This window comes from Centropristis striata, chromosome 9 (genome assembly GCF_030273125.1).
Source record: "Centropristis striata isolate RG_2023a ecotype Rhode Island chromosome 9, C.striata_1.0, whole genome shotgun sequence".
Classification (NCBI taxonomy): domain Eukaryota; kingdom Metazoa; phylum Chordata; class Actinopteri; order Perciformes; family Serranidae; genus Centropristis; species Centropristis striata.
In genome coordinates, this window is record NC_081525.1 from 6103882 (window position 1) to 6228952 (window position 125071).

A 125071-nucleotide genomic window follows, 5' to 3' on the forward strand; every position below is an offset into this window, starting at 1 on the left:
GATATTAGGTAATTCATGTGGGTGTGTGAAGCCATTTGTCATTGCTGATAGTGTTATAATGTGAATGCCAACTGGAGACATTGTTGCCCACTCTGACAGGAAAAACTAGCAGCCAACAGTTTAGTCACCGGGGAGGGGACGGGAGGGGGATACATACTGTGCTGCAATATTTCCACGAACTGGCTTTCCACCCCCCTTCGCTGGGAGATCTCTTATCAGCTGATGATAGGAAAGTAATAAATACATGCTGAGGCTCGGCCAAATGAGCAGTGTCAATCAAAAAAGCGGCCTAACCCGAAGCCTGGAATAACTGCTGTGAGATCCGCTGTGCGTGTTTCTATGAAGTATCGGCCATCGGCACGCTGAGCATGCCTCATGTATGACCTATGATAATGATCCATCTATGCCTCACCTCCGACCCCACAAAACTAAACCAGGTGCGTGCGGTGTGAGCGCGAAAAGGGGGGGAGGCATGAGTGTGTTTGTGTGCACGGAGGACCCCTGCCAATGCTGAGTGACAGGTCTGAACTGTTCCTGGTACCACAGGGCTGACAGGGGAGTCTCTCTTATAGTTTTCTCTTCTTTCCTTCAGCAGGACACGTGTCTGTCCCAGGTGGCAACCTCCGGGTCTGAGCAGGGAGGCAAACCACAAAGTGCCTTAAGCTGCATGCTACCGAAAATTCCAGCAGGGGGCGCTAAGTTTGGCTGCAAAAACATTTCTGTCCGTTCATTTCAATGCAAAATGAGAAAACTTCTCACTTGATTTATTACCTCAGAATTAACACTATAATCTCAATCGCTAATAAAAAAATCTTCTTCAAGACAATTTGATGTTAATAGTTCAAATAATGGCCCCATTTAGAAGAAAATATAAGAAAAAGAATCAAATGATTTGGGGCGTGGTTACCTTTGATTGACAGGTGGCTAACAAGGCGAGCATCATCAGGAGAGAAGCAGAACAATGCGTATCCCCAGCAACGTGTCAATTAAGTTATATATAACGTTATATAGATATAAAAAATGACGTTAACTTTGACCCTTTCACACTGTATGTATGTGTGAAAGGGTCAAAGTCACATAATGTTTTGTTCAGCAAAAATATCTTGTTCAGCCTTTGGTTGGACTAACAGACACTCCAAGGAGTCGCTGCTCATTTTTCTGAGGTAAGTAACATACATTTAGTTTTGTTTTTTGCTAGCCAAAACTAACATCCCAGTTAATGCTCCAGTTAATGCTAACATGAGTTAGCAGTGACTTCTCTCAGTCAGGTTGAGGTGTAGAGAGGCTGTCCACAAACCAATGGGTGACGTCACAGTGACTACGTCTATTATTTATACAGTCTATGGTCTGTCCATGTATTTACCATCCACACCTTACCCAGAACACTGACAAGCATTACTGAACAGTGCAAAGAAGACAGCATAGAGGAAATTACAGTAGCACAGACAGTACGGACACCGACAGTACAGTCCATCATCTGTGTCATGTCCTGGTGGCTGTGGAGCAGAGACAAACAGAAGCCAGGTGGCCTGCCCAGGGTGATTACTGCCAGGGGTCAGGTGCTGGTCTCACACCCCTCGGACACACAGCGCGCCAGGTAAACAACCTGCTGACAGGAAATCCTGTCCGTCAAACACCAATAAGTCAGTGACGTTAGAGTCCTGACCCTGGAGTCAGCATCCCCACCCCTCTGCACCAAACCACTGCATGACAGAGGATAGACATGTCCACACACACACACACACACACACACACACACACACAAAGCCATTTATAATGCAATGCAACTTGCAGCAAAAATAAATAAATCTAAATCTCACTGACATTTGAATTTTGTTCATTATAAAGCCTCATAAATAAACAACCCCTAATACGTAGTGGGGCTCTGAAATTATTTTTATTCCCTCTTTTCATTCCATATGCCATAACAAAATGAAACATATATAATAATAAATAATAAATAAATGAATATACTTAAATTTGAAAATAAAAATACACAAAAACAAATACAAATACGATTAAGCATAGCAAAACAGAATAGCTGTCAAATTTCAGTTTCATATAACTCCAAAAAATCTACAGGTTTCTTACTATAGTTTCAGTCCGTCGGTAATATATCTTCCTGTCTAACATCAACACCAGCCGATAAGCTAATAATCTTTTAAACAAACTTCTTTTCTTCTGGTATTTACAGTGACTGATGCCTTTGGATGTTGTGGTGGTCTGTCGCTCATTTCTGAGCTGCAGACCTCGCACACCACTGTTCTCTTATAACATCATCGACAATTGACTTATTATTTTTGGACTAGCCCTCTCCATGACAGCTGCCATGAGCACTGGCCTCTGCTGGTCTGCCGTATCCTGGTGGGTTGCCAGTTTTGAAAGAAGAAAAAGAAATTACCCAGTCATCTTTGAACTTTTCAATGTTTAGAAAAATGAAAAAAAAGAAGTAATTTTCAGTTATCTGTCTCAAATCATTAAGTCAAGTATTTTATTAGTGTTAGTCAAGCAAGTCTCAAGTCCTCAAATGTACAGCCCTAGTCCTCCACCTATATTTGAGTGTTTAATGGTATGTTTACATTGTTTCTTATAAAACACATTTTTTTCATAACTTTTTTAGATAGTTTCAAATTTTTTGGGGGGGGTTTTCAAACCATCAGATCATCATCAGCTCAATTCCTGGCTGGGTCTATAAACTGAAACCACCTGTCAAGCTGGATAACAAGTGATTTTTGGTGAATTGACCCCACAAAATGACTCAGATCCCAGAGGAATTAACACACACATACCCCAGGATGATGCATAAACACACCAACAGATTCCTGCAAGTTCACCTCCTACAAAGCATTTACGAGCAAACACTCCCCTACCAAACCAGGGGCCTTTTCCCCCTACGTCCGCCACACTCACTGACCTGGAATCCTCTCCTCCAGGACTGCCTCATAACATGGGCAGCATCTGGGCTGTTGTGCTCAAAATTCAAATGAAATAGGATTCCTAAATGTCTTTCTAGATGCTGTTGCATGTGGCACAACTGTGGACATAAAGTTTCTAGCAGAAGGAGTCTACTGGTTTTGTTCCTCCCTTTTAAAAGTACAATGACTTACAGAACCTGGCAAACATTATGAAAGAGTGAGAAAAGGCCGTTAACGCATGTTTCTGTTGTTAAGTCATTAGTCAGCCTTTTGTTGGCCAAGAATGATCAAAGCCCAGGGGCCCTGTGTATTTATGAGGGTTGGGGGGTATGGTAGCCAGTTGCGAGCTTTATGTGTGCGTGTGTTTATGTGCAAATATGTTGTGTGTCTTTTTGTGTTGGTCTGGGTTCAGGCCCAGTGTTATCACACTGCTGTGGATGGATGGACTCGACTCAATGCTCCCGCAGGATGCTGTTTTTTCCAAAGAGTTGTGTTAGTGCTGCAGCACTGATGTCCTCTGATCCACAGCCAGCCACACAAACAAGATAGAGAGAGAGTGTGTGTGTGTGTGTGTGTGTGTGTGTGTGTGTGTGTGTGTGTGTGTGAGAGGTGTGTGACAGCGCATGTGTGTGTGTGTGCAGGCTCCTTCTTTTGAAATGTGTTTAGTTTGGACTGAGGTGTAAAGCAGCAGATTGCCAGGGAATAAAACAGTCCAATCTGGCTTGAAGAGGCCTAGTGGGGGTCTCAAGTAACTGATCTGGGTTCAGTGGGTGGTAGTAAATGGTTTGATCAAGGGGTCAGTTTGCTGGTCACCGCTCCTTGGGGCTCCAACCGTGAGATTCAGTATTTTATTTAAATGCCAAGTGCAGCAAAGCCTCAACGATGTGTCAAATTGTCTTTCAAACAGATCTTCAAACAACAAACTCTTTTATCTGCGCTCCAAAACCCCCCAAGGAGTCTCCACCTCACAAAGACTCCACACAGCTTTTCGCCCTTTAGTCCTTCTTTCACTTCCCCTTCATTTTCAGCTTCCTTCTCCTCTTCCTCTCCTACTGTCTCCGTCCCTCCTCCTTCCTCACATCTCCTACTTCTGAGCATATGGAAATCTCATTCTGGATTCTGTGTGATAGTCGTCTGAGCGGCTGTCGTTCCGCAACGAGGTGGACATCCGCGTGAGAGCGGAGAGTCTGGTGCCTCCCTGGCTCCTGGCGCTCTCTTTGACGGAGCTATTTCCGAACTGTGATACCGGAAAACACACACACTCACAGGCCTGTAAATAGAGCGATGGGCTATGATGCCCTTTAAGAAGCTGAGTGGGGAAGCTGCTCTGTGGGGATAAAGTTTCCGGATGGTATCCAAGACAGGATCCCCTGTTGAGTGAATGGAAAGGACTTGATGAAGCGGTAGAGGAAGGGGACAGCAGAAGGACTAGCAGTGATGACAGTGGAGACACAATTTTACAATATCTTTATTAATAGAATAAACTTTTGATGATTGCCACTGGTGAGAAGAGACTGTCCTCACCAGGGAAACGCTTTTGTTTGTGCAAATACAGAAAGCACTAGGAAAGGAGTCCAGATAACTTCATTGAGGTGTACAAAGTGTAGACTTGGAGACTGTGAGTCTCCTACCAACTCTCAACATTGGTTTCTATTGACCGAGTCCATTATCCAGAGTAATTCTATCCACATTCACAACCAACATGCAGTGCTCATGCAGGAAGTAGCATGCTCTTTATGTATTGATGAGAAAGTCATGATGTGAAGGTGCAGTCAGTGAATTAGCTTGCAGAATATCTGAGTTTTATCCTGGACATCAGAGGATGTCCTGTAATAAAAGTTGCAGGTGTCATAACCCGGCTCCTAGGTTATGACAAATACAGCAAAGGACATAATAGATGTGTAGAAATGAATTAATTAATTAAATTAACTTAAGGGAGAGCAGCGTTGACACCGGGTTTTATCCTTTTAGAAGCGCCTGAACCAGGTGCCCCAAATCTGCACTCTGCTGATGGTACCTTCAAGGACACATAGGAAAAACAATAACTGGTCAACCACATCAGCACATCAACACTAGACAGGGACCGTCACACTGGTTTTTAGCCATTTTAGCAGCATGGACCTATGGATGGAGGGTCGGTCTGTTGCTCCGTCAACCACTTTGGTCCCAGTGGTGCAAAAAGTGGTTTGTAATTATTCTACTACTACTAGTAGTAAAACGACAGGTTACTGTTGTCTTGCAACTGTGTATTGATCAGTATTTACAATATAACCAGGGTTTCCGGCGGAGTCTCATGTGCTGTGCTAACGTCACATTTCAAGCAACTGAAATTATATTTACACTATTCATAATATAAAGTTATTTTGCGTTGTGTTGCCATTGCTCAGCAGAGTTTCTTTCACCCGAGTCAGTCAAAACCCCGACCCACCTCTCTGTCCTCCTCTGAGACATGCGCGCGCATTCACTCACTGAATATACCAAGCTGCCCTCCCCACTTCTCCGCTTCACAACAATTCCAGCATGATAGAGACACGTGCCTACCTGTCTGTATCAGTCCCGCCCTGGTCTCGCCTCTACTACAAGCAACAAAACACACTGCTGCATAGACCATTCGGTAGTCACGTGCTAACATTAGCTAACAATTAAAGTTGTTTTAATCACAAAAAGCTAATCTGTGAAGAATTACTTCCTGTTGCTAAAAACGTGCAAAAAAGAGCACAGTGTGTTAACAGAATCCAACACAGAATTTACAAGAAGACTGTCAAAATAAAATGCCTTAAACATACAAGAACCCTTATTCTCCTTTGAAATAATTTATTAAGATATGTGATCATTAAGATCAGTGTATATGATGGAATAGTGGCATTAGAATGTGTGAGAGGCCACCAAATTTGGGCTTTTATTTTTACTAATACTCAAACAAATTCTTACTCCCAACTGGTCAGATAATGATGCTTCAGTTTCAGTGGCATTTCAAAATCAGAGGTTAGCTTCATTACCTTACTTAAGTAGACATTCTGGGTATCTATACTTTACTGGAGTAGTTATTTTTCAGCTGACTTTTAACTTCTACTTCTTACCCTAGTATCTATACTTCTACTTGAGTAATGAATATGAATACTTTTTACACCTCTGTTCAAAATAAACATCAGTGTTCACAGGAAACATACAGTTAAGTTAAGGCACCAAAGCTGTTTGTGGTGTCATACGGGAAACGATCACCAGACTCCTGGGTCGCCCTCTGGAGTTTGTTTGACCCCTCCACTGCCCCTCTCGGCCGCCCTAAAAGGAGTGTTGCATTCTTTATATTACATCAGTTGCTCTAAGCATTCAGTAATAATGCAGATTTGGTTACATTACAGTTATTGGAAAGCTGAATCCCTCTTACACAGATCTGACACTGAGGGGCACTGAGCAAGCTAAAGAGTTGGGAGTGAAAATGGCCTGAATATTCATGATCTCCAGAGGATTTATTCTTCTGACTATGGTGATTACTTTTGTGATGACTACTTTTCCTCTGTCACCACCTGCAGGGCAAAGTTCCCCCTTACCCTGTGAAATATTACAACAGTTACTACATGGCTTGGCAAACACTTTTGGAAGGCATTCATGTTTCTCAGGCAATGTGTTCTGGCTTTGCAGATTTATTGACTGTACTTTTTGGTTAAAACTTTGTATAAACTTTATACTCAGCAAACCTCAGCATGCTAAGACACTAAACTAAGATGTAAGACATGGTAAATATTACACCTGCTCTGTGTCACCAAGTATTGTCTTTGCAAGCAGAGTGCAGCCTAATTTTAGTATTTAGTATATAGTTTCCCTTAACTAAATCGAAGGTTTGATTTAGTCTATTATAGTTTTTGTAGGTATGGCCTTTTAAACACACATGCCTCATTTATTATGTGATTTATGTGAAAGAGTTGTTGTCAGTTCCTTTTTAGATATCTAGATATCTAGATATCTTTCAGTGGCCAAACCCTAAACATACCATAACCATATTTTATTTGCCATAACCACAATATTTCCCTTAAAGGAGACACATTACGACACTTTTTCAGTGCTTGTGCACATAAATTTGTGCATTTGGAAAGCCATCCTGCAATTTGTGAATGAGTATGAACTCTCCCTGAGTCTCTGAACAATAGCTATATATAGAGAATAGGTTACTAACAAACTTTACACATCCACATGCACATACAGCTACACACAACACACAACCAGTCTGTTTTTATAATCATCACTGTCCTCTCCCATTCATGGTTGCCGTCCCAGAAGCAGGGCAGGGCGTGGTCCGGTCCCCTGAGGTCAGCTTATCAGCTCTCCCGCCTGGTGCATCCTATACCTCTGCCTTTGAATAGACACTACAGGTTCTTATTGTTGTACCGCAAGAGCGAGGAAAGCAAGTGGAAGTGTTGGAAGTCTGGAAGTGACTTATTTACCTGGACAAACGCCACTTTCCACGGAAGAGAAAAGCATGTGTGCTTCCCTTGGACTTCAAATAAATGTGGAGGCTTTTGTGTGTACTTTGCGTATCTGTACATGGAGGACATCATGGCACTATTACACTGTGTTCTTGCTGCAACACCTTAATATAGTCACAGTGACCTAGAGAGAGCGTTACATCATGGCTGTCAGATTATTATAATTGGCGGTTCCTTATGAGCCTCAGGAGATGGTTTGTGTCCCAATGACACTGTGGTCTGGACCAGAGGTTACTCTGTGCAGAGGTGAAGCCTACAGTACAGCATGGGAGGTACAATATGTTTCAGAGTGTGTCTGTCACTCCAAATAAAGTGTGCGGTGACATGCAGGTCTCCAACCATCTGCACCTCACCACATCCAGAGCAAGTTATGAAACAGGATCCTTGACTGTATATAGGTACAAACCGGAGAGGAAAATACACACCCTTCAGCATCCTCATGTGCATCCTAACAGTTCCTGTTGTTGGGGCCAACTATATAGGGTGTCACTAATGTACAAACACACTCCGACGCTTACACTCACACACACACGCAGCGCTGCCCAGCAAAGGAGGAAGGAGGGCTGTTGAGAACCTTTAAACAAAAGACATTTTTAGAAAGGTCCTCTTGAGCGGGGAAACAAAGGGGGGAAGTGACATGACGTCGCACAGGAGGGAATCTGAGGGTCACCGGTGGCCTGACGGACACGCCTATGGAACAGTCTCACACATACACATTCACCAGTTCATTTCACACACACACACACACACACACACACACACGTTTAATAAACACAGTCAAGGTCCTTTTGCGCTGCACTCAAAATAGCCGTTTCCTCGTCTCCCTACTTATTTGCTGATATTAGAATCATAAGGATGTTTTGTGTCCACAATCTCTTTTCTTCAGCAGAAACCGCAACAAATCCACTGTTTTATCAAGGGATGTTTTCATTATCTGTCCTGATCCACATATAAACCTGGGATAAACTGTGATGTAACATGGAGGGAACATGGCGTAATTTTTCCTCACAGCAGACGAGCCTCACACGGCCACATAATGTGGTGTTACTGGTTTTATTATTGGCAGATATTAACCTGGAAATGGTTAGAATGCCTTTGGTTGTAGTCTGGTCGCTCACATGAGACGCACATTTAATACAACATGTTTTACTCCAAATGGGATTCTGTTGTGTTTACAGGAAGTGTTTACCAAACAACCAGCCCACTTCCTTTTCATATAAACATAGCCCTTGACTAAAAGAATGGCATAGAATAGAATAGAATAGAATAGAATAGAATAGAATAGAGCAATTAACCCCAAGAGGCCGACATTTAGAGTGGTTTCTGAACAGTTAGGGGGGTTAGCTTTTCTATTAATTGTGCAATTTTTGAAGTAGTGTTTAATTATGTGAGGACTTTTTCTGATTTAGCTGTGTTTGACTCTAAACAGGTGCATTTTAATTGTGCTGTGCAGGAGCAAGGACATTTCAAGGCTGCAGCATTTCCTCTCACTGTCTCGCTGGAATCCAGTACGATTGCGGGGACAGTTCACATTTCACTGACATGATTTCGTTTGCCTTTTCAGCCCTAGAGAGTTTCAAGGCTGGCTGCTTAACAAATCTGCGGCAACACACAGCCAGAGAAGTTTGACCACATGGGCTCTCTAGTATACCTAAAATTAGGAAAAAGTTTAAGTAATGCTATCTACCAGGGGCGAAGGGATTTTTGAACTGGGGGGGACGAAGCTCACCGAATGATTTCAACTTAATGCCACTCCTTGCCTAAACCAAAATATGTTTTATTTAAGCATTTTTAAATTAACTGCAGTGTAATCAACAATCAACATATTTACATAAAAGAAGTTTGTACATTAAATTCCCAGTGCAGCCAAACAAATTGTTTGTTTGTTGTTTGTTGTCTTGTTTTTCAGGATTTTCTGAGACTATGATGGGGGGACCCAAACAAAGTGCCCTAAAAGCCTAAATTTGGTGCCTCTAGCACACTCTAATGCCACTATTCCATCTTAATCATTGTATATTTTTTATGAATTATTGTAAAGGATAATAATGGTTCTTCTATGTTTTATTTAAGGCATCATATTTTGACAGTCTTTTTGCAAATTCTGTGGTGGACTCTGCTAACACATCCATGTGCTCTTATTTTGAAAGCTATATGTGTTTGCTTTTATTGTGAATGCGGGTCTAACACATTCTTACCTTAACGCCTTATGGTGTGTTATATTAACACTGAAAGTCTGAACTTGGAGCTCGGAACAATGACGAAAATTCTGACATTCGTGTAGACCTTGAATGCACCATGCGCTGCAAAAAAAAAAAATCTAACTAACGGAACATTAATCCTCTGTTTTACCGGCGATGTTGTCCCTTGCCAGTGATTATCATTACTGCCCGGTAACTTGCTGAGTAACAAAGCTACTGTAACAAAAATGACATCACTTGCCACTGACAACATAACTAGATAAAAGTGAGCATAATAGCCTACATATGGTTAACTTGCCGCAGATCTTGTATGTAGTTTGTCCGCTTTGAATGAAGATAAAAGGCCAGTAGATTGGGAATCAGCAATGACAGGTATTATCCAAACAAAGTGACAGGAAGCAGCGGTCCTGGCTGCTCAAACATAAATCCAGCATGCTGTCTTTGTTTCTTTTGACGGCATCTTTGTGAGTTTTGTGCATTGGTTGAATGTTGCAGATTTAAATTTCTCTCCTAGTAATTTCCACGTCTCCTTTTTCTTTTATCTTCCTCTTGTATTCCGTCCATCCCTTTCCAACTGTCAGCCACTCTTGCCTTAGACCATCCAGTAAATAATAATCCAATCATAATCATCCATTTTATAATGGAATAGAACACAGCTGTCTGTAATGATGACTTTGCAGTTAGTTATTATTGAACATATTAGCTACACTGTATGTGCAGTGATGTAACTGACCTCTATAGGCCTTCTATACCATTGCTATTCATTGCAGATGACTTTTGATTGATGCTTGATCTGGATATGAGGACAGGATTGTGGAGGCCACTCTCTTTCTTTCATGCATGCACAGACACATAAAAACACACATACACACCTCTCACATCTGGTGCACGTTACATCTGTTACGGAGTGTATGAATCTCAAAACCAGAGGGGGTAAAGCCATCAATCATGACTCCCCCTCTCTGTTTTTTCTCTGTCCTCATGACGCTTGAGGCTACTGGGGCCATACATATTATTCGTGTTTAGTGTAACAGTAAAGGTAAAGTCCAAGCCTTTTTCCTGTTTCTACTTAAAATAGAACAAACAGGAGAGCTGCATGCTGGTTTGTGGTACACAAAGTTCTTCATCACAGTGAGGGACCGTCATCCTCAACAGGGTAACTGGAGGTAATCAGGCTAAGCTGGACTGCAGTCTGAAGGGTAAATATGGAGATTTAGTTACATATGATTTGCAGATGGCAATATAACTGCTTCTGGGTAAAACGTGTAGTTGCTGCAACTCACACAGAGCTAACAGCATTTTCTCATTGATCCAGATGTAAGGCCATACTTGTCCTAATTCAATATGTGGACAGTTCCACTATGTAACAGTAGACTTAGCTTTGATAGGATAATGAGGGTTTGGAGACAGGCAGGGAGGATGGGTGTGAAATGTAATAAACAACTACACACTGCAGGAGAGAGTGATCACTCTTCAGTGGACGTAAGAACTCACAGTTGGGTTCTTTGACATTTAAACTCATGATCAAATGAAACAGCATGCTCAGTAATGTCAAAGCCATGTCTTTACTTATTAAATTAAGCCATGTGCTTGGTGACGTTAACTGTCAACCATGTCCTTTGTTTGAAACAGACTGTCTTCACCAAAGAAATCCAGCCGTATAAGCCTTCCATGCAAGCTTATTACCACTTATATTTACATTTATTGTTAGGCGGTGACCTCTAGTGGCCATAGTAATTATGACAGGAGAAACAGAGGAAATAAGTTGATGTGGTATAAAGAGTGATAAAGTCCACACAGGGAGGAGCTCAAGGTGGATGATTGGATCAAACACAAGAATTTGACCCAGGAGACTGTTGTTCATGTCCCTTGTAAAACAAAATTCAATGTTGAGTAATTTTAAACTTGCGTATACAAGTTAATTTATAGTTATTTTTAACCATAGCCATTAAAGTTTTGTTGCCTGAACCTAAAAAAATAATTCAGTTTTACAACTTCAACCATGTGTCTAATTTACAACTGTTTCACATTGTTAACAGAACGGTCAGATGTTTAAAACTGCCATTGATTTACAACATTTTAAAGAACTGTCGCCTATGCCGTTTTGGGAGACTTTGGCAAACAACCTGTTCAGTTGTTTAGGTATGAGGACGTGTTGGTCTGATGGTAAGGCTGCTTTGATGACTTGAACACTCCATGAGCCTTGTCTATGAAGAGTTTTGTCATTAAGCACAGATGATGGCTGGACAACTGAGCAGGCCATGTTTTAGTGGTTGAATGTTCTGCTTGATTCATTTGTGACTTCTCAGAGAAGTCCAGTGAGCCAACTCAAATTTGGGTATAAAAAGGTTAATTCAGCTTTTGAAAGATTTCGAAAATATGTATGTTTTGTTTATGACAGGTGGTCTTATACATTTGTTAAGGACTGTATATATATATATATATATACATATACAGTGTATTATATGTGAAGTATATGTTAAGATGCCTATAATAATTATACTATAGGCTACAGAGACGATAAATGACTGAAAAGAGTCAGACGAAGAAGGTGGGTTTGTGCCTGGAGCTCTGTAGCTTGATACTTCTCCAGCTATTGGCACATTTATCCATGCGTGCTGAGAACTACATTGAATTTCTGACATCTGAATCCACATCTCACCACATCATCTGGATTCAAAGTGAGAATGACTCAAATGCTGGTTCACACTTGGTATGACAATGAGTCACATGCAGAAAGACTGTTTTTGTTTTTTTGGTCTTGTTCACCCGCTACGCCCACTGGCACTTGATGTTCAATATGAAAAGAGTTTTCAAATCATTAAAAATACATTGAGAAAGTTAGTGTTGGAGCTCAAAAAGAGACAAAAGCACCTGATATTATTGGCAGCCTGAGCCTGACCCCGTCATGACCCGAGCTCATGGTTACTGTAGCACCACCAGCTAAAGACGACAGACTAACACACACAGCAGAACTGAGCAGGTAGCCCAGCTCAGCCAGGTGCAGTTATGTTTATGTTATCTTGGCAATTATGGCAAATATTATTGCAGCCTGCTGCCCCTGAATCTGCTCTGCTGGTGCACTTAGCTTGGACAACTGGCCAAAGCTCATTCACACAGAGTGGGACCAGTTGAGAAAGAGGGAGATCACAGCGGCTCCAGATGCTCTGCTTCAGATCATTTAAACACAGAATAGGACAAAACATTCAATGTACTTAGCTGCTCACTTGATTCAATTATTCAATCTAAGGTACTGTACATATTTTCTAAGCCGCTCCTCATTAATCCCTGTATCTTTGTACAGTTTGTCCTTTGGCTGTGTGCCACCCTTACTATGCCCATAAGCAGAGGGAAATAAAAGCATGTCTAATTCAATGTTCTGTTGAATTTCTCTCACACACTGCTGACATGCACTCAGCGGTAACAGAAAGCAGAACATTTTCATGTCCTCAGTTGTCTCGGTTCAGAGAGACATGGATAGCTTTGGACTGGTAGCATTACTAGTAAATAAGAAGAGTTCACAAGCAAAAACAGATATTATTTTTTTCTAAATCATGTTTTTTGGGTGCAAGACAGGGAATATTAGTTGAATTTGTGCTGGGTTGTTTGAATAAGATAGCTTTGTTTTTATGCCTTTGTGCCGTCAAGACATTATGTGGCCTTATTGTCTGTTCTGTTCTTGTAAACATGGTTTCTCAAGAATGCATAGAGGGAATTGTTTCAAATGTGGCAGAAATGTCTGCTTTGACTCAAGGATGAACAGATTCGATTTTGGATGTCAAAGGTTGAAGTCACTGTGACTTTACATCCATGTTATCTCAGGATCACGTTGAGGGAATTTCTCCGATTTTATCACAAACATCTACTTTAACTTACTGATGAACTGATTTTGGTCAAGGTCAGTGTACTGTTACCCTGTGTTTGACCCATTCTTGTGAATGTCTCAGGAATGCCTTTAGGGAATTTCTTAATTTTCACATAAATGTCTATTTGGACTAACAGATTAACTGCACTGCAAAAAAGCCAATTTGTATTTTCTGCCTAAAACAGTGATTGGTAAAACTTGGAAATATAAATTATTGACATTTCGGGCAATAATGTAAGTTAGCACAACAAAGGAAGCCAGTTGTCTGCTCAAAAACAAGTTAGTGAGTTGTTTTTACTTATATCTTTAAGTTGGGGTTCACAACAAGGGACAATAGTTCTGCTAACTCTTATTTCTTTGTTGTGAAATGCGGGAAAGTGGTGAAATTCGGTCATTAGCGAAAGCTAGCGGCTAACTGATGCTAGCGGCTAACTGATTCTAGCGGTGCTGCTTGTTACAGCTACAGGAGTAGCCATTAGCGTATCAATGCTAACTCAAAATTGTGGTCGCAACATTAGCTGACATTTCATAGCGGCGTTACAATCGTGCCAATTCAGCACATTGCAGAAGTTAGCAGAAGTAAGGATTAAAAGTTATTACAATGTAAAATTATAAGTTCAAAAATCTGAATTCAGAGTTGAGCAAACTCAAAAACAAAACTTAAAATATTTAGTTTAATTGTCCAACTTAAAATTTTATCGAAGTTTGTTGCCTTGAAATTTTGAGTTCACCCAACTTTTCTTTTTTTGCTGTGTGATTAAATTTTTGGAGGTCAGAAGTCGAGGTCACTGGGACCTCATGCATGTTCTTGTGAACACAATATCTCAGGAACACCTTAAGGGAATTTCTTCAAATTTGGTACAGATGTCCACTTGGACGAATGGATGAACTTATTTGATTTTGGAGATCAAAGGTCAAGGTCAATGCACTGTAACGTTTTGTTTGTCCCACTCTAATGGATGTGATATCTCAGGAACACCTTGAGGGAATTTCTTAAAATTTTGTAAAAACATTCACTTGGACTTATGGATGAAATAATTAGATTTTGGAGGTCAACGTTCAACTTCACTGTGACATCATATTGTTTTGCAAAAACACTTTTCTGACCTCTATATAATGCAATAACTCAGGAACAGAATGGAAAACATTTGTTTGGATTCTGAATTGGTGACACTAGTCTTGGGTGTCCACTTTAAAACTGTGGTGTTTGTATCGAAACTGTGGTGTTTGGGTTGAAGATGTGTGAAGCATCCAAATTTTTAGAATTTGAAGCTTCTTTGAAGCAACATTCAAACTTGAAGCACAGTCTACTGTCATGGTTATATGTGAGTCTTGACAGAGATGCATCTAAACTGCAACTTGGCTGTTTGGCGGAGGCAACTAAACGTAGGATAGGACCATTTAAATGACAGAATGAACAGCAGTACCAATAATTGTTTTATAAATTAATGGTTTAATTTAGTGAGAAGAGGATAGTCTGCACTTTCAGACAATGGGAAACATAAAGGTGTGATGGTAGATATTATGTCAGTAATTTTATGGACAAAAATATAATAATCTTTTGCAAACTTGGAACAGGTACAAGACGGGGATCTGTCATGTCTGGGAAAAAAAAGTATTTTTTAAATTAGCGATCGGTTCAAAGGAATAAATAGCTCATGTGGCCTTAGCTCTGTGGTTGTAAGCTCTGTCAGAAATATCTGTGTCCAATGGCCTTTCTTTTGTCTGGATCTATCTGATCAACTACAGTGTGCATGCTATTTGTTATGCACGAAGAAAGAGAGCCATGGAAATGAAACAGACAGTACAATGGACATCAAAGAAAAAAAATATTATTCAGAGGTTGTCGTAGGTTCACTGTTCACTAAATCAGTAAATCATGCTAAATATTAAAGAAAGAAGTGCATCATTTTATTGTGTGCCTTGTGCTCGACAGAAAGAATATATTTGTGTGCTTCATTCCTAAGAACCAAGCTAAGATGGTGTTTAAGTAATCCTCTGGTTCTGAATGCTTGTCTCATTCTGGGACAGCCTATGGGGACCTCATACCAAGATGAGTCAGCTCTGTCTTTTATGGCTTCCGGACACTTATTACTCATTTGGATGAGCTAATGCACACATGCTGAAAGGAAAACACAAGCATGCACGGATGCACAAACACACATGGCATGCATCACACAAAAGCCCTTTTAGAGAAAATTTTAAATTGCCAGTCTCACTATGAACTACTGACATTTAAGTCCTGATAAACAGGATGTGACTTGTTAAAAAACGTCACTGTCCCTGCCAGAAACTGCCCTTTATTGCTCAAACATGGTGGTCTTAAATGTCTCAATCAAAATAAAAATGTAATGGCTGTTATATTGTATATGACATGTTTGGGATTATTTGACATTCTTATCAGAGGTAAATTAAAATGAGTGTCACCGTCTTGTTACAAGGAATAACTTCTTATACAAAGACCTTTGAAGCATCAATAATAGCGTCAATTGTCTCGTCTCTTGAGGCAGAGAAACGAGCTGAAAAACATTGATATGTGTGTGTGTGTGTGTGCGTGCGCGCGTTTGAAGCATGTGTATGCATGTGTGAGGAGTGTGAACGCTTACGCGCATGTGTGTGTGTGGGTATCTGTAACTGTAATCACATCAAAGATCAAAGGCAAAACTGCAAAACTGTTCAAAAAGATCCAGAATGATGACAAAAAAAATTTAATGAATGAGACATTAAAATAACCACATACAATAAATGAAGACTTTGTGTGCTCGCAGGTTTGGAAGAAGTTTGTCTATAAACTGTTTCTTCTTCTTTTTTTTTTTAAAGGTTTTTTTTATACCTCTGAACTTATTTTTTAAATAAAATGTTGTCAACATGATATATTGTCTGTGCCTTGTTCAAAAGTAATAATCTCGAAGAATTTTTTTTATTGAAATAAATGTTTGTTAAGTCTCTTTTGGCTGATGAAGTGCTGTGGTTTTATATGGGCTGAAATATGTGCCACCAGAAACTGAATTTGAATTATTTATATTTGAATTTGAATTGCTTAACTTGAATAATTGAATTAAAAAAACTGAATTTGAATCACAGAATTTGAATTTGTACTGTTCAATTTGAATCATTGCATTGAAAAACTGAATCTGAATTGTAATTGTAATTTAATGTATTAGTTTGGAACTGAACATTCAGTTCTCACAATTCAAATTCAGTTCGCAAAATTCAATTTCGAAGAGGCGCCATGGCAACCAGGTGGCAACATATGTAACAAAAGAAAACGGAGGTGCTGACTGGCCGAAGAGGCGCCATGGCAACGGGGTGGCAACAAATATGGTTTGTCCGCCACAGGACGGATTATTAATTTCACTAAATTATACAAGGAACCAATAAAAACAGACCTGTTTTTTAAAACGCAGATCTTCGAGATTGTAACTTTAAGAAATGGTTTATACGTGAAAAAATAATGTGAATCCCTTTTTGGTGTTAATTTCCGACTAATGTTTCCATAATTTCTGCATTGAAAAACTGAATCTGAATAGTAATTTGAAATTTGATTTATTAGTTTGGAACTGAACATTCAGTTCAATAATTCAAATTCAGTTCACAAGATTCAATTTAAATTTTCTGCGACGAACATCCGGGTAGTTGAGGCAGGAAACGGAGGTGCTGATTGGCCGAAGAGTCGCCATGGCAACCGGGTGGCAACAATTGTTACAAAAGAAAACGGAGGTTCTGATTGGCTGAAGAGGCGCCATGGCAACCGGGTGGCAACAAATATGGTTTGTCACCCACAGGACGGATTATGAATTCCACTAATTTATACAAGAAACCAATAAAAACAGACTCTTCAGCTGTTTTTAAAACACAGATCTTTAAGAAATGGTTTATATGTGAAAAAATAATGTGAATCCCTTTTTGGTGTTAATTTCCGACCCATGTTTCCATAATTTCTGCACATTTCTGCATCTATTCGGCTGCAAAACTTCACATTCACAATCAACAAAAACAGACACATTTTTAATAATTTTTCATCTGAACCTTGTCTCATATTTAAACGGTTTATAAACAGTTTAAACACGATCTTTGATGGAAAATATATTGTCCCAAAGATGATAAAAGGCCTGTTTTCTCATGAAAAGTTATCTATTTTTCTCTGCAGAATAAGTACTTTTACTATACTTTATTCAGATAATACTCACATTTGTTTTTACTAATGTAAGGATTTTGAAAACAGGACTTTAATTTTACCATGTGGTATTTCTACTGTTTGTATTAAAACATCTGAATACTTCTTTCACAACTGACAATAATGAGACGTGGTTGGTTAGTGAATTTTTCATAGACTGTGTATAAAGATGGAGGAAACCTTAAAACACAGATCTTCCAGATTGTAACTTTAAGAAATGGTTTATACGTGAAAAAATAATGTGAATCCCTTTTTGGTGTTAATTTCCGACTAATGTTTCCATAATTTCTGCACATTTCTGCATCTAATCGGCTGCAAAACTTCACAATCAACAAAAACACAGGCACATTTTTAATGTACATTTTTTTAGTTATTATTTTGTTAGTAAAGAATAAAGATACTTTTCTTTTGACATACTGTGGATTTGAATTATTATTATTTCTGCGCCAAAGGACAAACATTGAAATTTCAAAATTTCAGCATTTCATAAATCCAGGTAGCCTATAGGTAGGTAGACCTTCTGTAAACTAGAATACTTTGGTTTTTGAAGTAAAACACAATCCACGCTAGCTAGCACACTAGCCGTTAGCTGCTATATGTTTAGCATTGAGGTGATACTTGAGGCTGGATGTGCTGCGGTGATATGTGAATCCATGTGCTTTTAGCACAAAGTTAATAAAATAGAAGCCTTTTTGAAGACAAGGTAAGTTTATTTGTATAGCACAATTCAACACAAGGTAATTCAAAGCGCTTTACATAAACATTAAAAACAGCAAGACACAATTGAAAACAGTAAAAACAGTCAATTAAAACAGGGAAATAGAAATAAAAATACAAATACGATAAAATAAGATACAGCAGGATAAGAAAAGAGATAAAATAATAAAAAGCACAAGTCAAACATTGCATAGTTAAAAAGTAAGGGCAGTAGAGCAGATAAGTGTTAAAGTTAAGAGTACGCTGCAGTAAACAATAGTGTTTTTAGTCCTTTGATACTTTATATCAACTTTATATGAATTACGACCGACGGAGTCGTCATTATTTACCATTCGCTTTTCATTTAACTGTTCCACCTGTTATTTCCTGTCACTACCTTACAAAATTAAAGCATCCGTTTCACACTGGACGGCACCTTTTCAAAATAAAAGCATCACAACATCCGACTCATTTCGATGGAACGCGTCACATATAGCCTATTCAGCCATATAAAAGGTGGTTTTATTATTTATTTTATACACTGTGAATCAGGTTCATGATAGTTCAATTTCCAAAAACAAACAACAATACAAGAATATATAGCCACAAAACACATACAATCAATATAGTATTGACAATATAGTAATATAGTAATATATATATATATATATATATCTGGGGGCATTGGACATTCCAGAAAACGCTATGATCTCACCGCTCTGATGACATCATACCCTGGTGACATCATCACGGAACATTGAGATTCCAGAGATGCTTTGATCTTAATACTTTGATCTCACTTGGATGGTGACATCATCACGTTGTCACGGAACATTGTGACGTCACCACATGACATCACATATCTCCTTTCAGAGTTTGCCTTTAGACTTGGGAACTGAAGGAGAGACACTTTCTCATTCCTGTAGGGCCGAGAGGAGCACTTGAAGGGACGACACAGCACAAACTACGAGACGACTTAGGATCATCCATTGTAATTTATTTAATACCGAAATGGATACAGCAGGACCTTCCGAGGCACAGATAATGGCTACAATTAAAGTTGATGACATCCGTCCACTGATTGAGTCGTTTCTGGAAAGGATTACAGAGGAACAGTGGGCCAAGATCACGATTGGTGAGGCTGATTATGCCACGAAAATTTTGTTGGCAGAGTTAGTGCTAGATTTGATTACATTTGTGTCAAAATCAGTAAAGGCAACTCTTGGCCGTAATGCAGCTGGCCTTACTGACAGATTTGTTATGTCCAGTCTGGGTGACTCAGTTGCTCAGGCCTTTGCTCAGGTTCTGAATGTAACTTATGTCGACTCTCACATCTCAAAGTCCTTAACAGAATACATTTCTCAGGAGGCTGTAAACGGTGGAAATAGTCAGATGGAGAGTATGGGCATGTACGAGATTGTGGCTCCTGACCGCATACCTTTAGCAGGCAGACTTGAGGGTATGGTCCTTCATGTCTGCTCCATGTTAAAAGTATCCAGGGCAAAGGTCAATGCTTTCTGCACAATTCGACCATGGACACGAAAAAGACAGGACACTGAAAAACTAGCAGAGGCAGATGAGATTGCGGACATTGGAGATCTCTGCCAGACAGCCATGGGGTCTGTCAAGTCATCCACCCCTGAGAAGCTTGTGTCAGAATCAGTGGACAGCTTTATAAGTCAAACAACTAAAGCTGTCCAGGACATAATTACGAAAGAGGTCAGTGCGATGGCAGAACCTCTTTTGCATGATGTGGCAGATCATGAGTGTGCAGTGCTTGATTCTGACACCTCCTTAAAGATTGAAAATGTCTCCTGTATTATTGCTGAGAGCATTGTTGAGGCGCTTAGAGGGTCATCCTTACAGCAGCTTAGTCCAAGTCCAGATTTTAAGAAGACAAGTGGCAGCCCCCTACCAAGAGAGGGAGGCTTCTTGAAAGAAGTGGGGGACAAGGTAAAGACCTTTTTCGCCACATGGTTTACAAAATTGTCTATCAATAGAATCCGGACACAACTGAAGAACATGTTCTGTCCCAACTCCAAAGTTCAAAACAGGGAGTCACTGCAGTCTTTCTTTGACAGTATTGACACACTGTTTGAAACAGAGAATGGTGACGAACTTGGTGGAAATGAGCATGCTGTGTTCAGTAAATTACGGCGCATATCAGAGGGACAAGACTCAGCCTTCACACAAAAACTTGGTGATGTTCTTCACAGTCACCTTTCAGAGGAGGTGAGTTCTCAAGCTGACTCAAAACAGCCATCACGTGAGACCCTTTATGCAGCCATAGCCGGCAAAGTGTGGCGTTTGCTGGGAATGATGCGCTGGTGGGTGAAGACTAAGGCTTCTGAACACAGTCTTAAAGTAGTATTTGATTTGATGGACTCTGAGGTACTATCACCATCACCCACAGTTTTAGTGTCTGTGAACAAATCACAGACACCCTCAGTGACACAATCAGAAAATGCTTCACCAACACCCAGTGTGGCAGTGTCTAAGAGCACATCGCCAGCACCCAAAGTGAGAGCGTCTGAAAGCACATCGCCAACACTTACAGTGACACTGCCAGTAACCCAAGCTTCTGGACACAGTTATAAAGTAGCATTGGATTTGATGGACTCTGAGGTACTATCGCCATCACCCACTGTTTTAGTGTCTGAGAAGAAATCACGGACACCCTCAGTGACAAAGGCTTCACCAACACCCAGGGGGGCAGTGTCTAAGAGCGCATCGCCAGAACCCGATGTGAGTGCGTCTGAAAGCTCAGACAACACATGTCCATCAGCCGAATGGAGAGTACTTAGAAACTCTCCATTACCAACACCACTCAAAGTGATACTACCAAAAAACTCTCTATCACCAGTACCTAAAGTGATAGTACATAGAACGGTTCTATCACCAATAACTGAGGAGGACATCCAACAGCTCAACTCAAAAACAGTTTCTCAGGTCAGTCAATCATCAACACATGCTGCTACAAGAGAACAGACAGTGAAGTACACACAACTCAGTGTACTTGTTATTAAGGTGGTTTCTCGCATCTACAGCAAAGCCAAGATAACCCATCCAGCTGAATCACCAGAAACTTTTATTAGGAGGGTGATTGAAAAGACATGGGCCGGACTTGAGGGACAAGATTTTACAATCACCCCGGAAACATACAAAAGCCTGGACAAAACCATTGTCGAAAACATGTGCAGGAAATGGGGCTGTGTAGAGGATGTGTTGGTGGCAATGGCACTTGAAGGAGAAGTAGTTGAGAACTACATTGCCTGCTCTGTCAAATACTTACTTTTGACACCACCAAAGAACAAGATGAGCAAGTTCTTTGGCTCATTCGGCAAAGCCTTCAAATCCATCACTGGTATTTTTAAACGGTCTTGATGTCGTGAAGACATCAAATGTCTGTCAGAGACCAGTTAGTGGCCTCTGTCCAAGTTTCTTATAGAGATTCATGGGGTTTCCTCCGGGTGTCTCCGGTTTCCTCCCGCTTGACGTTATCATAGAAAAAATTTTTAATTAAAGGCCACCTTAAGGTTTCATCCCACATACCATCACTACAATAATATAATTAGTTTAATTAATGGCCATTTAGGGTTTACAGGTTGCTCTGGTTTTCTCCCGCTCTACATCAACACCATAAGAAAAAAATTTAATTAAAGGCCACTTTAAGGTTTCATCCCTTGTACCATCACCACAATAATATAATTAGTTTAATTAATGGCCATTTAGGGTTTACAGGTTGCTCTGGTTTTCTCCCGCTCTACATCAACACCATAAGAAAAAAATTTAATTAAAGGCCACTTTAAGGTTTCATCCCTCGTACCATCACCACAATAATAGAATTAGTTTAATTAATGGCCATTTAGGGTTTACAGGTTGCTCTGGTTTCCTCCCGCTTTATGTCAACACTATAGAAAAAAATTTAATTAAAGGCCACCATAGAGTTCCCTCTTACCAACACCAAAATAATAGAAATACATTATTAATGGCCATTAAGGATTTACTCAGGGTTGCTCTGAGCCATAGTTACTCAAAATAGAGGCTTTGAACATGGCCCACGTAGACCCCATGTCCCCAACCACACCCGGAATGCAGGACAAATTGTCCTGGAGGTGGGAGTTGAAGAACCAGCAGACAGGGGTGTCCGCTCGACGTTCCCAGTTCACCCTCACTCCAAGTTTGGGTTTGCCAGGTCTGTCAAGTAGCCTCCCTGCCACCTAATCCAACTCACCAGCAGGTGGTGATATGTTGACAGCTCTGCTCCTTTCTTCAACCGAGTGTCTAAGATGGCTACAGATCTGATGATGCGATAACAAAATCGATCACCAACCTTTGGCCTAGAGTTGTCTGATATCAAGTACACTTAAGAGCAACTCTGTGCTCGAGCATAGAGTTGCTCATAAGTGTACTTGGTATCAGAGCACTCAAAACCAAAGATCAATAATCGATTCGGTTATTACATCATCAGATCTGCAGCCATCTTGGACACTCAGGTGTGAAGAGGAGCAGAGCTATCAAATGATCACCATCTGGTGGTGGGTTCAGGTGGTGGGGGAGGCTGCTGGACAGACCTTACAAACCCAAACATGTAGTGAGGGTAAACTAGGAACATCTAGCGGAGGCCCCTATCTGCATGTTCTTCAACTCCCACCTCCAGGAGAATTTATCTTGCATTTGGGATGTGATTGGGGACATGGAAATCGAGTGGGCCATGTTCCAAGCCTCTATTGTGGACGTGGCTTGCAGGAGCTGTGGTCGGGAGGTCGTCTGTGCCTGTTGCAGCGGCAACGTAAGGAGGGAGGGAGGCCGTAAAGCTTAAGAAGGATGCCTTTCGGGCTTGACGGGCCCAGGGGTCTCTGGAGGCAGCAGATGGGTACAGTTCGGCCAGAAGGGCTGCAGCACTCGCTGAAGTAAAGACTCAAGTGTGGGAGGAATTCGGGGAGGCTATGGAGGAGGAATTTCGGTTGACCTCAAGGAAGGTCCGACAACTGTCAAGACAACTCAGGAAGGGAAAGCAGGGCTTGGCTCAAGCTGTGTTCAGCGGGGGAGGAGACTTGCTGAGCCGGCCTGGAGATATGGTTGGGCAAATTGTCCTGGAGGTGGGAGTTGAAGAACATGCAGATAGGGGCCTCCGCTCGACGTTCCCAGTTCACCCTCACTCCACGTTCGGGTTTGCCAGGTCTGTCAAGTAGCCTCCCTGCCACCTAATCCAACTCACCAGCAGGTGGTGATATGTTGACAGCTCTGCTCCTCTCTTCAACCGAGTGTTTAAGATGGCTACAGATCTGATGATGCGATAACAAAATCGATCACCAACCTTTGGCCTAGAGTTGTCTGATATCAAGTACACTTAAGAGCAACTCTGTGCTCGAGCATAGAGTTGCTCATAAGTGTACTTGGTATCAGAGCACTCAAAACCAAAGATCGATAATCGATTCGGTTATTACATCATCAGATCTGCAGCCATCTTGGACACTCAGGTGTGAAGAGGAGCAGAGCTATCGACTGATCACCATCTGGTGGTGGGTTCAGGTGGTGGGGGAGGCTGCTGGACAGACCTTGCAAAGCCAAACATGTAGTGAGGGTAAACTAGGAACATCTAGCGGAGGCCCCTATCTGCATGTTCTTCAACTCCCACCTCCAGGAGAATTTATCCTGCATTTGGGATGTGATTGGGGACATGGAAATCGAGTGGGCCATGTTCCAAGCCTCTATTGTGGACGTGGCTTGCAGGAGCTGTGGTCGGGAGGTCGTCTGTGCCTGTTGCAGCGGCAACCTAAGGAGGGAGGGAGGGAGGCCGTAAAGCTTAAGAAGGATGCCTTTCAGGCTTGACGGGCCCAGGGGTCTCTGGAGGCAGCAGATGGGTACAGTCCGGCCAGAATGGCTGCAGCTGCAGCACTCGCTGAAGTAAAAACTCAAGTGTGGGAGGAATTCGGGGAGACTATGGAGGAGGACTCAATCGGCCTCAAGGAGGATCTGGAAAACTGTCAAAACGGCTCAGGAAAGGAAAACAGGGCCTGGCTGAAGCTGTGTGTAGCAGGGGAGGAGACCTGCTGAGCCGGCCTGGAGATATAGTTGGGCAGTGGAAAGACCACTTTGAAGAACTCTTTCATCAATCTTAGTGGAAAACTCATCAATATCCCAGGCAGAAGTCACCGAGGTAGTCAAGAAGCGGCCTGATGGCAAGGCGCCAGGGTTAGATGAGATTCGCCCTAACATGCTGAAGGCTCTGGACACTGTTGGGCTGTCATGGTTGACACGTCTGTTCAGTGTTGTGTGGAGGTCAGATTATTTTTGTTTGACTGTTCACATTAATTTTTAAATGTAAAAAAATAAAAACAATAACGACAACACAGCACTCTGTGTATGGAGGGTACTGAAGTCACTATTACGCTGGAAGCCAGCAAAGTTATGAGCACTTGATGACAAGAAGAAGGCTGAGGGGAAAGAGAGCAAATCTAGTGCATAGAGTTAGTTAAAGAGCAGTTAAATAATGCAGTCGTAGAAGTAATCAGGTCAATTATAGTTGAATTTCCCAAAGCAAACAAGGATACTTAGCCACAAAATGCATATAATCATTGAAAAGGAGACAGTGTGGGCTACCACATGACCACACAGCCACCATGCCATACACACCCAGGTCTGATCAGCTTGGGGTGGGCCCACCTTGACTGAAGGTGTCTTGTGATAAAAAGCCGAAACACCAAAATAAGTCGGGGTACACAACTGAAGATGTGTTGTACTGGTGGAAACATCACTAAGCGGTCATCACTGAACCTAACCCAACCCAAAATGACATCTCCAACTCCACATAAGACAAGTGTTGTGCTAAATCTTCAGGGATTGTAAAACCTAGTCCTATGAAGCAACCTGAAGTTATTCAACTGTAGTGTACATTCTGTTACAGCATTTAAACCCAGCAGCCACAAAGTCCTGCTCTGCATCAAGATATATGATGCAGGTATAAATATATCCTATTTATACTTTACTGTAAAATGTAAAATCCAATTATCTGTAAACACTCACAAGTCATGTGAGCAAGACAGCCAATCAGCTGCTGACTAGGAGAGTAGTCCACAAATAAACATCAGCAATAATAGATTTGCTCAAAGCCACTCTTGAGCCTAGTGTTTTTTCCTGGCTGTAAGGAGAGAAACAAGATTTACAGATCACAAAGGCTCTATGACACAGCTACTGGCTGATTAGGGAACCAAATAAAATGCTGTGTTCATACCTCCATTGACAAAGAATTCAGCCATATAAAAGCTGGTTTTATTATTTATTTTATATAATGTAAATCAGGTTAATTATAGTTGAATTTCCAAAAACACTATTGTTATACTGTGTTTTTTTTCTTCTTCCTCTTCTGGACGCAATTTCGTCCCGCTACTAGTCCGACAACTCGGAAGAGTTGCAGGACAAACTAGAAAATTTCCTCTGGGGAAATTTTGAAAGGGCCACGGGGGCTACTGCCGGTGTACACTATGATGAGACTCTTTAGAGATTTCAAACTATGCCCTTTATCCTCAATGTGTGTGTGTGTGTGTGTGTGTGTGTGTAGCGAAAATCGCATAAAGTTACGTGTGTGTGTGTGTGTGTGTGTGTGTGTGTGTAGCGAAAATCGCATAAAGTTACCTGTGTGTGTGTGTGTGTGTGTTTGTCTGTGTCTGTGTAATTAAAATCACATAAAGTTACCTGTGTGTGTGTGTGTGTGTGTGTGTGTATGTGTGTGTGTCTAGGGCATATCTCTCTGACCTAAGATTTCGTATGTGGCTTGTGCATGGCACTAAGGTGTGCATCCTCGATTTTGAAGATTTTTTAATTCATTTTTCAAAATATCATCATTGAGATCATAAACATAGGAACATTTCTGCTGAGCTAATAAACCAAGTTTGTAGTAAGGTCATTTTCTCATAGACTTTTATAGAATCTGGCTTCTTTTTGTAACCAGTGTTGTCGCCATCTGCTGGTCACGTGAAAGAATGAAGCTTTAAAAGATTAAAACAACACTAAAAACACTCCGTAGAGCTGAGAGGAAATGAGTCTGGTTTTAATTCTCTGTGGGTTCAACACTATGACAGAATATGTAGTTATCTTATAAATTGTTAATATAAACATTTTTGATGAGTGCAACTTTATAGGCATCTGCAAAAGTGCAATAATGTTTTCACTAAAGTAGGCTAAGCATGTGTTGTAAAGTTTTACCAGAAGAGCTTATATCTGCATGTTTTTCACTAATGTTAGCGAAGGGACATGATGTTTAAATTTTATTTTATTGCCGAGATCTCAAGTGTTTTGTATATGAAATGTCCTCCCTGGTCAGTGTCACTGAGTCTGTTACACAACCATGCAGGGACAGACACATACACTGACAGCCCCGGTGCCAGAGAGTCTGAGTGAGGTCCAAGAGATGCTGAGTGCATTTAGACATGGTGCTGGACAAAGTCGCACATGAAAGCAAGAAAGTCAAAATGGGAACATAAACAACAGCAGCACACAGGGAGAGAGACACACCGGGACTAAACTAATATCACATCTGAACAAGGAATACACAGGACAGTTCTCAGGTGTTGCTGGTTACGACTTCCTGCAGAGCAAGGATCATCGGTCCCCTTTCTAACCCCAGGAGCAGAGCTGGATCTGAGGCTTGGAGCTCAAGTCTGACACCCAGACTGGACTCTCCTACGTGCTGAGAACAGCTGGGCTCTGTCTCACATCCAAAATAACGCTGCACCTACGGTTTTGTGCCACAATCCCATCTGGTCTCATTTAATATTTGTAATAATGGAGTGACGGCGTGGACATTTGGGTATAATCAAAATAGATTGCATTCATCTAGCGTTGGTCAAAGTGTTCCAAGGACTACATACCTGATGGATGCTGGCTTTTTGGTTCGAGTTTCAAAGGGGGTCACATGTGACATACATGTAGGTTTCTTTCCTGCATCCTCACATGTGTGTAGAATATGATGAAGGTGTGAGCAGCAGAGTGAAGTGAATGATTGTGGTGCCAAACGTTGACCTCATGTGGCTTTTCATGCCCTTCTCGTAGAAGGTATTTGAAGTTTGACGCAGTCCCTCAGATCTCACATGTGGCTTGTATTTGCACTGAAATACCTCCCAGAGCTATTGGCTGCTTTGAAATGGATGTAAACATGAAGCTCTTTAACATTTATCTCAGGCCATTTGGCTTGGCTGGTGTCACTGCTTCACTGGGGCATGGGAGGGTATTAAAACATGGCTGTTTCTCTCATCATCACGGTCTGTGTGTGTGAAAGTGAGTGAGAGACAAAAGGCTAAAGAGAAATTTCACAATCCTGCTAAATTTGTTGACATTGCCCAATTAAGTGAAATGCTAACTTTGAGCAAGGCCAAAAAACAGAACAAATGTGGTTTGAAAATGACTTTTAAAGTGTTCTTGTCCACTCTCATTCATGAACAGAGAAATTATCCCAAACTTCGTGCTTGCTTGTCAGTTACACAACACTGCGGTGTGGCACGCTGCCCTGTTATTGTTAACTGGCTCAGTCTCCACTTCAGACTTATGGAGAAAACAGCTCCTCTGCTGAAGCTGATGACGGACATGTGTTTGATACTTTCGCAGTCACATTTCTGGGAATCTCCTGAGGTCTGTCAGACCAAATCAAATTGAAGCAGTATCAATTCAAAAGATCTGAATTGGAATAATGTCTTTGTTGAATTAGGCCTATTTGGTCCATTTTGCGTAATCTGTGTTTTAAGTTGATTATAAGTTGAAGCCACAGTGTATGTAATTCAATCAGAATTACTCCTATGTAACCGATATATAACCTGGCATTGTAGGGAATGTGTGTTAAGATGTATGCATTGTCTCTGCTTTTGTCTACAGTAGTAGATGCTGGAAAGGAGATTAGGTTTGTACAATCATTTTTAGAGCAGATTTGCAGAGAAGTCATTGTCTACATAAAGTCCCCTGCTGTTTGTGGTGTATTTCAATCCTGGGAATCAGCATTGACATTGTTGATAGGGATCAGAAAAGTAAAAGAGAGACGTGTTTTCTGAAGGACAGAAAGAGAAGCATGTGTTTTCTTGTTATTACAGTAATCAGCTGAAAACATCAGCTTGTTGGTCACTGAGTGCAGCTGGAAGAGACTCATCCTGAACTTTTATAGCGTCTGTAAAGTCTGACAAAACTTTTCTCACTGGAACACTCCACCATGAGAATACATGAGAAAAGACTTGACTGAAAGTTTATTTTCATGCCCATAAGCAATCATTAAAGTAATAGTTTGTAGGAAATGTTTTGCTATCTTGCCATAGTTTAATAAAAAGATTGATACCACTTTCAGGTGTATACTAAATATGGGAGACTGTGCTTGCCCAGATTTTTGTTAAAGCAGCTGATTACAACCTACAGTATATGTATGTTCATTGTTAGGCAGCGCCTAACACACTGCAAAAAAAAAAGAAAAGTTGGGTGAACTCAAAATTTCAAGGCAACAAACCGATAAAATTTTAAGTTGGACAATTAAACTAAATATTTTAAGTTTTGTTTTTGAGTTTGCTCAACTCTAAATTTCTCTAAACTGTCTTCACCATGAGATTCAATAGTAGGAGATGTCAGAAAGAGAACAAGATATATCGTGTTCATTGGTAGCTTTAGATGTGCTCAGTTTCCAGTCTTGATGCTAAGCAGACACTAGCTGTAGCCTCATTGCATGGAAAGGAATGTTTAACAAGAAAGCAAAAACACATTTTCATCTATTCTTTAAGTGCTTACTAACTGTATGTAGCCTTCTCACCACCAGGTTAATTCACTACTAAGCAGTGGCGGGCGGTGCATTTCACACTTAGGCCTTCAGTGATGTCCAACTTAGTCAATAAATACCTTTCATTATGCCAGCATTTATAACACCAGGACTGGAGAGTAGTTAGAAACACACTTAAGCACTACTAGGCATTGCATCACCTCAGTTGTGTACAAAATGGGCTATTATCCGGCGCATCAGCAATTAAAACATATCATGGTATGCTACTGTCAAAACTTAAAAATAAAAGGGTCTTTAAAATGATCTTTCCAAAAAGTTTTATTAAATGAGTCCACAAAGAATATGCAAGCTTTAACAAGATTGTACAATACATTGCAAAATCGCAGTTTAATATCAGAAAGACACTAACAAGACGGCCATACTTTGGCGACAGCAACACAATAAACGAGTCTCTTTGTGAAAAAACTTTTTCATGTCAAAACGGGACGTATCGCGACTTTCTGTGACCTGTTGCTTTGAGTACAACCACACAGCTGCGCCAATGCGCCAGATTATTTACACACCGTTAACAGTCCCGGGTGTGACGCTGTTGATCTGCATAGCACTGCCGTGGCTCAAACTTGTAAGTATCCATATCCAATCACAGGACGCGTAAATGTCACGTTCAACGTGACGCCAGCTAGAGGGCCTTACTGACACAACTTGTGATCTGATTGGCTATCGCAACTATCTATCAACTGTATGTGCCCGTTCACTTACAGTGCACAGACGCCCGCATTGTTGATTCTGAAGGCCCGGGCAGATTTCATACAGCCTGGCAATATAAGATAGCTGAATTCTGATTGGATATAAACTCTAACCTAAAAACAACAGCACTGGAAGGAGCATAATATGACATGAAGAGAATATGAATACTTTTAGATATTTAGGGAAAGAAAATTAAAAATTAAATTAACCTTTATCATAATTATGATCATGATTTCTGGTTATGTTAGGCCAGCAGAGAAGGCCTTGCTGGCCCTGACGGCCCACCACTGCTACTAAGCTACAATACTCACACGGCATGAAACCACACACAGAGATACAGTGTACAGACGTACATGCAAATAATCACAATCACTGGAAACCATTTTCAGTTAGTACCATGAAATTATTGCCCATCTGCTCACTTGTTCTCAGCGTGTGTGCATGGCGCTTTTATGTTCAGTCTCTGTGTGCGTACACATGGGAACACTTTCCTTATTAAGTCTCAACTGGAAATAAATGGAGAAGAAGATAAACGCTGAGGACAATCGTTATTGTAGAGATTACTAATGACTGCATCAAGTCAAGTGGTTACGTCATTTATTACGTTTATCTTTTGTTTCTCTGCTTCCTTTTCTGTAGAGGCAACACCCAAGAATAACACCACTTTCTTTTGAAAAATGAATAATTTAAGACAGAGAGATTGTGGGTTGTAAAAGGGTGATACTTACCTGATTATGCCCTTTCTTCTTGACATCACAGTTCGATTAATCAGTTGAGTTATATCTAGTCTAGGCTTTACTTTGAAGGGGACATATTTCCATTTTAAGGTTCATACTTTGTGTTTGGGTTTTTTACTGCTTTAACATTAAGAAAAAAATATTATTTTCCCCACACTGTCTGTGTGAAAATACCTTCATTAAACCTTTGTCTATGTTTTAGCGCCCGTTTCTTTCAGGCCCCCTCCTAAAAAAAGCCCAGTCTTCTCTGATTGGTCAGCATTTCTGGGTCTTCCACATCTGCATTTTCTGCATGTCTGCACCATCATTGCAGCCGGGGAATGACTGTGACAACACTGTAGCAGCAGACATTGTTGCAGCTCGTTTAAAGGCAGCTTTGGAATACAGGCTGTGTGCATTCGTGTGTGTGGTTTGATACATAACAGTATTTATATTGTATTTAGACCCACTTTATGATTTAAAAAATGCATGCAAATTTCACTTTTGACTAAATAAGACCTTGAAATCTGTACCCTATACCAATTATTGCATGTGTACTTTACATCCATTCAGTCTAAAAACCATTGATACACATTTTGTTCAGATTAAATGGAGTTTCCACACCCAAATTATGTTGCAACAGTATGGCCTTGATTTGTGGTACCTCTGAAACTGAAAGACATAAAAAAGAGGTTTACCTATGATTGCTATGTTACCTTCTCCTCCATGCTTCACTGCCTCCTGGCACTCACATTTAGCTTTCAGAAAACAACCCCAAAATCATTTAATAGACCTGATTTGAGAGCCTTTGGGAGGGGAGCTGAATTTATGCCCCAGGGCTCTGGAAAAAGGCAGGGAAGGAGAGAGATGGAAGGATCACAGTGCAACAGTAAATAATGTTACAGTATGAATAATGAGCTCCCTCTGTGCCGGGGCCTCAACTGGACTAATGACAGAGACCTGTTTTAGATTAGGTCCTGCACAAACATATACACACGAGTACATGTGCATGACACACAAACCCACACACTCTCAGGAGGGAGGTCCTGTCAGTTTAGATAATCTGTTGCCCAAAGCGAAAAAAGGGCTCTGGGTTCTGCTCTGGGACAGCTAATATAAAGAAGGAAACAAAGGAGGCAGAGGGCATCACACACATCTTTAGTCACCCATTCACCCTTCCCTTTGAATTGTCAAGTATACATCATTTGTTTCCCTCAGTTGGTCTCATTCTTCCCGGAGTTATTCTTCTTCTGAGAAGGCTGAAACTCAAATCTCCTTCAGCAGTGGATCAGTTTTTCCAGAGCTACATAATATTTCACTGTCCATCAGTTTGAGTACCTGTGGTGGTGCAGGTCTGCCATCTGCTGTCAGCAATAGGTTCAGTTTAAGGGAACAGTCATCCAATAATGTGTAATTTTTATTTTTTAAATCACCACACCAGGTGTCAAAATATTTTTTATTTTAAATTGCAAACTTGAAACTCAACCTACAGAAAGAGTGATTTGTAGCTGATGGCTACACATGAACACTTTTTGTAGCAGACTTTGAATCCAAATGTCCAGACAAATAAACCTGCATTCATTATGAATGTGTAATAAAACAATCACTGCATTTAATCATTGCTTAATAAAATATGCCAGAAATAATATTCAACCATACCATGACAAAAAAACATGTAGAAGTATATGCTCTGCAAGTAATCAAAATGCTTTTTTTATTGCAGCCTGCGCTGTAAAAGCTGTTCAGTGTAATGTCAAATATATTAAAGGCGAAGAAAACTGACAAAAAAAAGAATGTCCTCCAATGTAAGTAATACACACTTTATTGAGTCAGTCTGGTCCTTATTTACAAACAGTTCTGTATTTGGTTGCACATTCGGCAATGTATGAATAGCACTCTCTTCACTCACAAATGTATAAAGGGGATTTGTATCTAGTGTAGATGATCGTTGTGCTCGAGTGTCTCTGCAGCAAGAGCAGAAATAAAACAGACTGTCTATCAGCATCTTGCTGTCTCAGGTCCTTGAGGGCTCAGTCTGCAAGTCTGGAGGGTGAACATTTGGATTTAGCGTTGAAGTTAACCAGTTTGCAGCCAGGATTAATAAATATGTAATCATAAAGAATCCAAATATACATGTCAGGCCACTTTTACTTAGTTAATATCTGTCAGGATATTGGCTGCCTGAAGTGGTCAGAACAAGAAAGCTGGGACTTCATTTAAAAACACATCTAAAATCATGCTTCATTATGTAAATAGCTACATTATCTTTATCTAGAGGTGCAAGTCTCTGCCAATCTGCTGTGTTTAGTAGTAAATTAGTAAATTCTGATTCCACCACTTAATTAAGATATGCTAGTAATTAGGCAGACATATTCCTGTGGGTGCAGACCACACACTCTTGTTGATGTTGGCTGCACGACCGCTGCCAAAATCAGTGACACTAGAGTTAAATCTAAGCCAAGCACTGCAGGACTAATTCATGTGCTTTCAGCTGCTTCCTCATGGGCCCATTCTAGGTGTCAGTGTGGCTCTGACTGTTTGTTGTTTCAGTCTCAGTTCACATCCTCCCCGCAGCCCCTGGCTCCGCTGGCAGGGAGAGGAGAAGGCGAGGCAGGGTTAAGAAGGTGAGAAGGCACCGTTGACTCTCCAGTCTGCCTCTTCTACATCCTCATCGCTTCTCCAGTTTTTTGAATCTGGCCTCTGTGAAGAAGAAACACAGAGATGTGATCACTCTGTAGGGGATGCATGCTCAAGTCCAACATGATGTGGTAATGTTTGGCTGGCTTTGTGAGCTGTATTGTAGAAATAATTGAGGTGAGGAAATGTGTGTGGTGTCACAGCACCATCTGCTGGTGGACTTTATATTGCTTTGCAATAGGGCTGGGCGATATGGCCCTAAAAGATTATCACAATATTTTAGGGTATTTTTGCGATAACGATATTCTTGACGATATTTCAAAATAGTGAAAAATATATAGACTATATGATTTTTTTAGTCTGTATAAGGGTAATTGACAAATAAGGATTGGCAAGATGTCAAATGGTGCAACCACAAAAAAAGAATACATATTAAATACTTCATCCACCTACATTGTATTTTATATTAATTTTATATATTAGTGGGCTTATACATATAATTACTTCATTTTAAAAAACATCAAATGTTTTTATTTTTTTACCATTCCTACATTTACATATTGTCGTCAATATTGAGCAGAACATATTCTAAATACAACCATTTTTTTCTAAAGTTTTGACAAATTATGTAAAATTTGTTATATACCATAGTGTTGCGATGTAAACGTGGATTGTATTTTTTTTTCTCATTTTAGTTCACATTTATTTTCCTTTATATAAATCAGATTTTTATGGGAAGAAAATGACTGGTTATACCAACTGACACTGGGTTAGATCACGTCATTGACCCATAAATAAATAAAACTAAAAATGATAATATTGACTTTTAAGTATTATGAAATAATAAAACATTACCATCTAAGTGGTCCAAGGGAATGCCCCACCAGGAAAAAAATGTGTACATTTTTAAGTACAATGCATCAATGTTGTCCACTTTGGGAATTTAAAAGTGAGCAAACACCTCACATAACATTTTTCATAGTCAACATACTTTCCACTCGGACATGGAATAGCCACACAGTGTTGAAAAATAGCTGGCTAGGGGGTCTGGGGGCATGCTGCCCTGGAGAATTTTTTTTCATAAATGCTCAGATTTGGTGGCCTTTCACACATTCTAATGCCACTATTCCATCATATTCACTGATCTTCATGATTGCATAATTAATTATTGTAAAGGAGAATAATGGTTCTCGTATGTTTTATTTAAGGCATCTTATTTTGACAGTCTTCTTGTAAACTCTTTGGTGGATTTAACGCACTATGCTCTTATTTTGAAAGCTGCATCTGTTTAGCGACAGGAAGTAATAGTAGCTTTTTGTGATTAACACAACTTTAATTGTTAGCTAATGTTAGCTCACGGCTAACGAACTGCAACATGTGACAGTGTGTTCGGACTGTTTAAAAATAATATAATTAAGTAAGGGATGCACGTTACAATAATTAGATAAAATATAATTATTATCTACTTATCAAGCTCCATAAAAAAATGATAATTATCAATCATTTATGGAGAAATTTTGTCAACAGAGCCCAAGAATCATATTTATTTATTTTGTTTTATTTATATAGGATATTTTTATATTTTTTTGTTATATTCCAATTTCAGAAATAATTTGTATATTATATATATTTTTTTATTTAAAGTGAGTTGCTCTTTATAAGGCTCTGCTTGCATAATAATAATATTGTTTATTGCAATTATTTTCTAGACAATACATCATCCAGTAAAACTAATTATCGAGACAGGTTTACATATTTCGGATTTAACTTAATTCTCATAGAAACAGTCTCACGTAAAATTTTCTTGGAGTGAACATATTAGACTTACACACTTCTGCACATCTGTACATTAAACATCTTACCCAGTTTCTTGGAGTACGCATCCAGTTTGTAAGCAGCCTGTTCCAGTGAAGACACTTGCTCCTCAATCTGGTTTATCTGGTCCAAGTAGGGTTGTAAGCTTGCATCTAAGGAAAACATACAGTACATACAAGCCAGATGTTCATGCTGTTGACGTAGAAGGAAGCAGGAATTCACATTAATACAACAGTTTTTTGTGCAGATTATGTCCTCACTCACATTTGTTGTTGAGATCCTGCAGGTTGCGGCTGATGTTGATGCTGATGTCCTTCATTTCCATGTACTTCAGACTGGTAAGCTTGTTCATGTTCTCCAACAGACGGTAATCCTCACAAGTTCCTGATCACAGTTTGCATGAGAAAAAACAAAACAGAGGGCTAATAAGGTGAATATAGAAATGAACAATGAAAGGAGTGCATCAGTAAACAGTGGCGGTTCTACACAGGGGCCTCCAGGGGCCACTGCCCCTGTGAAGAAGCCTTTGGCCCCTGCTGTGGCCCCTGTGTCAAATTAATAATAAGATGATCAATTTATAACGATGAACAATCCAAACCTTTTTTTGTTCAAACAATAACTCATTGTACACAAAAGGAACCCAGAATGTGTACATTGTATAATAGTATAATTGTGCAATAAAATATTGTGTGTGTGTGTGTGTGTGTGTGTGTGTGTGTATATATATATATACATATATATATATATATATATAAAGATCATTCTCACTGTACTGCAAATGATTAAATGAGAAATGTCATTGTCATATAAAAAAAACTGTTATTGTTTGTGAGTCTCATTGTTTCAATCAAATCTATTTGTATCTTCCAAATATACTTAAATTAGATGTTTAAATAAGCTAAAATAAAGGTTTTGAATGCTTAAATATCATCTTTGCCATTTTTTATGTGCTAATGTGCCCCTCTGATTAAACACTGGCCCCTCCTTGGCCCCCACAGTAAAATTGGTCTAGAACCGCTACTGTCAGTAAATAACTGCTTTGGCCAAAAGTTTTTATAGACATGTGTGTTATGCGTTATCAGACCTGTTAGCTCTCCTTGCAGGAAGATGGCCATCTTTTCAAACATATCAGTACACAACTCATTGATATCAGGCTCTGCAGGCTCCACAGCCTCCTCTGCTGTCTCCACTCCACCATCACCTGAAGCATTAGCAGGATAATAAACACAGAACACAGCCAGTTCAGACAGATTATCAACATTGAAAAAGCCCAAATAAGGGAGATTGTCAATGATTGCATACAATTAAACCAACATTGGAAAATTGGACAAAACAGTTTGGTGCTAAATTAGCATAAGAGCGCTACGGAAGCTGCAAGGAAACATCTCTCACTGTTCGTGCTGGGCTTCTTGAGAACAACCACCGGGCTCTCCGCCACGTCCTCAGGGCCTTCTGCTCCAGCGGGGCTGCTGGTACTTGCAGCCGCGTTCAGAGCCGCTAATTGGGCCGCCGGAGCCCTGGAGATGCTGTCCATTGCTGCGGCGTCGTCGCCCGTTGCAGCCATTTTGTTCCTGTTTTGACTTTTCCCCTGTCACATGAGCTGAGGATCACGTGACGTCCGCCCGCCGCCACAACCACCGGGCCTACTCGCGCGCATTGCCACGCCCTGATGTGATTTGAGGCATCAGTCGGTTATTATGGTTATATATATTTAATGCTAATTCAAGCAAATGTTTCTGGTGATTATGCATTTTTTTGTGATCACGAGTGATTATTATTATTTGGAAAAAAATATATGCTTATTTCTGTAAGGCTGCTTATATGTATATATATATAAATAAATATAATATGTATATATAATTAATATAATATATATAAAAATAACACTTACAGATTTTAACCATTTATGTAGTGTTTCATTATGTTTCTTGTGTCACTGTTTTTAATTTACATTTTAATTTCTCTGAAGCATACTTGTAGCTTATTTTTTTATTGCTTCTTCTGGTAAAAGTTTTGTAAAATATTTTTCCTTTCCCTGTTTTATTTTTTCCATATATTTTCCATATATTTTCCATATATTTTACTCTTATTATACATATTTTACTTATGTTTCCTCTATTTGACAGTTGTTTCAGGAGCTGGCATGAAAGAATTTTTAAAGCATGTGTATGATTGTGTAGGTGACAAATAAACTTTGATTTGATTTAAAGTTCTTTTTTTAAAGCATGTACTTGTAATTAAGTTTTTCCATTATGTTTTCTGCTTAAACATTTACCATTTCCATTTTGTGATTGCTTTTATTTAAAGACAGTTTGCTCTGCACTTTAAAGGTGAGGAAGAGGAGTGGCTGCTAAAAATGCAATTAAATCTAACCTTATTACATAGTAGTCCAAAACTATTTTACAGCTCCAAGAGGTCCCCTTCTTTCCATTCTTAAGTTTTGTTCTCCCAAACAATAAGTAAAGCATATTTAATAACATTTATATAATATTAACTTTTTACAATTTATTTCTCCAAAGAGAATTGTTTTGTAAATATACTTCAGTTATAAATAAGATACCATAAACAATTTCATTACAATATTTAATATTACAATTTATTTATTTTCAAATTTCAAATTTCTATATTGATAATGGGACACAGAAGGTTTTCCCTGCAAACTCTTTGGACAGCTTTTTCTTGATAGCATAAAATAGAAATAACACTTAAATTGGCTAAAATAATTGAAGCAATTTCTGATGTAGTTTATAAACTATATTATCATTAAGGAAGCCAAATTATTCCAGGGACAAAAATTATGAAAAGTTTCAAAAGAAGATTTCAAAAGAGAAATCTAAATTATAAGATGGTGAATAAACATTCTGATATAGTTAATCCTTTTTCTTATTATGTATGAAATTGCATTATTGTTACCATCTAAAGTAAAACACACTTCTAAATAGTAATTAATCAATCATTAATCAAGGAAAATCTATGTGCAATATTACATAGTAATAGTCTCTGGAACTCTCTACCCCTTGAGGTCAGACAGGCTACATCACTAGCCTCTTTTAAATCCCTACTGAAAACTTTAATTTATCGCAAAGCCTTTTTAACTAAGCTACTTAATCTCTTGGTTGTTTTTCTCCCCCAGCTCTTGCCACTTTCTATGTTTTGACATTTGTAATTCCAACTTGTCTGCATTGCACTTTACTTTGTTTTGTTGTTTTATTGTAATTTTTTACAAGTTTTTTTTTACAAGTTTTAAAACACTTTGTAACTATGTTAAGAAAACTGCTATACAAATAAAGTTTTATTTATTATTTTATTATAATGTATGTATGTATATTGTGTCTTTGTTTTTATTTACATTTTTTAATATATCTTTGTAATTTTGTAAAAAATGTCCCCACTGCGAGATAAATAAAATCTTATTTTATCTTAAATCACTGCAACTCTAGGACTTTTCGCTGTGCGCGCTTCCGCGGGGAGCACAGGATTCTTGGCAAGCAGAAATCGGCATAACACCTGTGTCGGCGCTGTTGTGGGGGAAGCCAGATCGTGACAGGCTAGCAGCAGTGGACTGTAAACATGGCGGCGTGCACAGCTACAGGGCTGTGCCGAACACCCCATTACTATTAGTCTGAGAGACGGAGACACCGCAAAAATGGAGACCGAAGAGGAGCAGCACATAACGACGCTCCTCTGCATGGGGTTCCCAGACCCCGACGTGATACGGAAAGCGCTTCGGCTGGCAAAGAACGACATCAACGAGGCAGTAGCGCTCCTGACAAACGAAAGCCCCGGACTCGGGTATGGATACGAGCCGATGGAGAGCGGGCCTGCCCCCGGCGTGGGCTCGACTGGAGACGGGGAGAACAGCGGGCGGACTGGGACTGGAGGGTTTGATCCCCCGCCGGCATACCACGATGTGGTGGATAGCGAGGTAAGAGGAGCCAGCGTTTCACCAAGCATCACATGAAGGAGCGAGGGAGGGAGGAGAACATGGCTAATTGCAACTTACTGGGAAATAGTGGGCTCGCCCATTTAACTAGCTTAACTTAGCAGCTTCAATGCTACATGCAGCGAGCTCAACGTGAGCTGTCAGAGCAGGAGGTGAAATACACTCCAGTCCTACGGGACAGGGCATGGCGCATAGTGACTGGAGTATAGTCTGCTTACATGGAGCTTTTGCTATTTAAATGTCAGACTGAAGCAAAAAAATTGCTATTCTAAACTTGCAAGCTAACCCAGCTAGCTAGTAGCGAGCTAGCTAGTTGGGAGTTTGACGCGCCAGGAACCGGACCAGGTGGAGCTGCACAGAGGCATCATCTGGAGGGCTGCAAACTACATTTCAACCGGCAGTACCCTGGTAGTGGGTAATGCGCGATATGGAGCAAAAGTCATATCCCGATATGTTTAGGCTGAATATCCATATACGATATATATCCCGATATTTTATCGCAAAGTGAGAGCAAATGTTCAGTAAAAATCAAAGCCAAATATGACATGTCACAAGTCATTTTATTGAAACCACTTATTTAAGTGAAGGTAAATACTGTATAACAACAGGAGCACTTTCAAAAAAAAAAAAAAAATCAAAGCTCCATAAAGTGCACATTGAAATAAAAAAATATCTTAAATAAAAGCCATAGCTTGCCTGGAGCAAGGATCACAGTGCAAATTTGAACTATATCGATATATGCAATATGGTCTAATTCCATATCACATTTAAGATGATATTGATATATCTTTTATATTGATATATCGCCCACCCCTAATGCGCCCCATCAATTGGCCTGCGGACAGTTGGTTGTATTTTTTTCCAGGCTGCTTTGCAGAGGTTAGCCATCGCTGGCTGACAGCGTCAATCATGCTCAGCTCCTGCTGAGATTGCTGCCCTTTCAAACTGGACTTAAAGACGGTTTCGCAATGTCTTTGACATACGTGGCCATTTTATTAAACATATGTCCCCATTCTGAGCTATCAATGTGCCAGTTACAAGTGATTAACCGTTACTTGTCTAAAAAGACAGTGTCAGGCGTGAGACCGTTGTGTTTGATGCTTTGAGGCCAGTCATTGGTCCTCTGACAGTTGTCAGTGATTTACCTGCAGCTTGTCTTAGTTTGCGGGGTTAATGTGGTGTTGTAATAGTAAACTACATTGGCTGCTCATACATACCTGTCTACATAAGACATGCCAGGCGTGCTTCGACTAGCACCTCGAGGAAACTGGAGGGTGTTTGCCTGTAGCTGCTGACCTTAAGCCTGTTGCTCTTAGATCTCTAAAAGCCTGCAGGTGCTATCAAAAGAAAGCAAGACTTTCTCAGAAAGTCAAATCATTAGAACTGTAGGATTATTCATTTAGACTCACCAACCACTTGTTGTATCCCTTTGATGGCTGCCTGAGCTGCTGTGGGTCAGCAAAATACATACAATTAAATTACCCTGGACCAAATACCTGTTGGCGATATTTCTTTCTCCTCTGTGTCTTACCACTGTCATGTTGTGTTGCAGGTTGTTGTAGTAAGAGTGGTACAAACAACAGTTGGCATTTACAGTATGCAGAAAATGGCACACACTTGCAGGTTACTGTAGATAATAAGCCTGTTATTGTAAATATGCCAATAATGTTGTTGTTACAAACTGACTCAGCCCAAAGTGACTCACTTTCTGAGTTCATTAAATCTCTTCAAGAACTGCCAAATAATTTTCCCTGTATGCCCACATGCCAAACAAGTCTAATTTGAAACTATTTTCCCATCTACACCAGCTTGTCTAATAAATAATTTATCCATCTTCGCGCCATTATTATAATGGCTTCGTACACCCATGCATATTATTAAAACATTTACAGAATCTGTATAGGTCTCACTCCCACTTGTCATAATAAGCTCTGAACCATGCAGTAAAGGGAATTAGCTACGAGGATGAAAATGCTTTATTTCCTTTCTTTGCTTCCTCTGTTTGCCGTATTTATGCTTAAGAGGCATGTCATAGGTCCTCAGCCCCATGTTTTGCTCCTAAATTTAGCCCTGCAGTCTCCTGAACACGCATACAAACACATTGCAGTTTTTGCAGGAGGTCCCAGGAGGGTTGCAGGGTGCATAGTAACAGCGCGGTGCTAAGTTGCCTCATCGTCCTGCGCAGCCACCACACACGTGTATTCTGTGCCTTTGAGACCTGGACCTTTCCCCTAAAGGCTTCAGGTCTTATAAACATCAACACTTATTTCCTTGTTTCTTCTCCTGATCGATTATTATTGTAAGAGGTCCTGCATATACAAAGATGAGAGGGTTAGTCTTTTCTCCATGCTGCCATTCTTATTTAAATCAAAGTTGTAAATTTAAATCAAAGCGAGTTCAGATTTGGAAACTCAATTAAATCAAATGTCTCCTTGGTTACTTTTGAACCTACTGTCTCCTATAACCGGTGTTAGGTTCATGTCTCACTGTCTTTCCTTTCTCTCGTCCATCTATCTGTCATTTCCAATTTTCATAGAAAGGGAAGGGATGAAATATGATGCCTCTCTCATGCTTGCTCCGCTCCTGTTCTCCTCAGCTTTATTCACAGTCTATCACATTATAATGTATATGTATCAGTATGCAGGGCAGTATAACATGGCACTGAACACATTGGACATTATGTATGCTATTATGTGGAGATGTATTTAAAAAAAACAACCAAATAACTATACTTTGTTTTATTAAAATTCTCACTGTGCCGGGCCTCAGGCAAAATGAACAAATAAAATGTAATTGTTTTGGTCATTTATAATGTAGTGAAAGCTTTTTAAAACAAGCCAGCAGGTCAAGCATCCTTAGATTACTATGCTTAAATAATTTGCACAGTGACAATGCAAACATGAATCATTTCAAGTACAACATGCTGCATGTTGCACATGTTCTGAAATGTTTCACTGTCCGTCACTATTTCAGAAGAGGGAGTTCTGCAATTCAATCATGAATATGCAGATAACTTCATGAATATGTAAACAACTTTATGATGTAAATAATTTAAAATATCCTTTGTCTGCTTTCACCACATGGACTCATAGACTTTAATGCTCCTGGCAATTTCGTGTTCTCGTAGCAGTAGTAGGCTAAGCCTGAATTTCAACTTGCCCGTCATAACCTGTTTAGATATGATGAAAATATGTCATCAGGGTAACATCATGCTGCTACCATGACAATGTCATGTCATGTCATGGGGCAGGTTGTTTATTACTTTGGTCACACCCTGGCTTACACACCACAACCCTTTTTGACTTTATGGCTGAGTGAAACACTTGCTTTTTGGGAGGACAAAGAGAGAAAAAGAGATGCAGAGATGAAGGGCAGATCGTCGAGGAGAGAGGACACACTTTCCAAATGACTGCTATCGCTCTTCTCCCAGAGGGAGGAAGAGAATCAAGCATCATCCTGTCTGACTTTATCATCGCCAGAGGCCATTTGGATTAACCTCACTCTCACAGAGGACAGCTGCAGTGTCCTAAAACAATGGTCGACGCAGAGACAAGCTGTGTGAAATAAAGTCAGCCGCTGCATTAGGTTGTAATTATGTCATGCATGTGTGTTTTACAGAGGAGCAATGATGAGAACGGGAACTGCTCCGGGGGAAGCATGGAGTTTCCGACCACCAACCTGTACGAGCTGGAGAGTCGAGTCTTTACCGACCACTGGTCCATCCCTTACAAGAGAGAAGAGTCCCTGGGCAAGTGTCTTATCGCGTCCACCTGCCTCGCCCGGCACGGTAAGACCACGGCTGTGTGGGATGAAGATTATTTCTGAAGATCTGACTTAAACTAAATGCTCTCCATCTGTGTTATTGTGTGTGGGTGGCATGTTTTGTTTGGACGGTTGGGTGTTTTTCACATGTTGTTATTTTAGACACTTGTGTTACATGCCCTCAATCTGTATCTCCTTCGTCACAGTGGGTTTTTTTTTTTCTCCATCTGTTGGATATGTGCACCAACTTCTCCCTCTCTCCCTGTCAGGTCTCGCTGACGCTGATGAGAACTGCAAACGGTTCATAGATCGGTGCATGCCGGAGGCCTTTAAGAAGGTGAGCAATGAAGAGACAAGAGGTCTAAGTGACTGTGTAGTACTTGATTAACTTGCATACATTTCCCTGACTTCCATCCTTTCTGTCCGTCTTGTTCACCGTCACCAGTTGCTGACCAGCAGTGCCGTACACAAATGGGGCACAGAGATTCACGAGGGAATCTACAACATGCTCATGTTGCTGGTGGAGCTGGTTGCAGAAAGGGTGAAGCAGGACCCCGTACCTGTAAACCTGATGGGAGTCCTGACTATGGTGTGTTCTCTCACTCTCTGTCTCTGTTGTTATTTGCTTTAAAGACCTTTCGACTGTCTTTTTTTTGCATTCTTTTTTTTTAATCCTCTGAACCCTAAACAATTTCAAGGCTTTTGTTTTTGCTGTTTTCCTGCACCTCCATGGAAATGTCAGTCATTATTAGAAGTAGGGAGAACTCTTGAAATGTCTTGTGCAGTGTGACACACTTATAATGCCATAGATCTTAAAAGAAAAAACTGCAAGTTGAATTTCTTAGATTTTTTTATTTTATTTTATTTTTTTTAGAAAAAATGGAAATTATTAAGCTATACAAACAACATTTTTAGGTATCCACAAGTGTTATCAATATTGGAAAAATAGAGGCTTCACACACTACTCATATTGAACTATTTACATTTCTACATCCACTCATATCTTCTCCTCTGCTCTTCGTAACCCTGAAGTTCAGTCGTAATTTCACAGAATTTTTGTCACGTCCCCAGATGAAATGAGGAGTGCAGAATTTAGTTTAATCACGGCCAAATTTTAACTGAGACATGTAGAATGAAGTGATTTGAATGAGATATCACTAGAAATATCACATAGATTTGGTTATTGTTCTTGATTGAAGCAATAGATTACAGATCAATGGAAAGACCATTGGAAATTAGAAAATCTCATGATAATTTCAGTTTTTACAGTTTCTGACTATGATAAATGGTGTAATTTGGACATTTATTTAAATGATTTTGAATAAAATTATCAGTTACCATTTTTATGTGGCAGATGATTTTTTAGTTAATTGCTCTAAATATGCATTCTTAGTGCATTGGTACTATCGTATCATACATTATGAACTGATGAAAATAACTCCTCAGTACTCCTTGTGCTCTGAATCAGCAAATTACCTTGTCTGTTTCCAACACCAACAGTGATTGTTTTAGTGAACTTATGTTTAAAATTGATCACTTATAACAAGAAGTGCTTATTTTGTCGGTACCTTGGAAATCAGGCATGTGACATTACGTGCTTAAACCATACCATAAATGTGTATTTATCTTCTGCGTCTTTTGTTTTTGTGTCCAGGCCTTCAACCCTGATAATGAGTACCATTTTAAGAACCGAATGAAGGCATGTCAGAGGAACTGGGCTGAGGTTTTCGGAGAAGAGGGCAACATGTTCGCTGTCTCTCCCAGCAACACATATCAGAAAGTAAGACGCAACACATGTGTTTGGAGTATGTATGCCAGCTTGTCCAGATGCACTTGCAAATGTAAAGCTGTGTTAAGCTTGTATTAATATACACGCTTCCTTATTAGCTTTTGTTTACTGCTCAGAGTCAATGTCCAGGGTGCAGACAAACGAGTTCTTCACTCCCCGTGTTGAGTAACTGAGACACAGGCTCAGCAAAACATGTGTGACTGACACACAACAGCTGTCAGAAAACTTGTGTGTGTGTGTGTGTGCGTGTCTCATAATAATTTGCAGTGTCATTGCTAAATAAATCCACTGAAGACATTATGATCTCTTTCAGGAGCCTCACGGTTGGCTGGTTGATTTGGTGAATCGAGTGAGTAATAATCTAAATATAATTTCCCAGATACATATGCCGTACTTGTATCATATGTGCCTTATGTGTCTCCTTTCCTCTTCTTTTTTTTTTTTTTTTTGTCAAGTTTGGAGAACTGGGGGGATTCACCGCCATCCAGACGAAGCTGAACACTGACGAAATTGAGATCGCTGTAAGACAGTCCGCACTTACTTTCTTTGCCCTCCTTACAAACGCTCTGACGTATCTTAAGATAGTTCCTACCCTGGTGATAGATGGAGAGAGGCGTTGCAGACAGACTTCAAGACAGCCTATGCAGGCGAAAGGTCACCATGTTTACCCCCACTGCTCTCAGCTGCAGGGTACTGAATGTCTCTCTCTTAATACTCACTTACACACAAACACGCTCTCTCATCCTCTCGCTGTGTGATGGTTGAAATGCTCTGTTGTGTTATGTGTTCTGAGGCATCCTTGTACTGATGCTTCCTTCTGGGAACCTGGCCGGAACCACAGCAGTGCGCAGCCATTGATTCAGTGCGCTCACACACACATGCATACACACACTCTCTCGGCATTTAGCATATTAATAAAGCAGAGACTCCACTCTTCAGTGGCAGTGGGAGCTTAGTAGAGTGTGTAAGCTGCCAGATACCTAACATACTCCAAGCACAGGAGAGAGAGAGAGAGAAAGTGAAAGGAGAAAAGATAATGGGAGGGAGTGCTCTCTTCTCTACTGACTCCCTGAGCTGAGTCATTCATTTGTCTGCTTTAAGCAGGAAGTCAAGTGCAAGGAGGGGGGGGGGACTCACTGAGTGAATAGAGGAGGAAGGTGGGGGAGACGCTGGGGGAGGCGAAGATGGAAGATGGCCAGAAAAAAAAAAAAAGACAGGAACACGGGAACCATTCATTTAGCTCCTGTGATTTAGCACTGAATGACAAATGACAGCTGGACCCTGGTGCTGGAAACTCACCCATACATCTGTTTATACTCACTCACATGCACACATGTACCAGTGAAACACAGTATCAGTTTAAACACAATGTGACCTTTGGCCTAGACACTTTAATATGAGAGGAGTGGTAGATTGCGGCTGTTGCGTCATCAAAAGTGACATGCTTCTATACAAGACAGATCATGCTGACACACAAAAACTATTACAAAAAATACAAGCTTTTTATAGTTAGTCATAGTTTGCTGGTATTGATAAGTTGATATCCTGTTTGTTTTGTGTCATGCTTGAGTGACTGTGTCTCTCTACATCTGCCCACACAGTGTGTGTCAGCTCTGGTCCAACCTCTCGGAGTTTGTGCAGAATACCTGAACTCCAGCCTCGTCCAGGTGAGCTGTCTCACCTGCACACTCACAAATTTTGGTTGTAGTTTACTTGATCCTTATCCAGTTATTTCAAGATCCGTTCTTTTACTGTTTTTGTCTGCAACCTCTGTATTTGTTCTTATTTACATTTTGTTGTTTTGTTTTCTGTCCAATGTTGTCCCAGCGTTAAAACTGTCCTTATTGTTTATATGACCCTTGTACACATATTAAGATTTATAATTTATATTGTATTTATGTTCACTGTATCCTGTTTTTTTCCCCCAGCCCATGCTTGATCCAGTCATCCATAAGATGATCACATATGTGCAGAACCTGGAGGAGAAGGACCTTAAAGACAAGGTAATGTTTTATATATGTAAGTCTCTTACCCACGATTCCAAAGAAGTTGGGACGCTGTGTAAAATACAAATAAAAACATCAGTACAGTACATCAAATTCAGAATTCAGAGTGGGACGTTTTCAGTTGAATATATAGGGTTAGCGAATTATCACATTCTGTTTTAGGCGGTTTCCCAGCTTTTTTGGATTTGGGTTGTATGAATATTTTCACTTAAATGAACAAAGAAAAGGTGCAGTGACAGAAACAATTGTTTAGTTTTGAAGGTTGGAACATCCAGCTTGTTTGTACAATCGGGTTGGGAAGCCAGTGTGGGATCATCCACTTGTTGCTTAACTAGTCACTCCTGCTGGTTCGTAAGAGCACTTGTACAGAGAGACCTGCCCGATATTAGCCGTGTTTCCTTTAGGGGGAAGAGTGGCCACCGGGAAAGTCTCAGGCCACGCCCTCTCAAATGTCCATTCACTCAGTGCGTCTCCATTACAAAAAGGCCCCCAGAGGGATTTACGAGACTCCGGAGGTGACGTATGGTTTTCGATTGTCGCGGCGGATTAAACACGGGAGACGCAACTGTGGCCGTCGTCGATAACTGACAGCGTGGCTAATTATGCATAAACATTCTGATCGTGAATTAACCGGTTTCGCTATTTGTTTACAACAAGCACCGGACACTCTGTGTATAAACAGAGATCACTAAGTGAACACCTACTGCAGCAGCGGCACATACACACCGTACTGCTACAGAGCTAACAGTTAGCGTATTAGCAATTTGCAGACTGGACGCTAAGGGGTTAACATCCCCTCCGGCTGAGAGAGACTGCTGCAGGAGGACTGTACCACTTCGACTCGTTCTTACTCTTCTTAAGGAGCCGCCAGCTCCGCGGCTCCTTAAGAAGAGACCTCTCAGGGCGGCTCATATTCAAATTAGGTGCGTTTCGGCTGTAGTGGAAACACCCTTATTGTGAATTTTCCATTGAGAAACCAAATAAGTGGGTACAGTCTATTTACAAGAGGAATATTGATCATGTCCTTCATTGTGATGAGGTCACTCAACAGGTATTACAGCATGATGAACCGTGGTCTTTACATCACCCTTATTGTTAGATTAGAAGGAGGACAAAGAGGGAGAAATTAAGAAGTTGGCGCAGATGCTACATTAGCATCAGTTATATCAGAACTGAATAGTGAGTGCTCACTTAAAGAAGGGCAGAGAACTGAACAGCTCCGAAGGCTTTTGCTCTTCTCCCAATGGTTCCAGCACTGACGGTGCAGATGGTACAGATGGTACATCCGATCACCTGCCATCTCTTTTTTTTGAAAGTGTCTGCCTTTTAACAGTTTCCAATCATGGCTTCTCAGATGGTTCTGTGTAGCAAGCCATCTGGCAGCGTCAGGGTTACATGAACCTTCAGCTATGCTTGGAAGGTGTAAATTCCAGGACTTGTGGCTCGTCAAAGACATTTACAAAGACTGGAGCATCCATATGGGTCGATGCAGAGCCTGCAGCAAATCAGTAAAAGTTGACGTTCTGGTCGAAGCAGTAAAGCCTTGTTCTCCTCATATAAAATCTGTGTGTAACCGTGATTAGACTTGATCTGAGTCTTTCACTTTGCCATGTTGAGTCCTTGACTTTGAGGTAATTGGACATGAAAAGTCCTTGAATTTGATGCTTAAGAAGGTGTGTTAACCCGGTTTACTGCATCTTTAAGAGCGTGTGTATGCTCTTTGTGACTTAACCATGATGCTATAACGAAGTTGTCGCTCATTCGTCTCTTAACTGCAGCGTCTGGTGAGCATCCCGGACCTGCTGTCGGCCATTAAGCTGCTGTGTATGAGGTTCCAGAGGGACCTGGTTACTGTGGTGGATGACCTGCGGCTGGACACGCTGCTGCGCATGCTCAAAACCCCCCACTTCTCTACCAAGATGAACTCCCTCAAAGAGGTCAGCTCTTGCAGAATCTGAACTCAAAATGAGTGTTTTGAATCAGTTTTTGATCTCATCTGACACTGTTCTTGTGCATTCTTTTTCTCTCAGGTGACAAAGTTGATAGAGGAGAGTACAGTGTCTAAGACTGTGAAAAATGCCATTGACACAGATAAACTTTTGGACTGGCTGGTAGAGAACTCAGTCCTATCAATAGCACTGGAGGGTAAGAAAATCAATCACTTTCTCCAACAAACTGAGTAAAATAAAGCTAAGAATTTGTACATTGTAACCACAACAACAACAAGAAGACAGAAATCATCAGAATGATCCGGGACTGGATTCACAATGTTCATTAAATATTTCTTCACCCAGGTAATATTGACCAGGCTCAGTACTGTGAGAGAATTAAGGGAATCATTGAGCTGCTGGGGAGTAAACTGTCGCTGGATGAACTCTCCAAGATCTGGAAAATACAGGTCAGCACTTGTGCACACATTATAATATAATTCTAACACATCAATGTCTTATTTATTACTTCTTCACTTATTTTTATTTGTAATTGCTAAACCTTAACATGAATAGATTCACTCATGCACTGAAGCATTGCTGATACTGTATGTACTCCTGTTTAAGCAAGTATGTGTGACAAATAATCGCTGCCTCTGATGGATCTCTGGATGCTTGTGTGACCATTTCAGGCAGGCCAGTCATCAACTGTGATAGAAAACATTCATACAATCATCGCTGCTGCTGCTGTGAAGTTCAGCTTTGATCAACTCACCCACCTCTTCGTCCTCATACAGAAGGTCAGTGCTGTCTCTGTGACTCTGTGAGAGTAACTTAGCTCAATGAAAAGCGTTTTTTAAAGCCTGTGCTGTGCGGCTGGATTTTGGCTAAATTCATAATAATTCATAATTTTTATCAATGTTGAGATCAAGATGATTTAAAGTTTACTCATCTGTATTTGATGTTAAAAATACATGTCAAAATTCAATACAAATTTATTTAAGTTATAGAAAAAAAAAGATTGAAGTTTAACGTAACAAAAACTATATTAACCCTCATTTGTACGACTTTTGATAAAAGCATCTGCTAAATGACATTGTAGAATTGTAGAAGACTTATTTTTAAATATAATTAAACAAAAAAACATTAAAATTATTTTATTTTCATTATTTAAACATTATCATTATTTTTAGAAAGTCATAAATAAATAAAATACACTAATATATGAAAAAATATATATGTATTTAAATAAATGTAATGTAAATTAATAAAAACCAACCAGATAACCAACATATATTCCAAATTTTGTTTATTGACATTATATTCAACATAATCCAGTCAGTAACATGGCAGAAATAGGGGAGAAGCACAGCGATATAACAGAAAGGCAGAGGTCAGCTGGTTTTATAACACAGACAAAATAAAAGCATCATTGTGGAACAGAATGTGGCACAATAATCATTTTATCTCCATTATCTTGTTTTCATAATCATTGGAAGCCCCCACCCCAAAAAACAAACAAAAATAAAACTGATTAAATTAAATGTATCAGCCAACCAGTGTTAAGAAAGTGTTAATAATAATGTGTTTGCATGTTGTTTAGAGCTGGGAGGTTGAGAGTGACCGTGTGAGGCAGAAGCTGCTCAGTCTGATCGGGAGAATCGGCAGAGAGGCTCGCTCTGAAACCACAACAGGAAAGGTTTGTTGATATATCATTTTGTCAAAGCTAAGGACACTGACTAATAATGAAGCCTAGTAGTAGACGGTAGATTTCCACATGTCATTAAAAGTGAAGGCTGAAGCATCTTGTGTGTGTTTTTTAGGTGCTGGAGGTGCTGTGGGAGTTGGCTCACCTCCCCACCCTGCCCACCAGTCTAGTTCAGCAGGCGTTGGAGGAGCATCTGGGGATTCTGAGCGACGCCTACGCTGTCAAGGAGACGGTGAAACGCAGTTACATCATTAAATGTATCGAGGACATTAAAAAGGTGAGACAGACATGCTATAGCTGCCTTATATTGTCTTTGTGGATGTGGTAGCGCTGCAGGATTAGCTCTAAGAGTAAATACATTTGTTGTTTATTTACATACTACAGGAAAACACTTTCATGTGGAGCTCAACATGTCTAAAGGAAACATCGGGCCCCTACATTTTTCTGCCTGCTGTGACAGTTTTGTTCTAAAGTTAGCACGCCCTTGTTAGTGTGGCATATTACCCTTCAACTTTGGTTTGTTTACCTCTGAGTTTTGCTTCAGTCTAGCATCCATGGAGCTGCAGTGGCACATGGAGATGATGCCCCTCTCTGGCTCAAGCAACTTGTGGCAGTTCAGTTTATTTATTTTAGTTCATTTATTTCAAAGCTTTTTTTGAAAGTCATGAAAAAAGGTCTAATTCTTCTCTTTTTCCTCTGGTCACTCCAGAAACACTGACACTAAGGAGGCTGATGTCAGACAATCTTTCCTTTTTTTTTTTTTTTACTCTCTTTTTTGCCTCTACCTCAGTCTTTCTATCATATTTCCTTCATTCATGTTTGCATAAAGACAGAATGTTGATGATAATCATGTTGACCAATTCAAGAAGATTACACATATAAGAAATAAACTCTATTAAATAGTCAGCAAAACTTCGGCATGTTGCCATCTTAGCCTACCCTTCTTAATTGTCTATTTTACTCTGAATGGGACCATAATTTGCTAAATGAACATCATGCTATCTTGAAGAAGCCTTGAAACTAAGGATTGAGACGATAAACTGAAAATAATAAAATGTTTACTGAAGAAATTAATCAACTGAGAAGTAGGGTTATTTTCTCATAGACTTCTATGCAGTCTGAAATGTGTTTTCAACCAGTGGAGTCGATCCACATTGGCTTTCCGTACTAGACCCAGAGGATAGTCCCTTCTTGTATACAGTCTAAAGACAGTAAAACAGAAAATAATTAGCAGTAAATTGTTAACTGACTTAATTTTGCAGATTCAAACAGCCCCCTCAAATGAAATGTGTGTTTCTAGACTCACACTCAGGAGGACAGTAAAGGCAGCGACGGTCAAAGCTCATTTCTAACTGGCACTTGGGGCAAGAAGAAAGCTAACTCTTTGGCCAAAGTAAGACAAGAAGCCCATGTCATTTGCAATTCCACTGAACAATCTGTATCAAATCTCGCTGCTTCACAACTGCCAACCAATCGGGGAGGAGGAGGGCTTGACCACAAAGGTGTTTCATTGGTCACAGGTTGAAAATTTCACACTTGATTGTGACATGAGGTGGTTTAACCAGGTGTGTGTTAATCTTCTGCTACGAGGGCTCTGGCACTGACGAATGATTACACAGCGGTGTTGATCTTGTCCTGGGTGAGAGCTGGCTGGATTAAATGAGTGATTTAGCTGCTGAATGAATGGTCCGCTTTGGTGGAAGTGCTAGCACGTTTACTCATGCAAAGAGGAATCGAATCAGAGCCTCGGATATACAAAAGACATGTTTGATATTTGATTTGGACTTTTAGAAGCAGTTGTAAAACAGACAACAGATTTAAACTCGAGCAATTTTCAGTGTTTTGCATCCCTGGCTCTGGTTTTTTTCCCTCATGTTTACACAGCAGACAGCAGAAATAGCAGGTCTATATTGACAAATAAATTTAATTACAAAATCGGGTTAGCATGGGTTTATTTGCTCATTCTGCTTTAGAGGATATCATTATCTTGCGTGTGTGTCCCAACAGGCGTCTCAGCAGAGCAGTCCTCAGGCAGTCTGGGTCGTTCCTGCTCTCCGTCAGCTGCACGAGATCACCCGTTCTTTCATCAAGCAGACCTATCAGAAACAAGACAAGGTAACACCAAAACACAAACAGATAAATAAAAAAAGAAGGTAACACTTTACAATAACAACTAAGTAATGTTTATAGATGGTTTATAAAACAATTATTAACCATTTACAAAGTGCTATATCTATTTAATCTTTAAATGGTTTCAACCAATTTCTTAAAGGTATATGAATCATTTCAAAACCATTCACATACTTAATATGGTGTTGAAAATGTTATAATGAGTGCAACTAAAACTATTAATAAACTATTAATTCTAATTGAATTGTTTGTCAATGGTAAATTAATTATAAACTTACATTGGTAACGCTTTATAATAAGGTCCTTAATAACCATTAATTAACAAGTAATAAGGCACTGTTCTCGCTTTAGATCCGGTAATTGCAAAAAGCATGATGAGCAATAAAGTATATTTTAATATGAATAAGCAACCAAAATAAGATTAATAAAGGCATGGCAAAGACATAATGGGTGGGTCATGGGTGTTTGTAATGCCATTATTAACACTTCTATAAGCTTATAAACACACAATAATGTTAATAAGCATCTTGTAAGGACTTACAAGGGCCTTATTACTTGTTAATTAATGGTTATTACAAGGACCTTAATATAAAGCGTTACCCTTACATTAAATCATTTATTAATGGCTAATGCATGGTATATAAGTTAGGTAAACAGTAATAAATTATGTATTTACCATTCTAAATGGTTTATAAATGATGATTAAACATCAATAAATTATCTGTTTACCATTTATAAATGATGGTTATTGTAACGTGTTACCAAAAAGAAACATAATTGAAGCGCATGTAAGATGTTGCCTTGACAACCTTTATCCACCTCCCCACAGAGCATCATCCAGGACTTGAAGAAGAACTTTGAGATCGTCAAACTGATCACCGGTTCCCTCGTGTGCTGCCACCGACTGGCAGTGACTGCTGCAGGAAATAACAGCCTCTCAGGCTCAACTCTGGTGGATGGACGGTACACCTACCAGGAGGTACGTCTATGTTTGTCTATTCTTTTATTACTGAACACCATTGGAACTGACGTTATGGTTGAAATTTGAACTTTCCAACAGTCCTTGAACGGATCATAGATTACCAACGTTACTGTCGAACACAACCAGAAAAAAAACGATATTTCTGTCAAAATCATCACTTTATTCTACATGTCTCATTTAAATCATCGCTAAAAATTAACCGTTTGGAATAACTAGATCCTGTTAAAATTATTAAATTCTGCACTCCTTAGTGACACTGTGAAGCCATTTTGTGACGTCATTTTATTGACCATCTTTACTGTTCTATGGAACATCTTGTGACAAAGTTTTAGATTTCAATTTTGCTTTATTTCAGAGAAATAATACTGCGATACAGTGAAGCCTTGTATTTCTTCATTGTGTTGAATGTGGAAGAAAAGAATAATATAAATTATAAGTTTATTTTATAGGGAAAGTATTCTCTAGATAGAAATTAAGTAAAACAATGAGATAAAATTGTATTTAGACTAAAATATACTTCAAAATATTAAGTCTAAAATACACAAATCTTTGTATAGAACTGTTAAACAACTAAAACAACATTGTAGTTACTGCACTGTGTTTGTGCATTACTATTAGAACCTTGTACAGCAAAACCAGAGTGCAGTAACTACATTTTCAGGGTCAAGGTTAAATAAATCATCATGATTTTTGAGCATAAAAATGACCAATACATGTAGAAATAAGTGTTGTATCACTTATCTACCTATAACCCATTTGGCTGGCCAGTTAAAAACATTAAAAAACTTTTAAGCAGTTTTTCTCAGTTTTACCCTTTATGTAGTTAATGCAGGTAGACTTTGTAGGGCAGTATACTGCAGCTCATACAAATGATTGATGTTTCAATTAATTATTTCACAGTTTTACAGGTAATGTAATTTAAAGCATAATTTTATCAGAGCTGGTAGTTAACCCTTTATCAGGCAAAGAACTATATTTGGGAACTTCGGTGGCTTTTTTCCCACTTTTTTCTCGTAAATCTGCGACGTTTTTCGCGGAGATTTGCCACTTTAAATCTCTTTGCCTGATAAAGGGTTAAACATGAAGTCTCAAGCTAGAGCAGCACAGCGTATGTTGATGATGCTTCTCTGTGTATGTGTGTTTAGTATCTAGACAGCCACCTGCGCTTCCTGGCCTTCTTCCTCCAGGAGGCCAGCCTCTACCTGGTCTGGAACAGAGCCAAGGAGCTGTGGGAGTGCCTGGTGTCGGGGCCGGATGTCTGTGAACTTGACCGTGAGGTATGAAAACAGTTATGCAAATTTAATCCTTGTCCTTGGCCGATTGCTTGTGTTTGCAACCAGTTTTATTACGGATGACTGCTCTGGAGGAACAAATGCAGTGCAAATATGTTTTTAAGGCGGGTACTGAAAAAAATGTTTTAAATATACATACAGTACTGTGCAAAAGTCTTAGGCAGGTGTGAAAAAATGCCTAAAAGAATTGATGCTGGTTTAAAGGCAAAGAGTGGTCACACCAGATATTGATTTGATTTTTCTTCTGTTCACTCACTTTGCATGTTTTTACACCTGCCTAAAATGTTTGCACAGTACTGCATATATCTTTTTTGTGACCAAATTTTTATTATTAATTGCACATAAGATATGTAGACATACAAGCAGCCTTAGAGAAATAAACATGAGTAACAAGGCAAAGTATTATATGTACAGAGAAAGGTAAACTGTAATATGACAGTCCAAAGGGGAGAAAAAAAAGCAAAAATAAATAAATATTAATATAATATATATATATATAATATATATTTATATATATATGAGATAAATAAATAAAAACATTTAAAAAGGACCATGTTGGTGTCAGAACTTGGTTCATGATATTATCTCAGAAACAATTAACCATAAATTTGACTGTATAGTGGCTTCTTGTGGATTTGGCATCATTCTGTGGTGAGTAAATGCACAAGAGTTTAAGTTATTTCAAGAAGCTTCTTCAAACCATTGTTTAAAAATACACAAAAGATTACCGTGTTAAGAGCAACAACAAGTCCTGTATCCAATGTTTAGTTCCATTAACATTCCCGCTTGTGTTTTCATGTGTGCAGTTGTGTTTCGAGTGGTTCACCAAAGGACAACATGACCTCGAGAGTGATGTTCAGCAGCAGCTCTTCAAAGAGAAGATCCTTAAACTGGAGCCCTATGAGATCACTATGAATGGTAAGAAACAAGGAGATGCACTGCTGACAGCATTACAGCTTTTACAGGATTAGTTCATGAAATGTGATACAGCTGGTAACATGTTTTTTTTTGTCACAGGTTTCAATCTATTTAAGACCTTCTTTGAGAACGTTAATCTATGTGACCATCGCCTCAAACGCCAGGGAACTCAGCTGGTCAGTCCTCACTCACATGTTTTTAGAGGCAATACAGTGGAAATATGCATATGGTTAAAACAGTCTCGGTTAACATTTATATCTATTTATATCTAACTTATGATATGGTCTGATTTCAGTGTGTGGAGCGCCTTGACCTATCAGGGATGGATTTTATCTGGCGCATCGCCATGGAAACCCCTGATGAAGAGATAGCCAATGAAGCAATCCAGCTAATTATCACATATAGCTACACTAACCTCAATCCCAAGATGAAGAAGGTGAGTCTGAGGGTTGGGCGATCGTTTCTATTATCATCCAGTCGTGGTTACTTGAGATCACCAATCACTGAGGGGTGGACCGGAGTTACATCATCGTTAATTACCAACTTGGTGTCAAAAAACAATGTAACATGATGTATTTAATACATTTCTACTGTTAAAATACTTTTTATCATCACCATAACAACAACATTCGTAGTAGAAGTAGCAGCAGAATATTTATTCGTCTTTATTAAAGAGTTTATTCTCTGATTAGTTTTGGACACCCTGGAGTCCACAAAAGCACCGGCGCATTACTTCTTTAAGATGTCACAATATAAAAACGAAGCAGCATAGATCCCTGCTGCCTGCTTACCTGTACAGTACTGACTTGAAACTCCATGCCAGTGTTTGTTTGATGATGATAGGCCAAGTAAAACTGGAGATATGGTCAAACATAGTTATTAAAAAAATATCGAACTAGATGTTTCCTTCATTTGACCTCTTACTTGTATTTTGTAGGTAATGCTAATGCCTCTTGCTAGTGTAACCTTAAATAACACAAACGCTATCTTTCCGTCTGTATTACGCTTCGCTGTCAGTTAATAAAGTTTTGTCTTTACTGTTCTCAATTTGTCAAACTGATGCGGAAGAAAGGGCTTAAATCTCCGCTTAGCATGCTAATGAGATAGCACATTACGCAGTATTCTGCACTAAAAATACATTAACATGAACCCAATTAGCTGATATACTATGTTGCATGTAAGTATCTCATATCAAATGATTATGAGCATTACGCTAAACAACATGAATGTCATCCCTGAATTACATAGTAATGCAACATAAGAAGTGAATAAAGCTAAATCTCCGCTTAGCATGCTAATCGTGCTACAACAATGTTTGCAATTCCATAAAACATTTACTTTTCATAAAGTACCACACCATCCAGCACATACACATTGAAAATTGATATTCACTGGAAACTATTTAAATATTATTGGAAAATCAAAACTTTTAGCACACTGTAAACCTCCGAACGATAGGTAGGTGGTTTGTGCAGTGCCGCATCACGTCCTATGTAAATAATGATATTTTGAAAAATGAATTTCAAAAATCTTCAAAATCAAGGATGCACACCTTCGTGCCATGCGCAAGCCACATACGAAATCTGAGGTCAGTCTGACTAACGGTCAGCGAGATATGCCCAAGACACACACACACACACACACACACACACACACACAGACACACACACAGACGCTTCTTGCTTTACAGATAGATATGTTATCTTTGAAACCTGTGTGTACATTTAAAAATCTTCAGATTTTGTTTTGAAAGTTTAAAAAAACAGCTAAATTTGCATTTGGGTTTGAAAATGTTGATCCAATAAGTCAAAGTGAAAAAATATTTAATAGGTCATATAGGTGAGGTTGTGCTTAAAAAATGATTCAAGCGTGACATGGTAAACATTTTTTTAAAGTGGTTTATAAAGGCAGAATGAAAAAATGTGTTAAATCATAATTTACTTTAGAATTTAATTTCAAGATATTAAGATATCTTCTTCAGCAGCTGAGTACTGAATATAACCAAGCAATTCCAGAGTTGGCATACGTGAGTGAATTGGTTTGTTCTGTCTTGTTTACAGGATTCTGTGACTTTGCACAAGAAGTTCATTGCTGATTGTTACAAGCGACTGGAGGTACGTAGTGGATTAAGTTACTGTTGGAAATGATTGTGCCGTTTCACAGAAATCAGCAACCTGAGCTCTCATTTCTGTTCCTGTCTTCCTCAGGCAGCCAGCTCAGCCCTGGGTGGGCCTACTTTGACGCATGCTGTCACCAGGGCGACGAAGATGCTGACGGCCACCGCCATGCCAACAGTGGCCACATCTGTACAATCACCATCCAGGTACAGAGGGGGGTTTGGGTAAGAGCATAGTTACTAAACCTATTAAAACATGTTTGTTTAACAGTGTTCCTCGTCATCATGGAGTCTCTTCTGTGTGTGTTTATTTGCAGATCCACTAAGCTGGTGATAATCGAAAGACTGCTGCTACTGGCTGAACGCTATGTCATCACTATAGAGGTAGGCTCTGTCTTCTTAGCTTTAAGCATTTTTTTTATTTTTATTAATTTAAACAAAACACAACATAAATCACCAATGGACAAACGCAGTAAAAAAAAAAAACAATCAAAAAAAAAAAAGAACAACGACAACAAAATCACAAAACCAACCTAAATAAATAAAACTACAGTAATAAATAAGAACTTTAACACATTAAAACTAAACAAGACACAAACAAACATCAAACATAATTACCATATAAAACATACAGTATAGCAGTAAGCTTGATAACCTAAGAGAAAATAATAAAGGGTTAAGTTAAATGCCAGCCCTCCACTTCAATAAACCTTTCCCACCTTTCCAAATACCGTCCAACATCACCATTCCTATTAGCAATATAACCTTCCAAAACAAAATAACGTTTAATGAGCATCCTAAATTGATAAATATTCAAAGAATCTGCATTGACAGCTTTAAAAATAAATCTTTTCCCCAACAAGATAATTAAATTAATAATATAACTGCTTGTCTCTGTAACATCACCTAGTATAACAGAAAATAAATCACATTTAGCTTTAAGCATTTCATAATTTTGACTCTGAATAAGTTAGTAATATGCACTCAGCGGCCACTTTATTAGCTAGCATGTGTACCTAATATAGTGGTGGTGTGGTCTTCTGCTTCAGGGATGTGTTGTGTGATCAAAGATGGTCTTAGCATGCCTCGGTTGTAACAAATTATTATTTGAGTTACTGTTGAACCAGTCTGGTCGTTCTCCTCTGACCTCTGACATCAACAAGACATTTTGGCCCAGAGAACTGCCGGGTGTGCCATATCGTATCGTTCACGATTATACCGGTATGCATTTTTTTTACCCATTAAAAAATGCATATCATGATATGGCAACATTTCTACTTCTTGACTTAGTGGCATAAGGGTTTCCCGTTAATTACCTAGACTGTGGCGGCCCGCTATAGTCTCATGTGCTGCGCTAGCGTCACATTTCAAGCTACTGAAAGTATATGTAGCCTATTCATAATATAAAGTTATTTGGCATTCTGCTCAGCAGAGTGTCGTCCCCTCATCATCTCTCTGTGTGTGTCTGCGTGTGCGTGCGCCGATCTAAATACTATCAACCTGTCCGGCCCGCCAGAGGTCCAAACAGTCCAAACAGTCCAAACACACTGTTGCATTATGGTGTTCGTTTTCCACGAGCTAACATTAGCTAACAATTAAAGTTGTGTTAATCACAAAAAGCTACTATTACTTCCTCTCGCTAAACAATGCAGTTTTAAAAATAAGAGCACAGAATCCACCACAGAATTTACTAGAAGACTGTCAAAAATAAGATGCCTTATATAAAACATACAAGAACCCTTATTCTCCTTTACAATAATTAATTAAAATAGTGTGGGGAAACTCCCCCGGACCCCCCTAGCAGCTATTTTTCAACACTGTCTGGCTACTCCATGTCCGAGTGGAAAGCCCTGTTGACTGTGAAAAATGTGATGTGAGCTGCTCACATTTAGCTCTCAAAGTGGACGAGATTGATCACATTGTAATGCATAATTGCTAATACTCAAGAGTATTTGGCAACTGTTGATATTTGCAATTTACACTACATTTAGATTTATGATTCATTTTTATTTTGTTGTACGATTTTTATTTATTTATACAGACTAAAAAATAATAATTTTTGGGGGCCTTTATGTAATGGAGACACGCAGAGTGAGCGGACATTTGAGAGGACGTGGCCTGAGACTTAACCGGTGGCCACTCCTCCCTCTAAAGGAAAGACGGCTAATGCTAGAGTACTTCCTTGTTTTATGAATGAAGTCGCAGCAGCTTCACTGTGTGTGTTTGAGTATGTACTGCTCCCCAACCAGGGCCTTTTTTGGGAGTTAATGCAGTGAGTTGCTCAAAAGGTTCCTCGTCCTGAGAAAAGTTCCTGCAGTTAGTTTTGACATAAAAGGTGAACAGGTTTTCTTTCTTTTTTTTAATTATGATTGTCTGTATGTGTTTCTTTGTAGGATATGTACTCAGTTCCTCGCACTATTCTACCTCATGGGGCCTCGTTCAACGGACACCCTGTCACTCTTCACATCACCTACGAGTCAACCAAAGACACTTTCACCTTAGAGGTATTGGACAACTTTTCCTAGTTCCTTGTTATGCATCTTTATTGTACAGAGCTGCATCTACAGAGTAAATAACTCTGCTCTGTGTGGGTGTGTGTGTTCTGCAGACCCACAGTAACGAGACAATAGGAAGCATCCGGTGGAAGATATCTGAGCATTTGAGCTGTCCGGTGGATAATGTCCAGATCTTTGCTAATGACAGTGTGGTAAGTAAAAAAAAAATATAAAAATTGTCCCTGTAATTCCCTCATCAAAGTATGGTAATCCCTCTCCTGATCATGTGTTTCCCCTGAAGCCAGTACAAGCTACAAATCAATGCACAGTAAATTCTTGGGTAACGCTTTATAATAAGGTCCTTAATAACCATTAATTAACAAGTAATAAGGCATTGTTCTCGCTTTAGATCCGGTAGTTGCAAAAAGCATAGTTAATTTATAGTTAACTTATAATAAATGAGCAATAAAGTATATTTTAATATCAATAAGCAAACAAAATAAGATTAATAAAGGCATGGCAAAGACATAATGGGTGGGTCATGGGTGTTTGTAATGCCATTATTAACACTTATATAAGCTTAAACACACAATAATGTTAATAAGCATCTTGTAAGGACTTACAAGGGCCTTATTACTTGTTAATTAATGGTTATTACAAGGACCTTAATATAAAGCGTTACCAATTCTTGTTGTGCCACCTCCTCTGTGTTGGTGAGCCGTGTTTGTTGTGTGGCAGGGGAAACACAGACTCGAACAACCTCAACCCCCATTTTTCTCTCACTCTGCCCCTTCACTGCTCCTCCATCATGTGTTAGTTGACCATGAATCGGGACCAGAAGCTGCTGTCCCAGCTTGGCTTCAACGATGAGCAGAGCCTGACTGTGAAGAGCTCGGGCACCGGCACTCCCTCTGGCAGCTCTGAGTCCTCAGCCTCCGCCTCCAGCAGCTCCAGCTCCGCCGTCTTCAACTCTGCCTACGCGTTGGAGCAGGTACGCACTCAGACATGACAGTGCATTAACACAGTGGTTCTCAACCTTTTTGAGCCGCGACCCCCAATTTATCATGCATGTTGTCCGCCCAATCTTGTTTTAACAGTTAATTTCTTATTTTAAGCGTTTCAACATGCTTATTTCTAGATTTAATAATCTTAATTTAAGAAATCTTGTCAAGTGAAATTATCTGTCCATGCAGCAAGATCATTTCCCTCAGATTTAGTGTTTTGATCTTGTTTTTAGACACACCTTTTTTTCACTGAACAGATTCTTATACAGTTCAGATCACACAAACTCAGATGATACGACAAATGTTGGACAAATAATGAAGCAGACGACAACTAAAACATCTCCCAGTCTGAAATTAATATACATTTTGTGCATTTAAATTTTTTCCAAAATGATTTGGCGACCCCCAGAAATCATCTCGCGACCCCAAGGTTGAGAATGGCTGCATTAACAAACCTGCAGACACACTCTTACACTGGTTCTGACACACTGTACCTGTGTGTTTCTGTCTCCAGGAGAAGTCCCTGCCCGGTGTGGTGATGGCTTTGGTGTGTAATGTGTTTGAGATGCTTTACCAGCTGGCTAACTTGGATGAAACCAGGTAAGATGGAACAATTTTAAGGTAAATAAACCTTATTGACAAGAAAGAAAGGGCCGCATATTTAAGTGTGTATTTTCTCCAGGATCACTTTCCGTGTGAGGAAGCTGCTGCTGCTGATTCCAACAGATCCAGAAGTGCAGGATGCTCTCGACAACTTTGTTCCCAAAGAAACCAGCGTCTGGAGCCACCAGGTACATCAGACAGTTCTGATGTGTTCGGGCCACGTGGTAACTACTGCGGCTGAACGTTGAAGCTCTCTACCTCTCCCTATTTGATGCTTTTAAGCATCAAATAGGCACCTGTGTTGTCTGTCTGAGCACCTGTGTTGTAATTCGGCCTGGGCGATTATATGATCGTGATAGCGATAAATTTCATTCGATTAGGGTGATCAGCTGTGAGCATATTTACTCGATCAAACATGTCAGAAATGTGCTTGACGACAGTCAATCAGAGTCGACCTCTTCCTGCTCCACTATTGTTTGTAAGTTGCCGGAGAAGTAAATAGAAAGACCGAACGTGGAGCTAAACGCGAGCTGAGGGCAGCGAAATAGATGTCAGCCATTTCTTAGAGCAGTAAACCAAGGAGGTACAGGTGAATGCTGGGAAAGAGCAAAGGCAATCACAATTTATCCGCCACTATCGAGAGAAAAGTAACATTCACAGCACAGCAATTCACACACAGGTATGGTGCATTCGATACTGTCGGAATGGCTATGGTGCATTCAAGAGCGTGGGACATATGAAAACTTACAGAAAAGTTAACAAAACATTAATAGCGTGGACTTTCTAACAACAACAAATCTGTTTGATCATTTCAAGAAGTACCACCCAAGTGATTATGTAGAAACCATGAAATGTGAGCAGAGTCTGCACGGCCTGCCACTGCAGCCAGCACACGTAGCATTAGCAGTTCAGCCAATACTAGCGGTGCAGCCAACAGACATAAGCAGCAATCGAACACTACGTGCTTTGTGGCCATTTTATGCCGTATTAGTAAAATTCGAAGAGGAGAAATTAGGCTCACAATTTGTTTATTTTGTGTTTGCATACTTGCAAAAAACACTCAGGACTGTAACGTAGTTCACTGTGTTATTTTATATTTTTCTACATTTGTTTTCCTGTTGAGTAAAAAAATTGTTTTTATTTAATTTGCTTAACTTGCTTCGTATGTTTATTAAATATTGAACTAATCTCTAGTTTCTTTAGTTTTCAGTACAGATGCTTTAAAACTGGCAGTTTAAAAACAATATAAGAAATTGTGATAATCGAGAACGGACGATATGAAAAAATATATCATGATCATTTTCTTTGCCATGTCGCCCAGCCCTAGTTGTAATTATATTTTGGTATTTTTCCTCTCTGCCCCCGCCAAGCCAAGGCTTACCCATAGCCAATGCATAAAAGTTTTAAATATTACAATTAAAAAATAAATGATTACATTTAAAAATATATAAAAATACAATTATGATAATAATTAAATGCATAAAAAATATGAATAAATAAATGCATTAAAAAACAAATATAAAAAATATATAAAATAAAATAAACATTAAATTGATTTATAGGATGAATCCAAAAATAAAAATGACCTACCCCTGATTCCCGAAAAGTTGTCATACTGTTTAAAATGTAAAAAAAAAAAAGAAAAAAAAAAAAGAAAATTCAGAGTGTACATTTCCAAAAGGTTTATCAGTTTGAATATAAATATTTTGTCTACAGTTTTCAATTGAATACATGTCTCAACGGATTTGCTAATTATTGCACTCAGTTTTAATTAGGGTTTTTGTCAACTTGCATTCAGTCATCATCATATAATCACCAAGCTCAGGGAAATTAAGTACCAAGAACTGTGTAAATGAAATGAAATAATTAAATGTTGGTAGTTCATTTCTATTTACATAGGTCATTGGAGAAAAGAGTCTGCACAAATACACAGCATCTCATTAAAATCAAAAGCTGCAATACTAATTATAAATGTTCTTAATCACTGTCAGGAGTAAAATTTCTGAGCTTATCTGCGAATGCCAATTATTTTTTTCCAGTTTTATGATTTTCTAAACTCCCTTTGTGTCTCTTGTCTGTAGAAGACACTGTTCCAGAGCTCAGGCTCTCGTTCTCCATCGATGGCCTCCAAGCAGCAGCACCAGCCCAGTGCCGCATCCATCCTGGAGTCCCTCTTCAGGTCCTCGGCCCCGGGCATGTCCACCTTCAGAGTGCTGTACAACTTGGAGGTCCGCAGACATAACACACACCCCAATAAATGCAGTACATCAAAAAAAAATTGTGGCTTTGACATCTGTTTTCCTCCCTCTTCTCTCTCTGTTTATCAGGTCTTAAGTTCAAAGCTCATGCCCACATCGGATGATGAGATGGCCAAAACCAGCAGCAAGTCCTTCTGCGAGAACTTCCTTAAAGCAGGAGGCCTCAGGTAACAGAGTAGAACAGATCTATTCAAAACAAACAGTGCGATTACTGTTACAGTTGGGGCTGAGAAATCGATTTTTGCACAATTGTTTTTCAGAAGATAATATCTCAATGCAGAAGAAGTCAATAATCTGAAATTTAAAACCCCAATTCTCAACATTATGCTGTAAGAGCTCATCTGGAGAACAGCAGAGCCAGTATTGTGTGTGTGTGTGTGTGTGTCTGTGTGTGTCTGTGTGTCTGTGTCTGTGTCTGTCTGTCTGTGTGTCTCTGTGTGTGTGTCTCTGTGTGTGTGTGTCTGTCTGTGTGTGTCTCTGTGTGTGTGTGTCTGTCTGTCTGTGTGTGTCTCTGTGTGTGTCTGTCTGTCTGTGTGTCTCTGTCTGTGTGTCTCTGTCTGTGTGTCTCTGTGTGTGTGTGTCCCTGTGTGTGTGTGACTCTGTGTGTGTCTCTGTGTGTGTGTGTCTCTGTATGTGTCTGTCTGTGTGTGTCTTGAGCGAGAGAGGGAGAGTGATGATGCATGTGGTGTGAGTGGACGAGAGGGAGCGATGGGAGCAGAGGAGAGGTTAACAGAGAAGATATCAAGTGAATGTGCCGTAGAGTTTGCAATTTGTGCATGAATACATTTTGCTGCAACAGAAGCTTTCCGTGTCTTGTTTTCCGGCCGCTGAGTAGAGTGACGGGTAAGCTCTGACAGAGTATTGACTCCGGCTCTGGAGACAAAAGCCCCCCCCCCCCCCCCCTGTCCACAGTCTGGAAGCCAAAAACAAGGAAAGCCAACACCTGTAACGGTTCTGTGAAACCTGGCTGTGTGTCCACTAGATAAACGTAACGGACAAGAGCGTGTGCGTCACTGTCTGCTGTTTGCTTTGTTTCACTGTGACACGTGTCCGCAGACTCGGCAAGCTGCGTCACACATATGCCACTTAGCATAAGCTTTCATCAGACGTTTTTTATTTTTAGTTCTGACAGCAGCTTTCTCTGTGTTTTCTGCTTGCAGCCTGGTGGTGAATGTCATGCAGAGAGATTCCATCCCATCAGAGGTGGACTATGAGACAAGACAAGGCGTCTACTCAATCTGTCTCCAGTTGGCCAGGTGCAGCATGCCTCCTCTGAACACACACACACACACACACACACACACACACACACACACACACACACACACACACACACACACACACACAGATTTATATTCTGGGCTGCAAACCAAGTCAGACTTCACACTAAACTGGCTGTGTTTTCAGGTTTCTCTTGGTTGGCCAGAGCATGCCTATAACGCTGGATGATGATGTCATCAGGGATGGCGAGTCACTGTCGTCTCGTCCGTTTCGTAACGCCGGGCGGGCGGGGCGACAGCTGTCTCTTTGTGGGACTCCAGAGAAGTCCTCCTACAGACAGATGTCTCTGTCTGAGCGCTCCTCCATAAGAGTCGAGGAGATCATTCCAGCTGCTCGCGTAGCTATTCAGGTAAAATACGCTTTGTCATAAAAACTCTGGGTAACGCTTTATAATAAGGTCCTTAATAACCATTAATTAACAAGTAATAAGGCATTGTTCTCGCTTTAGATCTGGTAGTTGCAAAAAGCATAGTTAACTTATAGTTAACTTATAATAGATGAGCTATAAAGGGCCTTATTACTAATAATAACTACCGTACTTTCCGCACTATAAGGCGCACCGGAGTATAAGCCGCAGCAGCTAAATTGAATGATGTGTACATATATAAGCCGCACTGGACTATAAGCCGCAGGTGTTTTAATGTTTAATTACCATATGTAAGGGTTCGTGCACAGAGGGGATTGTCGGGAAAGAGATGGCTGCTTGAGGAAGCTTCTTTTACAGCCAGATTGACTGTCTTTAACTTAAAAGCTGCATCATATGCATTTCTACTTTTGTTTTCCATAATGACGGTTTGTGCATGGAAACTTCCTTTGCACAAACTATCTCGCTCTCGTAATGTCGGTCTTGCTCTCGTTCTGTCTCTCGTACCACTCTCGGTTTCACTTTTACTTTTGCGCACTACCTGTTTCACTCTTTTCCGGCGCCCTGCCAGATTGGCTCGGGGTCCTTCGTCTGCCGCTGATTACGGTACAGCGACTCCAACAAACTAAGTAGCTTTCGACACAAATACACACAGACAAGTGAAAAATAGCTTAAAAGTATATGAAGGACCTGGTACGTACACCTGCCTCCAGCTTTTCCTGCTGGAGCCCGCCGTTCCTAGCGGACCAGTCATAGAGCCCAGAGAGTTAAAGTTGGTGGACTGTAACCTGTAAAATCCATAGATTTAGGAGGTAACCTAGTGGCCGTTAGCTGTAAAAATCCATAGATTAGCCGCACCGTTGTAGAAGCCGCAGAATCGAAAAATGGGGGAAAAGGCGTGGCTTATAGTCCGAAAATTACGGAAACTATAATGGTTATTAAAGGACCTTGATATAAAGCGTTACCACACTCTGTTGATTCTGCCGAAGGTCAGACTTGTTCTAATTACAATTTTTGCGCCCTCTCTTTTCTAGACCATGGAGGTGGGTGACTTTACTTCCACTGTGGCCTGTTTCATGCGCTTGACCTGGGCCGCTGCAGCCGGACGGTTGGATCTGGTCGGCAGCCCGCAGCCAATCAGAGAGAACCACAGCTCCCTCCTGCCACAGGGAGTCCGCACCAGAGTCAGCAGCACAGGTGACAGATAAGAACTTTCAGTGTTATTTGAGGTGCTAGTTCTTCTCAGTCTGCGCAGATAAGCTGAGAACACTGTTGTGGTGTTTAAAGTCAGTAGGTGTGGTAAGCGTCCTGCAAAACTTCATTCCTGATTTTGGGATGCGTCATCGCCAACAGCTCATGGTCAAAGAATTTCCGATGCCACAAAAACAAAAGCTAAAGAAACAAAAGTAAAACTAATGTCTTGTGCTTGTTTGCAGGAAGCAACTGCAGCTCCAGCAGTGAGGGGGAGACCACGCCTACAGCGTTGCATGCTGGGATATGTGTGAGACAGCAGTGTGTGTCTATCAAAGATGCCATCATCGCCCGCGAGGCTTTATCTCTGCTGGTCACCTGTCTGCAGCTACGCTGTCAGCAGCTATGTAAGACTCATGCAAGAGTACAAACACACACATAATTACTGCACACTGCCTGCAGTGGAATTACACTGCAGTTTGTACTTTTCCTGTAGTGCAGCTTACTGTGTTTGCCAGAAAATGACACTAAATCCTGTGGTGGATTTCTTTCTCCAGCTTCTTTTTACAACCTTCCCTCCGTCAATGATTTCATCATTGATGTTCTGCTGGGATCTCCCAGTGGAGAGGTAAACTACACCCTCTTTTTGTTTCACGGACCGATCCGAATAGATATATCCCTTACACTACAGTGTGTGTTTACACTTGCGGTCTCTGTCCCCTTTCACTATCAGATCCGCCGCGTAGCTTGTGATCAGCTCTACACACTGAGCCAGTCGGACACTTCAGCCTTCGCCGAAGTCCAGAAACCCAACTTGTTCCTCCTCTCAGTCATTCTCACTGCTCAGCTGCCGTTATGGAGTCCTACATCGATCATGAGAGGGGTCAACCAGAGGTACTAAAGCAACAAACACTCAAGATACACACACACATAAGTTTTAGCAGAGGTCTTTTGTTGATGGTGCTTTTCTTTTCAGGCTGCTGTCCCAGTGCACTGAGTACTTCGACCTTAGGTGTCAGCTTCTGGATGATCTAACCAGTAAGACGATCAATTCTTTTTGTTAGTCACTTTTATCAAAAGCTAGATATGAAGTATTGTCCCAGGTGTAAGTATTGATTTAACCCTCTGAACAGGATGATTTTGTTTTATGTTTTTGTTGTTGTTGCTCCAGTTACATTTTACCCAATGTGACCTTGTTTTTCACTGCAATATAAAAGTCCTGCACTTCTTTTATTACTTTATTGCAAGGCTTCTTACTTTCACAAACATAATCAATCATTTCGTTTTCTTTACAATATAGTACCTTGCATTTTTTTTTTCAAGGTATATATTCACAAAGTAAATAACAAAACATAGGGTAAACAGACAAACATATATACAAGGGAAACTGGTATTCTCCAAATGAGGATCTCCAAGAAAAGGAATAAACAACAAACTAGCTAACTAAAAAAAAAAAAAAATACCGGTAGTAATAATAATAATAATATAATGAGAAAATAAGCGGTGGTGCATGTGTGTGTGTTCATGAATCTGTGTGTGTGTGTGTATGCATGTGAGTGTTAGTGTAAAGCATGCAAACAATCAAATACACCAAAATTAAGAGCATGGGTATTAACCGCAGAACAAAGTTGAGATGGAAAGAATAACTTTTAGAAATAAGGAACAAATACATATTTGGAATAAGTTATACTGTAAAAGGCTGGTAAAAACAGTGGAAATATTTAATCAAATTAAAGAGATTAACTAAATGGTCCCCTCCAGCATTTCTATGGGCACAGCACAATCATGTCTAGAAGTGAACTGAAGAATGTCTTTTATGGCATTATAACTGTTATTGTGCACTTAAAGCCTTTTTGTCATGAGTCATTCATTGCTTCCCTGTTATGCTTAGGGAACAGTATTTAGGATTTGATTATTACAAAAGTTTGTAAAATAAAAAATGTTAAATGAGACACGTAGAATGAAGCGATTTTAATAAAATATCACAATTTTAATCTTTAATGTTGTTATTGTTCCTGACAAAAGCGATTGTCGCACATGATTTGCTCAGGCACCAATTTTAAAATCTAAGACACTAATTTCTGTTTTTACATTTTCTGGCAGTAATGCACGCCTTTCAAACTCGTTGGCAGGTTGTTGAGTTCAGACGGGTTTATAGACAGGTTATAGCTGTCATTTTTCAGCCATTAAAGATAAGTGGGTCATAAAATCTCTTTCCTTCCTCTCTCTCCGCCTCCTCCAGCATCAGAGATGGAGGTGTTAAAAGTGAGTGCAGCCACCATGCTGGAGGACGAGATCTCTTGGCTCGACAACTTTGAGCCCAGCTGGAGCTCCGAGATGGAGACCAGCGAGGCGGACAACATCCTCCTGGCAGGACACCTCCGACTCATCAAGACCTTGCTGTCACTCTGCGGCAATGAGAAGGAACATCTCGGTAAGTATTCATATCTGAAGTTTGAAGTTTTGAAGTTTTTTTTCTTTTGCACAAATAAGACAAAAAACAAGGATAATGAGATAACAACAGAATGAAGGTGCAAGGTAGCGGCAAGAAACCCAAAAGGGCTTATACAGGGCCTCTACCTATATTAATATTCACAAGTTAAATTTAAACAAGTAACTATCACACAAAAATAAAATAAAAATAATGCAAATTATAACAATATTAAAAGTAAAATAAAAACAAAAGTGTAGAAATGTGTGTGTGCATGCGTACCTGTGCATCTGCACCAAGGTTATAATAGTTTTGGATTTTTCATTAGTTTTATTTTAATTTCGTGGGGAATTTTTGTTTTCAAATTCACTTAGTTAGAGTTAGTTTTTAGAGTGAGTTTGCTAGTTTTAGTTTATTTTTTATTTTTTGAAATGCTTTAGTTTTAGTTTAGTTTTTCTTAGTTTTGGTGATAGTTTTTTTCGTAATGGGCTATGTGTTGGGTGCGAGGTTCAAAGAGGTCACAATAAATTTTGCCTTAATTTCCTTTGCCTTATCAATATAACCCAATAAGGTTATTAACTCTTACAGTTCTGGGTTTTTTTAATTTTAGTTCCTGCATGTTCACTAACCAGCAGCTATTTATTTGGACCAAAATAAATACATTTCATATCAACCAAAAAGGATTATGCAGTGTTGCCCCTACATGTATTCTGTAGCCCCGCAAAAAAAAAAAATGTGATTTGTAATATCATGGGCGAATTGAAGACTTTCACTTGCACACAGTGAAAACACAACAGCCAGAGTTTACAGAGTGTTGCACCGGAAACACGTTTGCACAAGCACACTTCGGATTACCATAATAACCGAACCGGGTATGCTATTGGAAAATGTCCAATGTTTTCAGAAAGCTGAGAAGTTGCTCTTTATAGCCAATATGGTGTCATTACGGTAATTTCACTCGTGCCTCGACCGGAAGCCCACAAAGCAGGAATACACACACTCAGCAGTGGATAAATAGAAACACTGGATTATGTATGAAAAAAGTTTACAAAGATGAAAACAGGGGGACATTTTCACTATAATTTTAGTTAGTTTTATTTAGTTTTGTAACCACACAATACAGTTCCAGTTATCGTTTTTATTTTTTATTTCAGTTAACAAAAATGTTTTTTCAATTCTAGTTTTCATTATTTCGTTAGTTTTCGTTAACTATAATAACCTTGATCTGCATATTGGTGGAAAGTATTTTATCATTTAATATGATTATGTGGTACGGAAACCTACATATTAAAGGAAGAAACAAACTGCAGAAAATAGTGAACATGGCCTCTAAGATTTTAGGGAAGTCACAGAAACATTTGAGCTGTCTTTATGATGAATTAATTAGAAGTAATTATATTATATTATATTATATTTTTCTATCCTTGAAATGTTTTTTCTTTATTGTTTTACTATTTATTCTGTTTGGTTTCACCATAGACATGTCTCAAAACAAAGAGGAATTTCCACTCAGTGGATAATAAAGTTTTCATATTCGTATTACACATAACACACACATTTAAGTTGAGAACACCAATATGTAATATGAGGATGTGTGACTCTTTCCTTCAGGTGCGTCTCTGATCCAGCAGTTGTTGGATGACTTCCTGTTTCGAGCCTCGCGCATCATCATCAACAGCTCAAACCCCACGCCGTCTCCAGCCCCGAGCCACGACTTCCACCCAAAGTACGGCACGTTATCCATCACTTACTTTTTATTTTCCTCTCATTTTAAAAGTCCAGAGCCTTTTTGAAAACAGTCCGTCATTTGTAGTTGTTTTGTTAATCGTCTGTTATCTTCACTGTGTGTGTGTGTGTGTGTGTGTGTGTGTGTGTGTGTGGTCAGGTGCAGCACAGCCAGCAGCCGGCTGGCAGCCTACGAGGTGCTGGTGATGCTGGCAGACAGCTCTCTCTCAAACCTCCGACTCATCACCAAAGAGCTCATGTCCATGCACCACCAGTCTGATCCTTCCCTCTGCAAGGAGTTTGATGTAAGAATTAGGGTTGTCAAAAGTATCGATACTCAAAAAAGTATCGATACTAAAACGTTGAATCCGGATACGATACTCATTTTCTCATAGTTGCAGTTTCTTTTTGCACAACTGTTTTTTATTAGAAATATTTAACCTGTGGTTCTGTTCATTTATTTTATTTTATTTTTAATTTAAACAAAACACAACATAAATCACCAATGGACAAACACAGTAAAAAAGAAAGAAAAAAAAGAAAGAAAAAGAACAACAACAGAATCACAAAACCAACCTAAATAAATAAAACAACAATAATAAATAAGAACTTTAACACATTAAATAACATTAAAACTAAAACTAGACACAAACAAACATCAAACATAATTACCACATAAAACAAATAGTATATCAGTAAACTTAATAACCTAAGAGAAAATATTCTGTTCTATTAATTTTTACATGTCGCATTTTTCTTATTAATAACAATATTTCTGTAAAATTTTGGGGTCTTTGTTTTTATCCTTTTGGTATCGAAAATGGTATAAAGTATTGAATATTTTCTTGAGTATCGGTATCGAGTTGAAAATTTTAGTATCGTGACAACCCTAGTAAGAATTAAATTATACTTCTTGCGATAATATTTATGGTTTTCACATGATTTGATAAAAGTCTAACTGCCAGTCTAACTCTCTGTGTCTCTGTCAGTACCTGCCGCCTGTAGAGAGCCGCTCAGTCTCGGGGTTTGTCGGGTTGAAGAACGGCGGAGCCACTTGTTACATGAACGCTGTGTTTCAGCAGCTCTACATGCAGCCCGGCCTACCTGAGGTACACATGTTCTACATGCTGTTTACTGTCTCTATTCACCAGAGGACATCTGCTCCTTTAGTTCCACAAAGTGAATCTAACATTACTGAGTATGTGTGTTTGCTTTGAAGGCTTTCCTGTCCATTGAGGACGACACAGATCAGCCAGATGAGAGCGTCTTCTACCAGGTCCAGTCTTTGTTCGGTCACCTGATGGAGAGCAAACTGCAGTACTACATACCTGAGAACTTCTGGAAGGTAACATATATATCCTTTATTTAACCAGGTAAAAAAGTCTCGTTGAAATTAAAAAAATCTCTTTTACAAGAGAGACCTCGCCAAGAAGGCAGCATAAAAGTGACAGGGTTACAACATTTAAAACACAATTAACATAAATAATTAAATACAAATACAGCCATCACGAACAGCCCCCACAGTGGAGTGTTTTAAGTCTCGTCTCAAGACCCATTTTTATTCCTTGGCTTTTTAACACTGCGTGAGTTTTGTGGTCCTCTGTGTCTTTTATTTCTTTTTATTTTATTTAACTACTTTTAACTGCGTCTTTTATTTTATTTTACTATGTTTATCTGTTTGATTGTATTGTTTTATTTGTGGCATCATTTTAGATTTATACACTTATTATTTATTGCTGATTGGTATATGGAATTTGTTTTATTGTTGATTTTTTGTACAGCACTTTGGAGACGTTTGTGTTGTTTAAATGTGCTATACAAATAAAGGGGATTGGATTGGATTGGATCACAACATCAATGAAAGAGCCTCAGTAGAGACTTATAAGGAGCAGTCACACTGACTAAGGGAAATTATTTCTTTGTCCTTTAGAATCGATTTAAATTCACCAATTGTGATCAACTCAGACAATTTCAGATCCTTTTGCAGATTGTTCCATGACAAAGGGGCGGGACTAAAAGCTTTCTTACCTAACTCAGTTGTCACTCTTGGCACCAGCATCTGTACAATATTTTGTGAGCGAAGACCATGTTTAGTTTGGTTTCGACACATGTATGCACACAGGTCAGAGGGAAGCAGCCCAACATACACTTCAGTTTGCTCTCTTGATGCGCTCTTAAGCAGTATTTAAATTTAAAGCGTGGGCATTGTTGTTAAGATGCAAAGGAAGAATTTACTTGTATTGGTGAACGAAAAAAATCAACGTCCATCATTTGTGTGAAACTATAAGTGAGTGTGTCTTATTGAGAAAACTGAGAAGAGTGTGTTAATGATTCAGTATGTTGTGCTGCACATTATGACTGCAAGGTCACATTCACAAACTTTCTCAGCTGTAACATGCAAATAAGATCAATCAGACAAAAAGCATACTAATTTCGGATGCACCCATTGTGAAATTTTGGGCCGATACCAATGTTTTAATGAGGAATTTGGCAAGTTTATTTTCTTATTTTCTACTCCTTTTGTGCCAGGGAAACAAAGTCATCCCAATTATAAAAAAATAACTGAACTGTTTCATTCAGCATGTTATTGTCTGTTGCAGATCTTCAAGATGTGGAACAAAGAGCTGTATGTAAGAGAGCAGCAGGATGCTTATGAGTTCTTCACCAGCCTGGTGGATCAGCTTGACGAACATCTCAAGGTAAAACTCTTGAACACCAGACTCATTTTAAAAACGGCATCAGCCAAGTACACTACAGGCCAAAAGTTTGGAAGCAAGATTTGAAAAAAATTGTACAAAAAAAGATCATTATTGCTATACTTTGCAACAAAATAAACATGATTATTATATAAAGAGTCACTTATTAGAACACATGTTTACTATAATTATCAGGTCTTTGGGTTTGTATTGCTTAGACTTTGTGTATCCTTCTTTCCTTAATGTATAAATCTGTACTCTTGTTTCTTTTGTCAGAGTTATGAACACAGTTGGGATTTATTGGGATTTTTGTAGCCAAATTCTCAAAAGCCTAAAAGCTAAAGCGAATAATGCAAACTGTGATTGGTTTTTTACTTTTGCACTGAAGTTGTGACTCTTCCAAATCTTCTCAACCCTAAAACTTCTTTTTGTTTGTTAATATTTATTCAGCAATGGTCTGCTAACATCAATGTATACCTAAAAAAAATTGAGGAAAATCGTTCAATTCAATGAAAGTAAAGTGTGATCATGCAGTAAACATCCAGAAATCCAAAGAATCCATACTGGTTTTTAAGAAAGCCATTGTGAACAGAAAATTGAACTTGCTTCCAAACTTTTGGCCTGTAGTGTACTTACAATACATAATTTGTTATGATAATTTTATTTACGATGAGACTCCTTTCCAACAGAAAATGGGCCGAGAACAGATCTTCAAAAACACATTTCAAGGAATCTTCTCCGACCAGAAGATTTGTAAAGACTGTCCTCACCGGTGAGCAACAAAAGCTGTTTTCTCAAACCTCAAGACTTTCTTGTTGAGACACATTAGAGTTGATGTTTGACCTTTTATTCCACAGATACGAGCGTGAAGAAACCTTCATGGCTTTGAACCTTGGAGTGACGTCTTGTCAAAGCTTAGAGATCTCATTGGACCAGTTTGTGAGAGGAGAGGTGCTCGAGGGCAGCAACGCCTACTACTGTGAGAAATGCAAGGAGAAGGTGTGTCTGGTGCTCTTATGCATGCTTTTAGTCCACTACACTGATATCATGTGTACCAAGGTTATAATAGTTTTGGATTTTTCATTAGTTTTAATTTGTTGTGACTTTTTGTTTTCAAATTCAGTTAGTTTCAATTAGTTTTTAGAGTGAGTTTGATAGTTTTAGTTTAGTTTTTATTTTTTGAAAATGCTTAATTTTAGTTTAGTTTTTATTAGTTTTAGTGTTATTTTTAGTTGGCTGTGTTGGGGGAGGATTCAAGGAGGTCATAATACATTTTGCCTTTATTTCCTTTGGCTTTGCTCAAGCGGACTTCGGATTACCATAATAACTGAACAGTTTATGCTATCGGAAAAATGTCAATGTTTTCTGCTTTTTACAGCCAATATGGTGTCATTACGGTAATTAAACTCACAAAGCAGGAATACACACCCTCAGCGGTGGAGAAAACAGAAACCCTGGATTATGTATGAAAAAAGTTGACAGACGAAAACGAAGGACATTTCCACTATAATTTTAGTTAGTTTCAGTTAGTTTTGTAAGCACACAATACAGTTTCAGTTAGTTATCGTTTTTAAAAAAAAACTTGTTTTTATTTTTATTTCAGTTAACAATTGTAGTTTTTGTTATTTAGTTAGTTTTCGTTAACTAGAATAACCTTGATGTGTACTAACAATGTGTTAATCTGCACAGAGAACCACCGTGAAGAGGACGTGTATCAAGTCCCTGCCCAGCGTTCTCTGTATCCACCTCATGCGCTTCGGTTTTGACTGGGAAAGCGGACGCTCCATCAAATATGATGAACAGATCAGGGTATTATATTATATTGTTTATATTTCGTTTGTATTTTTTATTTTCATCTAGCTATGTAATTTAAGTAAAGTATAGTTACTTATAGGTTTAAGAGGGAGGGTCGAGTATAAGCCCTTTGGGCTTTTTGATCTTTCCTGCATTTTCTTTAACTGTTTCTTGTACTGTTATTTCCTTATGATTGTATGTTTTTTTAAGTGCAAACAACAATAGATAAAAAATAAATAAATAAATAAATATTTTAATCCCAAGATAACAAATATGTAGTCACTAGGATAGACTTTCCAGAAATATGAATATAATGTGTATGATGGTGTGTGGTTGGTGTACAGTTCCCCTGGGTGCTGAACATGGAGCCCTACACCGTGTCTGGGATGGCTCGACAAGACTGCAGCGGAGAGGGCAGCGAGGGGCGAGGAGACGGCACCTCAGGAGGCTCGCCCAGGAAGAAGGTCACGATTTCTGAGAACTACGAACTCGTCGGAGTGGTCGTCCACAGCGGTCAGGCACACGCCGGTCACTATTACTCCTTCATTAAAGATAGACGGTAAGAGACACTGTGGTCAGATGTTCATTCACCTCTCCCTCGTTTAACACTTCTGCCTCACTACGGACATTTTAAATCTTTAAGTCATTTTGCCTGTGTTAAATAATATGGAATACATTTAGGTAAGGTTGTGTTCTACAATCAATACGCAGAAAATAATAACATTTTCAAAAACAATGGCATTTTGTAAACAAATTGGCATTTATGACGTTAAAATTCTGAAAATTAATATTTTGTAGCCATCATCTGGACTCAGTTTTTATAGCACTTTTAGTATGGGGGCATTTAACAACAACAAAACTTAAAAAATGTTTTTTTTAAACTGATAGCACAACAAAAAAAAGTCACTTATGTTGTTGATTCTTATTGGTAAAAAAAAATCCTTACTTGCATTTAGTATACATAAAATATTTAATTTTTTTACATAAAAAAACAATGGCATTATGTAAACAATGTATCGTTTAAAGGGTTAAAATCCTCATACTGAATGACTGTTTGGTAGTGATTGACAGGACTGAAGTTGGTTAAATGATATAACTCAATTGGAAAGTGAAAAAAACCCAACATATATAATTTATTGCACTTTTTAAAGGATTAAAGCTCTAATATTCTCTGAAAATCAAACACATTTATTGTACCATTCTCTTGTCTCAGGCGTGTGCTGCAAAGTTCCCTTGTTGTATTTTCCAGCTCCTGTTGGTGGAACACTTTAGTCTGCTGCTTTAGTTTTCCAGAGAGATTTTAGAAGACCTCCTTGGGGCGCATGAATGCAGCATCAGACTTTGTGTGGGCTGTCCTGGTTTAGTTTGTAAGCATCTCCAGATGTCTGGCTCTGGAAGGCAGGATTGCTCACAGGAGAAGTGGAACATAAAGGGACCACAGGAGCTAATATCTGGACCCTTTCTCTTGCTCACTCGTTTGTTCCTATCCTGGCTTAAGACTAAGACAAAGAAAGTTTGTTCTCAGGACGTTGATCTCTTTCCAGAACTTAAGACACATTCTGGAGCAGCTTCAGAGTCATTATCATTGATGTCAGTCGGTCTGTGTGTGTGTTAAGACCTTTAAGACAAGTGACCTGACAGGCTGGACACCATGCCTGCTGGCTAACCCGTTCTGCACACAGGCCATGCCACTGTAAACTATTTAGTAAAGCAGAAATGGCCAAAGCTTGTGCAAGAAGTGCAAGAAGAAAAGATTGTGTACATATTTTGGATTTGTTATTAATTCACGTTCTATGCGGCTACTATTTAGGAAAAAGAAAAATCAAGCAGCTTCTTTCTTTTCTCTCTTTTGTGACTGCCTATTTCTTTTATTAATAAATAACAGATTGTACATTTCTAATTTTTAAATTTACTTGAGTTGTAACAGGGTAGGCGTAATTAGCTATGCTTCAGCCTACGCCTTTTCGGTCCAGGTGTCTATTGTCAATTTTCTCTCACTGTTTGCTTTTTGTTTGCTTTGATCAATGTTTTTTTTCTGGTTTGTTGCTTCTGTTTTGATGGCATGTATTGACCGAAATAAACGGATACGAAACGAAACAAATTCAAACGTGCAGATTTTCCATTCCTGAATTAGCAAATTGTGATGAATCAGAATCTTATGGCATTTTTCTTGTCCTTTTCTGTGTTTCCTCCCTTTTTGTTTGTCCTCGTCTCTTAGTGGTAGCGCTCGTGGACGTTGGTACAAGTTCAACGACAACGTGGTCGAGGAATTTGATATGAACGACGAAACTTTGGAGTACGAGTGTTTTGGTGGAGAGTACCGTCCCAAAGTCTACGACCAATGTAAGTCACATGTAAGGGGGGTTAAACATTGTGGGGCTCAGAGGATGAAATTTATACGAAACTTAACATTTTCTCCTGAAGCACACACTTATTAACCTTAAAGTGTGTATGTGTGTGCAGCTAACCCGTACCCAGATGTGCGGCGGAGATACTGGAACGCCTACATGTTGTTCTATCAGAAGATCAGCGACCAGAACTCTCCTGTCCTCCCCAAAAAGAGCAGAGTCAGCATCATGAGGCAGGAGGCTGAGGACCTTACACTGTGAGTGAACCTTCCGCCGTACACTCCCCTCATAAACATCCTCATTGCATCATTTATTTATAATGTATCAGGCAGTTTCCCACAGCATTCAGCAGAATAATAACAGCACTGTAGGTCATCCATCTGCAACTGACAGCTCCTGTCTGACGTATTTAGAACCGGTTGAACAAAACATGTTATGAAGCATTTACATGCAATTCATGTTTGGAGAAAAATATTTATTTCTACATTGATCACAGCCACAATCAGCATTAAGGAACCTTCCCAGAAAGCTTAAACAGCACACAAGGGGTGTTTCCATTACAGTCCAATATGCAGAATGAGGCGGGTCTCACTTGCCGAAACGCCCCTAATTGAATAAAATGAGCCGTCCGGAGCGGACTTTTTTTGGCCCTGTAGAAGAGCAGGGCCGTCTTACTCCCCTGAAAAAAGCCTAGTTGCTGATTGGATAGAACACTAAGCAGGATGTATCATAGTACTTGTGCACAGTAATAATAGGCTAACAGTTAGCTCTGTAGCAGTACAGTGTGTATGTGCTGCTGCTGCAGGAGGTGTTCACTTAGCGATCTCTGTTTGTTTACAACAAGCACCGGACACTCTGCACAGTTAGCGATGCCGGTTAATTAACGATCACGATGTTTATGATCAGCGGAGACACTGTGCATAATTAGCCATGCTGGTTTGTTTATGATCAGCGGCGGATGTTGTGCACAGTTAGCGACGGTGGCCACAGTTGCGTCTCCCGTGTTTAATCCGTCGTGTGAAACTCTCGCTAAGCGATTATGCTACGATTGAAAACCGTACGTCACCTCCGGAGTCTCGTAAATCCCTCTGGGGCCATTTTTTTGTAATGGAGACACGCTCAGTGAGTGGACATTTGAGAGGGCGTGGCCTGTGACTTTCCAGGCGGCCACTCTTCCCCCTAAAGGAAACACGGCCATTGTCATCTATTCTGTGGCTCTATATTTTCCAGGTCTGCCCCATCCTCTCCTGATGTTTCGCCACAGTCCTCTCCTCGCCCCCCGAGGGCCAACAATGACCGCCTCACCCTCCTCACCCGCCTCGTCCGTAAGGGAGAGAAGAAGGGCCTGTTTGTAGAGAAGATGCCCGCCAGCATCTATCAGGTAACGTGACATCCAGAAGTAACATGAAGGCCGTATACCAACATTTGTTTACAGTTTTTCTGTTCGTAATCAGCTCAGTTCATCTGACCTCTATTTATTTTTCTATAAAGATGGTGAGAGATGAGAATCTCAAGTTCATGAGGAACAGAGACGTCTACAACAGCGACTACTTCAACTTCACCCTCTCCCTCGCCTCCGTCAATGCAGTACGTGCTTCTACTGTTTGTGTTTTTGATTTTCTGATTGTGTAGTTAAGCTTGATTTATACCGCAACATTGTAATCATCTGTCATGAATATTTATCTCATTTTTCAGGATGCAAATACAGTGTCTTCAACATTTGCATCATGTTCATTTTACGTTTCTCCTACAGATGCAACTCATAAAGCACATCTTTTCACAGATACTATATTCCCCTTTTTTAAAATTATTTACAAAATCCAGGAGTCATAGTGTGCTCAATAGAAGTATTTTGTCCTCCTGTATTTCTTTTTTCATCGTTTTTCTTAGATATGTATATAATGTTTCTTTTGATTCCTTCCCCCATCATAAATGCATGCTTCTTTTTCAGTTCACCTCTCCCTTGATAAAATAATTGCATGTTAATTATTCAAACATTATGACATGTAATGAAAGCACCACACTGGGACGACCACTGAAATTGCATACACCATTTATTATTACAGTATAAAAAACTAAAGAACACAATTGTTCGTTGTGAAAAATATTCAGTGGCTTTTACTTTTGTGTTGCAGACGAAGCTGAAGCATCCAGACTACCAGCCGATGGCAAAAGAGAGTCTTCAGCTGGCCGTTCACTTCCTCTTTCACACCTACCTGCACACCAAAAAGAAACTCCGGTACGTGCACACAGCATCCACACCTGTCAGTAGAGAACATCTGTCATAAGCAGCAATGCAATAACTGTATTACATCTGTATCTGGTGCAGGGTGGACACAGAGGAGTGGATGGCCACAGTGGAGGTGTTGCTGTCTAAGAGCTCTGAAGCATGCCAGTGGATGGTGCAGTACCTGGTTGGACCCGAGGGACGAGAGATCACCAGGTCAGTGCACACAGACATTAATACTTTATTGCAAGGCTTCTTACTTTCACAAACATTATCAGTCATTTCGTTTTCTTTACAATATTGTACCTTGCATTTTTTCCCCCTTTTTTTCAAGGCACAGTACAGGCCAAAAGTTTGGACACACCTTCTCATTCAATGCGTTTCCTTTATTTTCATGACTATGACATTGTAGATTCATCAAAACTATTAATGAACACATGTGGAATTATGTACTTAACAAAAAAGTGTGAAATAACTGAAAACATGTCTTATATTCTAGTAAGCAAAGGGTGGTTCCTTTGAGGAATATAAAATACAAGACATGTTTTCAGTTATTTCACACTTTTTTGTTAAGTACATAATTCCATATGTGTTCATTCATAGTTTTGATGCCTTCAGTGAGAATCTACAATGTAAATAGTCATGAAGTAAAGAAAACGCATTGAATGAGAAGGTGTGTGTCCAAACTTTTGTCCTGTACTGTATATATTCACAAAGTAAATAACAAAACATAGGATAAACAGACAAACATATATACAAGGCAAACTGGTATTCCCCAAATGAGGATCTCCAAGAAAAGGAATAAACAACAAACTAACGACACACAAAAAAAAGACTAAATAAAAAAATAAAAATAAAAGATACTAAGATAAACTAAAATAGACTAATGAGAAAATAAGGGGTGGTGCATGTATGCGTGTTCATGAATCTGTGTGTGTGTATATGCATGTGAGTGTTGGTGTTGGGGAGGGGACCATTTAGTTCATCTCCTTAATTTGATTAAATATTTCCACTGTTTTTACCAGCCTTTCTTTACAGTAGAACTTATTCCAAATATGTATTTGTTCCCTATTTCAAAAAGTTAGTCTTTCCATCTCTAAACTTTGTTCTGCTTAATACCCATGCTCTTAATTTTGGTGTATTTGATTGTTTCCATGCTTTAGTCACAGTGCTGTAGTCCCCACAGACATGTTACATGCAGTATGTACAGAACATTTATGATTACATATGTAATGCATACTGTGCCAGCATAAGAACTGGGTATATAGAATAGACCATTTGTCATGCAAACTAGAGAAAGAAATTACTACAAAAACGCCTACATTTGTAAAACAAAATATCAGCTCATTGCAACAGATAACTTAACTTCCATTATATTTGTTTGATGGCCAGTTTCTAGTGAAAGACAGAGTGAAACAAAGTGCAGTGTTCCCTCTCTAACTGATCCATAAAAGGTTTCCAAAAAGCTTTAGCCTCATGTATGTATAATGTATCGGAGTGTATAAGTAACTGTAGGGCACAATCACCTAACCTCTATGCAACTCATGAAACTTTAAGAATGGATATAGTATAAATCTGTATAATAAAACAATCAAGTTGCTTTATTTATTCATTTATCTATTTGCAGGGCTTTGGCCAGGGCCTAATCACTGCAGCATTTTCCGTCCCAGTGATATGCGATACTTACAGACTTGGCAGCTCACAGGGTTTCTCCCTCATTCTAATCAATGCACATTGAACTCTCTGACCTTGGTCCAACTCATCGACCCTTATAATGCTGCTGCACCTTCATTCATTCTCTCAAGTGCACATACTTAGACATTTATATACTAGAATTGGCCCTTAAATTGCTAATATATTGCACAATTGCATCTGCCGACAGTGGGCTTATTTAGTGCGTGCTTGCGTTGCGTGTCACTGACTAGATGCTGATTGGCTAAAAGAGCAATTGTGGAATGTAAACATTTGGAGCCAGAGGATAGTTTTTTCCCCCAAAGCATGTGTGTTATCAGCTGTTTAATACAGCCAGTGCAATCACCGGCACCAGGGGTCTGATTCTGGACCAACCAGCCTGCTGGTTCAGCTAATTTTCTGGTGCTGCCATTGGCTGCCAGCTGGTTGTTGACCTCCAGCCGTCTTCCACCCTAATCTCCACAGAGTAGTCTCATCGGTGAAGTAGTCTCAGCAGCATAAGGCAGAGTGACCACAGAGTTTTTTGTGGGAATGCAGCCATAGAGGCTTTTGTCTTCCGGAAGTGGCCGTGGTTTTATCTGAAGTAGTTTGGAAAAATGATAGATGCTGCCTGCGTAGCTATTACATTAAAAGAATTAAGAGTGCTGGCATCTATATTAACCCTTTGGAGTCACCAAAAGCACGGGGGCATCACTTCTTCATGATATCACAAAGTAAAAAGGAAGCAGCGGGGAGTGTTTCTCTCAGCTTCCCTCTAAAGTACTGTCTTGAAACTCCAAGCCAGTTTTTATTTGATGATGATTGGCAGAGTAAAACCAGAGATATGGTCAAATATATTTTAGTATAAACAAATAGAACGAGATGGTATCCTCATTTTCCCCCTTATATGTTATATTTGTAACCAACATTTAAAATTATTCATTGAGCATGATTGCTTTTTTGAAAGTAAAACATTTTTTTGTTTATTTTGGGTTCAAAAAAATAACTATCAGGTTATATAGGTGAGGTTGTGCAGAAAGAAATGATTCCAGCATGCCATGGTTAACTTTGTCTAAGTGGTATATACAGGCAGAATGAAAGGTATTTAAAAACTGACAAAGTAGCCCAAAAAAAAAAAGCCTTGGATGGCTGGAGTGAACGAACCCGTGCAACAAGGCAGAGATCATTTCATTAGTCAACCTGGTATTCTATTAGTTGGGGAATTTTTACATTATTGATGCACAAATTTCTCAAGTGCATAGGAGCAGAAGAAGAGTGTGAGGAGACTGGCTGGAGTGCAAGAAAACTGTGCAAGCAACAGCAACAAATGTACATCTGAGTGCTTAACCCACAAGCTCTAAGCACACACAGAGGATATTAGAGTGCAAGGGCAGGGTTTTGAAGGAAAGCATTAAAAAATCTGAAATAAATGAGTCATGCTGTCAAACTGAAAGACCATGCTCTTAAATACAGAGAGGAGAAAAGCTTCATAGAGATGCAGAATATTGCACTCAATCGCGTATCTCAAGGCCAAAGACACTAGAAGCAGAAAGTGTTTTTCACACAAATTGTGTTTTTGACTGCTCTTCTGTTTTTAAGGATGTTAACACGTTCTTTTGTTTCCTGCCCTTGATAGGTTTATTCTGCTTATCATTTCAACACTGATATCCATTTATTATATCTCCTCCTCAGGGTTTGTCTGTTGGAGTGCAGTGTGAGGGAGGTGAGGATCGTGGTCGCCTCCATCCTCGAAAAGACTCTGGAGAGCGCGCTTCACTTTGGAGACCCGGGACTGGACAGCCTGACCGACACACTGCTCTCCTTATTGGACAAAGATGTTCCTGAAAATGTGAAAAACTGTGGGCAGTACTTCGGCCTCTTCAGTAACTTCGCTCAGAGGGTAATTAACCATCAACAAAGATATATATTTAGACTTTTCTGCTCTCTTTAGTGTTCAGACATGGAATAGATGATAATGTGTTTCTGTTGTCTCTCTCAGGGAAGTGGTCCCTGTCAGCTGTTGCTGAAACACTCAGCTTATCGCCGGATGCTTATCTTTCTGTTAGGACCCAACAGGCAAAACAACCAGGTACAACTGCATTATATATGGGGTGTAGTTCTTTTGTTTTAATCAAAACTAACAGGTACTTTTTTTTGTGTATTTATTTTTATTGTTTTCATAACAGAAAAATATATACAAATTAGAGATAATTGGTGGAGCTACACAGAACAATACATGTTTTGTTTTTTTGACAGAGTTTTTGACATGAGACAAACAAAACAAGGGTATAACATAAATGGCACAGCAACAGAATAGCACTAATTCAGTTTTTAGACATTAAATCAAGAAAAGGTTGCCATATTTTAAAAAAAGATATCCTCTTTAGTAGATATGATGTACCTGATTTTCTCCAAGTGTAATACATTTCCCAGCTCTCTCAACCACATTTCAAATGTAGGAGCCCTTTCAGATTTCCAAGACTGTAGAATTAGCTTTCTGGCTAGCAATGTTGAAAGGGAGATAGCCTTAGCTTCATAACTACATTTTGCACTATCTGGATTAGCCACTCCAAACAACACGGTGAACGGGGTCTGGGAAAACTAACAGGTACTTTTACTTTGACCCCTGCACTTTCCTCTTACTCGGGAATTTCTTTATTTTTTTTATTTATTTTTTTGCACTCATTGCATGTAATTTGAGACATAAGCATGCACAAAATGCATGATATATAAATGTAGTTTTGAATTGCTGCTGATTACTGACATTGAAACAAAAAGGTTTCTGAAATTATATCTTCAAATATGCAAATGAGGCATTATCGAATATTACATTTTGGTGAATTTAGGAGAAATCCACAGATACAAATACACAAAAAGTACCAAGTAGAATAAACGCCTTAATCTGTATTTTGAATGTTTTTTTTCCACTAGTCTGAAAGAAGATGTTATGGAATCAAAATAGCACAAAATCTCAAACATTTTTTCACAACAGTGCATGAAAAAATGTTTTTGCCTGTTTGTGTCTCACCTTAATTCTTTTTAGAAATTTTGAATATGATAAATGTGTTGATTTAAGATGCAAGAATGATAAATTATTAATGTGTATATTCCACAGTTTTGCTTCAGTTTACTCAGATTTTTCTGTTTCCACAGAACCGGCGGTGGAGTCCAGCTCAGGCTCGAGAGTTCCTTCACCTCCACAACACTCTGGCCCTCATCACTCTGCACTCAGACGTCAACCCCCAGCGGACGCAGGGTGAGACACTACCAACTCGAAGGTCACAGGTTGTTTTTTTTGTAAAATCCAGCTCTCAATCTGATCCTTTTTTATTTCTCCCCTTTTGTCCTGCAAAGCTTCGGGAGGGTTTAAACTGCGTGTGAGTTGCATCCCGTCCTCCACCCAGCTCCTCCCGCTGCACGCAGACATCCTGGCCTCACTCTTCACTCCAGAGGGACAGCCTTACCTTCTAGAGGTAGAGATTTTTATTTATTTTTATTTTTTTATTGTGCAATAACAATACAGTGATATGGACAGACAGACAAATTCTTATTAGTTTATTTAAAAGGGGAGCAATTTCATAAAACACATGATTACACATGGTTAAAAAAGCCAGAGTTAGCCAGAAGGCTAGTTTTCATCTTTCATCTCAGCCTTACCTTCTAGAGGTAACAGACTAGATCTTTTTTAAAATTATTATTATTTTTTTTATTGTGCAATAATACAGGACTTTTGGGTTGCCAGGTTGTGAAAAACTCTCCACAACTCACTTCTTTCATTGCTGATGAATTAAAGACATAACGCCACATTAAAGTGTCATGTTGGGGAAGGATTTTCCACAACCTGGCAACCCAAACATTGCTCTTATTTAAATTATTTCACTGAACTATACATGTAATTTAATTATTAACCTTTTATAAAGCCATTAGATACCCTTAGATAGACCTTTAAGTAGAAAGTGGAACCATAATATGTGATAACACAGTTTGCAGAAGCCTAATTCCAGTACAAACTGTTTAAACAGTCAGTCATTTCCTACAAGAGCTTCTCCTGCTGCAGTAACCCACCATAAAAACATTTCAAATGATGAGTTATTCTTTAATGATGTTGAGGACGTCTGCCAGCAGGATATATTTGGAGTTTAAATATTTTTGACAGACAAATAGTGCAATAATACAATATAGTGACATAGACACACGGATAAGGATTTGACCTGTAATTAATAATTTGGTTTATATGTTTTTAAGTATGTTTGTTCGTGTAGCTACATCGTTCAAAGTCGTATGTTAATCTTGATTTATGCAGACAGTCAGTCTTATATGCAACTAACTTTATTGACCTTTGATTTGCTCACACACTGATTTACACATAATATACTGTAACAAAGACACAGTTTTGTAACAGCTCACACACAGCCATTTGGCTAGTTTTCCCTTCACAGCATGAGTTTTATGACTCTTTGTGTGATGAGCTTCACCACCACACACACACACACACACACACACACACACACTTTTCCCTCCCTTTTGTAAGCCTACACTAGATTAGACTCTTTGTAGAACTCTATACGCCATAGAAATCTGCTTTTATTTGCTTTTCCTGTTATTTAGAATAAGTGCCTTTTTCATTACAAATGCTGTCTATTTAATGTTGTACACTGTGAACGATGTGCCATCCTCTTCTGTGTAAAAAAAATCACAATTCCTGCAACCACTACTAAATATAAATATGGTAAATTGATTATAATTATATTCATAATTATTAATCAGTGTTCTAAATTGATAGTTTTGTAACTGTATGGTGAATTGACTATATTTTTCTGTTGTAAAGATGGACTTTACGAGAATGATATATTTCTCTGTTTTACAGAGTGGTGCCCCCAACGAGCTATGACTTAGAGCAAATCAAGTCATATCATGTATTATAATTATTAATTATCTATGATAATTATTGATAATTCTGATAGCCATCTTACCACACTTTTGAACGGTGAGATCCACACAAGTGTTGCTCAGGTTCATCCTTACATATTTGGTATCCTGATGGGACGGATAGCATTTATGATAACGCCCTTTTATTTACATACTTGACGCCCTGTGCAAGGTCATCATTTATTCATAAAAGAGGTATCCTTAATTCCCAACATTGGTCATTTCAAACTAATTATCTCAGCAGTCATTCCTGTCATTCAGGGGTTTAAAATAACTTAAACTGCATAGCAAATATTAAAAAAAGTTCTTCATTGTGGTTGTTTCCAGGTGATGTTTGCCATGCGGGAGTTGTCCGGTCCCTTGTCCCTCCTCATGGAGATGGTGACCTACACTTCGTACTGTAACGAGCCCTTCTCCCTGGGTGTGCTGCAGCTGCTCAAGGTAAAAAAACACTTTAACAAACTTCCGAGTGACAGATATTTAGTCACTGATGTTGGAGCCATTTAGTTCTTGCTAGTATTTAGTTGTCTGTTTAGTTTATTATTAACAATGAGTATTGTTTGATTATTCTAGACATTTGTTTATTTTGATAATATTTTGTTTTGCTAGTTCATTGTTTAGTTTAATCATCATTATTGTTTAGCATATTTAGTTTAGATATTATTTTTTGTGTTTTTTCTTGGGTGGGCCTGTGGTTTTTTACCAGCGCGAAGAGAGGCAGCAGGAGCCATGTTTCTTTGTTCTTTTAGTTTGCTTGCTCACAATGGATAAAATAAACCTTTTGGAACTAATAATCATGCATGGACTTCAGCTTCTTTGCCTGCGTACACCACACACTCATGGTGCATCAGCGGCATTTTGATTAATTTTTTTTTTTTTACGTTTAATTTTGTTATTTTTTCGGACAAAATTGCCGCTACAACTGATGAATTTGTATTTACATCTCCTGAATGCTTTGTGTCTCACAGGCCCAGCTGGAGACGGCTCCGCCTCATGAACTGAAGAACATTTTTCAGATGTTGCAGGAGCTCCTAGTGAGTGGCCGCCATCCTTTAATTCTTTGACCTTTCACTCTTTGATCTATCACCTTCTGAAAACTGATTGTTGTTGTTAGTATCAGCTTTGTTAAAGCAGTTTTTATCTTGTACTCCAGGTAATAGAAGACCCTCTGCAAACACAGAGACTCAAGTATGCTTTTGAGTCTGAGAAAGGCCTTTTAGGTATGTTGTTCTTCTTTTTGTTGTTGTTTTGCTTTAATGCCCACAGCTGGCACAACAGTGGAATAAAATTATAATGTAATATTTTTCTAATCAACATTGTTGGTAGACTGCCATGTCACTTGGCAACATTGTCTGTGTTTGTGTTAAATGGATTTATTGAATGTATAAAACCTAACTAAATGTTTTTTTTTTCTTCTCAGCTTTGATGCATCAGAGCAACAACGTGGACAGCAGACGCTGCTACCAGTGTGTCAAGTTCCTGGTCACATTAGCCCAGAAGTGAGTTTATCTCTGGGGTCAGGTGTTGGAAAAATTGTCTTTTTTTTTTTTTTTTACAGATAAACTGGGCGGCATAATTCTGAGCTTCCTTTTATTTTTCCCACTAGGTGTGCTCCGGCAAAGGATTACTTCAAGGACTTGTCTGGTCACTGGAGCTGGGCGGTGCAGTGGCTGCAAAAAAAGGCAAGCTTTTAAAGACTGTGTGGCCGCATGCGTCAGAGAAATATGTTGTTGTTTTTTAGTGTTTCTAATGCTGGGCTTACACCAAAAGATGTTCACAGTCCCAGACTAAAAACTGAAAGTCTTTAGTAAATCTAGGAGTTTTACTGGAGTCACGGCGCTCCCGTCATCTCCATCGTTAAGTTGAAGGTAGTAATCTGCTCTGTTTCATATCAGTCTTTTCCTAGTCTTGGTTTGGATAATATCAAACGTGTTTGATATTATCTCAAGTCTCAGTGACGTAACACAATCACCAACCAATAGATGAGAGGGGGAAAGGTCCCCGGTTCAGACCGGCCAGTAAAACCACTTAGACAGGAAAAAGTAACATCACAATAATGCTAGTAGGCTCAGTCCTAAATAAATATATAGTGATGTAATATATTTACGGCATGGTAGGAAAAAAATGCTAAAAGAATCTAGTTGTAGTCTTGTAAATAGTTTCCCTGCAAGATTCACAGTCTTTCTAAAATCTCAGTCTGAGACTAAAAACTCTAAACACTTGTCTTTAGATGTGAGCTGATAGTTTTCTGGGAGTCTTTTCCAAATCTTTTCAAAGTCTTCTGATGTCTAGGTAGCATAAGGCTTTAAATGTATCATTTTTTTATGTTAATGTTTATTTTTATACCTGAAAAGTAACTAAAGCTGTCAGCTAAAAGTACCAGATTAAAAAATATATAATTTGCCTTTAGAATGTATTAGTATATAGTAGTAGTAGTATAAAGTTACATAATAAGTAAAGTACATGTGCCTCAAAAATTATACTTAAGTACAGTACTCGAGTAAATTAATTTTTTTTTTTTTTGCTTAATTTTCCCTCAGATGACAGAGCATTACTGGACTCCACAGAGCAATGTCTCCAATGAGACGTCAACCAACAAAACCTTCCAGCGTACTATCTCTGCACAGGTACACACACACACACACACACACACACACACACACACACACACACACACACACAAACACACACACACACACACACACTTTTCCCTCCCTTTTGTAAGCCTACATTAGATTAAACTCTTTGTAGAACTCTATACGCCATAGAAGTGTGCTTTTATTTGCTTTTCTTGTTATTTAGAATAAGTGCCTTTTTCATTGCAAAAGCTGTCTATTTAATGTTGTACACTGTGAACGATGTGCCATCCTCTTCTGTGTAAAAAATTCACAATTCCTGCAACCACTACTAAATATAAACATGGTAAATTGATTATAATTGTATTCATAATTCATAAAACACAGAAATACTCTTCATCAGCATGATATGACCCCCTCCGGTTCCTCCACCAGCACTACACAAACACACACGCTGACACTTGTAGATGTTCTCTTAACTCTGCTCACTTCTGTTTCATCGTGTGTGTATCAAACTCTGCAGGACACCTTGGCCTATGCCACGGCGTTGTTAAACGAGAAGGAGCAGTCTGGCAGCAGCAACGGCTCCGACGGGAGCCCGGCCAATGAGAACGCCGACCGCAGCCTGCGACAGGTAGCCCCTCAGCACAGCAGGCTTCTTACATGACTCATCGCTCATGCTCGGTTCACGCAGCCAAAAAAAAAAAAAAGAGAAGAATGGAACAAAAATGGAACATCTCACCAGCTTCTGTCAAAAGCTATAAAAGCAGTTTGTTACCTCCCACGGTTGTTATTAGCTCTGGATTTGAAACTGCTCCATTCTTCTCTGACTCCTGCTGAGCCTGACAGGATGCCCACACAACACAAGACTGTCAGACTTGTTCTGGCACCGGCATCAATACACCAGATAATCAGTGTGTCCTATAGAAGTCATAATCCCACTGTCACTGCTGAGCACAGACACATTCCACCATTTGTTCCTTTTCCTCCCAAAAAACACATTTCTAAGTTCTAGGGTTGTCACGGTACTAACATTTTCAACTCGATACCGATACTCAGGACAATATTCAATACTCGATACCATTTTCGATACCACAAGGATAAAAACAAAGACCCCAAAATTATTAACAAGAAAAATGCGACATGTAAAAATTAACAGAACCACAGGTTAAATATTTATAATAAAAAACAGTTGTAAAAATAGAAATTGCAGCTATGATAACAAGCTTCCAGTCTGAAAAAATAAAAAATAAATACAATAAACGATAACAATTAGAACAGTATTTTGAGGTCGTATGCTGTGCACTATTATGCAATATTGGGCAAGCTTGATAAGTTGACTTTTCTCTGCTTCATTCTGGGACTCCAAGAGAGAAAATCACACTTTTCAGTCACCAACATTGATGTAAACTTATTAACTCTATGCTTATGTATACTGACACTGTGTCAATTAACGTAATATGGGCGTACTACGTGCCTGATTTATTTATTTACATTGCTTATAATCATTAACGTGACGTCAGCCTTTAATTGCTAGCTGCGGCTAATGGCTAATAATAGCAAGGGCAACATTAATGCGAGCCACCGGCCACGATAACATCAGTAATAGGTCAGTTTGAAATGAAAGGTCGGGGGGGTACTGATACTTTTGAAAATGAGTATTGTATCCGGATACAACGTTTTAGTATCGATACTTTTTTGAGTATCGATAATTTTGACAAACCTACTAAGTTCTTGTATTAACTCTTGTGCATTCCTTTAAAAAAAGTTGCTCTGATGTTCTTAGAGGACAAAAATGTCCATAAATGTGTATATTATTTATCTTTAATGCTCTTAAGTACTGATCATTACTACCAAACATTCTTTAATCTTCTGAATTTTAACCCTTAACATGCTAGTTTATTAACATAATATCACTGTTTTCTTCATGGCTAACAAATACAAGAAATTAAGTAATTTTATTCTATATTAAGGGTTTTTGCATTTCTTTTTTTATTTTGTGCAAAAAAAAACAACTGGCCCTTAAAATATGGCCCCATACATATTTCAACTTTCACTGAGTTACATTTTTTCAACCAACATTAGTCCTGATTATAACAACCAAATATTCATTGATTTTCTTAATGCCACTGTTGCTTTTTAGAAGGAAAAAAAAAACACAAAAATGTAATTATTTTCTGTATGTAAAATAATAGGCCAGAAAATTGCCTGATATAATAGAATGCATGATTTTATGCTGTGGGATCAAATATGATGGGTTTAATTTGGACTTTTTTGTCCTTAAAGCAACTACAAGGAACCTTTTTGCTGGTTATTGGACACTCAACTTAATACTGATGACCTACACATAATAAGCAAATCAGACCATCAACAAGAATATAGGCTAGTTATTTTGAATGCCTGCTACGGTCCAATCCAACAAAATCAGACGAAAATCCTGCAAGTTTTCCAGAACCTCACTTAGCCCAGACTTCAGCAGCTTCCAGCAGCGACCAGCCCACCATGGACAAAGCTTCGGCAGGATGTAGAGAGCTCTTCAGCTGGCAGCAGAACCTTTGACCCGGGTTCTCTTTCTGCTTCCTGTGAGCCAAAACTAACACCACGCTGCTGCAGGCCCACGCTGTTGTGCTGGGTTAACCCTTTGATGCACAACATATGGACAACCCTTTTCCTAAATCAACTTGTTTTTGATCATCATACATCCTAATTTTTTGTTTTCATTTCTTACATTTTGTAATAATGTAATGTAATAATGTAACAATAAAAACCCTTTTTGTATCACTACTCTTCTAATGCACAACATGGGTCAAAAATTACTTATTCATTCAAATTTGATATAAAATGAAATGACCTAATACTATAATAATAGTAATTTGTTTCAAATAGTTACTTTCCACACTCGTATATTTAATATATTTAACATGTTTGTGTATCATTTTGTCACACATACAGTGTATCTGTTAGGTATTCACAGCGCTTCACTTTTTCCACATTTTTTTTATGTTTCAGCCTTATTCCAAAATTGATTAAATCAATTGTGCCTTCAAATTATACACACAATACCCCATAATGAAATTTTTGTCCCATGCTGTGCATTAGAAGAGTAGTGATACAAAAAGGGTTGTTATTCAAAATGTAAGAAATGAAAACAAAAAATTAGGATGTATGATGATCAAAAACAAGTTGATTTAGGAAAACCTGGAATACTGAATGATGAAATTAATTTATTCTAAAGATATAGAAAATTAAAAACTCAGTCGGGTCACTTTAGACCATGTTGTGCGTCAAAGGGTTAAGAAAAGGAACAACAGAAGAAGCAGAACTGAGTGGGGCAGACCATCAGACCCTGCTGCGGTAAAAAAAAAAAAAAAACAGGTTTCCTACTGGCAGTCTGGTGCTGATAGAATCACTGGCTTGGCCAAATGAACACAAAATAAAAAGACCTTGTAGTTGCTTTAAGGGTCTGTAGGTGGCACAGTTTATTATTCCCTCATTTGGAGAAAAATAAACGTCATTAACACAGCCAAAATGATTGAATAATTAAAAGTCTCCCAAGTGATTCACAAGGGTTAATAATTACTATTATTATTTGTCTCTCCCTCCCAGGGGTCAGAGTCTCCCATGATGCTCGGCGACTCAAAGAGCGATCTAGAGGATGTGGACCCCTAGCTCCTCCAACCAGCAGGATCCCTCCGAGAGAAGGAGAGGCGGCACAGCTCCGGGCAGCCAATGGAAAGGGCTGCACTTTGCCTCTGATTGCTCAGGACATTTAGGACTCCACAACAAGCCAATCAGAACACTTATCCTCTTGGTCGCTACGGCAACAAAGGAGCTATGAATAAATCCTAAATTACTTCCTTTCAGAGCAGCCGAGGCGATGATGGAGATGCATTATCATTAAGGGCAGCAGAGTTGATAACGGTGGGAAGTACGAGAAAAAAAAACAAAAAAACCTTCCTCAATCACGGATGACTTCAGTTTATCCTTTTATTCATTCATTCACTCAGAATGACAGCAAGGTGGAGGATGGGTTTGGGTTGTGTTTTAACAATTTTCTGCTCATATTTGCCAATGTATCTACATAGACATATTGTAAAGATTTGTTCCATAGATGTAATTTCCAGTGTAAGATAATATTTTAAAGTCTCCTGTGCTCTTCTCCACAGCCATGCAAAGTGCGAGAGGTCACGTTAGCCGCTCTAGAGGAACTCCCAGACATGTGTACGGGAACACCTCCACACGAGCACTTGGGAGGGGGCGGGGTTAAGTATGCACTTTATAGTCCAGCCCAGTCTATTGGTCAGTTCCTCTAGAGACTCCGCGCCATCGTGTCCTCTTCGTTTGCTTTTAACAACTTATATTTTCAGTGCCACTTATGCAGACACATGGAAGCCCTGATAGCAAGGCCACTCTGCCTGTGACTTAACCTTCCAGCCCACAGCGTAGCCTCGGGGACGCAGTACAGGGCAGGCCCTGTCCAATAAACAGGACAAGTCCCGGCCCCCCTTTTTTCATTTTTTTGTTTCTTTTATTTTTGGCAAATCAGACACAAGCAGTGCCATGGTCCGCACTCCTCCCTCTGCTCTCGCTGTCAGGCAGCCTCGTCTGCTGGATTTTTATTCTTTTCATCGCTGTCTTTTATCGTCTCCGCCACTTATTTTTTCTTTGACTCTGGATGAATTGAATATCGGAGAGAGGACATTTAGGGACTCAAGCCTTATGCAAGAAAAGCTGATCTGCAAGTGCACAGATTAGTCGTGGTGGGCCATCAGTGCCGACTGAGGGGGAGCTCAGGAGCATGTTTTATTTTTAGGTGCCAAGGTTACACACACACACACACACACACACACACACACATACGTACATACACACCGTGATAGAACTTGTGAAAAACATGCAAGCGTGTGTCACTCATCCATTCACAAACACAAAGAACAGGTCCTCCTCGCCTCACTGTTACCTCTGCTTTATCAGGTTTTTTTTTTTTTTTTTGCTTTGCCTTTTTTGCTTTTGTCTACCTTTGGAAACACACACAGAGAAGCTGAACCCAAATGTAGCTCTAGTTTCACACGAGAACAACACCCTTCACGTGTATCCATCATCCCCGCCCCTAATCATCGGGAGACATGAAGTGCCTTAACCTCCCGATCTCTCTCCCCCCGTCCCACCTCCGACACTGTGTCGTCACATCCGTGAGGAGGTGTTTTGCTCCACCTGTCCCGACCGTGACGCAGTGTCTCCTGTGGTCAAATAGTCTCACTATAAGAGTACAACAGGGCTTCTTCATCCCCATTAGAAACTAAATAATACAGGGAAAAATGTCCTCTGTGTGTTGTGACAAAGCATTGTAGGAATGTATTGTTGATTCTGTGTGTATTGGGGAGGGGGGGGGTGTAAGTTTTACCCTAATAAACCAGGGTTTAGGTGACAGGACAGGGTGTCGGTGATGGTAAAAAAAAAAAATGCTGCTTCTTTTCACTCTGCGCTCAAGCGGAGACACTTTGTAGATTAATGCTAGGTAGTTTTGAGGAAAGCCACATTTTCACTCAGAGGTTCTGAAGACATGAGCCTAGACTAGCTTCGCAGATTAGCTCTCAGCTTTAACAGGTCAATGTTTACAGTGTGAGAACCTATCAAGCAATCATGCAAAAACGGTTTTCTGTTTGGAGTCGTCATGTGATGAATCCACTGAGGCTCCTCCATGCGTCCTCAAAGCCTGAGAGGAGGGAAGACACTGTTTCCCACACACACACACACATACACACACCCTCCCACCCACCCATCCAGCCCTTTTCCCGCTCTATCTCACTAGATGTGAATGTCACGTCGTGCTCTCCGGGCACGTTTGCATGTGTGGCAGTAAGTGGTGGTGAAGTTTGTCTTTTCTGTGTGACAGAGGAAAAAAAACAGGCCCCCCCTCCCCCTCCCCCTCCCCCCCCCCCCATGTTGTTTGCTGTGTAATTTGGTCATTAGCACTCACAGTCACAAACATACATACGCCCCGTCTCTGTGGCGAGTTCTCTGATGGAGCTGCATGCAGTCTGTGCCAAGTGATACATGGCAACATGAGTCATATTCAGCCAAGAGTCTCCTCGGTTTGCCCCCACTGCTACATCACCACAACTACTTAAAAAAAAAAAAGAAGAAGAAGAAGGAAAAAACACTTTGAAACAATCTTTAGTTTTAATCCTGGGATGCAGGGAGGGATGGGTAAGTGCGTGGGTAGGGATTGGCATCTGTACGGGTTTTTACTGTCATTCAATTTTGAAGATTCACTTCTGCCATCGCAGGATTCTGTAATGCATGTTAAAACTCAGTTTTAATTTGTACATCAGAGTTTGATTAAGGGGAAATTTGATATAAAATAAACTGGAATGCACAACCTTTTGTAAACATTGTTTTCATGTATGTTTACACACTGTCACCTTACAAAAATGTTTGTGCACATTCATTTTTTTATTTTTTTTTTACCTTTTTATATGTTGATTGCAGGATTTCTGCTTAATGTGACAGTTCACCCCAAAACTTAACTCGCTATTCTTTATCAATCCAGTGTGTTTTGGTGTGATTGTTGAGAGAGATATCGACCTCAGAGATTCTTCTCTTGAATATCATGCAGCTAGTTCAGACTCGGCACCAAAACAATACACTTGTGAAAAACTCAGCAGGGGCGGATTATCTCTCCGGGGCAGGATTTCTGAAAAGAGAAATTGCTGTTGAGTTTTTCCCAATGTATTTTTCGCCATGTAGTTCCATTATATTAGAAAAGGCTGACATCTCTACGCCAGATATCTCCAACTCTTCAACTCACACCAAAACAATCTAGATTTTTTTTTTGTGCTACAAGTAAGAGGAAGATATATTGGTAACGCTTTATATTAAGGTCCTTGTAATAACCATTAATTAACAAGTAATAAGGCATTGTTCTCGCTTTAGATCCCTTTAGCTGCAAAAAGCATAATTAACTGTTAACAAGTGCATAGTTAACTTATAATAGATGAGCAATAAAGAAAATATTAATATTAAAAAGCAAACAAAAGATTAATAAGGGCATGGCAAAGACATAATGGGTGGGTTATGGGTGTTTGTAATGCTATTATGAAGAATTTTATTAATGTTCTTATTATACATCTCTTATAGCCTGCTATTAGCTGTATTATAATGTCATTATTAACACTTATATAGGCTTATAAACACACAGTAATGTTAATAAGCATCTTGTAAGGACTTACAAGGGTCTTATTACTTGTTAATTAATGGTTATTACAAGGACCTTAATATAAAGCGTTACCAATATATTTATTTGATTTGGGGGTAACTGTCTCTTTAAAAAACAAATTTAATTTCCTGCAATGATAATGAATATACCTTTTTTTATTGCAGACATTTCAACGTGTACAATCAGGGAAAGCAGAGGTGTAAAGGATCAAATCAATGATGGCCAAATTCCATTTAGCCGCTTCAGTTTTAAGTGCATGTCACTGTGCTATTGGACAAAACAGAGCATCGTTATAAACAATATGAGCAACACCTGTGCTTGTCCTGCTGAGTGGAAATGTCTGCTTTGAAAAAGTCCTGTCAGACTGAGATTGAGTGGTCATGTGAGTACCACATCATGAATTCACACATATGGCCTCATGTGATGGATCATAATAATCCATTCACTGATGAGCCAGCTGCCATCGAGGTTGCATCAATTTACCAGTAATAATATCAGGTTTCCTGTGCCAATCAAACTTCAGTCCACTCATCAAAGCACCACAGCTGCTAGTGTGGAGCTCTCCATGCTGAAGTCTCTGTAACAGTCAGGATTTAACCCTTTATCGGGCAAAGAACTATATTTGGTAACTTCAGTGGATATCAAAATGGAGGAGGTAATATTTTGAGAAAAAAGTTTACTAGAAATTTACTCGATTAAAGTGGCACATCTGCGCGAAAAAGTCACAGATTTACGAGAAAAAAAAAATTCTGCCAGATTCACCATTAAATCTCATAAATCTGCGCATTTTTTTCTCGTAGATTTGCCACTTTAATCTCAAACTTTTTTCTCAAAATATGACCCCCCTCCCCCAGGTCCGTATGTGTTTTTTTTACACATTCTGGCAGTATGTAATATAATTCAATATTCTCTAGGGTTGAAATTTGGAATTTGCAAGTATTTCAATGAGTGCCCTATTAAGGGTTGAGAGTAAAAGTCCTGTGAGTGTGTGAGTCTAAATGGAATCATGTTTTTCACACCATATTTTACATTTATTTGTTGTTTAAAGGTAGTTAAATGCTCAAGCTGGACGAAGGTGTTTTATTTAAGTAGAAAGTGAAGTCAGGTTTTAATGTTGGTCTGCTGTTCCAGACTGAATATAGAAGTAAGTGTGCAGATAATTAGTAAGCTTACTAACCAAGCTGCTAATCAGGCTGATTACTCACAGCAGTGCTGCTGCCACAGTCTCAAACTTTGATGGCTATTTCAGCTGTAATGGCTGCCCCTCTGTGTTTCATTGTCCTTTTTCACAAAGACATTCTGACATCACACAGCAAGAAAAGCAGAGGTGAAAGAAAAATAAAATTAATAATGGCTGAATGATTAATGATTTAGCTGTCTCAGTTTCAGGGTCCTGGGGCTGGATTCACAAAGCATTCTTAAGAAAAAAATGCTTCTTTAGTGATTTTTTTCTTAACTTTGTTCTTAAGCCAAAATTTAAGAGGATTTGGTATTCATGAAGTAATTCTTATATTTTCTTTAGTTTTTTTTCTTAACTTTCTTAAGTTTTTTCCTTAAATAGAACTTGAGAACAAACGAGATTCTTGAAAACAATGTTCTTAGATTTCTTCTCATATTTTTTCACACCTTTAAGAGAAGCCCTCACCAGTCTTAAAACAGCTACAGTGGAAAGGGAAGTCTTGAAATGTATTTACTTGACCAAATGTTATGACATTTATTTGATATTAATTTAGTCCTAGACAATGTGTTAACAAATTTTGTTCATTGAAGTTGGTAGATTTTTTTTTGTGAATGTATCACATAAAGCTTATTCTGGCAGTTGACATATAATTGAAATGTCTTTTCAGTCTGTGACTGTAGGCCTATTCCCTAGATCAGTAGTTCTCAACCTTTTTGAGTCACAACCCCCAATTTAACATGCATGTTGTCTGCGACCCCCGCTCACTGAACAGAATCTCACACGCACAGTTCAGATCACCCAAAAGAAACAAAATGACCAAAAAAGACACAAAATGACCAGAAAAGACACAAAATTACCAAAAGAAGACACAAAATTACCAAAAAAGTCACAAAGTGACCAAAAAAGACACAAATTGACCACAAAATGATCAAAGAAAGACACAAAATTACCAAAAAACACATTAACACATGAACACTTTATCACAGTGGAGACAGAGCTGACTTCCAAAATGATTTGGCGACCCCCAGAAATCATCTTGCGACCCCAATTGGGGTCAGGACCCCAAGCTTGAGAATACCTGCCCTAGATTACACTACAATGTACTCTTAGTACATCATGGAGGCAGCTGATACTAATTAATCACTATGAATCACGCGAGTGATCTTAAGTTAAAAATCTAAGAACGTCCTAAGTTCCTAAGAATGACAATTCTTAAGAAAAAAATGGTGAATAGCATTTAAGAACATTCTTAAGAAAAAAAAAAAGATGTTCCTAAGTTTTATCTTAAGAACACTTTTGTGTTTTGTTGAAGTACTGGCTTATTCCTCCAGCCTCGCCATCTATTGCCATTGCAAAGAAATCCCTGTATTCAGCCTCCGTCTGAAACGCTCCATCTGAGTGCCTGTCTCTTTAAGTTCCCCTCCTGAAAAAAGGTCATTCTGCTCTGATTGATCAGTGTTCAAGATTTCTGCACCATCACTGCAGCCTGGGAATGACTGTAATGGCACTTTAGCAGCACTTCTATATTATATATATAGGAGTGACATCACAACCTCATAGAAGTCCTGATGGCTCATTTAAATGAAGTTTCTGACTGTTTCTCCATGGCTTGAGTGTTTTTGATGCTTCCATAGTATTTATATAGCACCTGCTTTATAATTAAAAAACACACGGAGATCTCTTTTTACAATATGGGACCTTTAAGAAATTATTAGAATGTTATATTATTTAAAAAGAAAACACAAAGGATCCATGAATGCTCTTGGTCATAATTCTTTTGTAAAAGTTACAAAAATATTTGGTTACATTTTACAAACTATGAGATGAGGAGACATAGTCTGAGGCGTTATTACAGTATGTGTGCTGGAGCATATTTTAACCCTAAAACTGAAACGCACAAAGAGCTTTAACCCTTTGATGCACAACATATAAACACCTTCTAATGCACAACATTGGTCAAAAATGACCCACATTCATTTCCCATGTTATTTCATGCTGGCTGTGTGTTTGAATATCTTTTTTTTTTATTATAACAGATAACCATTTTTCCTTTCATACTTTATGGAGAAAATAGTTTTGTATTATTACATCAAGTTTAAACACATGGGTCAAAAATTACATTGTGCATTAGAAGTGTACTGATACAAAAAGCGATTCACTAAATTAACTATTTGAGTATATGTGTAACTATGTTTGTCTTATTTTGAAGGTTTAACTTTAAAAGAGTTGTTAAAACCACCAGATTACATTGGAAAATCACATATTTTACTTATTAGAGCCACCAAATAATAATTTCCATTGGAAAAGCACCAATTTAACAAAATAGGATAGTTAATATTTGTGTCTTCTTTGTCAGGTTTTAAATGGGTGACAACATATAAAAACCTTCTAATGCACAACATGGGTCAAAAATGACCTTGTGCATTAGAAGCGTAGTGATTAAAAAAAAAAAATAGGGGTTTTATTCAAAAAGTAAGAAATGAAAACCAAAAATTAGGATGTAAAAACAAGTTATTTGAGGAAAACCTGTAATACTGAATGATGAAATTAATTTATTGCAAAGATATAGAACATAAAAACTTACTCGGGTCACTTTAGACCCATGTTGTGCATCAAAGGGTTAAAGAAGCACTGACTGTCATTGATAGATGAAAAAGAATACAACATTAGAGAAGTCTGCAGGAGAGAAATGTCAAAGCTGTTTTTTTAAGGTGTTGGACATCAAGCGAGCTCAGTGGAAGGTAGCAGCGTGCTGCTCTGGTGGTCTGACGCGGCAGCAAACGGCGACGCCAGCTGCCCCATCAGCTCCTGCAGCACTGTGGACACGGCAACTGTTGCCCTTAGCAACCGGCCCAAATATAGCTGAGCCCTGAGAGATGGCGCTACAGTCTGTCAGAGTCCAGCCGGAGGGACAGGACACCTCGACCTGCAACAGAGCAGCAGCAACAGGTAAAGTTTAGGACGTGATCATCAAATATACACTCACCGGACACTTTACCAGCTAGAAAGTTGTACCTAATAAAGTGGTGGTGTGGTCAAGTCAAGTCAATTTTATTTATATAGCCCAAAATCACAAATTTGCCTCAAAGGGCTTTACAGACTGCACATGGTACGACTCCCTCTGTCCTTAGACCCTCACATCGGCCAGGGAAAACTCCTAAAAAAAACCCTTTTAACCCTTTATCGGGCGAAGAACTATATTTGGTAACTTCAGTGGATATCAAAACTGGGTCCCTTTGTCTCTCTGTTTGGTCGTAGAACCACATGGATTTCTTCCAGCTAATCAGCAAAGATCAGGCTACAGTGACACCATGGCATCTGACCAATCAATATGATAATATTATAATAATATTAACTTTATTGACCTTGATCTCCAATGAAAAAATGAAAAATTTAGAAAAAAAATCTGCAAGAAACAGTCGTGCAAACAGAGTTATTCTTCAGTGACTTGTACCATGAGAACTTGACTATGACGGCATATTAGGGCCATGTATGAATAAAAATAAAAATACAAACCCAGTGTAGGGGGGTAATATTTCAAGAAAAAAGTTGCAAATTTACTAGATTAAAGTGGCAAATCTACAAGAAAAAAAGTGGCAGATTTAAGAAATTTAAAGTGGGGGGAAAAATACTTTTTTCTTGCAGATTCACCATGCACTTTTTTCTCATAGATTTTTTTTTCAAAATATTACCCCCCTCCCCCGGGTCCGTATGTTGTTGTTTTTTTACACATTCTGGCCATATGTAATATCCTCCAATATTCTCTAGGGTTGACATTTGGAATTTGCAAGTATTTCAATGTGTGCCCTATAAAGGGTTAACAGGGGAAAAAGAAGAAGAAACCTCAGGGAGAGACAGAGGAGGGATCCATCTCCCAGGATGGACAGACGTGCAATAGATGTCGTACAGGGCAGATCAACAGAGTAGAATAGAGTAGATAGAGGTTGAAGGGGGAGAGGGAGGGAGGATAGAGAGGAGCAGGAGCAGGAGTTCTGGGAGGGGCACAGCAATGGTCTTCTCCATTTTATACAACTTAATAACAACTGGAGATCCTGATCTCGTAATTACGACAAAACATCTCAGAACTTAAAGTGTGGCTCTCCAAGTGCACAATCTGGCATAATATATCACTCCTGTTCTATAATTGGTCCTCAGTACTGTCTTAAACAGTTTCCACATCTCACATCTCGTCAGAGCAAAATTCAAAAAGGCTATATTTGGATGAACTGACCACATATTGATGAATATTAAAACTTAATAAGGTGACATATTAACAGCCTTGGTCTTACAGTGGGAATTAAAACAGTTTTAGTCGTGCAGGATGTTCATGCATGGTGTGCAAGTCACTGCCAGCAGTTTTTTCACTGCCAATCATGCGGTAGATTCCCTGAAGGCAACGTGGTAGGGAAAGGTCTCTAGCCTTTTGGTTGAGCTGTCATGATGCCACGCCCCTCTCAGTTGAAGCCACGCCCCCACGCTACATTTGGGTCAAAAGTCAACCTGAAAAAGAAAGATCTAAAACCTAATAAAGTAGACGATGAGTGTATTTTTCTATCTGATTTCTATCTTTTTCTACCTGATCCTTATCAGCTGATGAGTTTTCCAACAGGTGGCACTCCAGAGACGGAGCGTGGCAGCACACGGCGTGAGACGTCGCCCCTTCTGTCACAACACATCGCCTCGGGTCACGGCGGTGTGGGCGCGAGCTGGATGAGACGTCAGCAGCGGACCAAGACGTGCAGCCTGCAGAGACATGAGCAGCACGCTCAAACGAGCTCAAACAAGCAAAAACTTTGAAAGTCCATTAGTGATTCTCAGACGAGCACTGACCCGTGCACCACGCAGCCAATGAACGAGCTTTAAATGTAAACTAACAAACCGTTCAAGCGTCATAACAGCTCTGGACAACCCTGCAATTGCTCCTACACATGTAGCTGGTATTTATGTTGGCGGGGAGTACATTTTCCTTTCGGGTTGATTGCCATGGTAACTGGCATAACTGGCTGAGGTGTTCTAAATGTAGTCACATCAAAAGCTGTGGTGGTACTGGGTTTAAAGGGTAATTCACATACAGTACAGCACTTTATTTACAAGTTTAACTGTCCTCAACTCCTCAGTTTTATATTGTTTTTAAAGGTAGACAGTTGAGAAAATGAATGCCACCTATATGATCTGATAAATGAAGTCTTAAACCTGCATTCTTTCTACAGTTGGAGGCGACTCCACTGGCTGCAAAAAAGAGTCAGATTGTATAAAAGTATTTGGGAAATAATCTTACTTTTCACTTGATTTATTTCCCAAATGAGTTTATAGTCTCAATCGCTTGTTTCAAGCCTTATTTAATGCAGTACGATGTTCATTTTGTAGATTATGCTGCAATTTAGAGTTAATATAGACGATAAGGCAGGTTAGAAGTCGCTACCGCGGTGCACTTTATGTTTCCGTCTTAGAACATTGACCCTTTCACAAAGGTGTTTCACATTGTGTTTTCAGTTTGAGAAACTTATTTGTAAAATTTCTGTCTCCTAATAATGTCTTATTCAGTATTCAGTATGAATTACTGATGGACCTTGCTTATTTTAAATCCCCCAGATGTGTTTTATCATATTCAGGACACACAATTTGTTGTGTTTATGTGAGTGTTGGCTAATTTGGCTTATAAATTGTTTTAAAAATATAAAAATGATTTGTCTATTAACAATTTAAAATCATGGGTGGAACAAAAAGTTCTGTAACACTTTATAATAAGGTCCTTAATAACCATTAATTAACAAGTAATAAGGCATTGTTCTCGCTTTAGATCCGGTAGTTGCAAAAAGCATAGTTAACTTATAGTTAACTTATAATAGATGAGCAATAAAGTATATTTTGATATCAATAAGCAAACAAAAAAAGATTAATAAAGGCATGGCAAAGACATAATGGGTGGGTCATGGGTGTTTGTAATGCCATTATTAACACTTATATAAGCTTATAAACACACAATAATGTTATTAAGCATCTTGTAAGGACTTACAAGGGCCTTATTACTTGTTAATTAATGGTTATTACAAGGACCTTAATATAAAGCGTTACCAAAAGTTCCACACCCTTAAGTTCCTGTCCTTAACCATCTGCTGACTTTAACTTCAAATGTATTGCACAGACATGGAAGTGGAACTGATCTTCTCATCTAACACGTGGCAGGAAACAGAATAAGTAAAAAAAAAAGTAAAAAGTATATTTTGCAAATTTTTAGAATAATACTTCAAACTCTACACACCTGAGCAGTAGATTGTAGCTGTGACTTACCAGTCAGGTGGTGCTGCGGGTCGACACAAGTTGCATCTTGTCCGGGTGCAGGACTCACATGGACCTGGCACTGCAGACCACTTATAACACAGCAACGCGCCACAGCATACACACCTCCACCTCCTGCAGCATTATAGGCTACACACTCCATCTGCCCGCTGTTCACCTGTTAACACAAATTACTGTTTGAATTAAAACTTAACTTTAGGTGTGTGTGTGTGAGTGATACAAGGTTATTATAGTTTTGGATTTTTCATTAGGCTAGTTTTAGTTTTAATTTCGTTATGAATTTTTGTTTGTAGTTTTAATCAGTTTTTAGAGTGAGTTTGCTAGTTATAGTTTAGTTTTTATTTTTTGAAAATGCTTAGTTTTAGGGTAGTTTTCATTAGTTTTAGTGTTAGTTTTAGTTTTTTTGGAATGTGCTATGTGGTGCGAGATTCAAATTTTTGATTCGATTTTTTCCTTCGGCTTATCCGACATCCAAAGTTTACTGAGTGTTGAGCCGGCGACGTGTTTGCTCAAGCGCACTTCGGATTACTAATAACTGAACGGAAATTTTCCAGTGTTTTCTGAAAGCAATGAAGTTGCTCTTTACAGCCAACATGGTGTCATTACGGTAATTTCACTAGCGCTTCTCCCGAAAGCCCACAAAGCAGGAATTAGCACTTAAATAAAACAATAGATAGAAACACTAGATTATGATTGAAAAAAGTTGACAAAGACGAAAACGAAGGACATTATCACTATAATTTTAGTTAGTTTTTGTTATTTTTGTAACCACACAGTACAGTTTCAGTTAGTTATCGTTTTTTTAAAAACTATCATTTTTATTTTTATTTTTATTTCAGTTAACGAAAATGTTTTTTTTCCAATTCTAGTTTTCGGTATTTCATTAGTTTTCGTTAACTATAATAACCTTGGAGTGATAATGAGTGATGAGTTGAACTCACCGAGATGGTTTCTCCCATGTGGACGCCATCAGGAGTGTAGCTGCTGCAGCTCATCATCTCCTCCCCCAGACGGCAGCGACTGATCGCCTTGTCGGTACTCGTGACCCCTGACCTCTCTGACCACACTGAGCGACACAGAAGCTCCCCATCTGCACACCCAAACAGGCACACAGTGTCAACTACTCCCTGATGCTGTGTGTGTGCGCGTGTGTGTGTGTGTGTGTGCTAGGGTTGTCACGATACTAAAATTTTCAACTCGATACCGATACTCAGGAAAATACTCGATACCATTTTCGATACCACAAGGATAAAAACAAAGACCTCAAAATTTAACAGAAATAGTTTTATGAACATGAAAAATGCAACATGTAAAAATTAACAGAACCACAGGTTAAATATTTATAATAAAAAACAGTTGTGCAAAAAGAAACTGCAACTATGGCAACAAGCTTCAGGTCTGAGGTAGTGCAAAAAATAAATAAATACAATAAACAATAACAATTAGAACAATATTTTGAGGTTGTATGCTGTGCACAGTATTAGGCAAGCTTGATTAAAAAAAAGGGGGGTGTCAATACTGTTGAAAATGAGTATCGTATCCGGATACAACGTTTTAGTATCGATACTTTTTGGAGTATCGATACTTTTGACAACCCTAGTGTGTGTAAAATCCAGTGTTGTGCGTCACTAACTTGTGCTGTTGGCATGAGGCATGGCTGCTACCAGGTTGGGAGTAGTGAGACGTTGTGTGTCAGACAGCGAGAGAAAGTTGATTGTGTTGCTGATGGAATAATGCAGCATCATTTGCAGGACCTGCACCGGCGACACGTTCTGATTGGACGACAGGATCACTGCTGCTATACCTACGTGTGCACAAACCAAAATATAGAGCACTTATACAGCAGGTACATTTTTAGTTTTATTGTCTTATTTTTAGGTGCACGTGTACCCGCAGCATGTGCAGCAGCCTGGGAGGTTCCACTCCGGGAGGTGAAACAGGTGCTGCAGTCGCTACTGGCACTGATGATGTCATCGCCGGGTGCAAAGAGATCAACGCAGCGGCCAAAGTTGGTGCCCCCCGCTCCCTGTGACATGAGCTGGTCTGCTGAGTTAACAGCCCCTACTGTTATGACCTGCACACACACACAAAAGAAGTAAAGGTATGTGTTGTGTGTGAATGCATCCATCTTTAACATCCATCTGTGTTTTTTATGCAAACTGTTCATTGCACCTTATTTTTCAAGGCACCAACATTTTTATACTGCATATTCATATTAATTCTGCACTGGAATTCTACTCCTTAATACATATTCCTTCTTTAGACACTTTATTTGTTATTGTATTTTTATTGTATTTTTTTATTTTATTGCTTGAAGTATGCGTAGGTTGTTCTTTTTATTTAATTGTGTTGTTATTGTCTCTGTGTGTAATGCTGCTGCTACACTGTAATTTCCCAGCTTGGGATAAATAAAGTCTATCTATCTATCTATCTATCTATCTATCTATCTATCTATCTATCTATCTATCTATCTATCTATCTATCTATCTATCTATCTATCTATCTATCTATCTATCTATCTATCTATCTATCTATCTATCTATCTATCTATCTATCTATCTATCTATCTATCTATCTATCTATCTATCTATCTATCTATCTATCTATCTATCTATAATAGAGTTTTATGTAACCTCAGGCTCTGAAGCAGGTGAGTAGAGGCAGGCGTCTTCTCTGTAGTTCCCTGCAGCAGCGATGACAACCGCTCCGTTGGCCACCAGGTCCAGACAGGCTGCGTTTAATGAACGGCTGAAACCTCCGATGAAAGGCAGCAAAACAACCACAGCATTCACAGGACGGGCCAGTAAAGATGCTCGGATATACTGTATACCTGAGTGGGACAAGAGGAACATGGTCTCACAGGAATCCGTGGAATAGCCACGGAATCACTCAAATTTCAAGTTATTGACAGTCATATCCCAACCTGGTATTTTTTCCTATTGGTTTGTTCCAAGTCACGTGACTTTCAAGGTACCGGCGGTCAGAACAAAAAACATGGCGGACAGTTCTCTCATTTTTTGTGAAAAAATCAATATTTTGACTTAGTTTCTGCATAAAAATGGATTTTGATCACATTTCTAGCGAGAAATATATGTTTTATTTTCTAAATATTCACTCAGTGAATGTACATAATCACTTTGTATGTTGGAATAGCCACGGGATATGACTGTCATTAACTTGCATTGTAGCGAAATCCGTGTCAGTTTCACGGAAATTTGAGTGATTCCGTGGCTATTCCACGGATTTTGAGTTAAGCAAATCCGTGGCTATTTCACGGATTCCTGTGAGACCAGGTTGTAGTTTGGAAAAGATTATACTCTTGGTGTCAAGAAGACTGTATAAACCCTACTACTGCTGCACCAGAAGTATTAGCCCTCCCTTTCTCTTTGCAAATGTGTTTCTACATAATGGTTGCATGCAACAGCAGCTCCATCTCCACACCCGCTTTTTATGCAAAATGACTACACTGTGAATGGGCTTAAAGTGTGATCTGAACAGGCAAGGAAGGAATGTTTCACAGCCAGTGGACAATGTTGGGTGGCACTGGTGGTAATACATAATCTCTACAGTACAACAGATTCCTGGGAGCATGAACGGATTATGAGATAATTGGCCCCTGGGCACACACATGCAAAAAGTCCCACCACCTCTCCTACAAGGAACAAGACACACTGCTTGAATAGCTCTTTATCATATTTTGTTGTTTTATGTCACTTATTTTTTTTATGTTGTGTGTCTTTGTAGTTATTTTTTTGTCTTTCTATGGTTGTTCTGTGTCTCTTTGTGGTTGTTGTGTGTCTTTTTTTTAGTCTTTTGTCAACCTGTAGTTATTCTGTGTCGCTCTATAGTACTTTTGCGTTTCTTTGTAGTGGTTTTGGTCTTTTTGCAGTTATTTATTTTGTCAGTGGTCGTTTTTGCCCCCTTTTTTCATTTTTTTTTTTCATTTCTTTGTCTCTTTGTAGTTGTTTTGTGTCTGCAAGTGTTTTGGGTGACATTGTAATTGTTGTTGTATTTTTGTAGTAACTTCTTTTGTCGGTGGTTATTTTTTGGTCCTTTTTTCTGTTGTTTTGCATCTCTTTGTAGTCATCTGTCTCTGATATTTCTTAAGTCCCTGTAGTCATTTTGTGTCTCTTTGTGGTTGTTTTATGTCTTTGAGTAGCATTTGGTAGGTTAAAGCCAGGGGGGGCCCTGAACCTTTGGGCCCCTGGGCCTGGGAGTCCTACCTGCCAGAGCTCCTGACACGGTGCCTTTCCCCTGGCAGTTGAGCACACGGACCAGGTTCACACCTGCGCCTCGAGCAACACCAGAGTCCGACCCACTCACGACCCCCGCCATGTGCGTGCCATGACTGTCACACTGACTGGCCTGTAGAGGAGAGAGGGTGAAACATACAAATATAACTGAAAGCTTATTTATTGAGCTGCAATGACAAATAAGTATTTTTTTGTGTGTGTGCAACCTGTCTATGAACTCTGACTCCATCCTCCTCAGGGACGCTATTAAAGTCTGTGATGAGCACTCGGCCTTCAATCTCTCTGTGAGAACTCTGAACACTGCCATCCATCAGATACACCTTCGCCATTCCACCATCGTCTGCAGGGGACAGAGGGTGTGTGCATTTGAGAGATGATTACCTCAGGGGTGTGTGTGTGTGTGTCTATGTGTAAGAGACAGACAAACTCACTGGGTGGTCGGTATGTTCCATTTTCAGAGGTTCCTCCATGAGGCTGCAGTAACCTCTGGAGGTTCCACGGGGCGCTCTGAGCAAAGATGGACGAGTCCTCCTCTATGTATTGGACATGTGGGAGCTTCATCGCCTGGCAGAAATACAATCAAATTTTATTGGGTTTAAATTAAAAACGGAACCGTTCCACAAGTTGTCATTCCTTACCTGTCGGATGCATGTTAGACGGGCGTAGTTTTACGCACTAGCCAAGTAGAGTATTAAATTTATTACTTTAATTATTATATTATTTACTTTAATTATCAAAAGTGAAATAATTGAATTAGACCAGCTGATGATATATAATGCATGCATTTCATGTTACACTGGAGAACGCAAATAATGTCTCTGGCCGTATTTTGAGCAACTTTGCCTTAGCCTGTTTCAGGTAAAAAATGTGAAGAAAATTTTAAACATTTTTGAGGAGTCCCTCAGGGCTTTATCGCGGGTCCCCTGTTATTCTACATTTAAGTGCTACTACTGAGGAGTATCACTCACAGGCACAATATAGACTATATATACAGTACTGTATATCCACTGTTATAAAGATAACATGCAACTATGTTCTATTAAAGCGTGGTGCTACTGACATGTCTTCCATTATCGGGGTGTCCAAAAAGGTCCTACATTTGAATGACTTCAAACCATAGATCAGCATAACCGCTGCACAGATCCTGATAATTTATCTTTCACTATCATAATTTGATTTACTTTAACATTTTTTTTAACTTTCTGTCAGAGATTAATCCTTTTTCACTGTAAAGCCTGTTGCTGAACAACCCCAATTCCAAAATAGTTGATGCTGTGTAAGATGGAAATATGAAAACAAAAGTCTATCTTTATTTTAGTTTCTTTCTACAGGTTTCAATTGAATATATACCAAAAGGGATTAGCAAATTGTTACATTCTTTTTCATTGAAATTTGAGACAATGTCCCAACTTTTCCTGGAAATGGGTTGTATAAAGAAAGCCAGGTCTTTACAACAGAATATGGTACAATATAATATATAATTATAGCCTAAGTACTGCAATTAATGACTTAATCATCTATATTCCTACTTAATAGAAATTCCCAGTAGACTAATTCTCAGTTAATTTAAACAACAGATCCTTAAAACTGACTTTCTCCACAAAGAATCATGCAAAAGCATCACTTTAAATCTTGTGTTTACCTGCATAGAAACTACTTATGAAATCTTAGTTGATTTAGGCCAAAACGACAAATTAGTCAACTAAGAAGGAGCAGCCTTAAGTTCTCACCTACAAGAAGTTAACCCTTCATTCACCAGCACCATGTTGATTTTTACAGATAAGCACAACAGCAGCAGCAGCATGCAGACAGGTGAGGCAGTTACCAGGTGAAGGACGTCACTGCTCATCTTGACCAGGAAACCGTGCAGAGCTCCAGAGTATGTTTGCAGGACTTCCAGCGGGTCCCCCCTCCTGGATGCTTTGGCCCTCAGCCTCCTGATGGTCCTCTGCACGTGAGAGTTGTGCGTCCCCTGATGCAGCATGACCACGTACTGACCGGGCATGCGCCACGCTGCCTGGAGCACAGACACACACACACACACACACACACACAGCATAAGGGCAGGTGCTCTCTCCCGATGAATGCACAGTAGAAAATATGCATGCTTATTAAAAGTTTTTACTCATTACTTTGTAATGGATAGTATATCACATTTATGATGCGCACTGGCACTGGCTTTATTGTAGTTGAATCAACCAATCAGCAGCATCGTCTCGTGAATTATTTGACCCAATATATTCCTAAAGGCTGCAAAGAATCTAGAGGAACATATATATAATATATAATATATATGTTTTAAATCTGCATAATAATGACACGGTGTCGACTTCAAACTTGTCAGGTACACATCCTCAGGTAGGAACAGGCTGTTCTGCTGTCTGGACGAGATGCGCACTGATTATTACCTTGTTGCACTTGAGGAACTCCGCACTCGGCTCGGCTCCGGATTCAGGTTTGGCCCCGTCCTCGTGGATCAGATCCAGCACCATCTCCTCGTCCTCGGGTTCGTCCCGCGCGCTCGCGGCCACAGACGCGCACAAACACAGCGCCCAGCCGACCCAGGCTGAGGTGCGACGCATTCTTCAAACCTCTTGGACTGTTTCCAGTAAAAAATAAAAATGATCAGGAAAAGTGTTTAATGACACAGATCCACTGATGAGAGCTTTTATTCCAGTCTGACTTCTCCAGATGTTTAGGTGACTCTGACAGCCGCGCCTCCTGACAGCCACATAACACCTCCAACCATCTATTCTGATTTGGGGAGGGAAAAAATCTAACAATTGATTCTTATAATTCAAGGCGGGGACTGCTGACGTCTCCGATGCTCACGCCACCGCTTTTGTATCGAATGATTGTCCTCCGTTAAAAACACCTCTTACTGTGAAGGAGTCATGTTTCACGCTCCCCCTGAAGCGCCCTGTAATCACAACATGTCAAAACCAAAACACTTCGTCTTTTTTAACTTTATTCTTTAATGCTGTTTTAACATGTGCACTAAATGTTTATGCATGCAAGTGCAGTGGTGGAATGTGACTCATTTAGGGGAGACCGGGGACGGTTGTAACACTTTTGTCTTAGCACCTATAGCTAATTTTTTTTGTGTTAGAGCTCTCAAATTTTGACACACACATACTCCTATTTGTCTATTATAAATGTTTCTAACTTTTCACAGAATTCAACCTCCCTAATAAGATAGATAGATAAGAGTGAAGCAGTGGTGGACTCTATCTGAGGTGCAGGAGCAACAAAAGGGCACCTGCTGCATGTGGTGGGGCACCATGCACTGAAAGTTTTCTAGCATCTAGTGCATTATTATATTCTCCATTTTAAGGGGATCCTAAATAGACATCCAACTCATGAAACTCAGATCAAACTATTAACCCTTTATCGGGCGAAGAACTTTGGTAACTTCAGCGGATATCCAAAACGTCACAGACAGTGACACCATGACATTTGACCAATCAGTATGATAATAATATAACAATATTAACTTTATTGACCTCCAATCTAAAAATGAAAAATTTAGGAAAAAAATCTGCAAGAAACAGTCGAGTTATTCTTCAATGACTTGTACGAGGAGAACTTGAAATTGGTAATATTTCGAGAAAAAAGTTTTATTGTATAATTTACTAGATTAAAGTGGCAAATCGACATGAAAAAAGTCACAGATTTAAGAGATTTAAAGGGGCAAATCTGCACGCAAAAAGTCACAGATTTACGAGAAAAAAAGTAACTTTTTGCCACTTTAACCTCGTAAACTTTTTTCTCAAAATATGACCCCCCTCCCCCGGGTCCTTATGTTTTTTAAACATTCTGGCTGTATGTAATATCCTCCAATATTCTCTAGGGTTGAAATTTGGAATTTGCAAGTATTTCAATGAGTGCCCTATTAAGGGTTAAACAAGGCAGCACTGATCAAATATGAATATTCTGTTACTATATCTAACTTCAAATGTTTTTGAAGGACATTTTTTTAGTATACTGTTTACCTGTAATTTGAGAAAGTTTGACCCGCCTGAAAACGGATCAAGCACCTCCCACACTTGCATGTGTCACACGATTCAATGCTCCGATTGGTTGGGGATCACGTGGCTCTGATTGGTTATATGTTTGTCAATGGCCCTGTTGAGAGGCATTTTTGTCTGCACTCATTGATAACGCCCCCTTGAAAAAAAAAAAAAGAACTGACAGGTTCCAGACTAATGGCCTACGCATTTGCAAATAAGTTTGGCAATGCCTGGCAAAAAAAATCACTGTTTTGGCTCTGCACACAGTTATGAAATTTTGCTTGCAAGGAAGAAATGTATTTCATAATTTCTAGGTCATCCCTTCTTGGTGGTCTCTAGTCTGCCCAACTCAAGTACTGCACTTAAGTATAGTTTTGAGGTACTTACATGTTACTTGCATATATCCATTTTATGATAATTCATAATTCTACTCCACTACATTTTGGTTAAAAATTGTTCTTTTAAAGCCACTATATTTATTTGATAACTTTAGTTAATATTTACTTTGCTGATTTAGAAATTAACACAAAATGTATAACTCAACTAATACATTATGATCTTTGATTTAAGGTAAACCTTTCCAGCAGTATATAAACTAGTACTACTTTAGCGGCTGCAACACTAAAGAAATGAACACAAGAATGCATCAATATAATATAAATGATTCTGAAATGGGGCATTCTGCATAATGAGTACGTTTACATTTGATACCTTGAGTATATTTTGGTTATATTATTGTACTGCATTACTTCTACAGTGCAAGTATTTCTGCACTGGTTTGTTACTTTTAACTCCTCAGTATTCATACAGTATTGCTCAGCCTGTGATTTTGACTGAATTTCTCTAACTCTAAAATTGCAAATGTGAGCAAAGACATTTTTATTTGGAGTGGCTGGATGACCCATAGTGACAGATATCTTCCAGATTTTCCCACAAAGGTTGAACTAAATTGAACTTTGACCCAAAATATGTGACCACCTCGGTGCACATCTGGCACTGAGAGGAAGCAGAAGTTATTTCTGCAACTACTTTAATGTAGAGATGATAGACATGCTAAAATTTAATTATGTCTAAAAAATATATAGTAAATTTAACCCTTTATCAGGCAAAGAACTATATTTTGTAACTTCAGGTAATATTTTGAGAAAAAAGTTGCAAATTTACTAGATTAAAGTGGCAAATCTACAAGAAAAAAAGTCGCAGATTTAAGAGATGTAAAGTGGCAAATCTATGCGAAAAAAAGTCGCAGATTTACGAGAAAAAAGTGGGGAAAAAAGTAACTTTTTTCTCACAGATTCACCACTTTAACCCTTAATAGGGCACTCATTGAAATACTTGCAAATTCCAAACTTCAACCCTAGAGAATATTGGAGGATATTACATATTGCCAGAATGTATTAAAAAAAAGTTTACCAGATTAAAGTGGCAAATCTACGAGAAAAAAATGCGTAGATTTATGAGATTTAAAGTGGTGAATCTGCAAGAAAAAAGTTGCTTTTTTCACACTTTTTCCTCATAAATCTGTGACTTTTTTAAGCGCAGATTTGCCACTTTAAATCTCTTAAATCTGCAACTTTTTTTTCTTGTAGATTTGCCACTTTAATCTAGTAAATTTGCAACTTTTTTATCGAAATATTACCTGAAGTTACCAAATATAGTTCTTTGCCTGATAAAGGGTTAATGTTTTATTTCGTTGTTGTTACACTTTAGCTCATTGTGACTTGTTTGGGACTCCAAAGTCAAAGTATAGGACTTGTGACTTGCAAAACTATGACTTAGTCCCACCTCTGTCATATAGTAGATAGTGCCATCTTCTGGAATACACATGCAATACACATTAGACTTTATTAACTTCACACTGACAAAAGTGATGTATGTAAAACTGTTGATCAGTCACTTTAATTCACCTTAAAAAAACACATTCAGCTGTTTAAGGTGACAGAAAATGCACCAGAGGATCTCTTTACTGTCCTGAGTGTATCTGTGATGATGATGATGATGATGATGGTGTCCCTCCCTAGGACCAGGTGCAGCATGGGACAGCTGTGGCTCTTCAGGGCTTCAGGAAGAAGTCTACTGCTACTCGACTTTTGGCCACAGAAACCTGGCAGAGCCTCAGCATGCCTAAAATTAAACCAAAAAGGGGGGAGGAGAGGGGAGACAGAAATAGAAGTCTGGTTCTAGTGTTTTGTCCTCATTTTCTTACTCCTTTTTTTTTCTAATCTGAGGGAGAGTTCTGCTGAGCGTGCATGTCTTTATCTGGCTGCTGAATATTTGGATAATTACAAACACTCACATGCAGGAGCTGCGCAGTACAACCTCCTTTTTTTCCCCACCCGCTGGCCAAACTGAGGCTCAAGTGCCTTCATCAAGAGAACATTAATGGTCCTTTTTAAGCGAGGAGGAGGTTGGAATTACTCACTCTCCACCCAACTAATCTGCCCTTTTCAGTCACAACCTTCAATCATCTTTTTTTTTTTATTTCACATTTCCTCTTCTATCCCTCCCTCCTCTGCTGCGCTGCCATAGCTACTCCATTACATCACCATAAATGTTCTTGTTAAATAATAAAATTAGTATCTACAGTGTATTGGTGCAGATCTTTAGCCCCGCGGACATATTGCACTGCTGCCGTCTCCGTGTTTGCTCTCTAGATGATGGTCACTAATCATCCTGAGACACAGAAAGACCACAGGGAATCATTGACCAACAGTGTGTGTGTGTGTGTGTGTGTGTGTGTCTTTGTCTGTGTCAGTGTGGGTTATGTGATGATCGTGCAGTAGAAGCAATAGTTTTGACGCTCTTGGGGGTCACATTTAAGGGGCAGGAACAAATTACCTATGTGGTCGTCAATGATGGTCCTTACAAGTATAGAAGGAATTGTGTGTGTGTGTGTGTGTGTGTGTGTGCGTGTGTGTGTAAAAAAGCATTTTTTTGGGTGAGTGGTTTAGGTTAGGTAAGTAGTGGTTATAGTTAGGGTTAGAAAAAGTCTCCAGGAAATGAATGTAAGCCTTTGTAATGTTTCCAAATATGACATAAGTAACCGTGTGTGTGTGTGTGTGTGTGTGTGTGTGTGTGTGTGTTGAGAGTCAGTACCTTGCACCAGCTGCAGTACACACCACATCGTCTAGACATTTCTTCTGAATCTCAGAAGTCAAAATGACCTGACAAACACACACTCTCCATTACCAAATTGATTTCAACGTGAAAGCAATTACACATTATTTCCTGTCTTTCGCCACAACACACACACACGCACAGTCTGTAGTGATGGAAGACCTTCCACACAACCCTGGAACATATCATAAAAATGAGCAGAGTGCCAATTGCAGCATAGATAGGTTTCTCCTGTGTCATGATGAAGAGGTCGACTGCTGCTGCCACAAAGCCCCGTCGCTATCAGCACTCATCAATGTAGCTTCTTCCCTTCAGCCATTGTTGCAACAACTTCTGAAGCTAATGAAGCTCTTATTCGTGTCAACTTTAAAAATAAAGCACCTGTCGTAAAGTAAAGGTTTGGTGTTGTTCAGGGCTTGGAAGGTGAGGGTGGAGGAAGCACAGTTAGAGTTCCACTCAGCTGGTTATTACAGCCTGCAGACAGCCTGCTCAGGTCGGGTGTAAAATTGCAGGTGTGTGTGTGTGTGTGTGTGTGTGTGTGTGTACCTGATAGGTCACCTTGCCACAAGCTGCTGGCTAAAAGGAGACTCTCAACTAAGCTTCCGAGCAGTGTTGAGCTGACTGAATGTTTATCCTGCTTGGCTTGGACTTGACTATGCTTGTTTTCAGAGTCAAACTTGTATTAAGGGAAGGGGTGTTCAAAAATATTTTGTGCCAGCATATGATTGAAGGCTGCACAGAAGGAATATAGTCGTGAGTTGTCCCCCAAAATCTCTCACTTTACCTAACAGTAGTAGTAGTTAAATGCATGAATTTCATGTCACATTCGGGTTCCGCACAAACTTTTTCTGGCCTTTGGGCTGCCATTCGAGCAACTATGAGGTGGGGTTTCTGCTACAACATGTTTACGTGCTTTAATGTAAAAAAAAACACATTATTTTATACAACTTTATACGTCTGTATTTACCCTCTGTCTGAGACGCTCTGTTTTGGCGCCTGTCTCTTTAAGGCCCCCTGCCGAAAAAGCAGTCTGGTCTGATTGGTCAGTGCTTCTGCGTCTGCACACACCATATCTGCACCATCATTGCAGCTGGGAATTACTGTAACGGCACTCTCTACCTATATATAGTAAAGGTAGAAGTCCTGACAGCTTATTTAAAGGCACAGTTTTTGGAATACTGGCTGTGTGCATTTCTTTGGGATTAAGCATTTTAATACTTTCACAGTATTTGTATAGCACCCAGAACTGCTTTATAATAGAAAAAGACATGCAAATCTCACTTTTTACAATATGGGACCTTTAAATAAGTCTTCTTCGCCTTTCTGGGGTTTCCCTCTTTTAAATAAACAATCCATTGTTTGTAAGTGTGCCACCTCCCACTGAGAGCTCAGTAGCTATTCATTACCTCAGGTTTATATTAACATCACAACACAGAACTAACTTTCTGCAAACACGGGATACATAGCTTTGCTGTTAAAATTCTGCCTTCACTGGTTAAGGCACTTTGCATTGTAGTAAGCTGTCAGTGATCCTTGAGCAATGTTATGACAGGAGAGAGTGCAGATACAAAGAGGAACTGTGAGGAAAGTTCTCATCATGTTTGGAGAAGAGTGCCGGGAAGACACAGTAGTAGGTCACATAAATTCAAGCAGGCCAATAAAATGTCCTAATTAGGTGTCTACAGGAGGCTCGCAGCCAAACTGTTGACATGAATCCTTTAAGCTCGTAGTAAAAGTTACACAATGTTCGTCTCAAGAAAGGCCCCTTAGTGTAGAGAGAGGAGGAGTTGTAGTGATCCATCAAGTACAACACACACGTTTAGAAGACACAGAGGCCACGCGGGGGGTCGATCTCTACAAAATAAAACTGCTCGCTGTGCTCCTGGCTCTTCATCACTGTGTCGTAGGATGGAGGAGGCTCCATGGTCCAGGGTGGAGGGGTGGATGGGAGGGAGGCTGCAGGCTCCGGGGCCCTGCTCACTGAGTCCTCCGACATCTCTCTGCGAATTCGGTCCAATCTCCTAAAGAGAGAGTAGAGTGTGAAAGAGGCAATGGAAAGTGTACTAAAATGTGTTTTTTTTTTTTTTTAATTGTTTTTTTTTTTAATCCTTTTTATAAATTAGAATGTTATGCTTTTAACCTGTAGCACTTTGAGATTTCCTGTAATGTAAAGTGCATTACAAATAAAATGTATTATTATTTTATTATTATTAAAATGTTTTTATTTAATTAATACTCAACTAAATTACTAATTTAAAGTCAAGTAATTAACCAAAATTCAAGTGAATAAATAAATAAATTAAAGTAAAGAAATGTATAAATAAAATTTATAAAATTAATTAATTCATATTTAATGACATTGCTAATTAAAATTAAAATAATAAACCAAGTAAAAAATTCAAAATAATTTCAAGTAATAAACTAAGTTAAAAAAATTCAAAATAAATTCAAGTAATAAACTAGGTAAAAAATTCAAAATAAATTCAAAATAAAATTCAAGTAATTAATTCAATTAAATTGGTAACTAAATTTCAACTAAATAAATAAATTCAAAATAAAATTCAAGTAATTAAATCAATTAAATTGGTAAATAAAATAAATAAAATTAAATGAACACATAATTTATATTCAAATAAATTACAAAATTCAAGTAAATAAATCCAATTCAAGTAAATAAGTAAATAAAATTCAACTAAATAACTAACCACACTGTATCTTACACTTCGGCTCCTTTCATTGATTGGATTTTGTCTAATGATGTGTTCACACCAAATGCAATGAGGTATATAACATTATCCAGAGGTACACATCAGCTGCCACTCCAACACGAACGTTAATAATGTGTCTGCTATTTAATTGCAATAAATGGATCAAAAGGACGCTAAAAAAACTCCTTTCAACGCCTAAACTTTAAATAAAATAATTCAACTGCTTTCAATTCTAACACTTCAGGTCATTTTTTCACGTCTCTATCATTCCATTATTAAAAAAAACACTCTAACTCATCCTTCAGCTGTTCCTGAACTCTAAGCTTTTCCATAATAAAATGTATTCTGCCGTTTGCTTATCCTTCCCCTTCAGTGTTGTTGTTTGTTTGTTCGTTTGTTTTCTTTGCAGGAGTAATAGAAACAGATCTAAGTTGTTTGATATACTATAGTTGACTAATAAGAAAATAAGTAAATAAATAAATAAATAATACTAATAATAATAATAATACATATTTATTTGACATTAAGTGGCTATATATAGAGATAAAATGTCTTATTTTGAAGTGTTGAGTACCTGGGGAGAGGCCTAGATAAGTATTTTATACTTCAGCCTACTCCCTTCTTTTTCGAACCAAAATGATATAAGGAAATGCGTCGTGAATATTAAGTTAACTGGTTCTTATATCTATCTTATTACTTAGACTGGGCAGATGCATGTATATGTATAGGGCTATATAGACTGTATGTGTGAAAATGTTTATATGTAGCACCTTGGGATTGCTTTTAACAATGAAAAGTGCTTTACAAATAAAATGTATTATTATTATTATATGTTTATGTACATCTGTGTAATGGCGCCTATGTGAGTATGTGTATGAATATGTATATGCATCTAGCCTACGCTGTTGTAGTTTATGTTGTTTATTTTTTCGGTTTGAAGAGAAGAATTGATAATAATGAGAAACTGTACAATGTTAGAGTACAAAGAGAGTTTAGGTTCATTCTGAGTTTTGCCAGTGACTGTCTGGAGGTAGATAAAGTCTTCATGATGGATGGGGCTCCTGGCGTCTCTCTTCCTCGGTGCTGGACAATGAACAGATCAGGTCTTGTTTAATTTCGCAGCCAGCTTTTGTAGATTACCTCAGACAATGCCAGGGGGAGTCTGTCAGCCACATGCATGTGTGTGTGCTGATTTCTCCATGACCTACTTCTTTAATCAGTCCATAATAAAAAAATAAAATGTGCTTTCCAGTTTTCAGTGTCACAACTCCAGTGTTTTCATGTTGTGATGTAGTTCGCTGCCTTGTGATTACCAGGCTGAGTGCTGTGACTAATATGTGCTGATGTGTCCAAGAGATCTGTTCAGCAACAAGAGCGTTTGTCAGCTCAGCTCCCCGGATGGCGTGCTCTGGTATTTGTCTGTATGTGCGTGTGTTTATCAACACAAGGGAAAGCCTGGAATGTTCTTCACTTGAAGGGTTTGTTTATGTATAAAAAAAGAAGAGGTTTTCTATGCTTGTTGTCCTCCGCGCAAGGAACTTCTAATCTTTCAGCCATCCTACGGGGCATGGTTTTATTGTCTGACAATATGCTAACCACTTTGGACTCAACAGAAATATGTCAACAGACAGAGACAGGAATCTCTAACAGGCTCCAGTTGAGAACCAGTTCTAAATTACATTCCTAATATAACAATAATATTCCTCTGAGTTTATGAATTTTGCCCACATGTTTTTCTGCTGGAAACTTGCACCGTGGAGGAAACGGTCCAAGGCAATACTTTTTTTTCTCTGAAAATTATAATTATATAATTATTAATTTTATTTTTTTTAACTTTTTTTATTATATATTATATTTTTTTATTTTATACACACAAGTGAACACACCAAGCAAGGAGCAGTGGGCAGCACATTACTGCGCTCGGGGAGCTGTGCAGGGGGGTTAGGTGCCTTGCTCAAGGGCACTTCAGTCCTTGACCTGTCAGTACTGGGATTTGAATCGGCAACTCTCCAGTTACAAGCCCAATTCCTAACCTCTAGGCCACGGACTGCCCTGTATTATATATGCCCCATATTATAAGCAGAATTCATAATGGCATGGGTATCAGTAAAATATTATCAATTCCCTTCCCTTGTGATATTCTTATCTGTAATATTCTGTGTTCATTTGGTTTCTGAGCCCTTACATGTTTTTTTACACATTGCATTCCCTGTTTTAATTGACTGTTTTTACTGTTTTCAATTGTGTCTTGCTGTTTTTAATGTGTATGTAAAGCACTTTGAATTACCTTGTGTTGAATTGTGCTATACAAATAAACTTGCCTTGCCTTGCCTAGGAAAATGTCCCTACTCTCATTTGATTTATTGGCGAGGTAAACATTTTCCTGATTTGTTTATGTACTCAATCTCCAGCTTCAAGTCTTCTTTAATGCAGCATGATGCTAATTTTATAAATGATGGTCCCATGTAGAGTAAAATAGATGATAAAGCGGGGTATACTTTATACCCTAAAATGAAAAACTGCTGCTAAAGCAACATAGGCCTGTCTACCTTTTGTTATTGAGGCTGTGTGCATGTTCCTCTGTGCATGTGTACCTTTGTATAGCCTGGGCCTGCTGTGGGCTGAAGCGCGTGCCCGTGCGGGGGTGAAGGAGGAAGTGTCCGGGCACTGCCACCTGGAGATTCTTCATTGCCATGCAGAGTCCACCGACCAGCAAGGCCAGGCCGCCCAGGCACAAGAACAGTCCGAGCCAGAACAGCGGGTGAGATTGCGGGGCCAAGCACAGGGCCATGACCCCCCCAATGACCATCAGCAGCAAGCCAAAGCAGAGCAGAAGGCCCTGGGGGAGCGGCATCTCCGGAGCCCCCTGCCTTCTAGGAATTCACTTCTTCCAGATACAGCTGAACCTCAGCGGCAGCCAGTCTGCATGAGAGAGAGGGGAGGGATCAGATACACCGCATCCGTGTGTGTGTGTGTGTGTGTGAGAATGTGTGTGTGTTAGCCTACTCATAAATCTGTTAACAGCCACATTGTGGGGACTCACCTTCCTTGTTGTGACAAGATGCATAAGTTAAATGATTATGTTTTAAACTTTAAAGTTTGGATTATAGCTAGTGTTAGGATAAGTCTCCAAGAAATTAATGCAATGTGCAAATGCAATGTCCCCCAAAAGTGATGGAGACAAACACGTGTGCATGCGTGTGTGTGATGGAGGAAGAGGCGAGCAGAAGGAAAAAGGAAACTGCGGGAATAACACGGATATATGCAACACGTAAAATCATCCCTGCGCGCGCGCGTATGTGTGTGTGTGTGAGCGCGCGGGGCTGTAATCATCGATCCTCACTACCTGATCGGAAGTCTCGGTGAGGAGCTGCTCAGCAGATGCGTGGACTGAAAGCTGAACCATCTCTTTCCTCCTCTTCATCAACTTTCACTCTGCTCGTGATGTCTGTATGGCTTCCCGAAGAACTCTGAGAAAAAAAATAAAAACCAGCTTCTCCGCTTCAGTCGGAGTGTCGCCGCGCCCCCCGCCGCCGCGCCTCTCTCATTATGAGCTCCTCTGCCGCCGCTTTGCGTTTTCTCCCCGCAGAAAGACGCATATCCGGGTTGTTGGCTTGATTACGGCACCGAAAAATCTGAAGGAGCGGAGTTAATGATGTCGTATGTGGTGGGCCGGGCACTGTTTGGTTCCCATCTGGCTGCAGCAGCAGCAGCAGAGGAGCTGTGCACAGTGAGGAAGTGTTTTTTCATGAGGAAGGGGTTCCAGTGACGAGGAATGGAGGGCAGGGCGGGCGCAAGATCTGAACATTGTCACTTTGCTTCTGTTTGGGCAAGCTGTTTGCACAAAGAGAGAAAGATAGTCCGGTGATAAAAACTGTTTTTGAGCTGTGCCGGGGTGGTGATCTGCACTCAGTTACAATAAGAGGTCTATGACGGTGAATAATAGCCTACTGTATGATTATGAATAACTATCAATATCTCTTTATTTCTCACAGTAGATGCTTTAAATATTTTATTATATGTGGATATAATCTCTTTATCTTGTTGCCTGAAGCACACTTTAACTTCTTGAATGTGTCCTTAGATGGCTGCTTAGACCAGTTTTTTTTCTTTCTCAATCTGATATATTGTTATTATAATCAAAAGGATAGTTCACCCCAAAGCCAAAAAGTCACATTTCTCTTACTCATAGTGCTAATTATCAATCTAGATTGTATTGGATCTAGATGTCTGCCTTCTCTTAAATACAAATGAACTAGATGGTACTTGGCGTGTGATGCTCAAATTTCCACAAAAGAAAAACATTTGATAAAACTCAAAAACAATGCCCCTTTACAGAAAGCCTGGCTAGGTTACTCAAGATAATCTACAGAATTTTTGTGAAAAATGTCCTTGATTGTAACTATTTGATCTATCCCATGTATTCCAACATTCAGCAACTCATACCAAAACAGTCTACATTGATAAACAGCACTGCAGTTAAAAGGAAAAAAACATGTGTTTTGGGTCAACTCTCCCTATAAGTGCTCCTTTAACTGCCCCCTTATTAACTGCAGTGGCAGAGAAGTGTCGCATGAATACTAATGCCGAAACTGAGCAACAACCAATGTTGACAGAGCCTTATCAGCCACCGTACCTAACCCTTCACTTCTACAACTGTACTTCTCTCTTTTCTAGTCTGAGATATTCTGATAATAAAAGGAATTGTTAAAAAAAAAAAACCCTACCACACTTACCTGGATGTCTTTTGGCTGTATCAAGGCAACAATGTACCACATAAAAACATTATATTATAATATAAAAATAAAAACACCAGGGAAAAAAATATTTCAAGTGACAACAAATTCATAAATGAAATAAATAAAAATGATCCTTGAGTTTCTTTATTAACTCTATTTTCATATATATATTACGAATTAGTCTTCTTTTTTCTTTTCTGCTTCCTCATTTTGTGTGGATCTCTACCTTTACATAAAAACACAATATGTTTTATTACAGTATGTTTATTGCATGTTATTCATTCCTTTCCCTTCATATTAAACCCTACACTTTTGCAAAAATATTTTTCTACTTTCAAAAATAGCAAATATGGATTATTCTTTGTTTACAAAGTGTAATTCTGTATGGATCAACAATGTGTGGGTTTTATTTTCAAACCTGGTTGTAGCATCTGGTCTCTCTATCAGAGTAAAAATAAGGCCAGAACCACTGAATAAGAGACAGCAAAAACACAATCCAGGGTCATTTACCATCCCTGGTTAATGAATCTGATATTTTGTCCTTTATCACTGATTTATTAAATAAAGTTGAGTGCACAAACATTAAAAACATGGTGCAAGATTTTCATAGAAGCATGAATATTCAGAGGTTTAAAAGAAACAGTGAATCTGTAATACTGTGATCTATATTAGCTCTCCTGCTGCAGCAGTGTGTGTGTGTGTGTGTGTCGGTGTCTCGTTCTGTGTGTGTGTGTGTGTGTGTGTGTGTGTGTGTGTGTGTGTGTGTGTGTCAGTTGTCCTTGTGCTGTCAAAGATCACAACAGTGTGTGTGTGTGTGTGTGTGTGTGTACTCATCAGTTCAGTGCAGCATCTTATTTCAGATGTGGTGAAGGCTGTCGGATTCCACTGTACAAATAATTCATTATAACAGTCGTGTCCTGTGGGAAATGAGAAAAATACAGTCTAATGCATAGCAGTTAATAAGGAGTTGCATGTCCAAAAAACATTCTTGTGTTTTTGCATCTTTACATCATTTACCATGAATTCGAATTTTTACATTTTTAAAATAAAATCCCTTAATTTCAGTTGAAAATGAACCTGCAGATACGACTATACATATAACATGTGTCACCATTATTTCTTAAATAATTTCTGATTTACAAAGATTTGTTATTGGTTGCATTGATTGGGAGTGGGAGTTCTCTAATAAGATTTAACCCTTAATAGGGCACTCATTGAAATACTTACAAATTCCAAATTTCAACCCTAGAGAATATTGGAGGATATTACATACAGCCAGAATGTGTAAAAAAAAACAACAACATACGGACCCGGGGGAGGGGGTCATAGTTTGAGAAAAAAGTTTACGAGATTAAAGTGGCAAATCTACAAGAAAAAAATGTGCAGATTTAGAGATTTAAAGTGGTGAATCTGCGAGAAAAAAGTTGCTTTTTTTCAAATTTTTCTCTTAAATCTACAACTTTTTTTCTTGTAGATTTGCCACTTTAATCTAGTAAATTTGCAACTTCTTTCTCAAAATATTAACCCCTCCCCCAGGTTTGTATTTTTATTTTTATTCATACTTAATATGCCCTAATATGCCGTCATAGTCAAGTTCTCCTCGTACAAGTCAATGAAGAATAACTCTGTTTGTACAACTGTTTCCTGCAGATTTTTTTCTAAATTTTTCATTTTTACATTGGAGGTCCAGGTCAATAAAGTTAATATTATTATATTATTATCATACTGATTGGTCAGATGTCATGGTGTCACTGTCTGTGACGTAGCACAAGAAATCCATGTGGTTCTACGACCTCACAGAGAGACATGGGGACCCCATTTTGGATATCTGCTGAAGTTACCAAATATAGTTCTTCGCCTGATAAAGGGTTAAACACTTCAGTTTCCATATTTGACATTTAACATTTGAGATTTCCCACTGAATGCATTCAATGCTTTACTGTGATAAATTTCCTTTCCAAAACAGGTTGAAAGTCTCTGCAAGTTGATTTGCATGTTCCATTGAAGAAGTATGGATGCCACCTGAAGTCTTGCAGCAGAAAGTATTCAGATATTGTAAGATGAGTGTGCAATGTTTGTTCTTTCTACTAAAATATGCAAAAACACTAATATGATCCTTTAAAAACAGAGGGATTGTATGGTGACTTAAAGCTCAGGCCGTGCTGCCAGTGAGCTGCAGCTGTCTGGTGAGCGGTGGAAAAACTCATAGTCAGATGAGTCATCGTTCCCCTGCTTCAACAAGCTGACGAGTTCATATGTGGCACACAAACTAAAAGATGTGTACAGGCCTGAGTGCTCATATCCCAGAGTGAATTATATATACTCACAGGCTCTCTTGAGGCAAATATTGCTCACAGCTGCATTGTTAATGTTGTCGA

The 125071-nt window shown here is 39.1% G+C and overlaps 4 protein-coding genes across 10 annotated transcripts; 1 reads left to right on the forward strand and 3 right to left on the reverse strand.

The window, feature by feature from the left end:
• Positions 1–32344: 32344 nt before the first annotated feature.
• Positions 32345–36575, reverse strand: bloc1s2 (biogenesis of lysosomal organelles complex-1, subunit 2). Its single transcript, XM_059341291.1, has 5 exons — positions 36393–36575; positions 36085–36201; positions 35265–35384; positions 35048–35152; positions 32345–33248 (listed from the first exon to the last, which is right to left on the reverse strand). Exons 1-5 carry the CDS (start codon positions 36562–36564, stop codon positions 33217–33219), a joined length of 546 nt encoding a protein of 181 aa, XP_059197274.1. The 5' UTR covers positions 36565–36575; the 3' UTR covers positions 32345–33216.
• A 1912-nt stretch (positions 36576–38487) lies between these two features.
• Positions 38488–95549, forward strand: usp24 (ubiquitin specific peptidase 24). 6 transcript variants are annotated; one of them, XM_059341033.1, is made up of 67 exons: positions 38488–38925; positions 42562–42730; positions 42975–43042; positions 43151–43294; positions 44360–44485; positions 44808–44843; positions 44950–45015; positions 46096–46161; positions 46423–46497; positions 48279–48437; positions 48531–48645; positions 48795–48898; positions 49121–49228; positions 50032–50127; positions 50252–50413; positions 51437–51529; positions 52144–52251; positions 53096–53245; positions 54394–54525; positions 55347–55458; positions 55558–55634; positions 55754–55894; positions 57519–57572; positions 57666–57799; positions 57892–57958; positions 59968–60078; positions 60183–60281; positions 60887–61060; positions 61588–61673; positions 61756–61900; positions 63758–63904; positions 64004–64101; positions 65095–65190; positions 65342–65564; positions 66614–66776; positions 67016–67177; positions 67328–67398; positions 67504–67664; positions 67747–67808; positions 69013–69204; positions 70813–70927; positions 71087–71231; positions 71916–72035; positions 72146–72271; positions 73527–73625; positions 74312–74394; positions 74480–74621; positions 75312–75431; positions 75761–75975; positions 77635–77759; positions 77880–78021; positions 78995–79145; positions 79256–79351; positions 79900–80003; positions 80094–80207; positions 83355–83562; positions 83662–83751; positions 84816–84918; positions 85017–85135; positions 86919–87032; positions 87560–87625; positions 87745–87811; positions 88012–88090; positions 88198–88273; positions 89132–89218; positions 89691–89801; positions 92774–95549. In XM_059341033.1, the coding sequence occupies exons 1-67, from the start codon at positions 38647–38649 to the stop codon at positions 92834–92836; spliced, it is 7911 nt and encodes a 2636-aa protein (XP_059197016.1). In that variant the 5' UTR covers positions 38488–38646; the 3' UTR covers positions 92837–95549. The 6 variants fall into 6 exon arrangements, with proteins under 6 accessions (XP_059197016.1, XP_059197021.1, XP_059197018.1 ...); XM_059341035.1 differs by having other exon boundaries at positions 38489–38925; positions 61756–61864; XM_059341034.1 differs by having other exon boundaries at positions 38489–38925; positions 57666–57781.
• A 3417-nt stretch (positions 95550–98966) lies between these two features.
• pcsk9 (proprotein convertase subtilisin/kexin type 9) lies at positions 98967–110857 on the reverse strand. The gene is made up of 12 exons (XM_059341044.1): positions 110528–110857; positions 109945–110136; positions 108551–108683; positions 108326–108459; positions 108090–108231; positions 106500–106696; positions 105757–105940; positions 105500–105670; positions 104808–104956; positions 103858–104023; positions 102143–102309; positions 98967–100492 (listed from the first exon to the last, which is right to left on the reverse strand). The coding sequence occupies exons 1-12, from the start codon at positions 110699–110701 to the stop codon at positions 100298–100300; spliced, it is 2004 nt and encodes a 667-aa protein (XP_059197027.1). The 5' UTR covers positions 110702–110857; the 3' UTR covers positions 98967–100297.
• Positions 110858–115275: 4418 nt separating this feature from the next.
• On the reverse strand, positions 115276–121664 carry si:dkeyp-51f12.3 (uncharacterized protein LOC107988041 homolog). Of its 2 annotated transcripts, XR_009394904.1 has the most exons (4): positions 121301–121664; positions 120549–120876; positions 115793–117267; positions 115276–115293 (listed from the first exon to the last, which is right to left on the reverse strand). XR_009394904.1 is itself a non-coding variant. In XM_059341053.1 (3 exons), the coding sequence occupies exons 2-3, from the start codon at positions 120806–120808 to the stop codon at positions 117066–117068; spliced, it is 462 nt and encodes a 153-aa protein (XP_059197036.1). In that variant the 5' UTR covers positions 120809–120876; positions 121301–121664; the 3' UTR covers positions 115381–117065. The 2 variants fall into 2 exon arrangements, 1 of the variants encoding a protein (XP_059197036.1); XM_059341053.1 differs by lacking the exon at positions 115276–115293 and having other exon boundaries at positions 115381–117267.
• Between the last annotated feature and the right edge of the window lie 3407 nt (positions 121665–125071).

Excerpts from the sequence above, each read along its gene's own strand:
- bloc1s2 (XM_059341291.1), bottom strand. The coding sequence starts at position 36,564 with ATGGCTGCAACGGGCGACGACGCCGCAGCAATGGACAGCATCTCCAGG. Across the intron at positions 35,385-36,084 it reads CCTGCAAGGAGAGCTAACAG|GAACTTGTGAGGATTACCGT; the intron begins GTCTGATAACGC and ends AACTGTGATCAG. Across the intron at positions 35,153-35,264 it reads GCAGGATCTCAACAACAAAT|ATGCAAGCTTACAACCCTAC; the intron begins GTGAGTGAGGAC and ends TGTTTTCCTTAG.
- usp24 (XM_059341033.1), top strand. The coding sequence starts at position 38,647 with ATGGAGACCGAAGAGGAGCAGCACATAACGACGCTCCTCTGCATGGGG. Across the intron at positions 38,926-42,561 it reads ACGATGTGGTGGATAGCGAG|AGGAGCAATGATGAGAACGG; the intron begins GTAAGAGGAGCC and ends TGTGTTTTACAG. Across the intron at positions 83,752-84,815 it reads CCAACAGGCAAAACAACCAG|AACCGGCGGTGGAGTCCAGC; the intron begins GTACAACTGCAT and ends CTGTTTCCACAG.
- pcsk9 (XM_059341044.1), bottom strand. The coding sequence starts at position 110,701 with ATGCGTCGCACCTCAGCCTGGGTCGGCTGGGCGCTGTGTTTGTGCGCG. Across the intron at positions 108,460-108,550 it reads TGGAACATACCGACCACCCA|ACGATGGTGGAATGGCGAAG; the intron begins GTGAGTTTGTCT and ends TGTCCCCTGCAG. Across the intron at positions 100,493-102,142 it reads CATCAGCTGATAAGGATCAG|GTCGAGGTGTCCTGTCCCTC; the intron begins GTAGAAAAAGAT and ends GCTCTGTTGCAG.
- si:dkeyp-51f12.3 (XM_059341053.1), bottom strand. The coding sequence starts at position 120,808 with ATGCCGCTCCCCCAGGGCCTTCTGCTCTGCTTTGGCTTGCTGCTGATG. Across the intron at positions 117,268-120,548 it reads CAGGCCCAGGCTATACAAAG|GAGATTGGACCGAATTCGCA; the intron begins GTACACATGCAC and ends CTCTCTCTTTAG.